At 34.8% G+C, this 139784-nt stretch overlaps 17 protein-coding genes and 2 pseudogenes across 42 annotated transcripts; 5 read left to right on the top strand and 14 right to left on the bottom strand.

Annotated features, from left to right (window-relative positions):
* The first annotated feature begins 33 nt into the window (after positions 1–33).
* Positions 34–3448, top strand: LOC142539330 (uncharacterized). 2 transcript variants are annotated; one of them, XM_075644732.1, is made up of 8 exons: positions 34–217; positions 280–372; positions 672–739; positions 1531–1603; positions 1971–2089; positions 2161–2259; positions 2826–2925; positions 3155–3448. In XM_075644732.1, exons 2-8 carry the CDS (start codon positions 289–291, stop codon positions 3329–3331), a joined length of 720 nt encoding a protein of 239 aa, XP_075500847.1. In that variant the 5' UTR covers positions 34–217; positions 280–288; the 3' UTR covers positions 3332–3448. The 2 variants fall into 2 exon arrangements, with proteins under 2 accessions (XP_075500847.1, XP_075500846.1); XM_075644731.1 differs by having other exon boundaries at positions 35–372.
* A 3479-nt stretch (positions 3449–6927) lies between these two features.
* Positions 6928–7768, bottom strand: LOC142538820 (transcriptional regulator SUPERMAN-like). The gene has a single exon (XM_075644115.1). The coding sequence runs from the start codon at positions 7671–7673 to the stop codon at positions 7083–7085; it is 591 nt and encodes a 196-aa protein (XP_075500230.1). The 5' UTR covers positions 7674–7768; the 3' UTR covers positions 6928–7082.
* A 2868-nt stretch (positions 7769–10636) lies between these two features.
* Positions 10637–13874, bottom strand: LOC142539329 (putative myosin-binding protein 6). Of its 8 annotated transcripts, none has more exons than XR_012818871.1 (4): positions 12608–13874; positions 11106–12452; positions 10918–11025; positions 10637–10825 (listed from the first exon to the last, which is right to left on the bottom strand). XR_012818871.1 is itself a non-coding variant. In XM_075644730.1 (2 exons), the coding sequence occupies exons 1-2, from the start codon at positions 13410–13412 to the stop codon at positions 11242–11244; spliced, it is 2016 nt and encodes a 671-aa protein (XP_075500845.1). In that variant the 5' UTR covers positions 13413–13874; the 3' UTR covers positions 10637–11241. The 8 variants fall into 8 exon arrangements, 1 of the variants encoding a protein (XP_075500845.1); XR_012818873.1 differs by having other exon boundaries at positions 10918–10973; XR_012818870.1 differs by having other exon boundaries at positions 10918–10966.
* A 12180-nt stretch (positions 13875–26054) lies between these two features.
* LOC142539328 (putative WRKY transcription factor 21) lies at positions 26055–28787 on the bottom strand. Of its 2 annotated transcripts, none has more exons than XM_075644727.1 (4): positions 28498–28787; positions 27432–28409; positions 27205–27330; positions 26055–26465 (listed from the first exon to the last, which is right to left on the bottom strand). In XM_075644727.1, the coding sequence occupies exons 2-4, from the start codon at positions 28175–28177 to the stop codon at positions 26321–26323; spliced, it is 1017 nt and encodes a 338-aa protein (XP_075500842.1). In that variant the 5' UTR covers positions 28178–28409; positions 28498–28787; the 3' UTR covers positions 26055–26320. The 2 variants fall into 2 exon arrangements, with proteins under 2 accessions (XP_075500842.1, XP_075500843.1); XM_075644728.1 differs by having other exon boundaries at positions 27432–28320; positions 28498–28786.
* A 1880-nt stretch (positions 28788–30667) lies between these two features.
* Positions 30668–33274, bottom strand: LOC142539327 (signal recognition particle 9 kDa protein). The gene is made up of 4 exons (XM_075644726.1): positions 33020–33274; positions 32845–32913; positions 31208–31301; positions 30668–30907 (listed from the first exon to the last, which is right to left on the bottom strand). Exons 1-4 carry the CDS (start codon positions 33089–33091, stop codon positions 30831–30833), a joined length of 312 nt encoding a protein of 103 aa, XP_075500841.1. The 5' UTR covers positions 33092–33274; the 3' UTR covers positions 30668–30830.
* Positions 33275–34079: 805 nt separating this feature from the next.
* Positions 34080–38293, bottom strand: LOC142539325 (magnesium transporter MRS2-I-like). 2 transcript variants are annotated; one of them, XM_075644724.1, is made up of 11 exons: positions 37863–38291; positions 37742–37771; positions 37531–37657; positions 37342–37463; positions 36189–36263; positions 35756–36016; positions 35604–35648; positions 35446–35490; positions 35010–35039; positions 34626–34745; positions 34080–34488 (listed from the first exon to the last, which is right to left on the bottom strand). In XM_075644724.1, exons 1-11 carry the CDS (start codon positions 38091–38093, stop codon positions 34402–34404), a joined length of 1173 nt encoding a protein of 390 aa, XP_075500839.1. In that variant the 5' UTR covers positions 38094–38291; the 3' UTR covers positions 34080–34401. The 2 variants fall into 2 exon arrangements, with proteins under 2 accessions (XP_075500839.1, XP_075500840.1); XM_075644725.1 differs by lacking the exon at positions 36189–36263 and having other exon boundaries at positions 37863–38293.
* A 2012-nt stretch (positions 38294–40305) lies between these two features.
* On the bottom strand, positions 40306–48393 carry LOC142539324 (dolichyl-diphosphooligosaccharide--protein glycosyltransferase subunit 2-like). Its single transcript, XM_075644723.1, has 19 exons — positions 48171–48393; positions 46558–46750; positions 46380–46469; positions 46016–46078; positions 45836–45905; positions 45502–45566; positions 44984–45038; positions 43688–43815; positions 43447–43562; positions 43152–43221; positions 42728–42829; positions 42514–42603; positions 42255–42403; positions 41769–41880; positions 41611–41694; positions 41329–41409; positions 40995–41219; positions 40760–40882; positions 40306–40608 (listed from the first exon to the last, which is right to left on the bottom strand). Exons 1-19 carry the CDS (start codon positions 48311–48313, stop codon positions 40492–40494), a joined length of 2076 nt encoding a protein of 691 aa, XP_075500838.1. The 5' UTR covers positions 48314–48393; the 3' UTR covers positions 40306–40491.
* Positions 48394–49082: 689 nt separating this feature from the next.
* Positions 49083–57268, bottom strand: LOC142539323 (protein CHROMATIN REMODELING 8). 5 transcript variants are annotated; one of them, XR_012818864.1, is made up of 8 exons: positions 56568–57267; positions 55770–56306; positions 55285–55684; positions 53943–54798; positions 53198–53807; positions 52549–53007; positions 51118–52362; positions 49083–49268 (listed from the first exon to the last, which is right to left on the bottom strand). XR_012818864.1 is itself a non-coding variant. In XM_075644722.1 (8 exons), exons 2-8 carry the CDS (start codon positions 56661–56663, stop codon positions 51676–51678), a joined length of 3645 nt encoding a protein of 1214 aa, XP_075500837.1. In that variant the 5' UTR covers positions 56664–56691; positions 57068–57268; the 3' UTR covers positions 49083–51675. The 5 variants fall into 5 exon arrangements, 2 of the variants coding, with proteins under 2 accessions (XP_075500837.1, XP_075500836.1); XR_012818866.1 differs by having other exon boundaries at positions 49083–51266; positions 51519–52362; XR_012818865.1 differs by having other exon boundaries at positions 51519–52362; positions 56568–57266.
* A 4249-nt stretch (positions 57269–61517) lies between these two features.
* LOC142539322 (casein kinase 1-like protein 10) lies at positions 61518–68653 on the top strand. 3 transcript variants are annotated; one of them, XM_075644719.1, is made up of 14 exons: positions 61519–62201; positions 62317–62357; positions 63002–63071; positions 63564–63712; positions 63803–63898; positions 64180–64250; positions 65606–65667; positions 65774–65837; positions 65957–66041; positions 66543–66669; positions 66784–66857; positions 66942–66999; positions 67778–67893; positions 68125–68653. In XM_075644719.1, the coding sequence occupies exons 1-14, from the start codon at positions 62126–62128 to the stop codon at positions 68392–68394; spliced, it is 1359 nt and encodes a 452-aa protein (XP_075500834.1). In that variant the 5' UTR covers positions 61519–62125; the 3' UTR covers positions 68395–68653. The 3 variants fall into 3 exon arrangements, with proteins under 3 accessions (XP_075500835.1, XP_075500834.1, XP_075500832.1); XM_075644717.1 differs by having other exon boundaries at positions 61520–62201; positions 67760–67893; XM_075644720.1 differs by lacking the exons at positions 67778–67893; positions 68125–68653 and adding an exon at positions 67561–67726 and having other exon boundaries at positions 61518–62201.
* A 217-nt stretch (positions 68654–68870) lies between these two features.
* LOC142539319 (thioredoxin-like fold domain-containing protein MRL7, chloroplastic) lies at positions 68871–73950 on the bottom strand. Of its 8 annotated transcripts, XR_012818863.1 has the most exons (7): positions 73748–73950; positions 72701–73600; positions 72336–72420; positions 72104–72215; positions 71906–72019; positions 69149–69229; positions 68871–69075 (listed from the first exon to the last, which is right to left on the bottom strand). XR_012818863.1 is itself a non-coding variant. In XM_075644713.1 (6 exons), the coding sequence occupies exons 2-5, from the start codon at positions 73480–73482 to the stop codon at positions 71916–71918; spliced, it is 1083 nt and encodes a 360-aa protein (XP_075500828.1). In that variant the 5' UTR covers positions 73483–73600; positions 73748–73950; the 3' UTR covers positions 68871–69075; positions 71906–71915. The 8 variants fall into 8 exon arrangements, 7 of the variants coding, with proteins under 7 accessions (XP_075500828.1, XP_075500824.1, XP_075500825.1 ...); XM_075644713.1 differs by lacking the exon at positions 69149–69229; XM_075644709.1 differs by lacking the exons at positions 68871–69075; positions 69149–69229 and adding an exon at positions 70843–71820.
* LOC142539321 (CRIB domain-containing protein RIC6-like) lies at positions 69241–71599 on the top strand. Its single transcript, XM_075644716.1, has 4 exons — positions 69241–70337; positions 70467–70570; positions 70670–70766; positions 70975–71599. Exons 1-4 carry the CDS (start codon positions 70277–70279, stop codon positions 71298–71300), a joined length of 588 nt encoding a protein of 195 aa, XP_075500831.1. The 5' UTR covers positions 69241–70276; the 3' UTR covers positions 71301–71599.
* Positions 73951–77833: 3883 nt separating the features above from the next.
* On the bottom strand, positions 77834–79329 carry LOC142538819 (uncharacterized). Its single transcript, XM_075644112.1, has 3 exons — positions 79074–79329; positions 78722–78786; positions 77834–78487 (listed from the first exon to the last, which is right to left on the bottom strand). Exons 1-3 carry the CDS (start codon positions 79224–79226, stop codon positions 77935–77937), a joined length of 771 nt encoding a protein of 256 aa, XP_075500227.1. The 5' UTR covers positions 79227–79329; the 3' UTR covers positions 77834–77934.
* A 16521-nt stretch (positions 79330–95850) lies between these two features.
* LOC142538292 (exocyst complex component EXO84B-like) lies at positions 95851–97947 on the top strand (annotated as a pseudogene).
* Positions 97948–98100: 153 nt separating this feature from the next.
* On the bottom strand, positions 98101–99961 carry LOC142539318 (multiple organellar RNA editing factor 2, chloroplastic-like). Of its 2 annotated transcripts, XM_075644707.1 has the most exons (5): positions 99750–99961; positions 99441–99665; positions 99171–99268; positions 98990–99055; positions 98101–98548 (listed from the first exon to the last, which is right to left on the bottom strand). In XM_075644707.1, exons 1-5 carry the CDS (start codon positions 99875–99877, stop codon positions 98406–98408), a joined length of 660 nt encoding a protein of 219 aa, XP_075500822.1. In that variant the 5' UTR covers positions 99878–99961; the 3' UTR covers positions 98101–98405. The 2 variants fall into 2 exon arrangements, with proteins under 2 accessions (XP_075500822.1, XP_075500821.1); XM_075644706.1 differs by having other exon boundaries at positions 99441–99960.
* A 5297-nt stretch (positions 99962–105258) lies between these two features.
* Positions 105259–107922, bottom strand: LOC142538818 (protein NRT1/ PTR FAMILY 5.2-like). The gene is made up of 4 exons (XM_075644111.1): positions 107653–107922; positions 107318–107535; positions 106537–107108; positions 105259–106198 (listed from the first exon to the last, which is right to left on the bottom strand). Exons 1-4 carry the CDS (start codon positions 107810–107812, stop codon positions 105367–105369), a joined length of 1782 nt encoding a protein of 593 aa, XP_075500226.1. The 5' UTR covers positions 107813–107922; the 3' UTR covers positions 105259–105366.
* Positions 107923–110050: 2128 nt separating this feature from the next.
* LOC142539317 (uncharacterized) lies at positions 110051–112839 on the top strand. Its single transcript, XM_075644705.1, has 3 exons — positions 110051–110402; positions 110809–110903; positions 111397–112839. Exons 1-3 carry the CDS (start codon positions 110316–110318, stop codon positions 112439–112441), a joined length of 1227 nt encoding a protein of 408 aa, XP_075500820.1. The 5' UTR covers positions 110051–110315; the 3' UTR covers positions 112442–112839.
* A 6999-nt stretch (positions 112840–119838) lies between these two features.
* LOC142538291 (GDSL esterase/lipase At5g03980-like) lies at positions 119839–127586 on the bottom strand (annotated as a pseudogene).
* LOC142539315 (protein PHOSPHATE STARVATION RESPONSE 1) lies at positions 127426–131747 on the bottom strand. 2 transcript variants are annotated; one of them, XM_075644704.1, is made up of 8 exons: positions 131459–131747; positions 130218–130869; positions 129914–130118; positions 129744–129820; positions 129621–129660; positions 128725–128779; positions 128164–128233; positions 127426–128026 (listed from the first exon to the last, which is right to left on the bottom strand). In XM_075644704.1, exons 2-8 carry the CDS (start codon positions 130803–130805, stop codon positions 127649–127651), a joined length of 1413 nt encoding a protein of 470 aa, XP_075500819.1. In that variant the 5' UTR covers positions 130806–130869; positions 131459–131747; the 3' UTR covers positions 127426–127648. The 2 variants fall into 2 exon arrangements, with proteins under 2 accessions (XP_075500819.1, XP_075500818.1); XM_075644703.1 differs by having other exon boundaries at positions 130218–130885; positions 131459–131745.
* A 4751-nt stretch (positions 131748–136498) lies between these two features.
* Positions 136499–138566, bottom strand: LOC142539314 (large ribosomal subunit protein uL14). Its single transcript, XM_075644702.1, has 5 exons — positions 138413–138566; positions 138130–138338; positions 137539–137614; positions 136838–136879; positions 136499–136724 (listed from the first exon to the last, which is right to left on the bottom strand). Exons 1-5 carry the CDS (start codon positions 138423–138425, stop codon positions 136642–136644), a joined length of 423 nt encoding a protein of 140 aa, XP_075500817.1. The 5' UTR covers positions 138426–138566; the 3' UTR covers positions 136499–136641.
* Between the last annotated feature and the right edge of the window lie 1218 nt (positions 138567–139784).

Genomic DNA, 139784 nt, shown 5'->3' with positions numbered 1-139784 from the left:
TATGCATGATACTTACTGGATTGGGCTTCAGACTGGCCCATGCTTTGAAAAATCTATCGCCAAGCCTGCAACCTTTTCTCTTCCATCATTCTCTCGCAGCCACACTCGCAATTTCGAGAAACCCAAAGCCAAGTGTCACGTCGATTGCTTTCGCCGCAGCATCATCGAGCTCTTGCAGATTTTATTTTGATTGACTGATCTTATTGTTCTCTGATTGGTGCGTTTGTTTAATTTTTTTCCCTATTTATTTTGATCGTTATTTTAGTTTGTGGTTTTTAGGATTCTTTGATGGGTCTAAGCAAAACCGAAGTGAATTTAAGAAGGTTACTTGCAGCCACCCCACAACAACAAAATCAAGCACAGCTTTTGCATGTAAGCTCAAATTCCTCTCAATCCATTACTATATAGGTCATCATAGCCTGATAGTTTGCACTTCTATCAATTGAGTTTCAAATATTTATGCTTAATCATTTAATGTTAGCATTGATTCCTCTTGAAAATTTAGTTGTTATAACATGATATTCTGCCTTAATCTACCGAGCGATGTGTGGTGTTTGAGCTTCTAACCACCTGTGATACACTGTCCGAATGTTCACATTTCAGTTTTGTTTTCGTTTTCGTACTAACGTGGAAGCAATTGAAGTTTTTTAAGCACCAATTTCTTTCTGTAGTATGTAGCCACTCTAAGAGAGCAATTGGAACAATTGGGAGAAGAAAGGGGTCCTGAAGGATTGCCAAGGTTGTTTGTTTTTTCTCTTGGGATATATCTTATTACACATCACATTTTCTTGATGTCATTGTGTATGCAATGGATTTGTAACTTCTAATTATGTGAGTTAGATTGTATTCTTATATTGGACTTATTTCATGTGTTATGATCAGATTTTTTTTACTCCTTTGCATAACTGGTTGATAATTCTTGATTATGCTAACTTATCTTGATGGATATGGCAATGTAGTCCGAAATAACAGTTTGAGAGGTGGTGAATTTTAAAACAAATTATTTTAAGGGGTACCTGGAAGAACTGATCTGTCGTGGCTATTGTAATGAACTACTACCAACATCCGCATGCCAAAAAATTACTGTAGGATGATGGGATACTTCGTTGGAATCCGGCGTCAGTTCTATAAGAACTGCCATTATGTCATTGTTTGTACTGTGTATGCGCCAAATACTAAGAGGTGAGTGAAACACCCTCCATGGTGGGCTTCCTCAGGTGCTTGCTTCCCAAGAGGTGGGCAAAGTCGTCATCCCGCATCTGCTCCCCAAGCAATTCGAAGAGACTAATAAATTTTAGGTGCTCTTTCACCAAGAAAGTTAGCATTTTGTTTTTGGGTTATGTTCTTAGATTTATGGCCTAACAGTTTAATTGGTGTGGACTTGTTAACAAAAACTATACATGCTCTTCATTCAGAAAAATTAGATTTTGTATTGCTTCTTCCTTGATGTTAAACGTAAATTTGAATGCTTGCATTCCGTTGATTTTATTGTGGCTTCAATTTTAACACTTCTTCCACACTATTTTACAGAGTTTCAAAAGGTCAATTAAGAGAATATTCAGAGAAAGTTGAAGCTATAGCAGCAAAGTTAGCGGAACCTGAGGTATATTTAGTGTGACTTGGTTCCTTGTATTATTCCCATTCAATAGCTCTATGAAACATTGTGTGAGTATTTGAAATCTCAATGGAAGCTTGAAAATGCATGTTCTCAAATATGACGATATCATAACATTTTGAAAATTTTAAATCCACAGCTGTTAGTTACAATCAATATACTGATAAATATTGACTATGTTTCTTTAATTTTGATGCATATTCCAACTAATAAACATAGTTTTATAATATGATTACTCTCTTTTTACAACATTGACATATAAAGAAACTGCACACTGAAACCAATTGTGTTTATAAAGTTTGAACTCTTCCTGTTTATGTTAATAATTTCTAACTACTCTTCTTTTCTTGGCAAGTCTGAGTCCAGTGTAGAGGTTCCTCAGCTGCCTTCTCTGAAGACTGATACTGGTGCATCCCCTTCTAAATCAGAGGAAGAGAGTGTTTACACTCCCAGAGGACTGAGGAAGAGATTTGTGTGAGTGAATGGGACATCTATTGTCATTGTTATATGTTTAATCTTTCTGAAGTGGATGTTAACTGATGCAGGCCCCTGTCAGAGCATAGGTCTCATGATACTGTTGAAGACAATAATTCAAGGTCGGTCAAATTGGATGCTGCAGCACAGAGTCATATTGAGAAATACAGGTATCTTTTCATTTTAGTATTTTTCGGTGATAAAGTGCCGTATATTTATGCAATGTACTTAACTAATATCTGAACTGTTAACATTTGTTTGAGAACTTGTATCAAATATCGATGATTTAGCAACTACACGTCACCAATCATTGCAAAGTTATGCTGAGTATGCTTTCAAATATTGTCCCACTCCAACATTAAAAATTCACAATTACTCTAGCTTTTTCTTATATCCAGTAATTTAATTATGATAATTTTTTAAAATAAACCTTGACTGACTATCCCAGTATTTGTTGTTCGGTTTGAATAAATATGCCTAGGCACTTAGGAATTCGAAGGTCATTCTGGTGTTCAGAATGCAAAAACAATTTAGGTAATCTGAGTCACAAATTTCGCTCTTATTTGATCTTGATTAATGGTTTGCCAGTGTCCGGCCTCTGTCCATGTTATACCTTTTTCTTGGTCTACTTTATCTGCTTTTTTTATAAAGTTCTAATAATTGTATCCATTTTAGATCATTGTCCTTGTTGCAGATGTTTACCTGCAACTTATCATCTTATTGTTTTTCCATACAGAATACTTCAAGAAAATTTGACCGATGAAATGGTTCTTTTGGCAAGGCAACTTAAAGAGAGTGGTCTTGTGATGAGTCAATCCGTCCAAAACACGGAGAAGGTGAGTTTGAAAATTTACTTGCTTGCCGTTCTTTTCACCATTGGCCTTTGCAGAAAGCAATCTATTCTCTTTCATCCATGTACCGAAATTGTTATTAAGAGCTGTTGCATTTGATCCTCCCATGGATTTGTTTATAGCCCCTAGCCAGACCACAGTCGGCCTGTGATTCACCATTTATAAAATCCACATCCACTTGGATCGACGGATTCATTTATATATTTGTCTGTAGATATTAGACTCAACAGAGAAAGCTGTTGAACACAGCCTAGCAAGCACTGGACATGCAAATACTCGGGCTGTGGAGGTATACTCCCAGAGTTTGAAAACATCATGCTTCACGTGGCTACTGATGTTCGCAATGACATGTATTTTCATTATGGTAGTCTTACTTATTCGTATTACTTGAATCCTGTTCAACTTTATTTTGGCTGGTTTTCATGATCGTTTACGTTTTTAGATTTGATCTATTGTCTCGTCGTTTTTCATTTATACGTGGAAAATTAAATATCCAAAATAATGCATATCATTCTTGGTCGAGGACACAATTCATACATGAGGGTGGGTCATATGAGATCGAACCGCGAAAAAGAGTATCTTGGAATACTTGATGCACTCCAGGAGGGAATGGAAACCCGGTCTGTACCGTGGCGGTGTGGGTGTCTCCAGTTTTTCATTTAAACGTATAGATATCAATTATTTGTGTACCAAAATATATTGATCATTGACAACTGTGAGTTACAAGGATGTAATCTAATTTTTATGAAAAGGCTAACTAGTACTTAAGGCTATGTTTGGATAAGTGATTTAAAAACGTTTTTAGTGTTTTTCGAGTAAAAAACTTAAAATGTGTGTTTAAATAAGATTTTTGTAAAACGTGTTATAAAAAGTGCTTTTTTTTTTATATAGAACAATTGAGATATTTTTTTATGTTTTTATATATGAAGTCAGATATAGAAATAAAAATATATTATTTTTTAACTGTTAAATATTATTTTTATAAAATATTTGTCAAAATGTATATTTGTTCTTAAAACAATTTTTAAATTTTTTTATAAAAAAAATTATAAAAACAAAATATTTTAGGTAAAAATTTGTGTGAGACGGTTTCACGGGTCGTATTTTGTGAGACGGGTCTGTTATTTGGGTCTTATTTGGGTCATCCATGAAAAAGTATTACTTTTTATGTTAAGAGTATTATTTTTTATTGTGAATATCGATAGGATTGACCTATCTCACAGATAAATATTCGTGAGACTGTCTCACAACATACATACTCAACGTTTTACGAACGTTTGTCCAAACCAAGTCGAAAGCTTGTATCAACACTCGCAAACAGCTTGAAGATCCTTGTTGTATGTAGATCTTGTAAGAGAGAGGGAAAATCCGATGTTATTGTTCCAAAGGTGTATCCAATGATTGTGTTTGTTCTTGTTTATGGGTTTACTGAAAAAATTATGGATCTATAAGAATGATTACCTATTTTTATCCCAAATATAGTTGGGAAGCTAGCTTTCACAGGATGACACGTGGCTTGACAGGTCTTCTAGTATCATTTTTTGACGGTGGTAATGGGAGCTACTTTGCCTGCTAGAAAACTTGGTATAGAAAAAAATTAGAGCAGACGTTCTCACGGATCGTATTTTGTGAGATGGATATTTTATTTGGGTCATCCATGAAAAAGTATTATTTTTTATGCTAAGAGTATTACTTTTTATTGTGAATATCGGTAGGATTAATCCGTCTCAGATTCGTGCGACCGTCTCATAAAAGACCTACTCAAAAATTAAACTACTCCATAAATATTTTATTATATGACATTATATATAGTAGGAAATACAAGACACACGTCGGAGTTCTTAATTTCTGAAAATGTATTTCGAAACACACACCACACCCCGTATAGCTTTTGCTACACGGAAGAAAAATAACATTCTCCTTTCTCACGCGTGCATGGATCGAAAAACAATATAAGGTCTGTCTATCTATTTGGTTGGATGGATGGGTGTTAAATTGATGAAAAAATTTACATTTTTTGGTTTGGTAAGTTACACTTATTTTTCAATTTTGTCGGACATATCATAATTTTAATGCACTAATTTGATTGTTTCCACCTGAATGTTAATGTGGTGAGGGAAAATAATGATTGTGACGTTAAAATTTGCTGACATGACGTCAAACATTTTGACATATCCGATGTCGTGTCAATTGTGAACAAAATTATAAGTGAAAAATATATCAGTCACAAGGATTAGAAATGTAATTATCCAGAAATTAATTAATAAGGTGACAGGCATAATAGGAAAAAATATAAATTGTGAGATGACAGGGACCTACATGAATTAATGAGACTGATGGTTGACGTTTGCCCACTGTCTTACTTTATCCCATACCATACTAATAAAACCCCCTCTACTCTTTCACTAAAACATACCCTTTGCCAGCTTCTCGTCTCCCCCAAAAAAATACCTCTTTTGTCTACCATTTTCCACCTGTACGTGGTGGGCTCTAAATGTTCGATTTTCTTGTCTTTGTGATTATATTCCATGTCTACGAATATATATATATATATATATATAAACTTAGCTAAATGAGCAAGCTCCAAGTATGTATTATATTTTCTTGAAAAAAAAAGAAGCCCATATAACAAAACCGAAATTTTGAAGAGCTCTTTTTGGTCATCCCATTGATAAATGACTATTGTTGTAGACTAAAAGTGAGTGGATCAGTCATAAAAGTGTCCGGTATATATGGTACTGAAATGCCCAAGACTCGAGAGTCACGTGCAGAACGCACCCTTCCCCATTGTTAATTGATTATGCTGCGTGCATCAACCCCATTAATCCAACGATGCCATATTTTAGTTAATGAATCCCCTGATTTATTGGCTTTGAATGTACAATCTCAAGTTATACAGTCCCGAAAATAGAAAGGCCATCATGCCACTGACACACAGCATTTGTTGGGAATATGCAAAAGAAACAGATGTTGGGACAAAAAAAAAGTTTTCATTCACTAAAAATTATGATGTGATCCCCTTTATGTACAGAACTCAATGCCATTGCAAGTATTGACAGAGCCAAAGGTGCTTACAATACCAGTTTAGCCTCCCTTTGTGTTAGTATCCGTGGAAAAGAATGAATTTGATTTGATAGAATTTTCCTCAAGTGTGCCTTCATGATAACAGATGAACTGTGCCTGTGGTACTCTTTGCTGTGTCCTCTTCTCTCCATTATATTCATATTTCTCTATGTTGTCAAATGATATATATTTCTTTAACGTTTGTGTTACTTAACGTGCGTATAGTAGTCCTTGTCATGTTCTCTTCGAATAAGTTCATATTCCTAACATCTTGACAGACAGTAGTTAACTTTTGATCTTGATATGACCAACACCGGTGGAGGTAGTCAAACATAAAATTATTTCTGTTTAAATTATGTTAAATGTAGTATATATGTTTAAATTATACTCATTGCAAAGTATATATGTAGTATCAATATATTTAGGATTAATCGGCTAGCTTCGATCCCAAGGGCACGATCGACATAAGATCCCCGAGTCTGAATGAGAAATTTGAAAATTTCTTATACAATTTTTCTACAATACAAGTTTAATCCCTTGAGATACATTTATTCGTCCTATCTCGCCTTTCTCTCATCTTGGACAGTCCATTAATTAGTAACTAACCCGCTTGTCCTCTTATTTCTGATTTAATTGACTTTGAATTAAAGAGTTTCTCCAAAATGCATTGGCGCAATGTGTACAAGAGAAGTCTAGCGGGATGGTCAGACCATTTCACAAGTGACGTGCATTTGAACTAACAAAATTTATAAGGCGTTCGAACTTATTATAGAACGTAAATGAAATTTATATGGACGGATTAAGTTACAGCGGATCTAGGTAATTAGCAAGAACCAACTTGATGTCTAAATAAGAGAAGTAATTTAATTTCTGCAGTAGACAATAGAAATGCTACAAGTTAAACGACAACCGAAACACTGACAATTCTGATAGTTAAAGTGATGTAATATGATCATGCAACGTGACATCTCTGATCTACATCTGCATTAGTTCTTGAAGAAATCAATCTATACTTCATCTTCTTGTAATTAAATTCACACGTGCAGAAAATAAACATTATATTTACTCTTGGTAAATATTTAAGAATACCCAAGTCTAAGCTCCAAATCCAACTCCTCCTTTGAATCTTTGAGCAAACCCATGTTCAAGTCCAACTTATTAAACTCTTTCGCCTTCCAAACTCTACAATCCTTTCTTCTCGCAAAATCAAGAATCCCCCCAATATTGTTATTATTCTCACCGTGATCTTGCCCGTGACAACTCAAGAGCTCATGCTTATGCTCGACACCGTGTGGAAGTGGAACCTTAAGGTCTTTGCCTAAAGAAGCTGAAGCTGGTGAGCTATAGTAAGGTGGAAACTTAGATGCAGCAGGTGATAGTAACCATGACGAAGAAGAAGAAAAACTAGGGTTTGCATTAGGGTTAGGGTTTGAGTTCAGATTATCCCGGGAATTAGGTGAGAGCCTCATTCTTGCCCTATCTCTTCTGTGGACATTCATGTGCCCTCCAAGAGCTTGAGCGGACTTGAACTCTTTCTTGCAGAAGCTGCAGCTGTAGTTTCTTTGAGGCCAAGAGAACCCGTACGCACGATCTTTTTCGAAGCTCAAGTTCGTGTTTTCCCAAGAATCCCTTAACCTCTGATCACAAGTACCCCACTTGAACTTATCCATTGATTTCACAGAAAAATGCTCCGTTCAAGATGAACCCTTTAGTTTTCTTGAAAAGTGGGAGAGAAAGTTAAAACATTCAGGCTATGTTTTGGTTCAGAAACTTATGAAAAGCTAGATGTACTGTACGTGTAGAAGCAAAAAAGTAGCTTTATAGTGGGGAGATTGCCGGCCCGAGTTACATTACATATTACTGGATCATTAAAAAAACAAAAAATAGCAGCTAATTTTAAATTTTTACATAGAATTCCGTATACTTGTCATGGGGCCGTGCGTGTAATAAATTTGAATAAATCCGGCGTGGCATGCACAGGCACTAGATCGTGTCTAGAGCTGGTTGTTTCTGAAACTAGGGTTTGCTTAAAGAATAACTACAGAAGCTTTGGGTTGTTGCTTTATTGCCAAATTAAGGAGAAATTAATCTAGTGCACTCTGACATTATCATATGCTTTTAAGCAGACTTTGAGGCATCACAGAATTATTAGCTTCTGATCTTTTTTTCTGCTTCACTTTCTTATCAACAAAGTACTCCCTCCACTCCAAACATATATATCTATTAATCTAATTTTTTGCATTATATATATCTTTTCTATATTATTTTAAGATTGTGCAGCACCATATTAAACGCTTGAATCATGATATATTTTTGTCAGTCTACATCTGTTTATGTTTTGGAATCGTCATATTGGAATTATTGAAGTATTTCTATTAGTTTATCGAAACGATAATATCTTTATTTTGATGCTATTAAAAGTATTATTATTTTGCTTACGTATCTATCTTATATATGTAGATGCGGCATGAAAGCAAGCCACTGGGATAATAGTATTTGAGTCCATTGCAACAATATTAATTAAATTATAATTGGATAGATTTATAGCCAAGTCGAGTCGACCTAGTAGAGAGCCAAAGTAGAAAGGCTGAGAGCACTTGCTAGCTAGCTAGAAGATTGTTACAACTAGGGATGGGCCGAATGGCACTGGGGAGGTCCCCATTCTCCGAATCCAAAACTCGTCTTCATCACTATCTCCATCCCTTTTTTTCCTAATTAATCGGAGATTTCCCATCCTCGTCCTTGCAGAGAATAAGTCCTCGTGCTCTAATTTTTACTTGAGGAATCCATATTCCCACTCCAATAGTCCATATTATCATTCCAGTGGAAATTTGAGTTTTTCCTCGAACTCATCCCTATTCTGGGCAGCACCCAGGGGCTCCGAACCTGTCATCCATGGTTACAACCTGGAAATGAGAGAAGAAAAAGAGGAGAAACAATTGACAAAATCAAAATCGATCCCTTCATTTTATAGCCAATATTTAGAAACATGATCCACTAACTTATTTCATTTTGAGTTATAATTCATTAATTTGTCGAACTTTGGTATTAGTGCACTAACTTGGAATTTTTGTTTATTTTGATCAAATTGTTGACATGATATCGAAAACGTCCATATTTTTCAGCGCCAACATCATCAATTTTCAGTGTCAGTTCACCATTTTTCGATCTCAATCAGTAATCAGCGAAACATGGATAAAACCCTAAAAAAATCAAAATTACTTCACTGAAACCGGACTTTAAATATTTAGTGAACCAAAATCTATGAGACAAATCAGTGGACAACAAAGTTATTTTCACTAAAAAAAGTCATTAACTAATTAGATTAGTTTGCTCATTATTAGCATGTAGACTTTAAACTACACACGATAAGCTATTTCTAAAATCAAGTACTTAATTGAAAAGTGTACAGATAGTAAGTGCGTATTAATTGATATGTGGGTGGGCATGTGATTGCCTTGCCATTTGTACTAGCTTGGACATACAGTGAATTTCTCCTAAGGGATCGATAACCATGAGGAATATATAGAAATGACTTCAAAATTTTATATATCTTTATCTTCATGTTATATCATTCTCCTGCTTCTCGATTTAATATTTTTTAACTATCAAGATATCATTTTGATGGCATAAAATTTTTAAATGATCATATTGATAAATGGAGTCGTGACTTTAAGCTCGCATAATTTATTGTAGAAAATTAATGAGCTTCTTATTTTTCAGAATAATCTAATCCGTTTGGAGATGAATTTGCAAAAGGTAGTCTTGTTTTCCTAGCAAGCACCATGGGAAATCATTTTCGTAAAATCATGATTTTCCCATGTGAACACGTTCAAACCATTCGATAAAAAGCATATTATAAGCAATATTTCGAGATCACATTGATGTTTTTTACTTATATACGTATACATGATTTTGATACGGCGACGATCGTAGAATTTTTTTAAGATATTTGATCAAAAAGAGTTTATTTATCACTTGATGTACGCATATGAGTAAATATTTTGTTGTGTTTGTTTTTTGTTGTTTTTTTCTAAATCATCTGTATGAAATTCTCTCATTGCTATACAAAAGATGCAAGTAAGGTTTCTGCACAAGCAACTTAAATCTTTCCAAATAGAGGACAAAAACTCAATCCAACGGTGTAAAAATTTGAGGGGGAAATTAATTTGAGTGTTCGAGTCTGATCAAGGCCATTAAGACATTGTCATGTGTGTGCACCCTATCCCACCATTTTTGTTTAAAAAATCTTCTTCTGTGCCATTAGGCACTTGGTTGTTCTGTCATGAGGCTTCGCACCTTTGTGATCTTTGACTATAGTCGAACTACATCTAAACTTTTGACTAGTGACTTGTTGCGACCTGCCCAGAATGCCAAATCCACACGCCCTTAAGGATATTGTCCTAATAGTAGCATAAGATTGTCCGGTAGAACACATACGGATGATTGTAGAAAGAGATGAGCACAAGAGCTAGCATCTCCATGAAAAAATAATAAACTTTAATTATTATCACCGATAACGCTATCCCATGTTACAAACAATAGAACAAACAACCCCTGAAAACGTGCTGTCAAAACCAATCAAAGAACCAAAACAGAGCTATATACCCAATTGTAACGAGTAAGACAAAAATATTTCCATTCCTCCATTGAAGTTCCTTATCTGTACATTTTTTTTCTAATTGCATTAGCTGTGAGTCTTAAAACTTTAAGATTTGTAGTATGACCATTGACTATCTTCATCTTTGGCCGACCACCCTCACTCATCAGCAACTTTGCGAATTGTTATCATTTGCGACGGACCTTTGCTTCAATTAGTCATCTGAAAGATCAATAGCAGAAAAATATGCATGGGCCAGTAGAAATAACATAATGAAATTTATTTTGATGTATATCTTAAAAATCTCAACTGACGTTTGATCTGTCACAACCAAGTAGTCAACTGAGTAAATATCAGCAGAATCTGCAAACTAAGCCAACATAAGCTATCTACATGTCGAGTTACTTCCGCAAAGCATAAATCTAGAGTCCAATCACATTGTTTCATGCAATAACCATACATCTCAAGACTGTAGGAATTATTGCAGTAAGGAAATGCTTACATTGAAATTTGTGGACGTACAACCTCAAGGGACAGAGAAACAGTCCACTTTCCGCAACTCTTCTAGATGAAGGACTATTTCCTGAATTTAGTAATCGATCCTTTTACATCCAAAGCAAGTTAGATCTCAGTGTGTCTCAACTCTCTATAGTAGCAGATGCTATTTCCACTATACTTGTTGAGAATGACAGTGTCTTGTTCATTTCACCAACAAATCCGTTGCCCCACATCAAATCAGGAGACTTGAAATGGGCAGGAGGTACATTTGATGTACCGTTCTGAGAAAGACTCATAATCGATTCAAGCACCACTCTCTGCACAAAGGAATCACTCCTTTCATCCTCTTTGTTTGACAATATCTCCCTATTTAAATCATCAAGATTCTCTACTTTGATTTTTCCCTTTTCAGGACACAAGCCATTTGGCATGTCATCAACTCTTCTACAACAATAAACTTTACACAAGTTTCTCAAAGATTCCGAGATGTAAAGCTTTTCATCCTCGTAGTTAACTCTGGCAGATATTGAATTTGCAAGAGTACATGGACTGTATTCAACATGGGATACATCATGATTCGGAACTTTTAAAATTTCTCGGTGTGAATCATCTGCTGATGATTCATAAAGAAAGGCATTTACAACCAGTTCTAACTCAGTCTTCAAGGCTTGCAATTCATCTTCCTTCTCAGCCAGGAGATCATTGGTTCTTTCCAATTCCTCACTCACATACTCTGCTTGCTCCTCCAATACTCTTAAATATTGCAAGGCTTCCATACGAAATGCAGCCTTCTGCTCCTGCAATCTTGTGATCATGGCCATTGCCTGATTCGCAGCAATAGCAGCAGCATTTCTTTCTTCTTCCAACTCCCTGAATAAAATATCCACGCATCTTCGATATTTTTCCACCTCTCTTTTTAGCCAATCAACAGTACTTTCACCTTCAGTGCCATAGAAACTAATTTCATCCAAGGATTCATAACTAGAGCCCACAAGTGACGATGAAAATGGAAGCCAGTGAAATATACACTCATCGTTTTCTCTAGATTCATTGTGTTGATAGTGAGTGTTATGTCCATTATTGTTAAATGATGCCCCAGCAACAGAGATTGGTTCCAGAGAACTCACATCGTCTCTGATTTTTTCAGCGTCGTGGAGAAAAATTGGCTGGACCACACTCTGACCTGAAATGGACTCATTCTTTATGCTGTGCGACAGAGTTAAAGGCTCGCTCCGATCTGTATCATTTGAATATGAAGAACAAACTTTATCAAAAGAACCTCCAGCAGCAGCTTCGGTATGCTTTGTAGCAACTGTGCTTTCATTTTCACTGGTTTCAAAAACATCAATTGCTGCCAAATAATTTCACAAGTTAAATATTTTAAGAGATCAACTAGGATATTTGAAAGGTAATGTTTATAAACTTGCAGACTCACATTTTTACATAGAGACAAATAACATTCACACTAACACAAATTATGAGGTAGGAGGAGGATTTAGTGCTTACATTTCTGTGGTATCGGTACCATGTTGTCCAATGAAGGAACATCATACATTGAAAGGAGCTCGGATACGGAAGGAAGGGCCGGCATGTGAGGGAGAGAAGTATTGCATTTGGAAGTCTCTGCAACTCCAACATCATGTTTAAGATCATAATTTAAGATCGTCATATCTGCTCTCAAACATGAACAAGGCCCAAGATAGGACTCTGCCCAATCAACGTTCCCCGGACCACATTCCTTGAAGGCATCCAATGAGGAAGAAATGACATTCATAGAATCTTTAGAATCAACCAGGTTAGGCTGATCAAGAACCGAAGTCTTCACTTCAAAACCTTTATGACACCATTTATCTAATGCCACATTATTAACAGGTGTTTCAGGTCGATTTCTGCTGAAACAAGAATCATCTTCATTCTCACTACCATATTTTTGGCAATAACAAAGATTTCTACTGTCATCATCTTCATAGTGATCCACCAATTCAGAATCCGAGGATAGACTATCAGCGAGATTACAATGCACAGAACAAGATACTAAAGAAGAAATCTCCTCCCTGTGATTTTTACATAAAAGGTTCCAGTAACCTCCGGGCTTGGCTTTTCCAAGAACACAATCAAGCCTTGAGCACAGCAGACAAGGTGAATTTAGCTCACAATATCGAGCAAATTTTTCGGCCAAACAAGTTAACAATGCAATCATGAACAACAATAATATTAAGAACCATTCACAAGCTGCAGATGACAAGGAGTTAAAGAATCCACGCGATTTTCCCTTTCTAGTATATATAATCTCAGCAGCCATGGTGACCATGTATTCGAGAAACAACACAAAATTCCCCCGTAATCAAATTCAATACCCCTTTTTGAAGTTGCAAAAGCTAAACAAGACACAGACGAAAAGAAGCCAAATCACTAGATTATACAATAATGATCAGTCCAAAAAAGAGTATCCCACTTCGCATCATTCAACATTCGCTACTTTTAAATGAGTAAGACCCAAATTCTCGAAACAAATAAGAATTCCAACTAAAAACACACAAGAACCCTAAATCCAATAGAATTTATCCAACGCGATAACCCATTTTTCAGACAGCTCACTCATCAACTGAACAAACAAGAATTGACAGCAATGCACATCGCGAGAAACGATTCCAACTGCGCAAGACGGGAGATTTGGCTCAACAAAAATTTCGGAAATGAAAAATTTACGATGAAGAAAGAAAATTGAGAAACGAGGAGAGCCGAAAGAAGATTATTAATAAAAACACCAAAAAGTTGCTCACTGTAATCTTCTCGTTGGGGAAATTGAGAGTATAAACTCTTGAATGAAATTACAATTCAGTCCTTTTGGTGAAATTGAAATCGTCATTCAAAAGATTTTTTTACCGTTTGGTATAATTTAATATAGAATCTGATAATTCATCATATATTTAAGATTTTGATGTTAAATAATTTAATATAAAATCAGATATTTCATCTCATATTTAATATTTTGATGTTAAATGGATATTTATTGGCTAATCGATACAAAAAAATTCATTAAGTTAGAATGCACTTGGATTATTGATATATTTGATCTGAATAAAAGATTTGACTTTATAATTGTTTAATTTGATATCGAGTCTATTTGAAATTCATTTCAATTTTATTTATTTAAGTTATTCATTATTCATCGATCCAAGGATAACATAGTATAATACGAGACATACATCATTATAATAACAAAATAATGATTACTTATATATAATTTAGTAAAATGGCAAAAAGACATCATTCTAATACATGTCTTAAACTTTTACCAAGGGGACAATGTTTTTATCATCATTATTGGAGCACGATTCTTTCAAGTTGTTGTCTTTGCATAAGATATTTAATTAATATAACTATTTTTTATAATAAAATTTTAATAAGTAGAAGAAAAGTTGATGGAAATTAAGATTATTAAAATTTAAAAGGATAAATGTGGTGGGAGCAATTATAAAAAGTAGAGGGCAATTATAAAAAGTAGAGGGAAAATATATTAAAAAAATTATAGCAAAATCACACACATATATTACAAAAATTAGTGTGAGACGGTCTCGTGGGTTAATTTTGTGAGACTGATCTTCTATTTGGGTTATTCATTAAAAAAATATTGTTTTTTATTGTAGATATGAGCAGGATTGACCTTTTCATGAATAAAAATTAGTGAAACAGTCTCACAAGATATTTAATATATATATATATATATATATATATATATATATATGTATGTATGTATGTATGTACGTACGTGTGTGTGAGTTTTGATATGTTGCACACTCACCGTACACACTTATGTGAACACCAATGAGTTGACACTCACATATTATATGTACAATTTTGATATATTTCATTACATCAAATAGGAAAGTTTTATCTCATCGATACTCACATAAATATACATAGTGGACGTACATTATATCAAACTATATATATATATTCATTTTTCTATTAGACTCTTTTGTTTATTATTTATTAATAACTATATTGTAAACGGAAGTACATGTGATGCCCATGTGTAATATATTAATTATTATAATAAGTTTTTAGTAATTTGTAAAAAAAATTAATGAAAATTAAAATAAAATTATTTTATAATAAACTTTTAGTAATGATACCCCATGGATGGGCCCATTACCCTTGGCCCATCCCTAGCTCAAAAGGAAGACAAGCCCATCAAGGGCCCATGTATTCTCCTATAAATACCAGGTTTGAGTGTTCAGTTATTGAATTCACTATATTGTTTTCAGCAGCGCCCTTAGCTGCTCCCCCCATATATCCTCAGTCTCTGACTTGAGCGTCGGAGGGGCTACGCCAGGATACTCTCCTGGCCCCCTCCTAACGGTCTTATTTGTGATTTCAGGCCCAGGGTAATTTTGGAGCCCGTGTCTGGATTAGTGACGCTTGCGTGGATCGGACCCTAAATTTCCCGTGAGGGCTCGGATGGGCGCTCGGCAGGAGACGAGGGGCAGGGGGCTCGGCTGGGCGAGCTCGGCAGGGCGAGCGGGAGGATGGCGAAGCGCGGCGCACGGGGCTGGGCGCTTGGATGCGTGGGGCTGGGCGAGCTTGAATGGGGTTTCGGCGAGGGTAGCGAGGCGAGGACTCGGGCATGGGGGGGGAGAGCTGGTGAACGAATTGAAGAGAAAACTATAACAAGATTGCGATATGATTTAATTTGTTTCCAAATCTTTGGAGACTGACAAACGACCGGAAGAAAATACACAACTCGTACCCGGTGATCCGAGGACAACACATCTAATCGAACTTTGAACCTACGATTCAGTTCGACTCGGGAGGGGAGACTGGTGATACCCCATGGATGGGCCCATTACCCTTGGCCCATCCCTAGCTCAAAAGGAAGACAAGCCCATCAAGGGCCCATGTATTCTCCTATAAATACCAGGTTTGAGTGTTCAGTTATTGAATTCACTATATTGTTTTCAGCAGCGCCCTTAGCTGCTCCCCCCATATATCCTCAGTCTCTGACTTGAGCGTCGGAGGGGCTACGCCAAGATACTCTCCTGGCCCCCTCCTAACGGTCTTATTTGTGATTTCAGGCCCAGGGTAATTTTGAAGCCCGTGTCTGGATTAGTGACGCTTGCGTGGATCGGACCCTAAATCTCCCGTGAGTATCACTTGGCGCCGTCTGTGGGAACACTTGAGTTGAGACGTAGAGATGGTAGGCAAGAAAGGAAGTAGAAGAGTTACCTCGGCATCATCGCGTCCTCAGAGGGGACCCGAACAATCTCATGTTGAGACAAGACAAGAACAACCGCATCTTGAGACGAGACATGAACAACCTCGTCAAGAGGCCAGAACTGAGCAGCCCATCCACGAGACGAGGGTCGAGCAAACCCATCCCAATGAGAATGTGGGAAACTTGACCCTGGAACAGCTGGGCCAATTTATCACTCGAACAGTGGATGAGGCCATGAAGAGGAATCAAGAGTCTATGTTTGCAGAAGAGCAGGCCGCTCGCCAGGAGCGAGATGAGAATGTGAAGGGCAGTCAGAGTAGGGTGGAGGAGACGCGACCCCTCCCAAGTGAGGAGAATCCGGAGATGGAGGAGATGTGGAGGGAGATACAGATGTTGAGGCAGCAGTTGGGAAGCAGAGCACCGGCACCCAAGAGAGGAAGTCCCTTTTCACTAGCCATTTTAGAAGAAGAACTTCCTCCAACTTTTCGACAGTCGAATGTGGGAGAGTACGATGGACATACTGACCCCGAGGAACACTTGGGGAGATTTGAGAATGCGGCCATGTTACATCAATATTCAGATGGAGTCAGGTGCAGGGTGTTCCTGGGCACGTTGGTGAGGTCAGCCCAGCAATGGTTTAATACCCTGCAGCCCAACTCCATACAGTCTTTTGACGATTTTGCTACAGCTTTCTTGCACAGATTTGCCAGCAGCAAGAGGCACCAGAAAAATTATTTGACCCTGTTCGTGATGAAACAGCAAGAGAATGAAACTTTGCGAGAATTTGTCCAGCGTTTCAACAGTGCAGCGCTGGAAATACCAGCGGCTACCCCTGACATCATGATAAGTGCCTTCACACAAGGACTGAGGGGAGGGGAGTTTTTCAAGTCGTTGGTCAAGAAGCCTCCGTTGAGCTATGATGATCTGTTGGCTCGAGCTGAGAAATATGTAAACTTGGAAGATGCCCAACGGTACAGAAGGATGGAGAGCCGGCCCGGAGGAAGTAGAGTTGAGGGAGCGGAGAAAGGAGGAAGGAAGAGGGGTGCGGGGGAAAGAGAGGAAGACAGAACTAGTAGTAGAAGACAATTCTCATCCCATGTTCCCCTAGATAGGAGTCGGGACGAGGTGATGGAGGTGAGGGAGCCCGCGGGGAGGTGGGAGAAGTCGCGAAGGGTTGGGTACAGTGCTAGATTATCTTCACGGGATAGACGAGAAGGATCCTCATTAAGGAGTCGACAAAGGTCTCGCTCGCCCCCTAGGCGTGGTCAAGGCCCTCCATGGATAAATCAGAGGATGGGTGAGCAGAGAGGGGAAGGTGGATGTCAAGATGTCCCTCAGGAGCTCGTGGAACCGAGGAGGGGAATGAATGAGGATAACCACCCTACGAGAGGAATGATTCATATGATCTCGGGGGGTGCTACTGATGGAGACTCTGGGCGAGCTCGGAAAGCACATGGGAGAAAATTGGAGAACTTTGAGATATATAGTGGTGCAGACTTACCACAAGACCCCGTCATCAGCTTTGGGCCGGAAGACCTCCGGGGCGTTGCGACTCCACATAACGATGCCTTGGTGGTGACGGCCACCATTGCCAATTATGATGTGGCAAGGATATTTATTGATAATGGAAGCTCCGTGAACGTCTTGTTCAAGAGCACGTTGGATCAAATGAAGATGAGAGGATTTGAGTTTGAGCCGGTATCCACCCCGCTGTATGGGTTTGCAGAACACGTCATCTTGCCTTTGGGTCAGATTGTTCTTCCCCTATCCTTGGGGACTGATCCTCGGCGGGTAACAAAGGTGATAGCCTTCACTGTAGTAGATACCCAGTCAGCGTATAGTGGAATTCTAGGACGACCAGCCCTGAAGGATTTTAGAGCAGTAGCTTCCAGTTATCATCAGAAGCTTAAGTTTCCTGTGGGAAGAGGAGTTGGAGTCCTGTGCGGGGACCAAAAAGTCGCACGTCGTTGTTATGAAAGAATCGTGAAGGAAGAAGAAAAGAGAAGTCACGAGCATTCGCATGGAAGCTTGAGCTCAGTCTTGCAGTTGTAGAGTCATTCGGAGAAGCTTCAAAATGGGTAACTTTGTCCTGTGGAGGTACAAGAGGAGCTGAGAGGAAAGTTGGAGAATGCGCTGGGTAAGGCTCTAAAGAGGCATGGGAACGCTTACCACCTTAGAGAACATCTTTACTTCATTTTTGATGTATTTCGTTCCTGAATTTGTCTTACGTTATCAGTTGATATTTAATAAAGCCAAGTTCTTATATTAAGTTCGTGGTTGTTCTTGTATTATGAGGATTATATGAATTTTATTTTACCTGCTTAGGCTGCGCCTAGTAGAGGAGAAGAGTGGGGGGGAGAAAAGTTAAATTTTTCCTGCTAAGGCATCGCCTAGCAGAGGAGTAGAGGCTGAGGTGGAGAATATTTATTTTCCTGCTAAGGCATCGCCTAGCAGAGGAGCAGAGTCGGCGATGAGAGGAGCAGAGTGGAAGAGAAGAATTTTTATTTTCCTGCTAAGGTATCTCCTAGCAGAGGAGTTAGAGGGTGGGGGCGTTGAATTTTATTTTCCTGCTAAGGCCCGGCTTAGCAGAGGAGTTAAAGGGTGGAGGTGTTGATTCTATTTTCCTGCTAAGGCCCGGCTTAGCAAAGGAGTTATGAGATGATGAGGTGAGAGTTTGATTTTTCCTGCTAAGGCCCGGCTTAGCAGAGGAGTTAGAGGGTGGAGGTGTTGACTTTATTTTCCTGCTAAGGCATCGCCTAGCAGAGGAGTTAGAGGGTGGAGGTGTTGATTTTATTTTCCTGCTAAGGCCCGGCTTAGCAGAGGAGTTATGAGATGATGAGGTGAGAGTTTGATTTTTCCTGCTAAGGCCCGGCTTAGCAGAGGAGTTAGAGGGTGGAGGTGTTGACTTTATTTTCCTGCTAAGGCCCGGCTTAGCAGAGGAGTTAGAGGGTGGAGGTGTTGACTTTATTTTCCTGCTAAGGCCCGGCTTAGCAGAGGAGTTAGAGGGTGGAGGTGTTGACTTTATTTTCCTGCTAAGGCATCGCCTAGCAGAGGAGTTAGAGGGTGGAGGTGTTGATTTTATTTTCCTGCTAAGGCCCGGCTTAGCAGAGGAGTTAGAGGGTGGATGTGTTGACTTTATTTTCCTGCTAAGGCATCGCCTAGCAGAGGAGTTAGAGGGTGGAGGTGTTGATTTTATTTTCCTGCTAAGGCCCGGCTTAGCAGAGGAGTTATGAGATGATGAGGTGAGAGTTTGATTTTTCCTGCTAAGGCCCGGCTTAGCAGAGGAGTTAGAGGGTGGAGGTGTTGACTTTATTTTCCTGCTAAGGCCCGGCTTAGCAGAGGAGTTAGAGGGTGGAGGTGTTGACTTTATTTTCCTGCTAAGGCCCGACTTAGCTGGCTTAGCAGAGGAGTTAGAGGATGGAGGTGTTGATTTTATTTTCCTGCTAAGGTATCACCTAGCAGAGGAATTAGATGGAGGAGTTGAATTTTATTTTCCTGTTAGGGCCCGGCCTAGCAGAAGAGTTAGAGGGTGGAGGTGTTGAATTTAAATTTTCCTGCTAAGGTATCACCTAGCAGAGGAGTTAGATGGAGGAGTTGAATTTTATTTTCCTGCTAAGACCCGGCTTAGCAGAGAAGCTAGAGGGTGGGGGTAGTGAATTTTTATTTTCCTGCTAAGGCATCACCTAGCAGAGGAGCGGAGTTTGGGAGGAGAAAAATGTTATTTTCCTGCTAAGGCATCGCCTAGCAGAGGAGAAGAGTGGATGAGGAGAATTAAATTTATTTTTCCTGCTAAGGTGTCACCTAGCAGAGGAGTTAGAGGGTGGAGATGTTGAGTTTTTATTTTCCTGCTAAGACATCGCCTAGCAGAGGAGCAAAGTTTGGGAAGAGAAAAATTTATTTGGTTAGTCGATAACAAAAGATGTTTACGGGGAGCAGAGTTTACGGGGATCGACCTGCCCGGTCAGGTCGCGGGGATCGACCTGCCCGGTCAGGTCGTGGGGGTGTGGGGGCAACGCCCCCATAATTTTTTCAGAAATCACACAACCATTCGCAAGGGAATATATCAAAATTCTCAACGTACTGGACGAGCGCTCGATGCGTTGGGCGAGCGTGAAGAGGCGAGCGAGTGGCTGCGGGCTGAGCGGGTGTGCGAGGCGAGATGGGGGGCGCTGGACGAGCAGGCGCACTTGGGCGAGGGTGGAGCGGCGTGAGGCGTGCTAGGGGCGCCGGGCGAGCGTGGCGCTCTGCGGGGGCGAGCGTGGCGCTCGGAGGGGACGAGCGCTTGGCTGGGTGAGCAGGCGTGCTGGGGGCGCCGGGCGAGAGCTTGGCTGGGCGAGCAGGCATGCTGGGGGCGCCGGGCGAGAGCTTGGCTGGGCGTGCGTGGCGCTCGACGAGGGCGAGTGCTTGGCTAGGCGAGCGTGGGCGCTCGGCTGGGCGAGCTTAGGCGAGGGGGCGAGGTGGCGAGGGCGAAGCTTGGGCGAGGTGCTGGCAGGCGAGGGGGCGAGGGGCGAGCGTGGCGAGGAGCTGGCGCGTGGGCTTGGGCGAGCTCGGCTGGGCAGGGAGACGGCGAGGCAGGCGAGGCGGGCGTGTGGGCTTGGGCGAGGGGCGAGCGTGGCACCCAGCAGGGCGAGCGGGAGGATGGCGAGGCGCGACGCGCGGGGCTGGGTGCCTGGGCGAGCGAGGGGCTCGGATGGGCGCTCGGCAGGAGACGAGGGGCAGGGGGCTCGGCTGGGCGAGCTCGGCAGGGCGAGCGGGAGGATGGCGAAGCGCGGCGCACGGGGCTGGGCGCTTGGATGCGTGGGGCTGGGCGAGCTTGAATGGGGTTTCGGCGAGGGTAGCGAGGCGAGGACTCGGGCATGGGGGGGGAGAGCTGGTGAACGAATTGAAGAGAAAACTATAACAAGATTGCGATATGATTTAATTTGTTTCCAAATCTTTGGAGACTGACAAACGACCGGAAGAAAATACACAACTCGTACCCGGTGATCCGAGGACAACACATCTAATCGAACTTTGAACCTACGATTCAGTTCGACTCGGGAGGGGAGACTGGTGATACCCCATGGATGGGCCCATTACCCTTGGCCCATCCCTAGCTCAAAAGGAAGACAAGCCCATCAAGGGCCCATGTATTCTCCTATAAATACCAGGTTTGAGTGTTCAGTTATTGAATTCACTATATTGTTTTCAGCAGCGCCCTTAGCTGCTCCCCCCATATATCCTCAGTCTCTGACTTGAGCGTCGGAGGGGCTACGCCAGGATACTCTCCTGGCCCCCTCCTAACGGTCTTATTTGTGATTTCAGGCCCAGGGTAATTTTGAAGCCCGTGTCTGGATTAGTGACGCTTGCGTGGATCGGACCCTAAATCTCCCGTGAGTATCAAGTAAGTTATAAAAAAATTAATGGTAATTAAATTAAAATAAATAAACGAAGGATCAACTGAACGAAATTCTAGGAAGTTTTGTGGAAAAATTTAAAAATGTGGAAAATTACAATAAATGTCCACCTGTCAATTTTCATCTTTAGGTTTTCTTAAAAGGCTCTTTCGTTTTATTATATTAGTCGTCGTCGTAATTATATGGTTAAAAAAATTCAATTATACGTTTAATTAAAAATATACACCATTTAAAAACAGATTCTTAATTGATTTGGCGAACATGACATAATTATATTTGAGCATGTCTCTTGTGAGAAGGTCTCACGAATCTTTATCTGTGAAACAGGTCAACTCTACCGATATTCAAAATAAAAAGTAATACTCTTAGCATAAAAAATATTAATTTTTCATGGATGACCCAAATAAGATATTTGTATCACAAAATACGATCCGTGAGACCGTCTCATATAAGTTTTTGTCATTATATTTTGCATGTTATGAACCAATTATTATTTTGATGGCAAAAACTTGTGTGAGACGATCTCACGTGTCAGTATTTTGTGAGACGGATATCTTATTTGGGTCATCCATGAAAAGGTATTACTTTTTATTCTAAGAGTATTACTTTTTATTGTAAATATCATGTTATGGAACAATTATTATTTTGATGGCAAAAACTTGTGTGAGAAGGTCTCACGGGTCGTATTTTGTGATACGGATATCTTATTTGGGTCATCCATGAAAAAGTATTACTTTTTATTCTAAGAGTATTACTTTTTATTGTGAATATCGGTAGAGTTGACCTGTCTCACAGATAAAGATTTTTGAGACCGTCTTACAAGAGACCTACTCTATTTTGATACTTACACACACAAAAATATAAAGAAATAATATTTTTTTTAATGAAATCGATCACATAAATGTTGGTATTTAATAAATTCCAGATTTTTTTAATGCTTTTCTCATCTATAATTTATTTTATTTTTGAAAAAAAGAAACATGAAAATGACATTAAAAAAAATATCGTTGATAAAAATTTATTTGCGTATTTTAGATCTGAAGTTTTACCCATCACTTGCTATGTATGGGATTAAGCCAAAACCTGAAATCGTTGTCCAATAAATGAACACACGATGGACCCAATTTTAGATGGTTGGTCAAATTATCTGTCAATTGAATATTGAACATTATTGTTTCTTTTATTGAATAATTTTTTATGATTCTAAAAATTCTAGCTTCTGGGATTCCAAAATTTAAATAATATAACATAGTTTATTTAATTTTTATTTTACTTTTTTTAACCATAACTTATATTATTCAATACTATCAAAATTACTAGGTTCGTCATTGGTTATTTAGGGATGACAAAATAACGAGTTTGGAGCGGCTTTGGCAAAATCTGATATCCGACCCGTCCCTTGACCACCTAGAAAATAAAAAAATATAAAAAGTAATGGATAATTAAATTTTTTTCCCAACTTTATATTAATAATACTTAAAATATATATTATCACAAGTTAAAATATATCAATTTTATTTAATTAAAATAAAATATGTAATTATATATTTTATATTAAATGTATAATAATAAATAAAGTTATTTCAATCTTAAAATAGTATAAAATAAAATTATGAATAAGATATTTATTATTTAATATTAAAAATTGTGGTTTTATTATTAATAATATATATACATATATATATATATATATATGAATATAATTGTGAAGTGGAGTCTGGTTAAAGAGTAGGTCTCTTGTGAGACGGTCTCACGAATCTTTATTTGTGAAACGGGTCAACCCTACCGATATTCACAATAAAAAGTAATACTCTTAGCATAAAAAGTAATATTTTTTCATGGATGACCCAAATAAGAGATCCGTCTCACAAAATACGATCCGTGAGATCGTTTCACACAAGTTTTTGTCCTGATTAAATCTGGGATTCGTCTAGGATCCGCTTGAGACCCGTTCAATCGAGTCTAAACCCGTCTCGAATTTAATCATCTCAATTATTACCTATTCCATGTGAATACAAACTTTCATATATACATAGAAAATAGGTTAGATGTATATGTCGCTCCTTTATGTCAAAAGTTAATACCAATGAAAGATGCCCATGTGCATGATGAACCTTACGAGATTTAATATCAATATATTAATATAAAATTTATTTATTTTTAATTTGTGGGACTACCTATATATTAAATAGAAATTTATTTATTTCTTTTTTTGTGGGACTACCCTTATTTAAATGATACTATGTAATCAAAGTGGTTGGAGGGGTAAAATGATTAAATCATGGTAAATGTACCATTTCACATACTCATTTCCATGATGCAAAATTCTAGTAGAAATATTTGAAATAAATATATTAAACCTATATGATATTAAGAGTGTCAATTCGGATGAGTTGGGTCGGGTTCAGCAATATTACTATTCAAAAATTGCTCAACCCGAACCCGAGCCAGCCCGAAAACTCTCAACTCGAACCTGAACCCGAATCAACCCGATCAACCTGATCAATCCGATTAACCCGATTTTGAATTTTTTAAAAGATAATTAAATAAAATTTTAAAAAATATATTTTAATTTGAACACATGATAACAAAATCTCACTCATATATATTATTTAAATTTGAAAGTATAATTGTAGAAAAATAAAATAAATTTACTATATCAAATAAATAATTATTTAAAAAATAAAAAATGTTCAAAATAAATATTAAATTACGAAAATTTATAATATAAATATACAATAAATATTTTTTCAGACATACAACGTATAAAAATGTAGGCAATATTTATTAATTATATATTTTAAAAAATTTAAAATTTTCGGGTCAACTCAGGTTGACCCGAACCCAACTCAACCAGATCATTTTTTTTCGGGTCAGCTATCGGGTCCAACCCGATCTGACTTGAACTCGAAAACTCCAAATCCAAACTTGATATTTTTCGAGTTGAACCATGTTGGTTTAGGCCGTGTCTAATTTTGACACCCCTATATAATAAAATACCAGAAGAATTTATAAATGAACTTAACAGCCAGAAGAATTTATAGATGAACTTAACAGCCAAACATTTGTTTCTCCCTTATGCTTCGTAACATTTTGTTTCTCCCTTATGCTTCGTTTAAATCAATAGATCTCAGTGGATTTGATTTCAAATTCAAATTCGCCAAAGGTTTGGCAAAAAACGAGAACAAGAAATCCTTCCGTTGAAAGTTTTTTTTCTAAAAAAAAATAAATCAAATTCAAATTCTACTCTTTAAAAAAAATTTTCGGGTTGATCTATTTTAATTTTTTTATCCGCCATATCTTCTCAAATCCAAATACATTCATTCAAACGTCGTGTTATCGAAATATACATGAAAATGTATGTGCTCGTAGAGTATGTACTGTTTGCCCAAAATTTGTGTATCTACGGAAAAGTGCAAATACACTAACTTGATTAAAAAAAGTAAAAAATATATATAACTTCTGAAAACAAAAGGATTATGAATTTCAAATTTGACCGTTTATTAAAGTATCCTGAGCTAATCATCGAAAATAAAGGATTGAAAGAAAAATGTTGTGAAAATCAACTGAAAATTCCCAAACATGATTTATGTTTGGGTCAAAATTATTTTAGCTCGTGACAGTTTCAGTTATTTGCCTATTTCGTTAGAGATGCGAATTTCGAAGTTGGGCCAAGTTTAATCGTATTCAAGCCTGTTTGTGTAAGCCCGTTATTTTGGGCCATTTACACGTAGTCTTAAGACCACTGGACTCTCATACCTAAACCCATTGTAAACAGCAATGAGCTAAATTTGTTTAACATCATGTTACATTCTAACTTCGTTTATTATTATTATTTTTTTAAAAAAAGAAGCTTAATTAGTTGTGTTTTGGATGTTTTGTGAGAAAAATCTAGGAATTTTGTGAGAAAAATCTAGGAATTTTGAAAAAAAAAGAATTTGTTTTTTATTTGAGAAGATATCAACTCATTTTGAAATTATAATTTATGTAGGAATAGATAATCTTTAGAAAGTGGCATAAATTTTTAATTAAACGTAAAGATAGTATTGGAAAAGATAGATAATTTTCACAACGAAAATAATTAAGAAAAAAACCATTCAAATTCATAACATTCTAATTTCATTCATGAGTCAATTCATCACGATAATTATGTGGTTTCATTTTTTTGTATATTAAAATCATGAATTACAAAAATTTGTATTGTTGAATTAATATTATTGTTTATCTTTGTAATTGGATTATTGTATCAATATTTTTTTAAGTGAATTTGATAACTTTTTTCATTGTCAATCACTAGTTGAGACTAAGGATTAAAAGTAATAATAGGAGACGACAATTTAAGTAAGGCATAATCTTGAAAACTTAAAAAACGGTCATTCAAGTGCGAGGATGAACTTTTTTCATGCAGGCAAGGAACTCAAAATCTGTCGATGCTTTAAAAATGCCAAGAACCCAAGTTTTGCACTAAAACTCAACTCCCAGTGTTCCTTCGTCTCGCACTTGAGCGAGCTATATGCGCAGGAACAATTTAAGTCAAACGACCAGACATTTTTTAGTTAGACACAGCGGCTTGAAAGAATCTTGGCTAAGGCCTTGATGAAGATTTTATGCATTGGCCGAATGCGATGGCAACAGCAGATGGTTATGTTCGCCTTCATACGTAACTATGAGCATAGAAGGATCATCCAAGCATCTTTCGACGTGTTTTCTTGCAGGACATCCTCTCATACTACTGCATTTATAGTAACCCCTGCGCGATTTCACGACCAAGAAACTCATTCAATCGTGTGTTCTTGATTAATTGCATAAACAGAAGGATGAGGATACAAGGGTAAGATTTTAACCAACACACACTAAAACATCATAAAGATACGCACATGACATGCATGTGAATATGGCATTTATTCTGATACTACCCTATTACACTTTTAACTCATTCGGATAAGCAGATTGTCACAGCACTGTTCAAGTGAGTATCAGCTCCTATAATCAGCTGAGGGATTTGCAATTATGCATTTCTTATCCCATCAAATGTAATTACCAGTGTATGTATGCAAGTTTTGTCACCAAGTAATTCTAACAAACTAATTTTCTATACAACCATGAAAATCTAATAACAATAAGACCAATATATCCTTCCAGATTCAATATAGTTGCCCTTCAAAATCAATGCATCAATTTTTAAAACCGCATCATAACTCATGCCGATATCAATCTCGGTCACTTAACTACTAATTAATGGTCAGTGAGAAAATTGCAAATTAAATTTCGAGGGCAAGAATTATTTAAGTTTAAACTGACTAATGCTATGCCTTTGTCGAGGTTATTCCTCAATCTGAGAACCACAAATGATATCCTAGCAGATTTCCACAACACAAAAAATGAGTTCTACACCAACATGGAGTCCATCGAATGCAGAGCAGTAAAATTAAATGTAGAAACATACATTCTATTCAATATCGTAAAATGAGGAAAGGAATTAAAATTACCTCGGGTAAGGAGAACCTTTGATTGGTTTCTGTCCATATTTTCTCCAAGAATACTCGTCAGGAGGGATATCAGCTACTTTGTTGCTTATGGCGGGTACTTTGATCGATCTTTTTACCCGGTGTTTCCTGTTTACGTGTGAAAGATTGAAACGAAAACAGAACAATCATGAATGATAAATCATATGATAAATGAAAGCAACAACAACAAACAAGTTTAAAGCAACGACCTCTTCTTAGAGCAATGACATCTGCCACTGCCTCCACATTTCACACTTCCATCCCCTCCCATTCCTGTGCACCTTCTCTTGTGATGATACAAGCTTTGATCCATAGTCTGAGCCGGAGCCGCCCCCGTCAGATGAAAACCACTCATATCCAAATCGGCAACACTCCCATCTACACTCAATGAGGAAATGAAAGACCTAGCAGATGACATGGTAGGGGTGCAAGTAGAGCTATCAAAATTCAAACTAATGCCACTGTCGCTACGCCTATATATTATATCAGCTTGCTGCATCAACTGCTGCTGCTGTTGCTGGAGAAAATAATAACTCTGTACTGGTGATTTCTGGGCAAGCTGCAGATGATTCTTGCCTTGTGAGCTCAATTCTAAGCAAGGGTTCCCAAATGTGATGGACCGCTTACAGTACAAACCGGTTTCTTGATGTGAATTGGTCTCAACTGGATTGATCTGAACGAAACTCTGGGGCTTATCGGTTGTTCTACATATTGGACTTTCCAATAAGATATTTTGGGGATAAGGAGTGTGATTTTTTTTGGATTTCCTAACTCTAGCATGACCAGTACAAGAATTTAGAAGTGAAACAACTTTGTTGAATTTTAAGACAGCCTCCCCCGTTTGTTCTACAAAAATCCTATACTGATTCTGATCTCGGGGCGGCTGAGTTAAGAGGTTAATCACTTTATAGCAACTTTCAACAGCTGCACTGTTTGATTTTACAACCTCATCCATTTTCACTCCCTTTATACAAATATTTATTAAGCAAAAAAAGACACCAAGCTCTAAAATCCCAAATCTTACAAATTCAATAAATCTTCAGCTATCCACAAGAGGCAAAAACTTAACAAATACGTAAAACCTCCATATTTGGCAACCTAAAAACACATAAATAGCCATCAGAAGCTCAAAATAGATTCATTCCAGCAGCAGAACAACATGACATAAACTGGGGCATATGGAAAATCTGTCAACGACAAAAATAACCCAGATAAAATAAGCTCCAAACAGGATCAGACAACAACAAAAATGCTGAAACAGACTGAAATTTGGACCTTGAGATTGACTGATGGCGGAAAATGCTGTCAACCCAAAACTCTTTCAACCTCCATAAGGATTTAGCAAAATCAGGATAGGAAGCTGCAATGTTTTGATTTCTCAATGAACTGACAAAACCCAAGAACCCAAGAGAAGTAGCATGCATTTATACACCTCTTTTATGCAAACAACAGCATGATATACAAATTGATTCTATAGAGAGAGAAAGCAAAACATCTTAGAGAGAGAGAGAGAGAGAGAGAGTATATTGGATAGTTGGAGAATGGCAGGTGGCTTGAGAGACGTAGCGTAATTTTTGTGTTTGCAAACTAACCTGCGCACATGAAACAAAATCTAACGAGGTTATGTTAAATTTTTTTTATAAATTATTATTTTATTTTTTCGCTCGAATAATCGAGATCGACTGTACTTCATCTTACATCAAAATCTCAAATTTAAAACAAAATTTTCTAGACCAATTCTTCAGAAAAAAATAAATTTCAATTCACTGCTCAGAATTTATCAAACTTCGGCGCATTTTAGCAACAAGATTCACCAAGGGACCGATTCACGGAATTCGAGAGAGAATCTTGTTCTGCATTCACCGATAAAATATTACCACTTGTAAAATATTGGCGTATCGGTGCCAAATACACTAGCCGGGGCAAAGTTTATATCTTTAATATATATATTTTTTTCGGTATTTGTACAGAAATATTTAAATAATAATAATAATATTCAAATCAAATTAGTTATAATTATTAATAAAATAAAATTCTTATATACTATGATCTAGTACTTGAAAATGAAAATTAATCAATCAAAATTTTATGTTATATTTAAATTTTGTACATACTCCTGACATTATGATTTTACTAAAGAAACAACGTACGAGAGTTATTCTATTAGAAATATAATTTAAAATGGTATTTTACTACTTGAATAATTATTTAATTCGTTTAAATACATAGATCTGAATATCTGAAAACAAAAAATCAATTTTAGTTTGATATATATTGGTGTGTGATATTTTCGGTAATGTACTTTTCATTTAATTAATGGCAAAAACTTGTGTGAGACAGTCTCACGGGTCGTATATTGTGAGACATATCTCTTAATTGGGTCATCCATGAAAAATTGTTATTTTTTATGATAAGAGTATTAATTTTTATTGTGAATATCGGAAGGGTTGACCCGTCTCACAGATAAAGATTCGTGAGATCGTCTCACAAGAGACCTATTCTTAATTAATTATAGTAATGTCATTTTAATCATTTTTGGTCATTCTCTTCGAAATAATATAATTAAATGATCAATTTTATTTTTAAATATTTGTAATTACATGGTTAAAAAAATTACCAAGATATCCACATCAATGTAATTATAAATTTTAACAAATATATTAGTCATTTAGTAACATGATTTTGACGAAAATGATTATAATTGATTCAACGAAATATATGTGATAAAAAATGTCACGTATCAATACATACAGAAGTAAAATCGACATTTTGCTATATTTGAAATCGAGACGTGACTGATGTGCTCATCACAACTGTAGCAAGTGTTATTAGTCAGTTCATTTAAACAAATGGGAGAATCCACTGTGACAGTACAACCCCCAACCCCACGTCATGTTATACAAAACAAAACATAATCACTTTTCTAGAAGATAAATATGAACTTAGTCAAAGTGATTAGTGGAAAAATCTTACTTTAAACTAATCCAAATTCATACAATAAAAAATTATTATTTGTGAGTGCTCTTTTTATGCATGCATGTTTTGATTAGGTTGTCCCATATTATTTTATCTCATAGTTCATCTCTTGTATAAATTGATACTAATGTACCGACGCACGCGTTGCGTACTTGTATAATATTTTTAATAATTATATATATATATATATACACACACACAATAATTTTATTTATAGGGGGAAAATATATTTGTGTTTTAAAATTAATAACAGAAGGAGAAATATTATATCTGATGGGTCTATTATAAATAAAAAATATTTAATGTTTGATTAATCCAAATGCATGCAACACAATAACATGATATAATTGGACAATGAATTCCATTAACCGAGCACTAACAAACACCTTTTTTCTTGTTTAATGAATGAAACGTGAAAGTGACGGAAGGAAAATAATCCAGGCAGCAAGAGGAAATCTTGAAAACCATATGAGAAGGTCAAAAATTTAGAATTAACTAATTAACATAAAATCCAGGGAATAACTTCAAGATTTGCGCAAGATTCATTTGTAAATGGTGACAACAAACCATTTTGTCTGATCGGGAAGATGAAAATCGCCAGCTTTTCCTAAAAATTTGATAAGAAAGAAATATTATTGCTTCCTTCCCCTTCCCTTCTTGGTTGGCTGTGCCTCTACTTGTTCTTTTCCACCAACTTCAGATATATCAGCTGCAGAAAAGTACAGTTTACGATAAGAATGCTAATCGAACAATATCAACTCAACAAAAAAAACGATGAACGTAAACCAATAGGCTCCAGCTCCAATCCTGAAAACATCCTCTTTTCAACCCTTTATGATCCAACCCAAGGTTTCAACTGTGCCGGTAGTTTGACAGATCTTGAATGAAGTAAATAGCTAATTTTTCAAGAAAATTACATATAACATTTTCAAACGTTTTCCATTGACAGACAATGTTCAAGATGAAGTAAGCCGTATCCAGCGAGACAATAACTTGGTGTAAACAATACCTTCAGGTCCACGAGCCATCAGAGTAAAAAATATATTATTGAGCTTCTCCATCTTTTTAGCATCCTGTGCTTGGTCGGTCTTAAATTTGATGCACTGAAACAATGGAAAAGAAGTTATCAAGAACTGCAAAATTATCCACGGTTTGGAATTTCTCGGAGTTTGTTTTACTCAATTTATAAAATATTTAAGCATCTTATAAGATATTTAGGAATTTGCACGCTGTCTGCAAGTATTTCTGAATTTTTTTTTAAAAAAACTCTTGTGATGTTTAAAACGTTTTACTGAGATGCCTTATATTTTTTAAGGTTATATGATTTTTATTCAAAAAATCAATGTTTAACTTTATATCTCAAATTATCCACCGGTCTTTTCCCACACTATTTTTTTCCTCAACACACTAGAATTGTTGTTCTCCACTCTAAACTTTTCCTTCCCCCGACGACAAAATCTTGATTTTAAATAAGATATAGAATTTATAATAGCAAAATTTTGATTCGAGATAAGTACGAATCTATGCTCAAAAGTTTCATATCCCTTAACAGCATGATAGGAAAATGAGTGGCACAAACACATAAATCTATACGAAGAAATACATCCAATTTTGAGTAACTTATAGCTTCAACGCCAAACACCTCATGAAGGTGGCTGATTTGCTAAACCAACGAGCTTTACAATCTTTAACCTCAATCTATTTTAGAGAAAGCTGAGAAGAAATTACATTGTTTCTCTCCTACTCATGGAAATAATAAAAAATTCATATCCCTGATAAACCATATCATAAGTAGATTTCCTTACCAGATTAAAAAAATCCCTTACCCCAGCTAAGGAAAAGGCTTAAAATGCATTCTTTCTCATGTCACAAAATTTCATCGTCTATTTAGATTGAAGGATCTGAAATTCATTTTCTCTAAATTCATATTGCTTGTTTGGGTATTTTTGAATTCCATGGATTTCAATTTCCTTTACCACTTTATGCGTTCGTATACAATGTTATAAAGGAATTCAAATACTTCTAAAATCAAGTTTGAAATAATCTCTCAAATTCTTCTCTTGCATACAAATCCTCGCATCAAAACCCAACTTAGCAGTGCACCTGGAGTCTGGAGACACCTAAGTGTACTAACATGGAAGAGGCCCATGCCTTAGATGAGGGTACGTCTCAGGTGTGCTTCCTTGGTTGTATTATTATTATGACTAGTAGTCCTCACAAAAAAATATCTAGCTATCCTCTGGTGGTGGTGGTGGATATATCATATATATGATGCATCATCACCCACCCCCAAACAGTATGCCTCAATTTTCAAAAGCTCGCCTCCTGCCACCCTAGATAACTATGGCTAATCATCAAGTAAAAATGTTTCATTTTTGTTGGCAAGAAACACAAAAAACTCGCCTCAGCTGAATTTCAGAGTCCTTCCAGCCAAGAACGAATGGAGAGGTATAAAAAAATTCAAAATCAAGTATAAATGCGTTTAAAATAACAAAAGAAGCACGGAAAAAATCAAAATAAAACCCAAAAATTGATCACTTCTTGCATAACTTCACACATATAGAGGTCAGAGAGAAACAAGAAATTGGAGCAATCATTTACAACGGGAGATAAATAAGCACATTTTACATGGGATTACAATCATACCTCTTTATCATCGGTGACTTTCAGAACCAATTTACCATCGCAATGTCTGTACTTCATCACATAACGAGTCTATCACAGCGAAGGAAACAACCCAATCAGAATCGCACAATGAGTCAGCCAAAAAAAAACGAAGAACTAAAACAGTAAAAATAGAAATTTAATTCAACGAAATTACTTTTTCGGGATCGGAGCGAAACAACTGGATGGATTTTCCAAGAAAATCATCCCAAGATGCGATGTACACCATTCTGGTTAATCTGATCTCCGAATGGTGAGTAGTATGTGTCGATTGAGTAGTTGCTTCGGTATAAAATTGAGAGAACCCCAAAGTATATGAGGGAAATTTATTCTAGGTTTTTGGACCTTATTAAGGGTTCTTTTCTCCTTGTAAACGATGTCGTTTTTACCTTGTAATTTGCAAACAAAAGTGTTTCGCATGCAACACCAACTTGAGAGTAAATTTTGTGCATCGAAATGTAATATAATGAATGTTTGGTTATGATTGAAGAAAATAGCCGTAATCTTCTACCTTTTTTTAAAAAAAAAATTAGAACAATACGAAAAAAAATAAGAGAGAAAGAAATATATATAAAAAAAGAAAAAATTTGTGTGAGACGGTCTCACAGATCGTATTTTGTGAGACGGATACCTTATTTGCGTCATCCATGAAAAAATAATACTTTTTATGCTAAAAGTATTACTTTTTATTATGAATATCGGTAGAATTGACTAGTCTCACAGATAAAGATTTATGAGACCGTCTCACAAGAAACCTACTAAAAAAACGAACGGTATGTTACTTATTCCGTCTCAAATATTTAAGTTTGTATATGTTTCCACGCAGATAAATAAAGCTTGGAAAAGTAAATTTAAAAAAAAAATCCTCATTCTACTCCTTATTTAATGAATATTTTAGTAATTAAATAAACAAATTAGTAATTAAAAAAGCAAACTAAATAGGAATAGAATGATAAAAGAGTAGAACAAAATAATACTAGATATGAAAATATTAAATTATATATTTGAGACAGACAAAAAAATTCAACCTAAATATATGTTTTTCAAACTCTAATATAAATTATCAATTTTTTAAAATAAAAATAACTCATCATCTCCTTTCCATATGTAGTTTCAAATTTTTTTCTCAATTTAGAACCAATATATGTCACACCACATGTCTCTTGATCCAATGATGCCCGACATCCCGGTTTGTTACGAGATATTAAGTTCAAGACTCACCTAAACTTTCTTCTCTTTTATCAAAAAATAAAATCCAAGATTTTACTCATCGCTAACAAAAAATTATGAGGCATCTTTCATATGCCACATGACATGTCTCTTGATCTTGTGAAGTCCGATATCCTCAATTTTATACGATATCTCAAGTTCAAGACTTACTTAGAAACTTTCTCCCCGTTTATCAAAAACCAAGATTTACTTATCGCTAATACAAAAATATGGAGGCTCTCTGAAAGTTGAAATACATCGGGAAATATTCAAGCACAATATAGAGGATAGAATAAATAATTTTCCTAGTTTTAGTAAAAGTTATAAACATCAAGATCCAACCAGACCCTTATGCCGAGCATAGGAAATTATGGATAGAAACAAGAATCCGCTAGCAAGTGCAGCAAGGAGGACAACCTAAATAATATAATATATGAAAAAGAATTAATTCATGAACATAATGCAATAATTAATGATGTAATAAAAAGAAAATAATAATAAAAAATTGGGTTATAAATTTATCATTAAAATAATATTGTAGGAAGTAAAAATACCCATTTAAATAGAAATCCATGGTTCTCCCTCCATGGGTATTGAATGTTCATCCCAAAAATTGCTGCAACTAAAGAATACACACACAAACACACTGTGCCAGAACTCAGGAACAGCTCCAACTGCATAATTGCAAAAATATCTTCAAGTTTTAATTCTAGAATCTAGATCGGAGATCGAGCTAAGTTTTAGTTTTGTATGTATGACTGTCTCTTTACAGTTTTGGTTATTTATGTTGTCAAAATTGAATATTCAGCTTTTGTCAGTTTTATTCGTTTTTCTCTTCGAAAAATTGACGTGATACTACACATATTAACACGTGTCAACGTCGTATCGATGCACACAACACCATGCCAGAAGTAAGAATAAGGTTATATATTTTATACCTGAATCAATTGATTTCGATGGTTGTCGAGCTGTGAAATCACCAAGGAAAAAAAAAGAGTGAGTAAATATATCACATAAATGTCATATTTATATTCATAGAGGCAGATTAATTAATTTCACGTGGCCATATAAGTTTTATAAAATATTTATATTTTTTAAGACATGATTGATATTTATATAAGAATAAATATTTTAGGACAACTCGATTCTTGTGACCATATACGAGAATAATTCAAACATAGACATTTGACAAAAGTAGGAACATTTTGGACTTTTGAATGCCTGTTGTTATTATTATTATTATTATTACTATTTTTTTTAGTGTTTAAAGACCTAAAAAAAACAACAATAATTTTTTAAATATTCCTCAATTTTTCCATTGAATTAAATATAAAAATATTTGTGTTATATATTAATTCAAACTGGAAAAGGTACCTGAATGTTGATGTAATCTTCCGTGTCGTCGATGTATTCTCTCAACTAAAAAGAAAATAAACTTTTTATATATTTCACAAGAAAAGAAATTTATTATTTTTTTAACAAATTTAATTTAATATTTTACGTAAACCCAATACTAATTATTAATCACGTACCGTGGACAACTTGTTCATAGTGCTCTCAATTTGAATAAAATAAGCCTGCAAAAATGGGGGGAAAATATAATACAAAACAAATATATATATATATATATATATATATATATATATATATTATATTTTTTTGTGAAAATAAATAATAAATAAACCTCGAGTAACATTTCGAGTTCTTCGACATTATTTTCCAGGTGGGAAGCTGAGGTGATAACAGTGTTGTTTGTGGACATGTTTATGAACCCCATTGTCAAAGGATCCTCACTGATCGGCCGCAACTTACCGATCCCGAAACCGCTGGTGGAGGAGGAGGAGGAGGAGCGAGACCATGCATACATGGCCGTCGATTTTCTTGATAAATAAAGATCTGCCATATCGTCATCATCGTCCAAAAGTTGCTCAATCTCATCCCTCACCTAATTTTCACATAGTAAATCTCTTGTGAGACAGTCTAGTATATATTTTTCCGTGAAACGAGTTAACTTTATTCATGTTTACAATAAATAGTAATATTTTTGGTAAAACTGGACAACTTCATTCATTGGTTTGAAGCGAGAACAGATAAAAAAGAAAGAGTCGTGCGCATACTTTTTGGACCCGACTTGTCAATCTTGTCATGGAGCTCTTCATTTTACGCACACGGTCTAAATTTCGACTGCTAATCTGCCCACAATCACATCCAATTTATGCATTATGTATTCTATATACGTGTAATTTTATGCTAGATGGTTGCGTACACGGAAAAAAAATCGAAAGAAAATTTAGTTGCGACTAGAAATTAACTTTCTATCTTCGTCCATGGATTCTTTACTCATAACTGTTCGATTGGAAGCCTTGATCCAATTCAAATTTTGTTTCACGATTTCATACTCCAACTTTGAAATTTATAAGTGACTCCGCAATAGAAATCACCGGAATTAATGTGTTTAATTTGAAGAAATAAAGTTTTAAATCGAAATATGAATAAAACCGAAAGATCTTTTTCGTGTGCTTAGTAGAGAAAATGAGTATAAATGTGTATATATTTGACTAATGTGTAAGAAAAAATCACAATACCTCTTGTTTAGGTAGGTATTCAAATTTGATAGAAAAGTAAGAAGAAAACAAAAAATTTGGCTTGTAGAGTCAAATGTTGAACACATTCTCCTTAAAAAAAATTTGCCTCTCACAATGTACTAGAGATTTATGACAATCTTCTCCCAAAATGTAACTACACCTCTTGGATAATGAGCACTCAAATATCCAAGTTCTACAAGGAAGAAGAACAATATGCAAATAGAAAAAAATATGTGTGTTTGATTTTCAATAAATCAAACATTTAATGTTTTTCATGTGAAAAGACATGATCTTTCATTTATAGAAGTGTCCCTTGACCATTGTAACCGACTACAAGCATCAAACAATGCTAAGGAAATGAAAAAATGCAAGAAAAATCCGAAGGGACGCCTACTACTGTCCTCGGCAGGCGCGCCTGCTACTGTTCACCGAATTTATTTTTCCGATTTCCGTCCCTTACATGTTCCGACTACTCGTTTGAAGTTCTTTCAACATTCGATGAACTCGTTTCGAGTTTAATTCAGAACCACCGAACTTAATACTCGTTCATTAAGCTTCGTTCTTCGTTTCGAATTTTTCCAATCAAACACATTGATTAATTTGCTTAATTTTCATTCATTAATCATCAAAATTATCCAACAATACCAAATTTAAAACATAAAAAATTCGGAATTTGTACGTTTACCTGAGTTGTGAGTTCATCTAAAGCAGGGTAAGCAGCAGCCTCCAATTCTCTGGTTTGGGAATCAAGAAAACCACATATGCCTTCTAATACTACTTCAAGTGCTCGAAATTCGAAAGGGAATTCTGCATTTTCCATTTCATAAATGAATAAAAATCTCAAGATTTGTCTGAAATCTGAAGGGATATTTACCACTTCTTTCATCGGTTTGATCAGCTTCATCTTCTCCTTCACCGCCGCCAGAAGCCATCGGCAACCGCCTCTGAAGTTCCTCGACCACTGGAACGACATTTTCGTCCAGCGGATTCCTCAAAAAAACCTACTCCCATTAATGATGCTACAAAATCTCAGCCACACCAACTTCAAAAACCAACATCAAAATTCTCAAAACAAATTAAATTACCTCATCTGTTGTTATTATAGCCTTAATATGCTGCAACGATGACAAATTTTTGAAAAAAAAAACAGAGTAAAAAATCTTGAAAATGGACTCAGAAAATGAAGGAAAGAAGATTAAATTGGACCTCCAAATTGAGAACAATTGCCCTTTCTCTACCAAGAATGGCACATGGATAAGACAGCAAGTGGTCAAGAATCCGAAGATCTCTTGCATTGATCGAAACCCTTTTCATAATACCAAGTTTATCCAAATCCAGAATACTCCTCCCCCCACTCTTATCCAACAGCATCCAGTTCCAGGAAGCTGCTGTTTTCTTCTTAAAAGACAGTTCTACACAAAATTCTTCCTCGCCCATTGGATTAATCCCTTCCACCGACAAAACTTTCAAATTTTACTGCGATTCCGAAGCTTTATACACATTCCTATGTGTCTGAAATTGGATGAGGTGAAAGTGGGAGAAAAAATGTATATGAAGTTGGATGGGATTGGAGGAGTGGAGGGGCCGTTGATAGGAACAAAATTGGGACAATTGTAGCAGCAGCTGCATGGCTGGAGGTGGCAGATTATCTGGTGTAGATTAATGTATGTGCGAATTAATATTTTTGGTTCGGTCGACCCTACCCCTGCGGGCACTGCCTGCAGGGGTCGATCCAACGGCTCGGATTTTTTCGAGTCAATTTTATTTTTTTTTTTTTACATGGAGGTAGGCCCGGATCACTCATGTGGAGTGATCCGGGCCGTTCATTGCCCGTGCAGGCAGTGTCTGCACGGGTAGGTTGAAACAAACCAATATTTTTCAGAATGTGTAGGGAAAAAATTACTTTTTTTTTTGAATTAAAGGTAAATTATTAGTTAATTTGTTTGTAAAGGATTGATATATTAGCGAAGCACAAAACAAATATATAACAAACTATATATATTCTTTGTATAAAATTATTTAATAACTAGCTAGTTGTGGAACTCAATTTTCACGAGCATAATTATTCAATAATTGATCTTTAAAATCGATCAACAACGACTACTATTATAATATTTTATGAAATTGATTTCCTTTTCTTTGTATGATATTGTTTATAACACATTTAATATATCTAATCTAATTATATATATATATATATATATATATATATATATATATATATATATATATATAAGAAACTGTGAGCAATTCAAAAGTATAGGACAGAAGCTACAAATAACAGTTCCATCACGAATGAAGAACCAAGCAAGAATTGGAGGAGGGAGGACACAAAATAAGTTCCGATACATACTAATTACCAAGGTTCTAAAAAGTGTGAAGCGCTCCGAAGCGCGGATGTCAAGCTCCAAGCTTTTCAAATTTAAGCGAGATTAGCACAGACTAAAGTGTGAAAAAGTGTTTTTTTATTTTTATAGTAATTATAATTATCTCAAATCAATAAATAGATAAAATAATACATAAATATGATAAATTTAAGTCTGATGCATTAATTCTTATATTCATAAAAGCATAAAAATCTCAAAATTGCAATCTTTATTTGTTTTTGCAACTAGACCACATTAAAAAATGTTAAATATTTATCAAATCATTATCAGATATGCTTATTCATAATTAAAATTTAAAAATAAATATGTAAATTATAAACCTAATTTATTATTTAAAATAAAAAGATATATCTTCAAAATAAAAATAAAAAAAATAAATAGATGTCATTAATTGTGCGTAAGCACACTTAATTAAACGCCTTAATTACGCTTAATTCGATCAAACTACCGTTTAATCGTTTTTGTCGAGCTTCGAGTTTAAGCGGAGCTTAAACAGGCTTTTTAGAACACTGCTAATTACAATATCAAAAGAAATATTTATCTGAAACACAAGGTTTTTGGACCACGATCCACTGGATTATAGGGAAACGTACGCAGATCCACTTCCCCCTTACATCCTAAGGAAACGTTGCAAAATGTGGTTGTGCTCTTGTTGACAATGAACTATCTGTGTCGATTAGCTCTTCGGATATTATGTAAGAGTAGATCAAATAGCTAATAGGGGACCACAAATATTTTTTTAAAAGAAACAATATATATTGATTCGCACAAAAATACAACACGTGACCCTTTTATCACCGTTGGATAACACCCAAGAGTAAGACCAAATAAATCTTGTGTCGTGTGTTGTATGCATGAATTTCTTTATCAGTCTGCCTCAATAATTTAAAAGACTTTTACCCTCGATTGTTATAAGCAAATATGCAAAATACATTATTTTCCTTGTGCCGTCATTTCATAAGAATGGTAGGAGTGCCATCAAAATCAAAGATGGGGAAAAGCGAGTTGCCCAATTAACAAGAAATGTTGACAAATTTAGCAAAGGGAGCTTCATTGATTGCTTTAGTTGAATGGACACGGAAGGAAGTTGATTGTCAATTGTCATGGCTTCTTTTGGTAATTTTTGCTCCGACCTGGGCTCCCTATTTTGGAGAAGAGGAGGATTCTGGATTATCTTTGAAGTTTGAATCTATGGAAACAAAATACGAGGATCCATTGCTTTAGAGAAAAAAATCAGAATGCGTCGATGAACACTTGAGCAGTGACAGTCTAATCAAATGTTCACTAATCCATATAAATTTGGAGAAGATTAAAAACTGTGATAAAAATAAGGTTATAATGATATAACTTAATTTCCATACCTACAAAAAAAACTTATATCAAATATCCGCCAAACGTTCTCTCAATTCGAAAAAAGATGGAACCTCAAAATTACTGCCGATCTATAATCAAGTAGATTTCAACTTCGCGGATGTGGATGCGAGATGGGAGAGAGTTTTGTGTCCCACGAGCATCAAGAATATCCCCAGTATTCCAAGTGCTTTTAGTGTTGTGAACAGATCCAACTGCAAAAAATTGTGAAGTTAAATATGCTAGTTATAATCCCCAAAAGAGTTGAAAGAAAGAAAAAATATGCTGGTGAACAAATAATTTTGTGTAAAATGCCTAAAGATGCGGCCAAATATACTTAAAAGAGGAAAAATAATAGAGGCAAACCTTGAACCAGAAGAACGCATAGAGTGATAGAACAGCTGCAATGCCCATATGGAAGAAAATGCCAAATGTTGCAGGAATACTTGACCTCGGGAAATTCTTCAGGTTGGTACGCAGGTAAAAGAGCTATGGAGATGTAAATGCAAGAAACATTAATCACAAAACATGAAGGGGACACAGAAAATAGTAAGAACTAAAAAATGCGAACTGGAAGTGGAAATATAAAATTCGAAGTTACCCCAGCCAAGAAACCCAAAAATGGCAAGATAACAAGACCCAAGAAAACAAGAGAAAGCTCTATAGGAGGACGCTTCTCTGGAGCCCTAAAAATGTGAGTTATTTCCGCCTTGGGCCCATATCTAGAGTATTGGTCAACAGATTGTGGAGGAGGGTGAGCTGCCTTTTCGGGTGCGTCTGGAAGATCTAATTCAATAAGTCCCAGAGGTTGGAAGAATGAGTTCTCCTGAAATAGATAAGAAAAGGAAATTAGCTCCACCATGGAATGGCATATGTAGGAACTATAGATGGGAGGGAATATCAGTGGTTCAAAACTTTCACTTCACGACATTTACCATGACAGAGTCACCAACTGTAAGTTGAATGTCATATTTTCCAGACAAATAATAAAACTTCTCAACCAGTCCCAAAAAATCCTAAAAAACAGAACAAGAAGATATGGATAAGTTAGCCATTTGTAGAAACGGTTAGATGTTTCATGTGCCAGCATTAATTCATGGATCTCAAAAATACGTTTGAAGCTTCCGTAAATTATTTCACTCTAAATTGCATCTAATTTTTTTTAAGCTGGCATATAAATAGTGTCGCAATACTAGAGAAGGTTAGGATGTGCTTACTAAAACAATCTCGAACTTTTTCCCGGAGTTGCTCACCACGAAGATATGCTCTACTCCACTGCCATGTCTTAGTGAGAGGAATGCCTGCTCAGAGAATAACAATCAAAACATAAAATACTAAACAAACAGTTTAAGGAACTACGTATTAGAGCACCAACCTGGTGAGGCTTGAAAGCATCTCCAGAAGGAGACGCCAAAGTAAAAGACAACCGCAGTTTCTGGAGATGGTTTGCATATAAAGAAACGGCACTCCCTCCAGATAAATCCAGCCTGAATCACAAAATATACAACAAACTGAGCTGCTCTTAATTGCTTCCATAATGAATATAAAAAAATTCCAAAATTTGTATGATTATCAAGACTTCGAAAACTATAAGCCAAGAACCATGACATAGAATATATATAAGATTGACCAAATACAAGAATGGTGGTGAAGGAAAAGAAGATAACTGCCAAGAAAAATCCTATGCGAGGGTTATGTATAATTAGAAAATAAGGAAAACATGGTACAACATTGACCAGGGGAAGAACGAAGTATGCAGAACAGAAGACAGAGAACCACGAGACAGGTAGTATATAGCAGAAGAAATAATCAGCAATATGAGAAAAGGATATAACAACATGAATGGTTTCAAAGGATGTACTTTGTGTGTGTTTCTACAGTTCCCAGATCACTGTCAAGTACCGCAATCTCTGCATTGTCGAATTGAACTACTCCTGTTAAATGTATAGGAACTTTCGTTCGCCCACCAGTTACATATGTTTTCTTATATTCTGGATCATCAAGTACAATCTACTAATTGAAAACAAAGAAAATCAGCACAAAACAGAAAAGAGGATCAACTTTAAAGGATACACAGAGAACATGAAGAGGATGAGCAATAGGGTAAAAAAGGTAAGTACCTCAAAAGAAAAAACATAGTTCCCGATATCGATATTTGTTGGCAATGTTTCCAACACATGCATTCCACTGTCAGGGTCAAACTTGAGTTTCTGCATCATGGGAATCCAAGTGCTTTGATTGTTCAGGTATATTGGTAAATTGGTGTGTGCAGTTTTTCAAATGTCCTCAAAACAATACTGTGACTGAATAAGTAATATCGAGTAAAAGTAGAACCTGGTTAATGACAGAAGCATCTTTTGAACCTGAAACAAAAATTTGCCTGAGATTGACCGTCAGTGGCGGAGCAGCAGATCCCAACACAGTGTTGACTCGCACCTACAAACATAAAGTAGCAGAGTAACAGACCAGACTTACATAGAACAAAAATTCAGAGATAGTATGAAGGCAATTTAAGTCGAAGATTTCAGCAAACATTTTACAAGTCTAAGTAACCTATTCTGTCGAGTAACAAACAATGGTCACATGATTGGAAGGTACAAAATTTTGATTTGAAGCATAAAACAAGTGCCAGATTTACATCAACAAATGAAGTAAAATAAACTCGCAAGGAGATATTTTATCAAACTGAATGAGAACCTCAACAAAAAAATTGATAAAAAAAAATCAAAAGAGCAGACGAGACATTAGAAATATGCACCTTAAGCTGGTCTGCTCTTGTTACCGAAAGCACAGTTGCAGGAAGTGATAAAATCAAAGGAACAGATCCCCTGAAGAAAAGAGATAGATTTAGGATGGTAAATGGCTACACTTTCGTGTTGATGTACAAGCAGTTTCCTATCAAAAATCAGGATTGCAGCTTGCAATTTTAAAATCAAACCGAGATCAAGAAAGAATTATTTTAGGGATATAGCACGATATAGGGGCATCATATGAGTTCATAAAAGAAATAATAAAGCACAATAGTCACTGCAAAGAGGCTGGAAATTACTTGCCTAATTTTTTCCAAACAAGCCAAGGCATCAATTTGGTGATACAATTCTTTGGCACTGCCAGGAACACCAATGCCAAGGAAAAATTTTGCCAAACCCAAAATTTTCTCCCCTGAAAGCTGCAATCATCACATCATTGATTTTAAATTGTTACTAACTCATTAATAACATAAAGAATGGTATTAATAACATAAAGAATGGTAGATAAAACATAGAATAGTATCATAGGTCCTAAACAACAGACATTTAAACTTTCGGAGGTGGCTTCAGCAAGAGCTGTAATCCCACGGACTACTGAAGAGGAGGCTGAAAGAGGGCCCTGCTCTCCACGTGCGCCAACAAGCTTTTCATCAAAGTAACAAGCCCCATCATCTAAATATAGTAAATTTACTCAAAAGTCAGTGACAGAAATAGCAAAATTGAATCACTGGCTGAGCATTCAGAAATAACCTGAGAAAAAGAGTCAGTTTGCCAATTGTTTTTGGTTTCTATAGACAAATTGGAATTGGAGGATGGGTTGTGGTTTCAGATGAGAGACAGATTGAAGACTCTATTTTAAATTTCTTTAGTAATCTTTACAAAAGATCTGAAGGGGAGGGGAGTTGGATCATTGAGGGAGTGGATTGGAGTCCTATTCAAGAGAGGAGTTGGGAAGACTGTTTTCGGAGGAGTTAAAAAAGTAGTGTTTGAGAGTGATGGATCGAAGGCTCCAGGGCCGGACGGTTTTATTATAGCTTTTTACCACGAATGTTGGGATACAGTCAGAGGAGAATTGATGAAAGTGTTCAACAAATTTTTTTAGGGAGGTGTTGTTAATGATATCACCAATGAAACATACATATGTCTAATCCCTAAGAAACAAGATGCAGTTATGGTTAAGGATTTTAGGCCTATTAGTTTGATAATGAGCCTGCATGAGATCATTGCTAAAGTCTTATAAAAAAGATTGAAGAAAGTTTTGAGTTCAACCATAGCAGAGAATCAATGTGCCTTCATTGAAGAGAGGCAAATTCTGGACTGTTGTCTTATCGCCAATGAAGTGGTGGAGGTGATGAGATATAAAAGAAAGAGAGTATTGCTGCCATTTAGTTTATACTGTTAAACAATGCTCACTGCTACATCGATCTCACATAACTAAAATGAAGCTTAGATCCAGAACTACTCCCAATACAAGCATAGGTATGTCATTTGGGCCAGAGATAGGAAAAGAATCTAAATACATTTCAACCATGAACCAGAATCAAACTCTTAGTTTTTAAGTAGAACAATTTGCCTCAGTCACACAATCTCATCGCCCCGTGGAGAGAAGAAGACGGCAATTCCAAAGTCAAATTTCAGCCAAAGCCATAATAAAGAACAGTGGTTTCTTCTTTGTCATCACAGTTGGTTCGAAAAATTTTGTTCAAACTTGTCATCAACGCATGCCAATGATCAGTTCAAATGCCAACGGTAAACAACAGATATTTTAAGGATATTTACCAGCAAATTTAAAAGTAATGCACGTAAAGAAACAGACATTAGACACCACAAAAACACATACCGTATCTTTCGATGCTATCAAACAGTTTCACTATGTCATTTTTTAAATTAGCAACCTGGAAAGAAAGTAGGCATAGATCAGGATACAGAAACAGCTGACATGCAACTTCAAAACATTTTGGATAGAGCAAACTATAAGATACAATGAATGAGAAAAGACTCACAACAAAGGGCATAGTGATAAATCATGATGGTTGCCTTAGCTCAAATACATGGTGTTTTAGGCAATGAAATAGTCCAAGGACACGGTTCGGATTTGATTGCATAAAATCGATAGAAAATTACAAGTTTGAGCCAGAAGCATTTAGATGAACATCAATAACATATCACCCAAATCTAGTGACGGGGAACAATCCAATGGGTTGAGTGAATTCTCAACAGGAAAAAAGAAAGCTTGATGAATTAAGAACCTTTGATATTAATTCATATCAATTACACAAGTAACTTTCACATTGCTTAAAATTTGTTGAAACAATATGTTTTAAGACAACAAATGAGACAGACAAACATAAGGCTCACCAGAGAACGATCAATCTCAGAAGATGCTAACGAAATAACTCCGGCCAGGGTTTCAAGTGCTATCCCTATGCAAGTAAACCACAATAGGCACACAAAGACATTGAGGAGATGGTAAACCAACAGAAAAGTAGACAGGATTCAAAGCTGTAAGCTCAAAAGGATGAAACCAGCTGGCAACAAAATTTTGATTAGCAAACAAAGAAAATTTATGGCCAAGAATGATCATAAAAACAAACTCTTTCTTCAAAAAAGAAAGAAAAGAAAGGAAAACCCAGTCAGATATTATGGTGCCCGTCTAGACCGATTCTGAAATTCCGTTATGGTAAGTAATTACCAGCAGCATCAGTGCTAGATTCAGGATTGTTGGAATTATATCTCCATCTTCCATCACTCTGGCTGAGATCCTGCCAAGAATCCAGTATCGCTTAGGCCTTCAGACAATATAACATATAGACACTTCTGTTATGAAAGCCATATTAAATTGAATAGTGATCTGCACAAATCCACTATTCACCTTCAAAGAGCGAAAAATTTTATCAGCGTCTCTAAGATGAACGTCACTGTTGGAAGTTTGATCCTGCATATCAATTGAAAACATGATAAAACTCAGTCAGAGCAGATCAGTGATACAATGAAACATAAAGAATCGTAGAAAAGATTGACAGAAAAAAACAAATTACTCTCTATCATTCCCCGGAGAAGCACATCCGATTAGTTAAAGTGAAATTGACAATTGTGAAGATATTATAATAATAGGTTTACAGTGCAACCATGTTTTTTGCTTTTTTTCTCCTTAATCAATTTTCAATAAAAGTTGTAAAATAATTGTAATAAAGAATGCTTAAACTTTTCGCAAACTTATGAAGGGTATCCATTACCTTTACAAGCACTAAACTTCCTATGGAGTGGTAGAAATCGAGTAGCGATTTGGCATCATTTAAATTATGGTCAAATCTAGATGCAATTTCCTGCAAAAATAGTAGACCCGAATGTGAGACACTAGATGACTACAAAATTTGAATAGAAACGAAACGATAGGAACAAGATTTACAGTACCGCGAACATCTCGTCATTGAGCTCACATTTCAGTATGCCATTAACTCTTAAGGCATTGAACAGATCCTCTGAAGCTGAAGAAGTTGAACGAAGGGTTACAGCTACAGAAGCACAAGCAGAAGCCCTTACATCAGGCTTCTTTTCAATTCCAAAAACCTCCAATGTTCTCAATGCCTCATACATCACTTCCAGGCTAACAAATGGGTAAGCGAGATTAGCATCTATAAAACAGCAATTCATGACTACCCTTACAAAAGAAACTTAAAAACTTTTGAAAATTAGTAATAATGTCAAGAAAAATGATAAAACACTACAAGCAATTAAAATTATAGATGTGCTTAGGCGAAATCAAAGGAGGAAGAGGTGTATACCATAGTTGCAATATCGGTATCGGAACGGTTGTTCCATAACCTGAACATCAATGACCGATTCACATTTCCAGTTTGGAAATGAATAACATCGGTATCGGAACGGCCGTTCCATAACCGGAACATCAATGGCTAATTCACATTTCCAATTTGGAAATGAAGGTGTTCTGGAGCGCCTATAATCACCATGATGACAGTGAAACAGCCGTTTTTTCAAGAACGGCTCCGATTTTGTCTATAATCATAGAGGAACGGCTGATTTATCCCATTTTCCTAATTTAGCCCCGACTTTTCCGCCATGTCTCTTGGGTGTTGAAGAAAGAGGTGTGTGGGAAAGAGAATGCATGCATGAGAGAGATGGAGCCAACTTTTTTTCTTTTGTTTTTTTTTTATTTTTTTAACAATTTAATGTTAATAATTTTGAAATATGGTATTTATTTAGAACATAATCAGTGATCAATTAATTACTTCAGAAATATAAAATTTGATTTTTTATTTTTAACAAATGATTAAAATCATTATATTTTATTTTTATAAATATTTAATTCTATATCATGTCGATTTTTTTAGTTCATATTTCATAATTATAATATTGGAGAAATGTATCTTACAAAGCTTTTCTCAACTAAATTTTCTTTAAAAAAACATTGATTTATTAAAATTTATATTGAATGTTTAATAGAACGTGATTGCGTGAGTAAACTGGTTTTAATATTTTAAGATGATAATATATTATGTGTTTTGGAAGATTTAATATATTGATGTATTAATCTTTAATGATCCATATGCTTTATATTTATTATATTCATGTAAAATGTGTATGTTTTCAGAGTTCTACTAATTTTCTAATATTTTAAATTTTAAGAAAATCCACTCAGCCACATTCTCGTTAAATGATATTGGAACTGAAACGGTACTCTCCCCGACTAGATCCACGACGGACAACCATGATGTATACCTATAAACTCGGGTTCTAAAAGGTGAGATGAGTTTTACAATTAAGAAAAGTTGTAGAAATTTGATTTCTTTTCAACTTGATAGCTGAAATTTTCCTCCTCTACCCCGCGTAAAACCCTATATCAGCTCATCGGAAACCAAAATAAAAATTCAAACGGCCCCAGTTTTTGTTCAGATCACGAAAAACTAATCCCGCGAATGCTCAAGAAAACATATGCAATTGCAAACGCTCATACAAAATTACCATACGCCCTAGAAAAATTAGCAATATAAAAAATTAGAATCTACCTTCCAAAAGATCCGTCGGATGGGTAAAACAGCTCCGATGCAGCAGATCGATGGGAATCGGACACCGGATTAAAGACTGCCGATTCACACATCGAAAGTAATAGCAACGATGCTAAAACCAGAAACCCTAATTTCCCTGCCATTTTAGGACCAAATTTTGTTTCTGGCGGAGAGATTTTTCGAGCCTGTGCTCAGTGACTGAAGTCCAAGGAGAGAGAGTGGAGGTTTATGGGATTTATCGTCAACGGAGATTTATGCGAATTTCCAAATTTGACACTGTCAACAGCAGGTCGATTGACCAACCGGCCCATGTCTTATTGGGCTAGGAAAACAATATTTAACAGGTATTCTAGATATCCTATATTGGGCTACAACTGGGTTGGCCCAGAATGATAAATACTAGAAGTATACAGAAATTTGGCTAAAATATTATTAATTAAATTTTAAATTAATTTCTTTTTTGATCAAATTTAGTTTTAGATATAATTATGTCAGTGAATGTAAACATGATTATATATATCCACACACTAGTGAATTATGCATTCACGTTGTGTGTGTAAAATAATTATCATAATTCACATAAGCACAAAAACTAACGTGAACGATCTCACCGAACAATTTTAGGAGACAAATCTCCTATTTGGATCACCAACGAATACCAATAACATCTCGTTGAACAACCATACACTATACACCACTCTGAGTTGGTATTGATCAATGTGACTAATATTGTTGCCCAAAAATTATATGTGTTTTTTTATTTATATATTAATATACATATATCAAATAATTTAAAACTCTAATCTTTTCTAGAATTAAAGTCGAATATTAGATAAATCAAATATATATAATCAGCCAAATGTTTCATCTTTCGTATTAAACGGTCACAGTATAATCCTACAACAATAAACATAGTAATTTTATGGCATTGTATAAGAATGACTCAATCTAATCCATCCATACATTAGCCATATCCAAAAAATTACACAAAAACAATTAATTTCGTGATTTGTCCAATGCTGGAGATCTTCTAGCAAATAAACAACCATATCTTTGTTCCTCATCTGCAAGGGTGAGTATTGCCATGCAACTAAATATCTACAAGGAAAAACAGACACAAATATATCAGTACGGATCCATATCATTGAGGATGAAAATTTCATCACAAAACGGATACCAGGCAAGAAAATGACCAAACCATCTCTAAAGCAACCAATTGCCTTCACTCGAAAGCAAGCTAAAATAGTGTGACCACACTCAGGCTTATTTTGGATGTTGGCAAAGAAAAGAAAGGAAGGGAGAAGGGAGAAGGGAGAAGGGAGATTTTTAGGTTTCCTTCCATTTCTTCCCACAATTGGAAGGAAATTTTTGTTCTAAATCTCTAACAAATTTTCCTTCCATTCCTTCCACTAAAATCTCCCAAACAACCAAATTTTTTTAGATCCCCTTTCCTTTCCCCTTCTTTGCCTTCCAAATCACAACTCCCAACAAAGCTTTGATCCAGATCACCAGATGTTCCAAAAACCAATTAGACACACTCAATTTTCAAACCAAATATTTCCATCAATATTCAGTAAATCTTCAACTTCAACAGCACCAATGAATAAAAGACACCCCACGCATACAAGGCAACTATAAACATACAGACACACATTCATGACATTTACAAGCTCATATCTTATGTTCTGAGAAAATGACAGCATATCGATGACAAGCCCTAAAACTTGAATTATTCTAGTTGAGAATCAGTTATATAAATTAGAGTGTAAATATCATCAGCCAAATAAATATTGTGTATCATTAACAGAATGATATCACAAAATAAAAAGATTAACCCACTAGTGAGTAAAATAAATTAAGGCGCAAAAATATCATCAGCCCAATAAATATCGTGTATCATTACCAGAATGCTTTGTATAACAAAATAAAAAGATTAATCCACTAATGATCGACGTTCTAGGGGTAAATACAACGGTAAATGCAGAACGCTCAAATTTTCTAACAAGTCAACGAATGAACGATACTCATTGCCTGAATGAAAACCAGTGTTGTAAATGGCGGGAGGCGGGGTTGTCAGTGACAGCCTACTGCCTAGGAAGTTTAATTTTTTCTATCAAGTCAACAAATGAACTATATTCGAAAACCAAACTTCCTACAGCATAGTAAAAATCAAGAGATTTGGCATCATTTACACTATTATCTTCAACTCTAGGTGCTATTTCATGCAGAAATTGCAAAAATGACCTAGTTTTGGACAGTACAAGATTAAAAAAATAATAAATAATTGACAGGAACAAGATTTATAATACCAGCAAATGCCTCATCATCGAACTCACACTCCACTGTGTCATCAAGTTATGGCATTGAATATATATTGTGAAAGTGAAGCAAGTGTCAGCTAAAGATGCATGAGCGGAAGTCCTTGCATACCATTCGGCTTCTTTTAAATTCCAGAAACATTCGATATTCTTAATGCTTCATACTTCTCTTCCGGACTTACGAAAGGACAAGTAAAGTGAGTTGTGCAACAATCTAAAAACTTGACTTCAGGTTAAGCTTCTCAACATAAGTTGAAAATTATAGGACAATAGTAATAGAATCATGTAATGGTAAAAGAAGGGAAAATTGCAAACAATTAAAATAAAATGAACTGACCGTAGATATCAAGCATGATGCATAAATGAAAACCATCTATCCGCCTCCCTATACTCTGTTTTTCTATGTTCATATAATTTCGTTTAAAAAAACCATCTAGCTATAAAAACATCACCTCCAGCATTTATTCCAAAGATTAGAAGTCTGAATCACATTCCACTATGCTGAACTGCTGAAGTAAGTATTAACTACCAGGGAAATACCCCTTTTTCTTCACAATAAGTAATAATAATTATTAATTTCTCAATATATTTAAAGATAGTATTTTTCAATGATATGAAATTATTTCAACCTTTGGGGTGAACTTGGTATTCACATCAATCAGATTCCTTCTCCGGTAATCGAACTGTAACCGGTCTTTCGATATCATTCCAGGCACAATAAAAATATAGATGCCTTGAGGCTTAATCAGAGGGAGATGATACCCGTGAAATTTGGGTCCTATAAGGTGAGATGAATTTTACACATAACAAAAGTAGTAGAAATTTGAGCATTTTCCATTGGAAAGGTGAAACATTCCTATAAGAACCCTACTAAAACCACGTCTCAACTCATGGGAAACCAAGATAAACATTCACCCAGTCCAATCTTGTTGAGCCACGAAAAAAGAAAAAGAAATAGACAAAAAATAATCCCTTAAATGGTCATACTCTCTAGAAAAAAATAGTGCTTAATAAAGGGTTAAAAGTCCACCTTCCAAAAGATAAATCATGGGGGGACAATATCTCCAATGCAGCAGATTGATGGGAATCGGATACTGGATTGGAGTTCACAAATTTTTTATTTTCGAGTACATCTACATTTCATGCACCAGCAAAAACAAGAAACAATAGACCAATTTCCCAAAATGTCATTGATCTTGGTACTCTGGCTTCAGAACCCAATTAGATCCATTAGGGTTTTTCTCCAAAATAGCTATTTCCTTTAAAAGATTCTTGAACAGGGGCAGATCTTTAGAAGGTATCCTGAGTTTGAATTGATCCACAATGCTGGCTGAATCTATCCTCCCACCTTTTTGCTGAATAAAGGTACATATTTGACGTATCAAAACTTCTGGCTGTACAATCAAGCTGTCTGATGATCTAGAAGTCCCGTTACTTGAAGATTGTTCTCTTCGCGTTGTCGATGAAGCCAACCTAATTTGATGTTCGATTCCGTCATTGATGGCTTGTTCTCGGTTTCCTTTAATCTTCTCTAACAACTCTACCGACGACAATGCTTTTCCAGACAATGCTCCAGCAACAAATCCATTTAGCCTGCTTGATTCTGTATTAGAGGCTTCTTCTTCTGTCGCCTTTGAGGCACTCACTAATCGGGAATTAACAGTGGAGCCAAATTTTCCTTTCGAAGACAATGGAGCGCCAGCTGAACCTGATTTGCCGGTCCAAGTTGGAACAGTTATACTATCCAGGCTTCGTAGTATTCTGGACTGGCGTAGAGCTTCTGAGGCTCTTCGTGCAACTTGAGCAGCATGTGCCTCGAGTTTTATCTTCTCTTCGTCGTGGGCATTCATTATCGCGTCATGGTTGACGGCACTCTGGAAAATAAAAGAAGTAAAGAAAATACTCAAGCATCTATGCAACAATGGATTGATTGATTTCATATTATACATTTTATAAGGGCAAAACTGGAGGACAACAATAAGGGCAAGATGTCCCAATAAACCTTCAACAACTCATAAATATATCAGCATAATACATGAAACAAGTAAGTGGGAACTTACGTGAATACCATGAGCATCAAAGAGGCTCATCAAAATACTCGTTTCATCATCTGTCTTCCTACGGTTGTGATCATCACTCCCTTCTCCCATTTCATTGCTCACTGAATTGTGTCCTCTGTCAATTGGCGAACCATCAGTATTTGATTTTGGTTCTATGAGCTTGGATTTGTTGAGCTTTTGGTTCTCAGCCCCAATGGCATTTATTTCTTCCGCTAACTGACTGAAAATGGTGGAAGTTTCAGTGGAATCACGCTCTTCATCATCATTCAATGTGAAAAGATCCTTCATATCGCGAGACTTGAAGAATCTTCGCTGCTGAGGATTCTGTAATATCTTATTGGTCAGGAAATGTTTGTAGATCTGCCGGTGATACACCTTCTCTTCAATCGTTCCACGGGTAATTAGTCTATAAACTGTTACATCCTTCTTTTGACCAATACGCCAAGCGCGCTCCCGAGCCTGACTTAAACCATAATTATGATTAACAATATAGTTGGTTGCATGTACTTGAACCAAAAAAATAACTTCGAGATAAGCTCCAAGATATCAGTTTCAAAATATGCATAAAAGTGACTTCCTTTCCAACCAATATCTATGTTGATTTATAAAATAAATAAAAATTAAATTGAGAACCTGCCAAGAAGCAGACCTGCATATCAGTTGATGGATTCCAGTCAGGGTCAAAAATAATCACCCTGTTGGCACCAGTTAAATTTGTTCCTAGACCACCAACCTTGGTTGTCAAGATAAAAATGAAAACATCGTCCGAATTGTTAAACTCGTCAATCAAAGCCATTCTTTGTTGTACAGGAGTAAGACCATCCATTCTCCTGTAATTAAAGCCATCAGCCATCAAAAAATTCTCAAGAATATCAAGTATCTGTTGAGTTTGTGCAAAAAGAAGAACACGGTGTCCCTGCTCCTTCCACAGTTTAAGCACTTGAGCAACGACTTTCATTTTTGCACTGCGCTTGGGATTCCCATAATCTGGATTCGTGTGACAATGTTCTCTCTCAAGAAGGTCGGGATGGTTGCAAATTTTACGCATCACATCAATTCCGTATAGAGAGTTTCTGCTTCCGTCAAAAATTTCCTCAACTTCAGAACTAGCAAGAAATGCACGGTATATAGATCGCTGCTCTGGAGTAAGGCTGCAGAAGAGGACATGCTCGGTCTTCTTTGGAAGCTGAGCATCTACATCAGCCTTCATTCGTCGGAGGAGGTAAGGCATGACCAGATCACGTAGGACGACAGCACATCTGCATGAACAAGATTTAGCCAAGAAAATAAAAGGCAAAACATAGTATATATTTAAAAATTATACAGAGAGCCAACCAACTCTGTCATGCTACCACCAAATCATAGACAAAGATCTCCCAACACAGTAATTGCACCTGTAAGCAGTGGATACTTGTAAAGGAGTTGCATTAGCATATCCACCTACAGATATTGGAACTGCGAATTCAGCCTCAAACACAGGCAGGACACCCAGCTTTCCAGGGAAGACAAAATCAAACAATGACCACAATTCAGACAGTTTGTTCTGAATTGGTGCACCTGTCATTATTATACGATGAACAGTCTGCAATTGTTTGCAAACAAGAGTTACTTCTGCATTTGGATTCCGAATCCGATGTCCTTCATCGAGAACTGCATATCCCCATTCAATATCAAGCAACTTGTCACCTAGAAGACGAAGTTGCTCATAAGTGGTTATCAGTAAGCCAGATTCTGATCTCAAGACACGATTTATCAAAGAATCCCATTTTTTGGTACTTTTTGAATATGCTTTTTCTTTCCTCTCAATGTCCTGCGAAACTTCACTGTCATAATCACTATCATACGATTTGATTGGCTTTTTAATACTAGACTTTTCCTTAGCTGAATCATGCAACAACTCAACGTGAAAGCCTGGATACCATCTCCTAGCCTCTCTCTTCCATTGCTGCAAGAGTGTGACTGGACAGATAACAATGCTTGGTTTGTATAAGCCACTGAAATGCAACGATCCCAGAAAAGATAAAACCTGTACAGTTTTGCCAAGACCCATCTCATCCCCGATAATGCCACCGACTTTTTGACAGTGAAGTTCCCATAACCATTGTACACCAATCTTCTGATAGTCGAATAGTTCACTAAAAATTGTTTCTGGGATCTTTAAGCCCCCCTCAAGTGTCACAAATGAAGGCTCTTCATCATCCACTTCTTCATTAACAAATTTAGGTTCTTCATTGCTTGAGATCTTAGTATCTTCATAATATACAAAAGTTGGTTCTCAGAAAGCCAGTAAGTCATAGAAAAACGATACGACATAAAAATTAGACGTGAGCATTGCCGGGAAAAAAAATTCATTAGGCATTGACAATAGGTAAACCTATGATGACAAACAGACGCAAACTTCTCAAAGATAAAAAAGAAAAATCTCATTGATTTTGTTTTCTCGATTTGGGATAGTCATCTAATTGATTGATAAGCCTTGCATTTCAGAACGAAACACCAGAACCTGCTTCGGACAAAAATATGTGACACTATAGGCAAGTCTGCCAACTACTTTCCCAATAACATATAAGCAATGCCTAGAAAAGGTAGAAAGACGAAGGCTGCATTTTTACAAACGGTTTCCGCAGAGAGAAGTCTTTTAAACAAACGAAAATAGGACACAACGAAACACTTCATAGTGATTCAAAAAAAACAGCAGATAACATGTTCTTAGAATCTTGGAAATTGGAATACCACCTTCTTGTAAGATTTTGTCATCACGAGAAGTCATCTTCTTCCATTTCTTCCCTGGTTGAGGCCTTCTCTTCTTTTTTGTGTCCTTATCATTTTTAGTTCCAATCTCTAAAGGCCGAGGGACCTTCAAGGGCTTTCTCAGTCTTTGAAAAGGATGGCTTGGCGCATCAAGTGTTGGTAGCATTTCAGGATCAAGTAAAATTGATGTGGGGCGAGCGTGCGCAGCCTCTGACATTGACCGAACTGCTCTAGCTATGCTGGATGAAGCAAGAACATTATTTTCTTCCATATTCTCATTTGCTGTCTGTCTGTTGGATGACCCTGGCTCTTGGATGCGACGTTCATATCCTTTGAGCTTGTGAAAAGGTGTCAAAAGTCCCTTACGAATTGACTCGTCTCTTTCCTAGAACAAGCACAATTGGACCAATTTATCAACAAACATTTAGTGATTTTCTTGAAATGTGTTATGAATAAACAAAATCACTCACAGTTTCCACAAATCCAGAAGTCGCTGTGGTCAAGACAGTTTCAAAATCATCATCTTCAACGAAGGAAACAGATTCAAGTCTTTTGTTCTTATCCTTACTTGTTTCGACAACTTCTTTCAACAGTTGCTTTGATTTAGAATCATCCTTGACGAGATCTCTTATCAGCTTGGAGTGCAGGTTATCCTTTGAAAAAACTGAAACATCGTTCTGAAGCTGAGCCCTAGTTTTTATCAAGCTTTCTAGTCGGTCAGCAGCAAGAGCATGCTGCAGCGTCAAACTATCTGGGGATGCCTGGTATACTTCATCAGACTCTAAGTTCCTATGCTTTTTTCTAATATCCCCATCAAAAGATGGATCCTCCTTTCTTTTAGAATTCTTAAACTGCTCCACAGCAGATGTGACGGCACCTATTTCAAGTTCAACAGCTCTCAGTTTTTTGAGATTAGCAGAAAATCCTTTGTCATTCTTTGATCCAACATGAGCTTCCACCTCTCTATTCCCTCCAGCTTCATTACCATCTGCCACGTCTTTTCTTGCCTGTTGATGAAAAGAAATCCACTGTTTAGCAAGAATACAACTAAGACATGTTCAAACTATGCGCAATAGTTCAAGTTACAGATTTATCAGCTGGACTCGTAAGCCCAACTCTCTAGCAACAATTCCTAGTCAACAATCAAAACACAAGAGGAGACTTGACAGAAAACGAAATTACAGAATAACATCTAGTTCTGATTAGCAGACAGCCAAATACATGTAATGCATTTTGACGAGAAAGCTAAAGTTGTTCGGAGGTATAACCTTTTCCAAAATGGCCCGTTCAATGTCTTCAGGATTTGCGGATGTAACACCTAAAGTGCTCAGCAAGACCCTATCTTCTTGTTCTTCTGCTTCCATGGAACTAACTCCTGCACCAAATTGTCCGCTGCCCAGACAATATTATTCTTCTGTTAGTAACCACAATGACTATATACCTTGTTCACGTCAGCATTCATCAAATTCATGTATTCAAACATTTCGACTTCTATATATTATACAATTTATATTTCAACAAACACAGTGCAAACTGCTGCCTCCGAAGATTATAAATAAATGCTATAAAATTCGAACCTTTTTCCTAATACCAACTCTTAATTTTTTTCTAAATGAACCATAATATAATTCCCTAAACAACGGACAAGTAAAGCAAACTTTTCAAAGCGTTTTCTCCTCAAATCACACAGTAGAGATACAAATACTTAATTCAGCGATTCGCCGCAATATACATTATGCCACGTTCTCATGCGAATACAGATGTATACGTGATTTAGGGATTCTGATTTCACAAAGGTTCAGCCCACAGCACCGCGAGTAATCGAACTCCGATTCACTGACGATGCATCGAATCCCACCCCAAGTTTTGGGCAAAATGCTCCGTTTTTCGGGCGATTGATTGATGACTTGTGCGAGGGATCGAATTTTCGGGAGGGCTTAGAGCCTGAGATAGTTTGCCAACTGTGATTATATTGTATCAATTTGCACACGTGGCAATATCCAGTTGCTTGGCAAGTACGATTTTCAGAATTAATTTTCTATAATATATTTTTATTATATTTTAATAAATTATATTAGATTTTGCTTTAAATGAGTTGACAAATAATGGAGATAACGGTGGTGTCCGTAATAAATTGTGGTAAATAATTATTTTAATTATTTTTGAAAGTTAAAAAATATAAATAGTTATTGCTTTGACGTTGTATGATTTAGAAATACACTAGTGAGTTTTTTTAATGATATTTTCGCCCTTCTCAAATTTATGGGCATGAGCCTAATTCATTATATATTAAATTTAATTTTGGTGAAAACAAATGTCCCGCAGCCATTCGGTTAATTGAGCCGAAATACGCATGTATAATTCTTTTATTCAACCCAACTCGTTATCGTTTTTCATTTCATTAACCATTTGGCTCGCAACTAATTTTAGAAAATTGTGCCATTAGCTCAATTTTGCAAATGATCTCATAATTAAGTTGTTCTTTAAAAACCATTTATTTCAAATTTCTTAATATTTAACAATTTCTCGTTCACCTGACCTCTTCAACACTCATATATAGTTGTCGCCTGCCAATCACTCTGATTGACATGTTATCCTTTTTCGCAACCAAGCCCTCGCGTGCACTCATCACTATTCCCGACCATCGCAGTTCCTTGACACAACGCCGAACCCAATCTTCTTCTTGTTTTCGCATCTAAACTACTCTTGTCCTCAACCAATTCATGCTGCCTCGAGCCACTCCTTCTGGATGCGCTCCTACTCAAATCTTATCACTTACCACACTAAAAGCTAGTACAACCTCTTATTTGTTTGTCATGATGTCTTTATGATGTCTGTCAATATGCTTAAATGAAATCCATAAACATTTGGCAGCATCCAAACATGTACAGACAATTTTTTTCCTTTTACCAAAAATAGTAATTTCCCATCAAAATGTCATTTCTAGAAAAAGAAAGATTTATCATAAACATTGACATATGTGCGCTGCAAATAATGATCACTTCAATTATTGTTTGCATTGATTATATTAATTTATTTAATTCAAATTTGAATTTAATTAATTTTTATATTAATTCAAATGTAATTTATGTATTATATGTTTTTTTTTTGTTTTTTTACTTAAATTAAAACTAAACTCTATTGAACACATAAAATATATTAAAAAGTTTGCAATGATTATATCAATCAGTTTAATTAAAAGTATAAATAAATCTAAAATACAAATGATTGCAATGTTCAGTATCATTCATGAGGTAAATCATTCAAAAATAAATTTTGCTATTTTAAGTAATTTTATGTCCAAATTACTTACTAAAAAAGAAATACTACATTTATTAGTTTATTTAATTTTTCTAAAAATAAAATTAGTTGAGTGATAAAAGTTATCACTACAACAATATTTTCCAATGAACATTAATTTATCATTTAATAATCATAAATTTTTTTTATCCCATATACATTGTGAGGACCCGGACGCTAATCATGTTCTTAATCATCATTGGGACAATTTAATCGATTATAATAAACATGATCTAAATTTTTTTTTTAATACAGTATTAAATGCGGAACATAATGGAATACATTCTAATATACATGTCAGTATTAAAGTACAAGTCTTGTACTATATACAATCATTCAAACTAAGGTTTAACAACTAAATATCAAGTGTCCAAACCCTATCTCTAATCAAGGTCCGTAGTCTCCACTCTAATCACGATCTCTCTTCATCTCCTCGACCCCGATCATGTCCCACCTGTTGCCATGCACACATACAAACACGACAACAGCCGGATAACTCCGGTGAGAATATAATCCCAATATAAGCAATGTATACATGCGATGCATAAAATCATATACAAAAGCATAAATCATGTATTAAGAACATGAATCATAAATTTATGACACATTAGTGAATACAGATAAAACTCTCTAACTCATCATCTCCGACTCGACTCATCTCTAATCTAGGGATCCCGGTTCCTGGACATTAACACATATATCGAATCTCGGAGATAGGAGTCGATCCGCCCCTAAGCAATATCGATATAAGTCAATAATTCAGTGTCTTGGCATATCCGCCACAGACTTGGCATATCCGCCAAAGCTATCCTATGACAATATGCAATGGGCCAATGACCACTCTATCACTGTTTGGCCCTTCTGTCAATGACTCTCGCTCAATAGCTATCGGCTATTCTCTACTTTCTATAAATCAATATATTAATCATATCAATGTCAAACAATTGCAATAAAATAAAGTATGTGGTTTTAGGAAAACTAGAGTCCAATTTGACTCAAGTTAATAGCCCAGTTAACATCGACTTATACCTTTCGTTCGTAGTCTCGGTCTGAAGAATTGGAAATTCTGAATTCAAGACTGTCTCTGTCAATCTGAAATGACATATCGAGAATAGTAATATCAACATTCCATTCTCAATTCAATACTAAATCCGATCAATCTGAATCTAATTCAAAATTAACAGCATAACGGCACAATCTCGATATCCTCGTCAATACAATATCAACAGATATCCATTACAAATCATAACCAATATCCGATACAATCCAGAATCAGTCAATAATCCAAATCTGTTCAATTTCCAATTAATATAATCAGAAAATCATAACAATTCCATAATCAATCTGTTATTCGATCTGACTTCGATTCTACGATGTCTAGCATATCCAGAACACCAAATAATGATCAAATAATAATTCATCCAATATCATAATTTCAAATGATAACAGAACTCAATAAAACTTACGTCATGTTGTAGCTGTTGACAAGAGGAGTACGGTACTGTGTCCGGATTCAAATTCTGACGGTTAGAATTATAGTCTTCGAAGGAAATTTTGAAAATCTCCTGTGGCTACCTCGGTTTTCTCCTCTGGAAATGCTGAATGGATTGAAGGATTTTAACATATATAAGCATGGCAAGACATGTGTCCCACTCAATCCAATATTGCACTTTAGCCCCTGAATTCTTCACTAATTGCAATTTGGTGCTCACAACTCTTTTTAATTCAATTTCAATCCTAATTAATTACAAAAACCGTGGAGTCTAATTCATCATTTCAAAATTCGTAAATTAAATAATCTCGGATTAAAATGCTAAAATCTCGGGCCTTACATACATATTATTTCGAAATTACATTATTTTGAAAGAATTAATGCGTTGTAGTTTTCTTCCAAAATCATACATATATTGTATATTTTGAATTTTCTTCTTAAAAATTCAAATAAGAGAGCACAAGAAAATTAAAAGAGAGATTCAAAAGAGTTTCAAATGGACATATATATATATATATATATATATATATATAGTTTTTGCCAAAAATAGTAATTTCACGCCAAAATGTCATTTCTAAAAACATAAACTACATTAAAACTTTTGCATTGATTACATCAATCAATTTAATTTGTGGTATGATTTGAAAAAGTATTTCTCATTAGTTTTATTAAATATGATTTAAAAATTTTTATTTATCACATGTTAAAAAATAATAAAATATATATTTTCTCAAAAATTAAAGAATTAAATATGTATTTAGGTTGGTGGTCGACATTAATATTTTAAACACGATAAGAATCATGTCATTGCCTTATGGTAACACAATTAATCGACATACATTTATATTTAATTTTTTTTTTCAAAATGAGCGAAAAAATAGTTTTTTATTTTTATTTTTTTTTATAATTATATTATATTTTTACAATTTAAATATCTATTATTATTTTTATAATAATTAATTTTTAATAATATCATCCGTGCATCGCACGAGTTAAATACTAGTAATCATAATAAACGAGTTTATAAACCATAGCTAGTACCACAACAAATATTAGGATTAGAAATAAACGTGATTCTGAATCATGATCACATATACTTACAGAACGTTTATATAAAATTAAAATTACCAACCTAAAATATAGACACAAATGTAACACAAAATTCATATAAAATCACGTCAACGAACAATTTTATCATATAAATTTCATCCAAGGATCAATAAAAAGGTAAAAATTTGTGTGAGATGATCTCACGAGTCGTATTTTGTGAGGCATATATCTTATTTGGGTCATCCATGAAAAAATATTACTTTTTATGCTAAGAGTATTATTTTTTAGTGTGAATATCGATATGATTGACCAGTCTTACAGATAAATATTTGTTATTAAAAAAAATTATTATTTATCACCGTCCATTTAGTGGCGGCTGCTTTCCTTTTCCAATCCCCACGACACACACGCCCCGTTATTATCAACAAGCGATCTTCATCCTTTCCCGGTTTGCTTCAACAAATTCATTGTTTACCTCCTCAATCATCACCCTTTATCTCTGTATCTTCTTTTTCATTTCAACCCCGATTCTTCGCTTAACTGTCTTCCATTTTGGTTGCTAATAATAATCATTTTTTGATTTGATTAATCAATTGTGTATACAAATTGTGACACAAGCCGAACTATTATATTGCATTAAATAATTTTTTTTACCAATCTTGTTTGGGTGGGATTGTCGAAGGGGTTGTAAAATTAGGGTGTTATCGAGGGTTTGTGTTGTTGTTATGAATGCAGTTCAATAAAAAGGAGGAAGGTCCTCGATCGCCGTTTGTTGTCTGATGTATTGGATCTGCATCCGGGAGTGATTTATTTTCGTTAGCAAGGATTTCTTGCGGTTGAGTTAGTTCATATAGTCAATTATCGGTCGTTTGTTCGAGTTTTTTTTTTTTATAATCGCGAATTAAGGCCGGAATTTGGAGGATCCAACTTTGTAGGAGTTTGGATAATTTGGTGTTCACGAGTTATTGAATCGAGTTGTTTGCCATGGATCATGTTGTGGGTGGAAAGTTTAAGCTTGGGAGGAAAATTGGGAGTGGTTCATTTGGTGAACTGTACTTGGGTATAATTTAATTATTACCGATGAGTTGTTATTAGTTACCGTAATTACTTCATTTTTCGTTTGAATTTGTTATTTTCTTGTGCTAACAAGTAATCTATTATGTTTATTGTTGTAGGGGTGAACATACAAACTGGAGAAGAAGTAGGCATCAAGTTGGTATGCTTGCTGGTTCAATTTTATTATTCGTTCTTGATTTCTAGTGTATTTCACAGAGTGTGGGACTGGGGCAAAAGCCAATTAAATCTTTTGCGGGTTATCATAGTTGCTGTCATCTTTACTCTTCAGTGCTTTTGTTTCATCAACTTTTGGATGATTGGAATTTTGTTTGTAATTTAGTTTCCTTTATTCCTGAATTTTTTTTTATCGTTAATAAACTAATCCATTCTGGAAGTTTGAAAGATAAAAAAACACCATCGGTTATGAGATGCAATTTCAAAATTAATTATTTTCTATGATGCCCGAGAGCTTTGGTTAAAAGATAAATACTTTTTAATACGAGTTAAAATGTACATACATGTTTCGGAACACTGTATATGATTGGGAACACAATTTTTTCAATTAAGTTCTATGGACATGGGAAAATGTGTACATATGGACTCGGCTAGATTCTAGCATTACATGCGGAAAAGCACACCTCTTTTATGTATGATAAACAGAAACTTATAATTATTTTTTAAGCATGTGAGGAAGCTTCAAATTTATGGTCTGGATAAAGGTTAAGGAAGATTTGTCTAATTTTTTTTAGCAACTAGTGAATTGATTATCATCATAATTTTATTTGTTATTATCACAATTACCAGGAATCTGTGAAGACCAAGCACCCTCAACTTCATTATGAGTCAAAAATTTATACGCATCTACAAGGAGGAAGTAAGTTGCTCTCCACCCAGCACAAACAACCCCGCCCTGCGTGCATTTTTTGAAAGATCAAACAGTTCATTTTGATTGATCACATTATGGGTTATCATTTTATTCTCGTAGGCTCTTGCTAAGATCAGTAATAAATAATTGTCAAATAAAGTTTGGCACGGTTAAATACATACACCTGTTCATGGAGGAAATGATGTGTTAATCTCATAACTTTTCTGTAGTTGTGTTTTTCCTCTTCTATTCCTCCCGGAAGACTTCCTGGGTGTGCTGTTTTTCTAGTTGGAGTGTTAACACACACACGTATATACACATGAAGATTGAAGTATTTGCTATTTCTGATTCCTTTGTTTTTTTTTAAGTTTTATGTTTTATATTTTTTGTTGCATGCATGTGTAAAAAATGAGTAAAATGGTGACTGTCTGATGGAAATTTATTCTGAAGTACGATACAAATTTTTTAATCTAATTTGATTGCATTCTGTTTTTAATGCAGCTGGTATTCCTAACCTGAAATGGTTTGGGGTTGAAGCTGAATATAATGTCATGGTCATAGACCTTCTAGGACCAAGCCTGGAAGATCTATTCAACTATTGTAACAGGAAGTTGTCCTTGAAAACTGTTTTAATGCTTGCGGATCAATTGGTAAGTAGTTTGAATTTTTAAGTGTTTTCTGTACACTATGGTTATGAATTTTGATTTAGTTTTAGTAAGTAAAGGTGTATCTTATTTCAGATCAACAGAGTCGAATATATGCATTCTAAAGGATTTCTTCATCGTGATATAAAGCCTGACAACTTTTTGATGGGATTGGGGCGCAAAGCAAATCAGGTGTCTCTTTCTGTTATTCTTAGGTTCCTATGTTTCATACATTTGTTTGGGGGATCTGAGCATTATACATGTAACATTTTGACTACAATTATAATAAATGACCTTTCTAGAGACTGTCATAATCTTCTGCTGATTTATTTACTCTAATCATTTAATTTTGTTCTATTTGAATGATCAGTGGATGTGCTGCTCTTGGTTGTGTTGAGGGTAGCGTTTCATGGATGTATAAATGATAGTTGCTACATGTAATAGTTTTAGTGCTCTAACGGTATACATTGCAGGTTTATGTCATTGATTATGGTCTTGCCAAAAAATATAGGGATCTCCAGACTCATAAGCACGTACCATACAGGTACATTCTTATCTTTTTTTAGGCCCAAGTCATTCGGTATGTTATAATACTTGTCTGAAAGGGTGCCTGAACTTAATATGATGGTTGGAAGTTAGTCCAATGCCGGATAACAATTACTGTTTTAAAACCAAGAGTTTACGACAATATTTGGGTATAACATGGTGGTCTTGATCTATGTTGTTAAGCAAGATTACTTTTTGTGATTTGTAATTCTACGAATGCTTGATTTTTAATCTAACTCTTTCAACATTACTGATAATATATAGGGGTGTTCAAACGTTAGTTCAAACTGAAAAAAAAATCCAAACCGTAAAAATAGGAAACCGAACCGAAAACTGAATTTTTTATTTTGAATCCAAATGTTAAAACCGAAGTGGCAAAGTTTATATGGTTTGGTTTCATATTATGTATGTCAAAACCGAAGCAATCGAAAAAACTGAAATTTAATTAGATTAATAATTTTATTTTTATAAAGATTATATATTTTATATTATAAAATGATATTTAGTAAATTAAGTATAATTTTTGTTAACTTTTTAGTTGATTAATATTTACTTAATTCATTTGACTTTATATTTAAGTGTTTTATAAAATATTATATTTTAAATATTTTAAAAGATACTTCAATTACTAATTTAAATAATTATCCAAACTGAGTCGACATAACTGAACCGTGATTGTAGAAACCGGACTGAAGTAAAACAGTTTGGATATCAGATTATATATTACTAAAACCGAAAACTGAAATAAAATTGAGTCGAACCGAACCGACCGATGAACACCCTACTGATATTTGATTTAGTTGTGTGATGTTATCAACACTGACATTTAAGATTAAATAATTATTATTTAGTACGATATTGACAGTTAAATTAAATAATAAATATGGTATTTTAAGTCCATTAAAACTACAAGATGTGTCATCTTAATTGTAAGGATCAATGGCTGAGTAATCATATTTATTTATTCCTCTAATGTCTGCATAACATTATTTTATCACTTACCTTTCCCCCTGCTTACATATTAATGTAGTAGAACACGAACTGTTGTCAGCTCTTAGGCACACAAGGATCTGTAAACCCCTTCTTAACTCCCTTGTCTGGACCTGAACACTTAGAAGGGGAGAGAGAAAGTTTGATGGTTATTTCTAACCTCACTAAAATAGATCAGTAAATGCCAAAATTTGCTAATAGATGATGAGTATTTTTAATTACTTTTCCGCTTGTCGTTGCCTAATATTTGAGGAGAAATAGACTGCTTTAACATAAATTTGGCAAGTACTATAATTAAGCAAATCCTTTGGTCAATATTTTTTATATACAGACTCATTAAACTTCTTAACGTTTTACTTTTAGGGAAAATAAGAATCTCACAGGCACCGCTCGCTACGCTAGTGTCAATACACACCTTGGTGTTGGTGAGTAACAGTGTATTGTAACGATAATTGTTTCTTATCTTTAAGTTCCTTAGATTTTTTTCGGTCTAATTACTTTCATTTCATCGTGGTTTGGTAATGCTGGCAGAACAAAGCAGAAGAGACGATTTGGAATCTCTTGGTTATGTACTAATGTATTTTCTGAGAGGAAGGTGAGTTGGACAAGTGGATGACTTATTGGTTGGGAATTTTTTTACCTTGTTTGGATCTGTCTTGGCAATTGTCTTTGTCGCTATACTTCCATACTGATATTCTTTTTTTATTGTTTCAGCCTTCCCTGGCAGGGACTTAAAGCTGGCACCAAAAAACAAAAATATGATAAGATTAGTGAGAAAAAGATGTTAACTCCTATAGAGGTATATACCAAATGCTTGCATGATTAATATGGGCTGTGTCATTGTGTCCAAGTTTGAAATTTATCCTCTCCACGGTGGGTTTAAAAAGTGAATTAATGATACAACCTGAAGCTACCATCAAATGTCCCTCTTTGTTTGCTCGATATGCCCGTCCTGCAACCTACATCTGCGAAGTGTTTTTGTTCTCTTGATTCCTTGGCTGCTGTTAGTGCCTGATGTATGAGTCAAGGTTGCTTGTCGCTAAAATTTTTCGATGACAAATGGATTATTTTTTGGTTTGAAACTTGCTTTTGCATTGCATTCAAACAAAGCAAAAGGATTAACTGTTTCAGTATTTGTACCTTATTGTGGTTTGATCAAGTATATTATTTACTCATAGACTGGATGCTCATATCATCCTTGGCTGATTCGACTTGCCCTTTCTAGATTTCAGAGTTCATTTGCTGTATTACATGTGACTTACGAGACCTGGAAGTTCACATGATTTTTGGTATGTTGCAGATGTTGTGCAAATCATATCCATCAGAATTCATATCATATTTTCACTACTGCCGTTCTTTAAGATTTGAGGACAAGCCCGATTATTCTTATTTGAAGAGGCTTTTTAGGGACTTGTTTATTCGTGAAGGTAATTATACCTAAACTTTATCTGTGTCTGTAGATTTTCTTCCTGTCTTAATATTTTAAGTATCTGTTCAAGTGACTTGTAGTGGAGTGTGGATGCGTTGCAATATTTTTGCAGGTTACCAATTTGATTATGTGTTTGATTGGACCATATTGAAGTATCCCCAGATTGGAGCCAGTTCCAGATCAAGAGTAAATATATGCATTTTATTATCTTCTCCAGACTGTTTTTATACTCGATTATATGGAAGCAGTAATTTGTGCATTTACTTCCAGAATCCCATTGGCAATGCAGTGGCTGGAACTTCTGGTGAAAGACCAGGAAGAACATCTGGTAATCTCTCGGATCTCTGTATTTAACTGATGGGTGCATAATTTGTACATTTTTTAATGTTCAGAACCTAGGATGTAAAGTAAAAGTAGAACTGAATCCTTTATCAGCATGTGAGGGCAACAGCATTTTACACCCTTGTAAAAACAATAAAAATCACAAAATCCCACGTATAATAGTAATAGGTTTTTACACCCCTGTTTCTTAAAAATCAAGCATATTTAACCCTTGCATTTTAAAAACTCAAATCATATTTACCATATTTGTTATGCCTGATTTTTAGAAACATAGGTTTCTAAATCCAATTAACACAAAGGGTTTTTCGCTTTTTTCAATTTTCATAAGGGGTGTCCATGTAATTTGCCCCAATAACTGAATAAAATTATATTGATAGCTGCTGGCAAAACTGAGAAAATGATGAGAAGATATTATCTAAATTCTGAGTTAACTCTGTGAGGAATGAGAACTATTGTTGTATGTTGAAATGCGTTGTCACCTCTCACATCTCAAAAACTGTGGTCATTTAAAAAATTATTAGAATGTGATTGGGGCATTGATGTACAGGTCGTAAATTACAAAGCATTTGGAGTAACTACTTATGTGGTTTTAAGTGCTGAACATTGAGAGAGATCATGTATGAATGTTTTTTTTCTGTTTGCATTATATGAGTTAACACGTTCATTTTCTCACTAAAATATGTACTCCGTATATCTATTACTAGTAGATTTATAATTCTCACTTCTTATTTGGTTGTGTTTTCTAGCGGGGCTAGATATTCGAGATAAATTTTCAGGCACAGTCGAAGCCTTCACTAGAAGGAATTCTTCAGGTCCTACGCGGCATGGAGATCATTCAAGACTCAGGACGTCTGATGATATGCCTTCATCCAAGGACGTGGTATTTATTCCTTTTCTTCTCCATATAGATATTTTCATTCGATCGTTTCCATTTGGTTTTCCTGCATTGAATTCTCGATTCTCATATCACTCCAGCTGCATCATCTGCTTGTGACATACGTGCTTTGACCATGCAACAATTGCTCTGATTTAGTTGATGTATCCTTGAACTATCAAAATTTCCTTTTAATATTTAAAAGACATATGTTTGAAGTTCTTAATTTGATTGCAGCAACCTGATTCAGAAAAAGGCCGTACTTCTCGAAATGGCAGCTCTTCAAAGAGAGCAGCTGTTTCAACCAGCAGGCCAACCTCCTCTGGCGAGGTCACTGATGGCCGCTCTAGTAGACTGGTCTCAAGCAGTGGTCGTATATCTACCGCACAAAGAATTCAACCCGGCATTGATCCCAACAAGCCATCATCCTTTTCTCGTACTGCTGTTACGAAAGGCTCTCGCGTTGACCCGCTTAGTAGTTTTGATTTCCTCTCAATAAGGAAGTAAATTGAATTGGAAATGTTAATGTTGGAGCGGACGATCTATTTAAGGTGAGATCTTCGGTGTTATCTTATCGTTGTAAATGTTAAATGTGTTATGTGTCGGACACCGCCACATTTTGCACAGTAGGTCATTTGGGAAGAGGTGTTTCTGTTACATGTAGCACAAAGCATATCTTGCTCATCCAAGAAATTGTCAACTTTTACGCATAGCAGCTCTTGTTTTCCAAGACTGCGTTAGAAGTAACACGTCTCATTTATACCTTAAGTCAAATTTTAACGCAGTGATTTTGAATCAGATGCTTATATTCTTCAATTTCAAAGAGATGCTAAAATCTCCCGTTGGGGAGAGCGGTCAGCCAAACTTGTTCAAAACCAATGGTTAAATTAAAATTTGCCCGGGAGCCAAACTCTCCAAATTAAATCTACAACAACAAAAAACGAACTGCAGCATGAAACAACAATTCATTCTGAACTGAAACGTGCATGAAAAACCAACTTAGCATTGATACATAGAAGGAAGTACGTCGATTTTGAATGTTTACCATCCAAGCAGACGCAAAGTAAAATCTTGCATGAAAAAGTTATACAACGTCGAAAACCGTAGGATAATATTGTGAAAAAACAGAAATCAGGCATCACTCTCTTTTTTAAGCTTTGCAAGCTCTTGCCTTACCAGTCCAGCTTTCTGCAGTTACACAGAAGCATACGGGTAGACTACTAAAACAGCTTTCATGGCTTTTTTTTCCTTTTTTTTTTACCGTGCCTGGCCCAGGCAGTAGTGCAATTCCAGGCCCACACACGAAGATCCAGGTAGCAAGCTACCCCGAGCGACCTTCCCCCTAAAAAAATAATATTGCATGAGCCATTTGTCGAAGTCTGAATTTCACCATTGAAAGCAAGCATGATAGTGTAAATTCTAGTTCAAAATGCTCACCAGCAGCTTCCATTACAGCAATAAGGATCTTCTTCTTAGGAACTCTTTTGATGTCAATCTGAATATCCGCTCTATTTTTTAAAATAGGATCTCACTGGTCCTACATACCTAATTTTCCCAGATATGATAATAAATTGTTTAAACACAAAAAATCATGTGTGACAGTCTCATATATAAATTTTGTGACATGGCTCTCCAACCCGAATCAATTCATGAATTTTTTTTTTTAATGTTAAAAGTATTACTTTCACTTAATTATGGATCACGTTGAACCGTCTTAAGGGAAATAGATCAATAAAACCATCTCATAAGATACTACTCTTGTTTAAAATGTATTATGCTATTTTCTGTATATTCCAATTCAATATTATCCGTGACCGATATCATCTTATGAATTTACTTTAAGCTATTTATATCAACAATTATATATGCCAAGAAACTTATCTATTAGATCGACTGTCGTGAAATAAATTCAATATAGCACAAAAGTAACTTATTAAGGTAATATAGATGATTAGCATATCAATTGACTAAAATTAGGCTTTATTGGTGGCGAGTAAAGGTCACCCGCAATTATAGTGAAACCATGGTTTTCTTGTTTTTGATTAATGGGCATCAAGAACAAATAATTCACTGCCATTGAAATCATGGAGATTTTGGGTTCGCATCATTCACGGTTCACGGACAATGATAGATTTTTCCTTTCAAAATTTCATCTAATTTTTAAAATAAAATTCATATATTGGCTTTTGAGAAATACCTCCAAAAAAGTTGAGATACTAGTACAAAGATATTTCTTCTACTTTATTATACATTGCATGGATAAATTTTAAGCCCTTGAGATTGACACCAACTTTCCAAATTCATGGAGGGTTGGTTTTCTCATGGTAATCAGTAATTTTAATCAATCCATGCATATTTGTTTCTTGAATTATAAAGAAAGATCTAAGTAATGTCGTCAGCTAAAATGAAAAGCCTTATGAAAGGCCTCAGATACATTTCACAGATATTTGGCAAGTATTTGTAATCCAACATATTGTTTTTTTTCTTCATCTTCTTATAATTTTTCTTGCCATTATCGTTATAATAAGCTCGATTTCGGGCGATTTTGTATTATATAAGTTACATACTTTGCGATGTAGATGAAGAAAAAGAAGCAGAAATGAAGATTGGCTTCCCCACAGATGTAAAGCATGTGGCTCACATAGGATGGGATGGGTCATCAAATAATGATGCACCGAGCTGGGTAAAAATATATTTTTGTCAAATTTCATTCATTTTCCCGTTGATGGTATCCAATTTTTTGAACGAAGGGAGATTTTGAGAGAGCTCTCTTATTTTGCAGATGAATGAGTATAAATCACCAACAGAATTCCAATCAGCCCCTTTGGATTCTCCAGGAGATTCGAGAGAAGACAATGAAATCAAATGGGTTTCTCAAGGTTCAAACTTATTGATAGACTTTGTATTTTTCATGAGCCACTTGCTCTAACATCATAACACCTCAAAGAAACTTGATTTGTGGCAATATGTTTTGAAATATATATACAACTCAGTTCGAATTAGGTACATCGGTTGCTCTAAGAACATCGTAATGTCTTAAAAGTGCTTTGAATAATTGATTGTGAGTGTTATGCATGGTTCTTGCAGATTCAGGAAGATGCAGCAGAAGATCAAAGTCTCCGGACCGAGACCACCACGAATTACCAAAATCATCCAGACGCCATTCCTCAACAGACAGCAGTACAAATGAATCCCCAAAGAAAAAAGATTCATCAACCAAATCAAGGCAACCAAGACGACACCACTCAAAGGATACCTGTCCAAAAGAATCAATCCCAGGAAATGATTCACCGTCAAGAGACCTACCAGATATCCCCAAGAAATCATGCCGAAAGAAGTCCAAAGAATCAGTCACGCGTGGCGGATCGTCAAAAATAAGGTCCAAAGGGATGACTACTGACGGAACACTCTAAGTTTCACCGGATTCAGATCCTGGAGCCACTTCCTGATCTATGTTAAAATTGCCCGGGTCGAAGCTGAGGCCTACTACAAGTTCAAAGCTACCTTTACAAGATGATGGAGAAAAGGGAAGTACTGTAGTTTCTAAATAATACCGATGTTTGCTTTATGCTTATTTGTTGGGTTTTTCCTATACTTGAAGTTTTGGCCTAGGAATCTAGAGGCTGCTGCACTTTCCCAATTCGAAGCAACTTTTTTTCAGATTGATGGTGATCACTAGTGTAAACCAACTCTGATTTTATGTCTTTTGACAGTCTCGTCATTCAGATGGTTAGCTTCAATCAGTGTAAAGGGGTTGACATAGAATTCAGATTATAGATGAGTAATATATATCATATTTGTAGCGCTTTCTCAAATGTGATAGAATTGTTTTGAAAGACTTTTTGAAAATAATAATCTTAGTCACTGAACCTTCACAAAGATTTAACCGTTCTTTAAAAAGAATTTTTCACAACAGATGATGGATTCCAGTAACTGCATTCAGATATCGTAAAATCCTCAGTTAAGATTCAAAATATGCACGAATAAACAAAACGAGTAAGAAAGCCAATGAAATTACCTCCATCGGACTAATGTGGTGGAGATAGTGGGTCATAGTTAACGTAGGAAGGCTTTTTCGCGTTATAGTAAAAATGAGCAATCATCTGTACCAACTCATCAGCTGATTTATAGCCTGGATATTGCACTAAATGTCATCAGTTCGAACAAATAAAGGTCTGGCGCATAGATGCAATAAAATACTATAGAAATTAACTACCTTTCTCCCTGTACACTATTTTATTTCCTCTAAGGAACAGGATCTGAGGGCATTCTTTAACTTTAAGAGCATATGCTAAATCCCTTTCAATGTTGATATCTATCTTAACAGTCTGATCATAAAAAATAATGAATCATCCATAACAAACAGGTAAAGAAATGAAGAACAACGAGGAACTCTGTTAGCATTAACCATGTAAAAAGCAACGAGGATGAGTTATCAAATCACAAACCCGAGGAGGCAATCTATCTTTGGCTTTCCAGTACACCATTGCTGCCTTTTCCAATTCCTTTAAAACATTCCAATTATCACTTGCCCTGAAATGACAAACAATAAAAATTGGATTTAATCTAGATTGACGAATTGCTATAGACAGCATAAGGAATGCATATAAAATACTACAATATATTCCTTTCTAACTTCACATAAGAATCTAAAGAAAAGGACCTTGAGTTGCAGGGGCAGACCCAATGAAGGGGATCTAAACCAAAATAAAGTTGTAATTTTGTGTAAATTTTACAAAAATACTAGTTTCTCCCACCAAATGCATTGAGTTGCCCCCAACCTAGTTCCTGGATTCGACCCTACTGTACTTGCCGGTTGTATCGTTCAAAGACCAGGACAATTAGCGGGCTAGGATGGAAAGCAAAGCTCTCCCACTCAAGGCAATTGATCTCCTTTACCAAACCGTAGTCAATTTCTCCCTCCCAATCAATCTCATGCCCATCAGCACCTACGACATTTTTTATAGGATGCTGCTCAAAATACTCAGAGGCTCTGATTCCCCAACCAATATCAGCATCCAAAGGCCAATCCGGTGCATCCTCTTCGATCAGCATCTTCTTATTGCTTGAATCATCATCTTGATCTTCATCACTGTCATCATCATCATCCGACATGTCGCTGTTTAAACTGTCGTCATTCTCAACCTCATCCTTCATAATTTTTTCCATATTCTTCAGAATTTCCGGATTCTGCTGTCTGATTGATGAAAAAGTCCTTTCTAGTGAATGACGCACGTAATCCTCAACCGCGGCTGCTTCACTCCTGCGACCACGCCTAGGCCGTTTAGGTTTCATTGGAGGAAAAAGTTTCTCGGGATTCTCATCCTCAGTTTGAGGAACTTCAGATTTTCGAGGCCGATATTTTCCTCTAGCTTTCAGCTCAGAAATCTTGCTAGGATTACTATCAGAATTTGGATCGGATTTACTTGAATCAGCAACGCATGCAAACTTGCATCCCGGTTTCATGGGCAATCGTACAAAGCTACGAGAACCCGAAACAGAAACCCAGGGATAAGTTGTAGCACGGGTAGGAAGTAGCAACGATGAAGAGCGCAACCCCCGGTTAACACTTAAAGATGAAAGCGACGACATCATTTCTTGGTCGTTAAAGCAGAATCTCACTGCCGTTAGCAGCACACAATGTCGTTCCAAATCCAAGAACGGCAAAAAACACACAGCACAGAAGCTGTCAGCGAAGTCAATATGCAATCAGCTGCACAAATTAGAAGTCAATGACAAAAATTAGCTTCAAAAGTCATTAAAATCAGTTTAACGACAGAATGATGTCGAGAGAACAAGATAGATCCTTGAGTAAGCAAAGCATCAAACATATGGTATGCAGCCAAAAGGGTAATTTAACCTTACGAATAAGAATTGAGCAAACTGCATTCTTTTACCACCTCTTCGTAGGGGAGAGGGATTTGGATTACAGAACCTCCGTTGATGGCGGCGCAGGCGCCGGTGCAAGAAATTGAGACGTGTTTCGGGGATTTAGCTCGATTGCTCACCAGTACTAGGGGATTCTGACTTTCTTCCTTTTTTTTGTTTTTACGATTATATTTGGCTTCTTAAATTAATCAATTAATTAATATTTAATATTTTTTTTTTTACATGAGAGACTTATTAAAGTTGTAAGGTCGTGGTAGGATGATTTTCCTTGAGATTTTTTAAAATCTGCAAAATAGGACTAGATAGATATGAGATATTATCTTTATTTTCAAATTCGTCCAAACGGAGATTGATGCTGATATGGGGGTATGGATATAATTCGAAGATGGAAATGACAAATCCGTCCTGATCTCATCTCGTCTCATTGTCATTCATAGATAATTGGCTGAATAAATGACATTATATTGATAAATAATATTATGATTATTTAAATATTTAATTTTGATATAAAATAATATTAAATACATAATAATATATTTTGTTTGATTTATTAAATTTAAGATAAAATGTTAAATTATAATTTTATCATTCTCAATAATTTATAAATATAAATAATATATAATAATGATTGATTGATTGAGATAAATAACTAATTTTTTGATTGGTGTAATAATATACCTACAAAATTATAATCAAACATTTGATTGAGTTCGATTATTAAATAATTTGATTTTTTCAACGCGACCAAACATAAATTACTAAATGATATGAATTTAGCAAATTAAATTCGTCAATCTTTGTTTGTTTAAGTAAATAAAGTAACTTGAATTTAAATATTGAATAATTTTTTAAAATAACAATGATGTGAAATTTAAACATATACAAAAAACCATATAAATTAAAACTATCTGATTTTTTTTATCATCAACAACTATCTTAAAAGTGCTTATAATCTCCAAGAAAAAAAGGATTTTCTTTCAAAAACTCAGTCACTTTAGTTCCTTTGATAGATTTGATTTTGAGTAAAATATTTGAGAAATGACTTCAAATAGCATGTATTTTGGACGTATTTGAAATTCATCACAATTGTAATTGATGTTGCATAAATTAATATGAAGTGAATTTGAAACAACTTGGTATGAATTTTTTTCCAATGATAAAAGTTAGTGGATTTGAATTTCATCAATCTAAGAACAACCAAATAATAATTGAGATATCATCGGATATTTTCATTTACTATTTCTCTTTTAGTGTATATTTGTATCAAAATAAAGAATTTTCTCACTAAACACAAGTATTACCTCAAACCACTCTTTTTTATACATTGCGAGTACAAACAAATTGATTAGAGCTCGAGTACTATAGTACTTAGGAGTGGGCGTTTATTCTCATGTATCGGATACTTATCGGGTTCGAGTTCGTTTCGGTTTCTGGTTCGAGTTCAGGTTCGGTTATCTTATCGATACACCCCAACGGGTATCGGGTATCCAACAAAAAATTTTTAAAAAAACTTTTTATATGGGTCTATCTGTCTATTCAACTAAAAAATATATGTATTTTTTTGTGTCTAGTCATTACCCGATACAGAGTAGATCTCTTGTGAGACGGTCTTACGAATCTTTATCTGTGAGATGGGTCAACCCTACCAATATTTACAATAAAAAGTAATAATCTTAGCATAAAAAGTAATATTTTTTCATGGATGACCCAAATATGAAATCCGTCTCACAAAATACGACCAGTGAGACCGTCTCATACAAGTTTTTGCCCCTGATATAATGACAAATGACTGATTATAAAATGCTATAATGACATGTTTTTTTGTGAAATGTCAAAAATACACGTGTTTTTTTTATTTACTAGCCACAATATGATAAAATGACTCGTCATAACTCGATACAATGACATGATTTTTTGTGTATTTTTTCAAAAAAAAAATTAAAAATGGTTTTTTTTCGGCTACCCGAAAATAACCAACAATTTCGGGTACCCGACATGATTGGTTTGGTGTCGGGTATCCGAACCGGAAAACCCGAGCCCACCCCTAACAGTACTCGAGCTCGACTCGATTTATTTTATGTATACTCGAGCTCGATCAAGTAATTCATTTCGAGCTCGATCTAGACAAGCTCGAAAGTCTGAATTCTAACATTTATATCTCGAGATCGGGTTTGAATATGTTTTGACAAAAATAACCCTTCTTTTTTATACTTGTAAATAATTTATATCTTGTAATCCTTGACAAGCTAATTTAAATTCGAACTATACTCGGTCATTAGACATTTATTATTATTATTCACAATAACTATTTTATTCAACCATACATCTATCCGTAAAACTATCAAGGCACTTACATATTAAATTTATATTTAAATTTGTTTTTATTTTCATGTTATAAACTAACGAATCAATATAAAATTTATAAATATTTATTTTACATAATACATATATAAATTTTATTTATTTGATTATTATAAAATTATACAAATATTTATTATTCTTTAAACGATTATTTAAAAAAATAAATCAAGTCAATATTAATATTTTAAAATAAAAAATAAATGGGAAAAAAATATGAGGTGTGGGCCAACTCAATAACGTTGCCGTGTGAATGGCCAATCCATCCCTGGTCCTAGGATGGCGCACGTTTGTCGCAAATTGACATAATTAGTGTAACATAAAAGCTCACATGGAATCGTCTCACGGATAAATTTTACGAAATAGATCTCCTACCGATCAAATCCATGAAAAACAATATTTTTATGCACTCTAAATATAGATCGGATTGACTCGTATCATGAACTATATCTATGATACTGTCTCATAAGAAACACTCTCTTAGTATAAAGTGAGTAGTGAAGTACCATATATACCACGAGAACTTTGAGGACGCATTTTATAGATGAATTTGAGCCGCGAGATTTCAAATCTTTTCAAATATATTAATTTATTTGAGTGAATTAAATTCAAGTGAATCCAAATCAACTTTACTTCAACTTAAATATTTCCTACAAATTGTAATGAATTTCAATTAGTCTATCTAATACATTATTTGAAATACAAAATCATTATCCAAGTCAAACCATTCAACTCAAATAAACTCTCAATCCAAATAAAACTTAGGAGTGTTTTTGAACTATCTGAAAAAAGAGCGTTGGATGGCATCCATATTGCAAAACAGGGAAAATTTGGAATATGTTTCACATATAATCTATATTAGTCGCTAAGGAATACAAGCGTGTGTAACATAACACATGAATATTATGTATGAGATGCACATAATATATTTAAAATTTGAGTAAGGTCTCTTGTGAGACGGTCTCACGAATATTTATATGTGAGACGGTCTCACGAATATTCATCTGTGAGACGGGACAACCCTACCGATATTCACAATAAAAAGTAATACTCTTAGCATCAAAAGTAATTTTTTTTATGCATGACCCAAATAAAAGACCTGTCTCACAAAATACGATCCGTGAGTGTCTCACGCAAATTTTTGCCTTAAAATTTTAAAGTATTTCGATATAAATAATGTTTAATACTAAAGAACGAAGATCCAAACATTATATTTTTCCCACTAATTTTTGACATCATAGAATCAAAACATTGATTTCGTTAATGAAACAGAAGTGTTCATTTATGTAGTCAATGAGATATATTGCCCTGAAGGGTATTTCAGTCAAGTAAAAAATTATACTATTGGCTCAAACAATTATTCTATAGTGTTCAACTATTATAATATAGTAAAACTACATTATTCACTATTCAATAATTATAATATTCTCAACTTTGGGGAGGGCAAGGGGAATACCTATGGAAGGGCATTTTCGAATTTTTCCTCCAAAAATAAATTCATTAACGAAATTATATGATCCACGTGTGGATAGGCCAAATGTAGAAGCACAAGTAGAAAGTAACATGTAGTCTAATGAAATTACCATCCTACCCTTGTTATGTTATGCTACGTACAAAATTCCCTCAAGTCAAGTGTCCCACATTGACCCAAAAAGACAAAACATTTTATGTTACCCATCGCAGAATAGACATACAATAAAAAAGTAACCAAATTAAAATTAGACAAGTCAACATGCATTCACAAAACGATAATAGTTTAATTTTTATCATTAAAATTCGAAATATATGATTCGATAATAATCAGATTAAGGATTTAAGCGATCTTGCTTTAACCTTTTTCCGGCTTCTCTTCTTCTTGTTTTGATCTTCGTCTTCTTCTTCGAACTCGAATTCTTCGTCGGTTTCGGATAAATTTGACGGCTCCACGTAATGTCCACGATCAAGATTCTCGGCTGTGTCTCCTGCGTTGCTGTTGGTACCATATTCACCTCTTTTCTTGCCCCAACGTGGCCCGAAACCTGAATAATAGTAGAATACATATGGATTACTCGAAGAGGGTGCCGCCGGTTTCTTGATTCGAGGGCGGCGCCGTCCCTCAGCCACCGGTTTCGACGAGTTCTTGGTAGTGGTGTGGGAGGAGCTGCTGTAGCTTCTGACCATGGATAAATGGTGATCGCATAGTGAATTACCTTTCGCAGCCTGTCTTCTGCATTTCCAACTCTTGCCATCGGTCTTGCAGCACAGAATAATGGCGCCGGTGGGATTATTCAGAACATCCGACGGTTGTTCCGCCTCGGCCCCGCCGGAATGTTCCCCTTTCATAGCATTGTTTGAGTTTGGCTCCTCCGCCTCTCTATTATTAAAAGAATTGTTTTTGTCGATGCAAGCGCGAGACAAAAGAAAGTTTGCTTTCGACGAATGGGATAACTATATATATAGATTTCAGTTTATAATCAAGCGTTATTCAGGTGGTCGATGTGGGGGCTAAAATTATACGCAGACCCTAGTGATTATTTTGCGAAAAATACGACAATAGTGGGAAAAGTGCGAAGCCCAACCGAATTAAACAAAAGGGTTGAAATATTACCTTTCAAGAACTGCAATAGAATCCTGCGAGCTCCCATTTCCGGCATTACTACCATTTCCATTTCCCTGCATAAAAATTATTCGATGTGGAGGAAAAGGAAGCATATATCCCTAAAGCAGCGAGAAAGAAGAAACCCAGAAAGAAATTCGACTCCTTCAGACTAAATAACATAAACAGATCACAAGATTAGCTCTTCCTGACGAACCCTAACGGTGGGGCTGAAGAAAACCCTAGAAGAAGAGGCTAAAAAACGGCAGAAATGCAGAAGAGTTCTACACGAATAGCACAAGGGTGGCAACAGATCCGAAACCATGAGCAATAGGGAGCTTGTTTGGAGGGGGATTCAACTGACCTGATACGGCGGAGAAGATGGTGGCGAGAAGTTCATGACGTCCCAGGGCGACTGATTGAGCTGGCATACGTGAGGCTGAGCAAGAATTCCGGGATTTAGAGATGCAGCCGCGTAGACCAGCGGCGAAATCTTCGCGTTCTTGCGTATTCTCATGGCGGAAGGAGATGGTTTTCGGCTGTGCAGAGGTGGGAAGGACTGAGGAGGAGAGTTCTGTGGTAATGGAGTGGGGGCCGTTGGCAAGTTGAACAATAGTAGATCCAAATATGATTATTATATTATAATAATAAATAAACATATCGTGTATATATATATTTATTCTTCGGTAAATTTCCCAAAAATACATCTTTCAATATTTTCATTAAAATTCAGTACTTAGCCATAATTTTCTAGAAATCAGTACCTGACAATTCTATACATTTAGTTTTAACTACCCATTAAGCAAACTTTACACTTTTACCCTTTATTATTTAAATAAATATATTATTTTATCCACCAAAATTATATCATTTTTCTCCATTTAAAATATAATTTTATCAAAATATTGTTTCTCAATTATCATGAAATAAAAGTAAATACTTATTTTGATATACAAAGTACCTATTATGGGGTTTCAGATACTTGATTTTGCTATTTGAATACTCCAAATATATAAGAAAATACTATATTTTCGAGCATTCACCGTAAATTCAGTCATTGTTGGTATTTTCATTAAAATTCTTTAGGATGACTTATTCATGTCATTTTATTTTTTTAAAAAAACATAAGTCATCACTCATCATGAAATAAGATTAAATATTTATTTTGACCAACAAAATACCTATTTTGAAGTTCCAAATGCTTGATTTTACTCTTTGAATACTTCAAATGTGTAAGAAAATACTGGATCTTCGAGCTATCACAATAAATTCAATAAAGTTGGTATTTTCATTGAAAATGCATTAAGATGACTTATTCATGTCATCTAATTTTTGAAAAAACAGAGTTTCTCACTCATTGTTGAATTAGAAAAATTACTTATTTTGATCAATAAAATATCTATTTCCGGGTTCCAAATATTTGATTTGGCTATTTGAATACTTCAAATGTGTAAGAAAATACTTAAGTTTCAAGTAATATTAAGTGACTTTTGATTGTGTCATTTGTGAAGTTAAAATGTGATACTTAAATTGGTACAAAGAGTATCTAATTAGAGTATATAAATATATTATTTTACCCCGTAAATACTCATATCCAATTATTTGAGGATGCCAAAATATAATTTGAAATTAATATTAATTGACACCGATGATGATATTCGCGAAACAAAAATGTGATACCTAAATTAATACAAATAATACATAATTCGAGTTCACAAACACTTGATTTTACCTTTTAAATACTCAAATTCGATTGAGTATGTCAAAATATATAATTTGAAGATAATATTGAATATTTTTTTATGATGAGATATGTGAATAAAAAACGTGCTACCTAAAATTGGTACAAATAATACCTATTTTTATTTCACATATACTTGATTTTATCATTTTAAGACTCAATTTTGATTATTTCGGGATATAAAAAAATATAGTTAGTAATATTGAGTGACTTTTGATGTGTCATTTGTGAAGTTAAAATGTGATATCTAAATTAGTACAAAAAATATTTAATTCGAGTCTACCAATACTTTATTTTACTTCCTAAATGAGAAGTATTTTAATTTGAGTTTGCAAATATTTGATTTCGTAAATGACATACTCACAATATGTATTAAAATACTGGATATTCGAATAAGCAACGTAAGTTCATCAAGTGTTGGTATTTTTATGGAAGATATATTTGGATGACATATTCATCTCATTTAATAATTAAAAAAAACAAATTCTCAACTAAGCATGAAAATTTTAAAGTACTTAGTTTTACTTGAGAAGTACCTAATTTGAGTTTGCAAATACTTGACTTCGTAAATGAGATACTCACAATATGTATGAAAATACTATATATTCGAATAGGGAACGTAAGTTCACCAAATATTGATATTTCCATGGAATAAGCATTTGGATGACATATTCATATCATTTAATATTTTTTCTGTAATAAAAAAAACAAATTCCCAACTAAGCATAAAAATTTTAAAGTATTTGTTTTTATTTGAGAAGTACCTAATTTGAGATTGCAAATATTTAATTTGGTACATGAGATACTCATAATATGTAATAGAATACTGGATATTCGAATATGCAATGTAAGCTCACCAAGTGTTTATCTTTCCTTTGAATATGCATTTGGGTGACATATTCATCTCATTTAAAGAAAAAATACTAATAAATATAATGAATAATTACCAATAAGTATTATGTCAAATAAGTATAATTGTCAAATAAGTCATTCAATGAATATCAAAAAGTATTGTCAATTAATATTTATGAGTATTTTATAAATCATTGATCCAAGAATCGATAGATATGCTTAAAGTGCAAACTTCAAGCTCATTTACGAACTATGTTCATAATGCATCTCTCAATTAGTCCATGATGAATAATGAACTATGCTTATTTATTTAAATGATATGAATAAGTATACTAATGAATTTTCCATGGAAAGATTGCATATTCGAATATCCAGTATTTTAATGCATATTATGAGTATCTCATTTACGAAATCAAGTATTTACAAACTCAAATTAGGTACTTCTCAAGTAAAACTAAGTACTTTAAAATTTTCATGCTTATTTGAGAATTTTTTTATCAAAAAAATATTAAATAAGATGAATATGTAATCCATGATTAGTGATCGAGCAAAACTTTCATTGTAAAATTCTTAGTAAAAATTAATAATATTCAAGATCGAAATAATCGCAAGTGTACGATGTCAAGTAATAATATAGTCATTGACTTTCAATAATTGCAAGTGCTTGATGTCAAAATGTTCCATGCTTAGTGATTGAGAAAAACTTTCATTGTCTAAGGACTGTATTTCTCAATTATTATTCTCAGTTATTCAATTTTTAGCAGCGATACTTCAGATGATTGTTTACTACTACGATTATTAAATAAAAACTCAATGAAATGGTTCAAGGAATAAATGATGAAATAAATAAGCTAGAATGATTGATTAAAGTTCAATGAGAAATGAATTTGTTGAGAATCTCGGTTCACCTACCCCTCGCTAATCTACTTAATTCGTTCGACAATGATCTATGCTTTCGACGAGATTTCATATCCAACTGAACATGCCCTCTCAAGCTATGCCAAACTAATTCAACTCAGTGAAGTAATTAAATCTCTTTAATTATTTATCAATGGTGAATTGCATGTTGTTTTATTAAATCTCATAGCTTTCGACCTACTGAATTATGACTATCGACGTGTATCTGACTTCATATTTCTCTGTAAATTGTAAATCCACGGATTATGCTACTCGTTCCTATCACGGACTATTCTCTCGAAGAACATTGTCCGGAAATCTTCAAATCTTCGCTCTAAGCCTTTTTTTCTCCTTCAAAGCTTTGTGGCTGCTGAAATGTCCTTGAACATGTCATCCAAATACATTTTGGATGGAAACGCGAGCACTTGATGAACTTACGTTACATATTCGAATATCCAGTATTTTAATACTCATTTTGAGTATCTCATTTACCAAATCAAATATTTTAAAACTGAAATTAGATATTTCGCAAATAAAACTAAGTACTTGAAAAAGTTCAATACTTAGTTGCGAATTTGTTTTTTTTAACAATTAAAAAAACTATTAAATGAAATGAACATGTCATCCAAATGTATCTTGGATGGAAATGCGAACACTTGGTGAACTTACATTGCATATTCGAATATACAGTATTTTAAGACTCATTCTGAGTATCTCATTTACCCAATCAAGTATATTAAAATTGAAATTAAGTATTTCGCAAGTAAACTAAGTATTTGAAAAAGTTCAATGCTTAGTTACGAATTTGTTTTTTTAACAATAAAAAAAATAATTAAATGAAATGAACATGTCATCCAAATGCATCTTGGATGGAAATGTGAGCACTTGGTGAACTTAAGTTGCATATTAGAATATCAAGTATTTTAATACCCATTCTGAGTATCTCATTTACCAAATCAAAAATTTTAAACTTGAAATTAGGTATTTCGCAAGTAAAACTAAGTACTTGAAAAAGTTCAATGATAAGTTACAAATTTTTTTTTTAAACAATAAAAAAATAATTAAATGATATGAACATGTCATCCAAATGCATCTTGGATGGAAATGTGAGCATTTGGTGAACTTACGATGCATATTCTAATATCCAGTATTTTAATACTCATTCTGAGTATTTCATTTAACAAATCAAGTATTTTAAAATTGAAATTAGGTATTTCGCAAGTAAAACTAAGTACTTCAAAAAGTTCGATGCTTAGTTGCGAATTTGTTTTTTTTTTAAACAATAAAAAAATAATTAAATGAAATGAACATGTCATCCAAATATATCTTGGATGAAAATGCGTGCACTTGGTGAACTTACGTTGCAAATTTGAATATCCAGTATTTTAATACTCATTCTGAGTATCTCATTTACCAAATCAAGTATTTTAAAATTGAAATTAGGTATTTCGCAAGTAAAACTAAGTATTTGAAAAAGTTAAATGCTTAGTTGCAAATTTGTTTTTCTTTTAAAAATGAAAAAATATTTAAATGAAATGTACATGTCATCTAAATGCATATTGAATAGAAATGCGAGCACTTGGTGAACTTACATTGCCTACTAGAATATCCAGTATTTTATTAATTTTTATGAGTATCTCAATTATCAAATGAATTATTTAAAATTGAAATTAGGTATTTCGTAAATATAAGTAAGTACTTCAAAATGTTCAATGCTTAGTTGCGAATTTTTTTTAAAAAATAATTAAATGAAATGAACATGTCATCCAAATGCATATTGGATGGAATGCGAGCATTTGGTGAACTTACGTTGCATATTCAAATATCCAGTATTTTAATACCCATTCTGAGTATCTCATTTACCAAATCAAGTATTTTAAAATTGAAATTAGGTATTTCGCAAGTAAAACTAAATACTTGAAAAAGTTCAATGCTTAGTTGCGAATTTGTTTTTTTAATAATAAAAAAATAATTAAATGAAATGAAAATGTCATCCAAATGGATCTTGGATGGAAATGCGAGCATTTGGTGAACTTGCGTTGCATATTCGATTATTCAGTATTTTAATACACATTCTGAGTATTTTATTTACTAAATCAAGTATTTTAAAATTGAAATTAAGTATTTCGCAATTAAAACTAAGTATTTCAAAAAGTTCAATTAGTTGCGAATTTGTTTTTTTTAAAATTTAAATTCAATTTACATGTCATCCAAATGCATTGGAAATGATGAATGGGAAGAGAAGATGACCAATAGAAATATGTATTTATATCATTTTTTATTAATTAAAAGGGTAAAAAGGTAAAAATGCATAAAACATGTATTAAAAACTAAATTGATCTTTTGTCAGGTATTAAAATACAAAAAAAAAACTCATGGGTACTGAATCTTAAATAAATCATAGACATATGTATTTTTCTCCAAATTGCCCTTTATTCTTTATATAGATGTGTAAAGGAGATTGTACTTACAAATCTCAACATATTCAATGTCTACGTAAATAATAAAAAATATTATTTTTCAATGTTTTAAAAAATTAATAAACTCTAATATTGTTAAATAATAATTTTAACAAAATTTAAATAATCATATATATCAATATTTTCAGAACCAGATTGAATTAAACGGTTCGATTGAGAACAATTCACGGATTCGATCCGAACATCGCCCATAAATAATTTTACTAATCACAATCGACCAATAATTATTCGGATCGGTATTTAACAAGTCAAAACAGTCAAAACTAAATTAGACCGATTCATGTTTTTTAAATTTAAATTTTTGTGTTATATATGATTATAATTATTTTATATTAACACTATTTCGGTTCAACGGATGGAACAATAATGTAAAATTGATTCGATCAAGGGATGACAATGAGGCAACGAGAAGTGAGGGCGAGTTTGTCATCTTCATCTCTATCCACGAAGTCTATAGATGATATCATATTCGTTCCGATCTCCGTTTTTTCAAGTGTGTGGAATCCCTGAACGCGAATCCACAAGGATCAAATCCTCATCTTCGCCGTATTCGTATTTCAAAAATATTATTGGGGAGGGAAGGGGCAGAGCGGGGCTGGGCGGGGCGGGGGTGTTCTGAACCCAAATTTATTCCTCTCTGAATCCGAACTTATTATTATTAATGATAATATCCATATTAATATTAATATAAGTATTAATAATATTATTAATATATTATTGATATTAATAATAATATTATTTTCGGGTGGATTTAGGATGATGATAGTATCCTTATATCTGTCATGAAATGTTTCAAGGATTTTAAAAAACCGAGGGATTTTAAAAAATCTCCGAACTTGAAAAAATCGAGTATCCCCGTCCACGTTTCATGTTTTTGTCACGTGGCCTCGACTCCGCTGGGAAAATTGTCATCCTTAATTCGATCACTTATTCGATTATGATAACATGCTTACAAGTGTATTTAGTTTGTGGGAGCATACTGTTAGTTAATGTGGGTTCTGATTTGAAACAAATAATATTCCCAGAGATAGTTAATAAAAATCTAAATATCATCGAATATAAAATCATTTGAATTAAATGAACAAATATTTTGTTGGATATAGAATTAGATATATATAAATAGATGTGGTGGTTAAACTACAACCTCCCATTTTATTTAAAATTTGAAATAAAAACACTAAAAATTATTGATGGTGGTTGTTGGGTTTATAAATTCTAACAATCTTGATTTTTATGACAAAAAACTTGTTATGACGTTTCTAATATATTTACTCAAGTGTAAAGTTGCTCGCTCAATATGAAAGCTGAAACTCGAATTTAGCCAAATTGAAAATCTGACGAGTTGCAGTATTTAAATGATATCTCACAATTCGATGATGCAAATGGCTGAACATAAAATTCATTTTGGTACAAGTCGTATTTCACATAAGTTGGACTAAATCAGATGTTATCTAGACAAAGTGATGGCAGTAATGCTCATCAGTTTGGCTGATCAGCAATTATCAGTTGGATATAAGTAGTTACGATATTTCGATCAGTCTGGCTGGCTCGGTTATCCAAATGAAATGATTCAATATCAGTTACAAATATAAGACGATGATTTACAAATCATATACAAAAGTGAAAGACTAAATCTGTAATGATAATGAGCCATTAGGCTAAACCAACATGGGTCTCGGCCCATACCCATGCATCACTACTGATCATGGGTCGTTAGGATGATCTAGGCCCATGCCAATACACTGTTACTCATAAAATATCTCACCCCTGAAAAGTGGTTTCTTTTGCCTTCCCCAACATTAAATTCAGGATCTCCAAGTTTAATTACCTAGATTCCTAGTAGCCCAACTGGTACCAACACTTTCGAAATCTAGGTACTTAAGCCTGGAGGTCCTGAGTTCAAGTGTTGGGGAAGCCGATTCAAAGCATGAGCAACCTATATGAAAAAAGTAGCTAGAATGAGAGCAGACCTAAGTGAGATGATACATTTGAGATACACACACACTGTACTGGATTAAATCCTCACACACAATAACTCACATATATAAATGATAGTTGAGCTTCAAAGTTTTGTTCAATGAATTTTCACACAAAGATATTAAAGATTGTGTTTATAGTCTGGATATAAAAAATATTAAACATTATGCGAATTATAAAATTGCAGCTCGATAGTGTGCTAGGAGTTTCGATTATGCAAATGATAAGTTCTAAGTTGAAATATGTTTGTACAATACATTGTATAAATCAAAGTCTTCTAGTGGATCATTTTCAAGTGGAAGAAGGGGTGACGTAGTAGTTGTTAATATTCGAACATCCATAAACAAATTTGTGTCTATTTATTTATCGTATTTACTTATTATTTCTAATATTTTAAAGATGTGTTGTTGAAACATTTTTTGTATTATTCAAATATCAAAATATTGCATATCAGATGTTTGATAAAATACTTTAACCGAAAATGTTTATACACATTCAACTTGCATATTTTTTTATATGTTTTAACAAAAAGTTTATTCGGTTTTCACAACTGATTATTTTGAGTGTTTTCTACTTGGTTTGAAATCCGAACTCGATTTAATTCATCTATATCCAAGATTTCAAGAATCGAGCTCAGCTCAATTATAATCCTATAACTGGTCCTATCGGTTGTCCATCTGTTACCAAAATATGAAGTTTGGAAAAATATATCAAGTTCTGGTTCCAACTATAACACATCTTTCACAACTCAAAAAAGAAACACAAAAATTTATATTTGGATAAATATACTTTGATAAGCATATATTCTTTATCCTAAAAGTTGAAAACAAAATCAGTATCGATGCATACAAAAATATTTTTAGAAGAAAATATATAATTTAAATGATGATATCATGCTATAATTTCATTGAAAAATAAAAAAGATATTTCATTGAAAAAAGAAAATAAATATTTTTTTAAAAATAAATATTTTTATCAAATTTAAGAGTCTACCCGCAAACCTGACAATGGTTTGGCTTTTTTTACAATTCCAATGAGCAGAACTGTGGTGTCGAAGGACTTACTTACTATCTTTACACGAGAATTATATATATATATATATATATATATTATTGAGAGCGAGATTCTCAAAATGACTCAATTTTTTTAATTTTTTTTAATAATTATGACTCAATTTATACAAATATTTATAAAACATTTTATTAAAAAAATTTATATAATTTTTTAAAATATTTTAAAAGTTTTTCTAAGGACAAAGATATGTTTAAAAAATTATTCTCTAAATTATTTTTAGAATTAAAAATTAATATACTTTGATTTTCACAATTATTTTCATTTATAAAAACATAGAAAAAACAATTTTAAACTGTTCTTTAAAAAATATATTTGAATAAATTTTTTTTAAAAAAATTAAATTTGTAAATCTTATCAAATTGCACATTTATAAAACACTAAAAATATTTTAAAATATTTTTCCAAACGGATCGTAATTATTGTAATTGAATTATTTTTATAAGTTAATCGTTATTTTAGTTGAGCATATTTTTTTTTTCTTTTTTAAGCAAGAGATTATAATTATTAATTAATCCAAAAATAAGTAGACAAACTATATTATCTCCATCTCATAGAAGAAAAATATAGGACGAAGTGTTTTTTTTAATTATATTTTTAAATATGGTAAAAATTTGAAAAAAAGTAATAACTTTCCAAAATTAATTATCAAACATGTAGTTAGACTATAAAAGAAGTTGTATTAGTCAATATATTTGAAATATTATCATATCCAAAAGGAAAAAAAATTCATTTACGACATTATTTTTTTAAAAAAAATATTTAGAGAAGAATATAATGTTATAATCAATTTTTATGGGTGTAGCAAAACATATAAACATAAAATTAAAAAATTAAATCTCTTGTAAGACAATCTCACGAGTTTATATATGTGTGACAGATCGATTCGATCCATACATACCGTGAATAGTGATATTTTTTGAATAAAAAATAATTTTTTTCATGAATTAGATCGAATCAGAAACTCGTCCTACAAAATTGACCCGTGATACGATCTCACACGAGTTTTCGTGAAATTAAAAAATATTCTTTCTCTTATTTACTAAATTATATCATATGTACACCATCCATTTCATACTCGAGTAAACGAAGCCATAGTAGATTTATATTTTTATTCTTTACAACTTTGTGCAACAATTAAAAAATGGGCACGATTCAAATTAAATATCTGAATGCTATTTTTTTTTACAAATTTTTTCTCTATAAAATTGTTTTGAATTACTTAACAAGATGTTGAATACATTTTTCACCTCGATATTGAGACAAGTGTGAAATGGTTTAAAAAATATTCAAAGAACATGTAAATCGACTATTATTTTATATATACATGCATTTCCGTGCATTCAATTAATAATAATAATAAAATTAGAAAAATGTTTTTTCCTAACTTGTATATTTTTTTTTTATAATTTTGTCATAAACGGCTGTCAAAATTAGATTTTAATCATACATATTTCAGTTTTTTGGTATTTCAATAATTTTCAATTGAAGTGCTGATGTGCTATTAAACATATGAACGTCACATCAACACACAGTCAGTGTTATATTGGAAAATGAACCAAATCTAATTAAAAAAAAATAACAAAGTCAGTTGACTAATAATGAAATTTGATAATATAGATGATCGATATTGTAAATAGTTAATATACATGACTGACATTGCAATGTTCCTAGTACAGACGCAGGGTTCTGAAATTGTCCTGAGCCTGAAATCACGAAGAAGACCGTTAGGAGGGGGCCAGGAGGGTGTCCTGGCGTAGCTCCTGCGACGCTCAAGTCAGAAACTGAGGATATATGGGGCCTGGGGGGAGCAGCTAAGAGTGCTGCTGAAAACAATATATTGAATCCATCAACTGAACACTCAAACCTGGTATTTATAGGAGAATACCTGGGCCTTTGATGGGTCTGTCTTCCATTTGGGCTAGGGATGTGCCAGGGGTAGTGGGCCTGATCTTGATGGAGCCATTCATGGGGTATCACCAGTCTCTCCCTCCCAAGTCGAACTGAATCGTAGGTTCGAAGTTCGATTAACAGTGTTGTCCTCGGCTTACAAGGCGTGAGTTGTGCATTTTTCCTTTGCTGCTCATTAGTCAGTCGCCCGCCGACTCGCCAACCAGACCTCACGCTCGTCCCTCGAGCAGCAGACCTCACGCTCTCCCTTCACCATTCGCCCACCGACTCGCCAAGCAGCCCTTATGCTCGCCCCTCGAGCAGCATCCCTCACGCTCGCCCTTCGCCATTCACCCGTCGACTCGCCAAGCATCCCTCACGCTCGCCCCTTCGCCCAGCAGCCCTCACGCAGCCGCCTCGCTTTCCCCTCGAGCGCTCACCCAGCACGTCCTCGTGCTCGCCATTCCAGCACGTCCTCGCACTCGCCCTTCGCCCGCAGTCCTTGGTTTCTGAAGATCTTTTGGGGGCATTGCCTCCAAGCCCCCACGACCTGACGGGGCATGTCGATCCCCGTCAATTTCGCAGCGGCAAGCATCGTTCGTTAACGACAAACCAAATAAATTTTTCTAACACAGTATGCCCTCGTCGCCCCCATCTTCAAGGTCCTCTACTAAGCTTTTGAAGGAAAATAATTCCCACTTTTCCGTGCCCTTGACTCCTCTGCTAAAATAGTCCTTAGCAGGAAAAATAAAACTTCAACCTCCTCACCCTCTAACTCCACTGTCAGGCGATGCCTTAGCAGGAAAATAAAAATTTCATCTTGTCACCCTCTAACTCCTCTGCTAGGCGACACCTTAGCAGGAAAATAAAAATTTCACCTCGTCACCCTCTGACTTCTGTGCTAGGCAATGCTTTAGCAGGAAAATAAAGATTCTCCACCCTCACCCTCTAACTCCTTTGCTAGGCGACGCCTTAGCAGGAAAATAAAAATTTCACCTCGTCACCCTCTGACTCCTCTGTTAGGCGATGCTTTATCAGGAAAATAAAGATTCTACATCCTCACCCTCTAACTCCTCTGCTAGGCGACGCCTTAGCAGGAAAATAAAAATTTCGTCTCATCACCCTCTAACTCCTCTGCTAGGTGACGCCTTAGCAGGAAAAAAAAAATTCTTCTCCTCCTCAACTCTGCTCCTCTACTAGGCGTAGCCTAAGTAGGTAAAATGATTTTTCTCCTCCCCCACTCTTCTCCTCTACTAGGCGCAGCCTAAGTAGGTAAAATTTAATTTTTCTCCTCACCATCTCTGCTCCTCTGCTAGGCGATGCCTTAGCAGGAAAATAAAATTTTTCTCATCCCCAACTCGGCTCCTCTGCTAGGCGATGCCTTAGCAAGAAAATAAAAATTTTCTCCCCCACAACTCTGCTCCTCTGCTAGGCGATGCCTTATCAGGAAAATAAAATTTTTCTCCTTCCTCACTCTGCTCTTCTTCTAGGCGACGCCATAGAAAGAAAATAACATTTTTCTCCTCTCAAACTCTGCTCCTGTGCTAGGCGACGCCATAGCAGGAAAATAAAATTTTTCTCCTCCCCAACTCTACTCCTCTGCTAGGCGGTGCCTTAGCAGGAAAATAAAATTCACCTCCTCCACTAGACGACGTCTTAACAGGAAAAATTGAACTTCTCCCAAACTCTGCTCCTCTGCTAGGCGATGCCTTAGCAGGAAAATTTAACGTTTTCTTCTCCTAAACTCTGCTCCTCTGCTAGGCGATGCCTTAGCAGGAAAATTTAATTCATTTCATCATCACAATACAACAACATCCACGAACTTAATATAAGAACTTGACTTTATTAAATTTCAACTGATAATACAAGACAAATTCAGAAACAAAATACAGCAAAATTCGAGTCAAGATTAATATTCCCTAAGGGGGTAAGCGTTCCTGAGCCTCTTTAGAGCCTTGCCGACGCATTCTCCAATTTTCATCTCTGCTTCTCTTGTACCTCCACAGGACAAAGTTACCCACTTCTTCCTTTCCTAATCATGTTACGCTCCACACGCGCTCTTTTTCCCTCCTCCCTCACTACCCCTTTATAACACCGACGCGCGACTTTTTGTTCCCCGCACAAGACTCCAACTCCTTTTCCCACAGGAAACTTAAACTTCTGATGATAAGTGGAAGCTACAGATCTGAAATCCTTCTGGGCTGGCCGTCCTAGAATTCCATTATACGCTGAAAGGGTATCTACCACGGTGAACGCTATCATTTTTGTTACCCGCTGAGGATCAGTCCCCAAGGATAGGGGAAGAACAATCTGATCCAAAGGCGGGATGGCGTGTCCAGCAAACCCATACAGCGGGGTGGATACCGGCTCAAACTCAAATTCTTCCATCTTCATTTGATCCAACGTGCTCTTGAACAAGACGTTCACGGAGCTTCTATTATTAATAAATATCCTCGCCACATCATAATTGGCAATGGTGGCCGTCACCACCAATGCATCGTTATGTGGAGTCACAACGCCTTGGAGGTCTTCCGGGCCAAAGCTGCTGACGGGGTCTTGTGGTAAGTCTGCACCCCTAGATATTTCAAAGTTTTCCAACCTCTTCCCATGCGCTTTCCGAACTCGCCCGGAATCTCCGTCAGTAGCACCCCCCGAGATTATATGAATAATTCCTCTCGTAGGGTGGTTATCCTAATCCATTCCCCTCCTCGGTTCGACGGGCTCCTGAGGGGCATCTTGACCTCGTCCTTCTCCTCTCTGCTCCCCAACCCTCTGATTTATCCATGGGGGGTCTTGACTACGCCTAGGGGACGTGCGAGACCTCGGTCGACTCCCAGGTGCGGATCTTTCTCGTCTGTCCCGTGAAGGCAATCTAGCACTGTACTCAACCCTTCGTGACTTCTCCCATCTCCCCGCAGGCTCCCTCACCTCCATCACCTCGTCACGACTCCTATCCAGGAGAACATATGATGAGAATTGTCCTCTGCCCCTAGCTTTATCCTCCTCCTTCTCGCCCGTACCTCTCTTCCTACCTCCTCCTTCTGCTCCCTCAACTCTACTTCCCCCGGGCCGCTGCTCCATCCTCTTATGCCGCTGGGCATCTTCTAGATTTACATATTTTTCTACTCGAGATAACAAATCATTATAACTTGATGGAGGTTTTTTGACCAACGATTTAAAGAACTCTCCTCCCCTCAGTCCTTGGGTAAAGGCACTTATCATGATATCAGGGGAATCATCTGGTATATCCAGCGCTGCATCGTTGAAACGTCGGATAAATTCTCGTAGAGTTTCAGTTTCTTGCTGCTTCATCACAAACAAGCTCAAATAATTTCTTTGGTGCCTCTTGCTGCTAGAGAATCTGTGCAAGAAAGCAGCGGAAAAATCCTCGAAAGATCGTCTGCAATGTGTTAAACCATTGCTGGGCTGACCTCACCAACGTGCCCAAAAACACCTTACACTTAACTCCATCTGAATACTGATGCAACTGAGCTGTGTTCTCAAATCTTCCCAAATGTTCTTCAGAGTCAGTATGTCCGTCATATTCTCCCCCGTTTGACTGTCGGAAATTTGGAGGAAGTCCTTCTTCCAAGATGGCCAATGAAAAAGGACTTCTTCTCTTGGGGACCGGCGCTCGGCTTCCTACCTGCTACCTCAACATCCGTATCTCCTTCCACATCTCCCCTATCTCACTAACTTCCCCATCGAGGAGGGGATGCGTCTCTTCAACCCGGTTCTGGTGGCCTTCCACATTCTCATCTTGCTCCTGGCGAGCGGCCCGCTCCTCAGCGAACATAGATTCTTGGTTCCTCTTCATAGCTTCATCCACTGTCCGAGTGATGAATTGGCCCAGCTGCTCCAGGGTCAAGTTCCCTACATTCTCATCGGGACGGGGTTTCTCGGCCCTGGTCTCTCGAAGATGTTGTTCAGTTCTGGTATCTTGACGAGGTTGTTCCTGTCTCGCCTCAGCATGAGACTGTTCGGGTCCTCTCTGAGGACGTGATGATGCTGAGGTAGCTCTTCTGCTCCCTCTTTTGCCTACCATCTCTACGTCTCACCTCACAGTTTCCCACAGACAGCGCCAAGTGATACTCACGGGAAATTTAGGGTCCGATTCCGACAAGTGTCACTAGTACAGACGCAGGGTTTTGAAATTGTCCTGAGCCTGAAATCACGAATAAGACCGTTAGGAGGGGGCCAGGAGGGTGTCCTGACGTAACCCCTCCGACGCTCAAGTCAGAGACTGAGGATATATGGGGGGAGCAGCTAAGAGTGCCGTTGAAAACAATATATTGAATCCCTCAACTGAACACTCAAACCTGGTATTTATAGGAGAATACATGCGCCTTTGATGGACCTGTCTTCCATTTGGGCTAGGGATGTGCAAGGGGTAGTGGGCCTGATCTTGATGGAGCCATTCCTGGGGTATCACCAACATGCATTTCCGTGCATTCAATTAATAATAATAATAAAATTAGAAAAATGATTTTTTCTAACTTGTATATTTTTTTGTTTATAATTTTGTCATAAACGGCTGTCAAAATTAGATTTTAGTCATACATATTTCAGTTTTTTGGTATTTCAATAATTTTCAATTGAAGTGTTGATGTTCTATTAAACATATGAACGTCACATCGACACACAGTCAGTGTTATATTGGAAAATGAACCAAATCTAATTAAAAAAATAACAAAGTCAGTTGACTAATAATGAGATTTGATAATATAGATGATCGATATTGTAAATAGATAATATACATGACTGACATTGCAATGTTCCTAATAAAATTATATAATTGGACAATCAAAATGTTAATTTTTAAGATAAAAGCAAATGAAGCACTTTATAAAATTATATATATATTTTTATCATGGTGTGATAAGATTGAAAATTGTGTCGATGATGGTAGATAAATTGCTTCTAATTTAGAAGATTTTATGTATGTTTTTTTCATGTCCGAGATGAAGTGAAATAACTTATAACGGTTGACACAAGCCATGAGGAAACACTCGAGATCAATTATATTATTGAGTTGATATAAAGTAGATTGAATCATGAGATTTTGTCCATCAAAATAAATAAGAGATCTAAACATTCTTTCAAATAAATCAAAAACATATTTGAAATACACAAAAATTCTAGTAAGACCGTCTGACGAGTCAATTTCATGAAATACATCTCCGATCCAAAATATTTGACTAAAAATAAATGTGTTGTAGTAAGTGTGCCTTAAATTATGAGAATTGTTCCACATCTTTCCTATAAATAGAAACCTTGATCTCGAGGAGAATCGTACCAAAAACATCTAAAAAATTGGAGCAAAGATAAAGCTTAAAAAAATCATCAACATTTTTTAGTGATATTTTCGAGTAAGAAATCTGTCCTTTTTCGAGTAATAATTTCAGGCCAAAGTTATGTTCAAATCCGATATCAACCGTTCAGAACACATTTATATATGTTCTAAACATCATATCTAAATTTCAGCAACATCCAACCGTTTGATATCTGTGAAACACCTCCACAAGAAAAATGATCGGATTTCAATCGAGTTTAGCTAACCTACTGTTTTTAGGCTATAAACTAGTCCAACCGACTTCCGAACCCGATCTCTACCTTTCAAATTTTATTTCATTTCCTTGTGAAGGTGATGTCCAAATTTAAGACTGATCCAACAGCTAAATTAGTCACAAACCTTTCTGCAAGGTGACTAATTTTTGGACGATAAATTTCAGCTTGTTCCTTCAGTGTTTTTGGAGCACCTTTCTGCAACTGAACTATTGTTTTAAAATATTTAAGTATGTTTTCGAAAATTCGATCGACATAATATATTCTCCTGATGTACTATATGAATCCTTAGTTTGATTTACTTCGTTGTTAAGCATGTTCAATCAATTTCAAAAGAAAGTTCATTTCATTTCAAGAATATGTTTTCTTCGTTTCACGTTATATTCTAAGATTTGTTATCAAACGGCAGTATGATGTGTTCTAATGATTATGTTTCAAAGGCACTATTATGATTCAAGTTATAAATAGTAAAATGAAATTTTTTCGAAACATGATAAGATAAGAAAAATTTATGTCCCTGATGCAGTGTATAATAATAACCGATATATAGCGTTCGCCTCGTAGAGGAATTACATATAAGAGAGTGATCAATAACACAATGGATTATAAGATGAAATAACAGCGCAATACAAAGATGATACGATTTCCCTATATATCTATGATAAGTTATGAGTAATGTTTTGCTCTTTGCCAAACTCGTTACGACTTATTATTGCAATATGTGTATTTCTTGTCCTGACGTTTGTTGTGACAAAATTTTCGAATTTTTAAGAATATATATATGTATATCTTGCTACTAAACTCTTGCTTCGGTATTATCATTCTCGTGTTGCATCTGGTATATATGATATGCAGCCTTCAAAAAAGTTACCTGATGTTTCATACATTCAAGAAACAACGAGTTTGGTTTGTTCAATGATATCTCAACGTGCAAGGTGTTTTGTGGCCTTAAATGGACAAAATCATGCTCAAGATTCGGTACTAACTCAATGCGCAGACGAAGAGATAAAATTCTTCGCATCTTGTTTTGAAAAGTTAATATCATCCATTCCCCAAATAAGTGGTAGATTCGTGCTAGCCGATGCTCTGCATATTGCTCTTTGCTAGAGTCTCAAATGCTATCCCTGCAGCCATCGTTGATAGAGCACGTTCGCCCTTGCATATAAAAGGTTCCGAGAACCCATATTAACCATTTGAGTAAAGTTCAGTATTTTTACGTCAACTGATACTTGGGTTCTCGATAGATATCTCGTATCAGGGATCTCGACAGGAAGGAATCATGTTGTCATCAATCAACTGCCGGAGTATATCTATATCCCCAACAGCGGGGGTAGGATTTTAGTCCCCTTGTGTTTTATTTGTGTGTCAAGTGGGCTAACAATTAATGATTTTTCCTCGATTTTAGTCGCTTGCAGACGACGTCTTGCTCTTAATTTCTCTACAAATGGAAAGTTCGATTCTCAAAGGGATCCTGGATCTGTTTGTGGCGTATATTGTTATTCTTGAAAGTGCACTCACAGGTGACACGGATGTCCTACAGACGGAAGGTTTAAGTATCAACTTAACATTGTCTCCAACTCAAGAAATTTACATTCTGGCCAATCTTTCTACATTAATGCAATTCTCATCGATTGTTATTATAAATATATTTGAGGGAATCCATGGTTCGGAATTTGAGATCCATAACTTTCTGTTGTTCGTCCAAGACATTTATGGTCGACTCAGAGCCGGTTTTCTCAAGCAGCTGTTGAAAAATATTCTCTCCGAACGATGATGATCATCAAGCATGTAGTTCCGAGAGTCGTATCAACTGGAATGAGTCCATAATTTATGATCTGGTTCCACCTGTTCCTTATCTGGTATGCTCAAATCTTGATATCTCAGCTGTTTGAATTGTGTATATTTTCTCTCTTTATGCCATTAATAAGGAACAAATGGAATTATCTGAGACCAATTTTGTCCCGTAAAAATGTTGCAAAAGCACCAACTTTTTTCATCGTCTGTGAAAAGTATACATTTTGAAAACTCACATTGAATTGATATTCATTCTTTCCAGTCATTACTGTCAAATCATGAAATTTGGAGTAGGCTCATAATGGTTGTATCTTGATCGTGCCATGATATCTATCAGGAACTATATTTAGAGTTAAAAGAAGATAGAAAAGCTTGCGAATGAAGATTGCATGGAAAAATATTGGTTGATGGATCTTCTGAGGGAGCTAACGGAAAATCTGGAAGGTTGACAAGCAAGAGTTGGCCAATAATCGCGATGAATTCATTCAGGTATCCATCTTCTTCCTGTAAAGTTCCCCATATTTGATATAAGAATATTTCGAGTCGGTAAATCTTATTTTCCTCCATAAACAGTTTATCTTGGATTAGCAGTTTTTGGTTGAAATTGCGAGACAAGGGGGATACTGTCGGAACGCGGTACAGGTGCCCTTGGATTTGTATCCCATTTGGAAGCATCCTTTATTACTGCTGGATTGGAACCTCCAAGGTAATTATGCCATTTTTTAAAAGTTTCTCTAATTTGTATGCTTTTGGAGTGTTTATTTTGAAATCTCCTCGGGTCTTAAAATATACCAAGGATGTGCACAGATCAATGTAAAAAAGTTTCTAGAGAAAATGAAAACAATTTTAGTATTATACAAGAAGAATCATACGGATACGAGGCAGGAAAGGATCCTTTGGTATCAGTTCTTGATCCGTTGATTTTGGATGCCTCAGAATCGGAAGACGGGGATGATGGAAGGCAAAACTGATGCAAAAGTTTCAAGAACTAATAGAATCCCATTTGAAGAAGGGCTGCTCAAAGAGGTGAATATCGCAACACAATTTACGCCAAGAAACCAGAAAGATAGCATGAAATGTTACATGAATAAATACATTTTGCTGCATAATTCTTTCTTTTTTAATTTTTTTATAAAGTAGCTAAGATTTAATCAGAACTGGAACACAAGGACAAAATGAAAAATGATGAAGTGATGCCAGTTCATTACACCATACATAATAAAAAATCTATGACCTAAAACCATGATGTACTAGTTCCAGAGGCATGAAACTGACTCATCCATATATCTGATACAACAGGAGGAGACATAGTTTATTAACCCATACCAATTCAGTGAAAGACTAACATCCACAATCTACATGAGCTGTAGATACAAAGCCACCATCTGATTATGTAACAGTCAGCCTCAAAATGAACAATGACCACCATTCACCGCATATTATCACGGCGCCTGACATATCGGGTTCGATCATTGTATCTTGGCCTGTCTTGAGCTCTCTGAGGCACAGGCTCAACTCTCCTTTGTCTCTCTGGAGATCGCTGAACTATCTCTCCATTTATAAATAGCTCAGCTGCTCAGACCATAAAATTTTACAAACAAGATCAGAGAGCTCATTTGAACTCAGGAAAGGGTTCAGAAGAACTTGAATACTGCATTGAAACCATTTAATACAAAAATAACTTCAAACGGACACCGAAGCTAATAAAGTTTTATCGTCAAACAAAATAACAAAAATAATTTCTTTCAAAAAATGGAGGATGTGATGATCTTATTCTCTTTATCCATATTTTCATGTGCTATTTCAGATGAAAGATAACCAAGTTTCAGTTCGTTTATGAACAAAAGGAAAATGGTAAAATCCACTGTAAAATAAAGAACCATCCAAGAATGCATAAAATAGACGTGAAAATTCCAACCCAAAACATGAAATAGAAAAAAAATTTGTCAATCAGTTGTCAATGTTTATAAGCAAAAAAACATTTAATATCAATATTTATATAGGAAGAAATACCTCCATAATCCTTGTTCTCAGCATCAACATAAGAATCTGGAAGAACAAAAAGAACGCCGGGCAAACCTGCATACAGGAAGAGATAAACACATGACAAATGCTAATCAAAACACGAAACCACGCAAAATCAATACCAAAAGAAACAAGCCCCTGTTTCGAAAAGCTATTTTCATGCACGAACCTTCAAGCTTGTTAGATGTTTCCTCATCTATCTCACATCCAAACCCAAAGTACCTCTCACAAGAAACATTATATATTTTCTTCTTCGCCTCCTCCTCACTATCATCAACACACGAAACAAACAACAAATATAAGAATATGCATATCCGGTGATATCATTCGAAAAGTTCTATTTCTAGTATACTGCCAACATTTGAACGAAAGATGGTATCAATGACAAAGTAAGTAATATTTCAAGAAAAAGGGTACAAAAAATCTAAAAAAATCCAACCTTCCGAGCACTTTGGCTAGGGTTTGAACATAGCAATCAATCATCTGCTGCTTGGTGGCCCCTTCACCACCAGGCTTATCCATCACAATAAGCCAGTGCTCGTAGTCACATCCGGGGAAGAGTGGGGCCATCTCGGTTGGCGGCCGGTCGCTGAAGTTTGAGCCGGAATTCAGCGGGGAATAACCCGAACCGGATCTATTAACCCGGCAGCGTATTGTATTAAACCTGGTGAAATTAGGACAGATTACCGTCACAAAATGGGATAAGGCGGGCGCGGCGGAGCGAGAGGCGGACATGGGTGGAACGAACCTAACGAGCGGCGGGTTTATGGAGAGAGTGGAGGAGAAGAGTCGTGTGGGGATGATCAACGAGGGCCTGGTGGCTCCTGTAGATCGGACGGTCAGGATTAATCGGGCCATCGTGGCTGCCATTGTCATCTGCCTGTGCAAGTGTGGAGATTGTGAGGGTTGTGGGGGGAAAGAATTGCTCGCAGGGGTTTTAGATAATATCTCTACTCACCTTTTTCTTAAATACAATTTACTGTTTTATGGAAACTTTCTTTTAAGTCGCATATTTAACCGTGTGTTCATTTATTACCAGAGTGAAACTTTGATTTACAGAAGAGTAGGTCTCTTGTGAGACGATCTTATAAATTTTTATCTGTGAGACAGATCAACCCTACCGATATTTACAATAAAAAATAATACTCTTAGCATAAAAATTAATATTTTTTCATGGATAACCCAAATAATAGATCTGTCTCACAAAATACGACCCGTGAGACCGTCTCACACAAGTTTTTACCTTTACATAAATAATATTTTTACATTTTTTGGGTTTACATTTATTTTTCGAATGAAATTCGACACAAAAACAATAAAAATCTGGAACATACATACATACATATATATATATATATATATATATGATATTATAGAACAAATTGTTTTAGATTCGATACAAAAGATAAAATTTTGATAATAAAATTAGAACATCTATATCAATATTAATACTTTCTATACCTATTTGTGTACTCAAACACCATTATCAGTAACCGATATGAAAGATTTTATACTGAAATATCATATATCGATACCATATTTTTAATATTTTGTACCAATTTTCGTATAAAAAAACATGTAATTAATATCAAAATTTGTTACACATATTTGGGTACTCAAAAATCATATATTAGTTTCAGATGTTAAATTTTTAATACTCAAATATCATATATCAATATCATATATTCAATGTTTTGTACCAAATTTTCTTTCAAAAAAAATACGCATCAATAATATCAAAATTTATTATATATGTTTGAGTATTCAGAAATCATATGCTAAACAGTTTGAGTGCGTTTGGATTTAAAAACATTTTGTTTAAAGATATTCTTTTTAAGTTGGCTTTTAAAAATGTTTTTCAAGTAAAAGTTTTAATAGTTTTGTGTTTCAATAAATAGATGAAACCATTTTTTTAATATGAGTTATTTAGAAAAACACTCAAAAGTTATAAATTTGAGCTTTTGAAAAGTACTACAATACCTATTCGAATACATATAAAACTATAAAAACACTTTAAAGGAAAAAAGTTGTTAAATCCAAACAGACTCTTAATACTCAAATATAATATATTAATTACAATTTTTCAAGGTTTTGTACCGAATTTTTATCAAAAAAAGATGCGTCATTAATATCAAATTTTGTTATACATGTTTGAGTACTCAAAATCATATATTTTTGTCAGATCTAAAATATTTAGTTATGAAATATCATATATTTGTTACAAATTTTCAATGTTTTTGTACTTAATTTCATCCGAATAAACACATGTTTGCCCAGAAAATGCAAAAATATTTTTTGTATTATTCAAGACCACAGAAAAAGAATTGGTACATGAACAAAACACATATTTAACTATTGTGATGATGATTTATTGATCATTTATTGTTGTTTTATTCATTTTTTGAAAAAAAAGTAATCACACCAAATAATGGAAATTGGTAGCTAATTATATTATATAACTCCATATAAATTTTTAAGACCTATTTTCATATTTTTGTACTAAGGCTCCCTACTTGATAAAGTATCTTATTTGGATTGAGATTCAATCTTATGTTTTGTGAGTATATTGATAAAATGATGTTTGAATTCAATGTTCAAATAGAAAATCTTACTTGGTTTGTGAGTATCCAATTTTTATTCAATAAATAATAAGTTCTAAGAAATGATGAGTGATTATTTTAAAATTATATTCAATTGGAGTTTAAATTCAAATATATCCACTTACTTGACTTGAGAGTGCTTAATATCTTCTGATAATGCCTAATTGGTGGGAAATAATTAGCAAATATTATAGATTTGTATTCAATTATTGTTTAAATTTAGTAGCCAAACAATATTATTAACTTGATTTGGGAATACCAAATTACAATTAAATAATGTCTCAATTAATATTGTTTAGTAATACTTAATTTTTGTCAAATATTGTACACAAAAATAATGTAAAATTATCCAAATACATATTTATATTCAAGGTACTTTATTGTAACAACAATGTTACAAATGAAATTGTTAATTATTTTATTATATTTTATTGTGTATTGTATTATTAATATTGTTGCAATTTGAAATAGTATGTGTTATAATTGCTTGTGTTTTGTTATTATTAATGTTTTATTATTCTTGTAATAGTAACAACATACGTAATATCAACTTCATTTATTAACTAAGTTAACACTAGTAATAATATTTAGCAAAAACAATTTTATTAATATTAAATCGGTATTTTTTTTTAAAAAAATTATAGAAATAATTTTAACGATTATTATGATTGGTTGTAAAGATAATAATAACATTACAATAACAAAAAGCAACGACAACACGAAATAATTGTTGGGATCCAAACAAGAGATGAATAAAAAATATAAGAAATAAATGTGATTATTCGTAAAACAAACTTTATAACATGATCATAATATAATCATCAAGCATAATATGATGAGTATCAAAATAAAATAAAGTAAATGATAATAAGTTAAACGTGTTTCTCATTGAATTGACGAACATCACGCTCTAAATAGAGTTGTATGTCAAAAGTTGCATCATAAAAAAATATAGGCAAACAAAAGACCAACAAGTAAATTTGTTGTGATGTCAAATATAATAGTATTGCAACTAGTAACATAAATATAAATTCAAAAAATCAAATGGTAACGAAATAATGAAACAAATAAACCGAGTCTTGTAACAAGTATAATGTCCTTAAAACAGATTTGTCCCCTTCACGAGGTGCTTGGGGATCAACACTTACAGACGTCTTTTCTCATGATATAATGGTTGAACCAGTAACAAATTAAGCACAAATTCGCTACTCTAACGAACTCAAATCATGCTTTCACTTTATAACCAAAACTTAACGGATGCCAAATAAAATGCTAGTATATGAAATGCAAGAAAATGTTTCAGTGAGATCATGAGTGCGTTTGTAAAAAAATATATTTGGATTGAGGAAATGAACACACTATTTTATTAAGCTCCAAAATGCACACAAAAAGTCATGCAATATTAATTGATTCAATTAATCTTGCAATTAACTCACGAATATGAAAAGCCAAAAGTTTTCAATTAACTCAAAAATACGAAAAACCAAAAGACACTCTCACATTCATGAACCATAATTTTTTTTTCAAAATTCCAACAATAATATTTCAAGTTACAACAATATCAATAACACAATAAACACTTTCAATTATAAATAATAAAAATGTTAGTGATAATACAAATATCAACAATATAAAATTAATTTATATTAGCAATAGTAAATCATACAGACCTCTATCTTTTTCGTAATCTGAAACAACTTTTTTTTTTTTTTTTTTTTTTTAAACTCTGAGGTTCAAAGCACTATATATATAATAAACAAATGACAAAGTGAAAGCTAAGAAAGCAGTGAAATGTTACGAGATGAGTCTGAACATAGTCGATCTCCAATAATACAAGCAAAATTGGGGAGAAACAGAAAATAATCAGGGAGAGAAAGCTAAGGCGAGAGTTCAAGAATCCAAAGAAGGGAAATGATCTGATTAATCTCCAAGTTCAAGAATTAACGTAAAGAAGATTTGAATTTGAACAAATCATATTGTGGTTCATATCAAGTTAAACAAAAGGGAAGTTGTGTCGATAGAGGTGACGGTCGTATTCTGAATTTTGGATTAATGGTGTATGCACTGTCTCAATTTTAGAGTTTTGAGACGCTCATGTGTCTATATTTTTTAACTCTTCTCAAGCTCTTTAATTTTATTCATTGATGATATGAAGCATATAAGTACAAGGTATGATAAATACCAATGATTGAAGTCCATAAGCATATAACTCATAAGAATAATACGGCATCATCTACAAATGGTTGGAGTACTTAGAAGGCTTCAAATCGGAGGAAAGCAAAATATTTACAAATCATTCACGACTTGAGGCAATACTCGATTCGCATGTTCATATATGCATATAAACATGATTTCTTTGATCGAGAAAAACTCTAATATTTGGTATCAGGGACGTAATACATATGTCTTGAATATATTTGTTTTCATTTTTCTGAAAATATGATATCACGAACTTTTGAAAGCATTATTTTATGAAAGTTTGCTTAAGAAATAACAAAATGAAAATTTCATGGAGGTTTCTGAACATTTTGATATGAAATGTCTCGGTTGAAGATGCTTAAAGAAGATGATGGTTGTTTTCAATCATGAGTATATATTTACATTCGACAAACTTAAAGGAAACATCAAACACGTTAAGTGTCGGCCAATTTAAACTAAAAAATTGCCTCCATCGTTCAAGTCGAAGACCAATTGCATTCAATTCAATTCAGTAGATATGTTATCACACGTTGGATTCTTTCATTCAGTGAGTGAGTCTTTCTTCCATATTTTTAGTCTATTCAGATCAATTTTGATAATTAAGTATGAGGCTCTTGGTGCCACTCTAAGTTTTAATTTGATTAAAATTAGGGCTTGAATTTGAAATATTTTGAAAATATTGGAAATAATTTTCAAAATAATAAAATTTGACTTCAAGTTATATTTTCAAGTTCAAGAAAATTTCCAATTCATATTCAGAAATTAATTTTTCATGTTACATATTATATCAAATATTATGGATACTCAGTTTGATATGGACATGCAAACCTAACATTTTGATTGCATTTTTATTAATATGTTCAAGAATCATATTAGGATTGATACTGGACTTGATTTCTAAAAGAGTTCATGGTTTATATGTTTGGTTTATATTTATGAAACTCATTCAGTTATGATATTTTCATATTTAGTTACGTACATATTCAGTTAACTTGAGAAAATATCAATAAATTTGTACCTCGAAAAAACATAGGATTTATTCATTAACTTCTACAGATTTGAGAGACATAATGGAATGTAATATATGGAAGATAACACTCATTTTTAGAGGACCTATAGTCATGATTAATGTATTTTGTTTTCTCAACGAGACGTATATAGATGAAGTTGGAGAATGTAAGAAAGATTTGCATTTGAATGCATTGCATTGTGGCCCATATCATGAACAAAAGATAAATTGTGTTGACAGTGACAACAACTTTACTCTGAATTTTGACTAATGGTGCATGCGCAATCTCAACTTAGACGCTCATGTGTCTTTTTTTTATTCTTAAACTTCCCAATCTTACTCATTGGTGATTTGAGAACCTATAAATAATAGCGATTGAGATTCTTAAACACACAACTCATAAAAATAACATTATACTATCCATAGAAAGTTGGAGCATTTAGAATCGGAGATAATATTCGATTAGCTTGTTTATCAGTTTATATATGCATATAAATATGATATCGTTCTTTGAGAAAACTCTGACATCAACTGCTCACACAAGAGCTGTCTAACTCTTAAGGCATCCTCTCCAATTCTCTGTCGCCACTTATTTCTGTGTTGTAAACGAACAGCTTGGCCACAACCAGGAAGAAGACAAGGTTTAGGAAGCTCAAAACAGCATAAAATCCATAAAAATAATCCAAACGTGACACATTAAGGTTGTCCAAAATCCATCCCCTCCCGTGTTTCTTTGAGATATCAGCCACAGTTGACAGAAGGAAACTGCTCAAGAAAAAACCAACTCCCAAGCTTGTAGTAAAATACGCGGTCCCGAGACTCTTCATTCCTTCCGGCGCCTGATCGTAGAAGAACTCAATCTTAGCCACTTCGAGGAAGTTGTCAGCAACTCCCACCAGAGCAAACTGTGGGAGGAGGACGAAGATCGAGAGCGGGACCGTTCCATCTTTATCGAAAACCTTGTTTTCTCTTGCGACGTGTAGCCTTCTCCGCTCGACGAAACTGGCACCGATCATGATGATGACGTGCAGCACAAGCCCGATCCCCATGCGTTGTAACAGAGTGATCCCTCTTGGGTTTTTTGTGTATTTTCTGGCGAACGGGACGAAGAATCTGTCGTAGATTACGAGACTTATGAGCATGAAGATGGTTACGAAGCCTGTGAGGCAGGCTGGGGGGATCTTGAAATGGGGGCCGATGCCACGTTCCAGGGTCGCGCCTTGCTTGATGAAGAGTGTCTGCGTTTGAGCCAGCATGGTGCTTGGTATGAATGTTGCAATCAGTATAGGGATCATTTTGATCATTTGCTTCGTTTGCTCCACTTGAGTTACGGTACATAACATCCACGATGAATCGTTATTGGTTTTCACCGCTGCTTTGTCAAAGATGCTGCAAGAAGTACTGGTGAATCAGCTAGCTGAAATTCCAATTTTGCCGTGCAAAAAAAAAGATGTATTTTTTGAAAAACTATCAGTTGCATTTAGAGAAAATAAAATGAAATCTAATCATTTGAAGTTCATGAATTTGAAATGATAGTAAAATGAAAAGAAAAGTACATTGAAAAGAATGAGGAACTTGAAATACACACTTCAACATATATTTGAGTGGAGAATTTGAAACCCACTCATCTCAAATCCTCTGAAACAGACAAACATAAATGATATAATTATGACTCTCCTCTTGTATCTTGAAATCTGACGCCACAGTAACCCAAGAAAAAGGATTACCTGAGAGAAGAAGAATGATCGAGTCTGACTTGGCCTGAATTTGAATATTCTTCCAGGCTCAGCTCATGAAGTGCCTTCGGTTCATCCGGGACGACGACCTTCCACTTCCTCGTAGTCGCCCCAAGCACTCTAGCCATTCGGGTCAATGGGCTGGCAGACGGGGGCTTATGCCTATAATAAGGGGTGCCCACAATGAAAACCATTATCGACACCGCGAGCCCAAGTGTCGGGAGGCCGTAGCCGATGGACCATCCCACTTTGTCTTGAATGTACACAAGGATAGTGTTGGAGAAAAGTGTGCCTAGGAAGATGCTAAACATCCACCAGTTGAAGAAGGAGAGCTTTTGGAACCTCTCTTTCGGCTCAAAATCGTCAAATTGGTCCGCCCCCATGGTGGAGATGTTGGGCTTGGTTCCACCCGTTCCTAGTGCTATGACATACAATGCACTGTAGAATACTGCAATTTGTAACGTCGACGCCTTCTCGGGACAATCCTTTCCTTTAACGCCGTGTCCACAGGATGGAGGCCTCAAGGAAGGCAAAGAAACCGCCAATGACAATAGTATCATTCCCTATCGCAAAGGGGAGAGACAATTTCAGTTACTTGTATATTTGGCTCTAGACTTGAATTTTTATGATGTATGTTGATGTAACTTTTCAACAAATACCGTCGAACATGTATTGATCTAATGTAGACTGTCTGAATCAAAACATATAAAAAACGTAATGAAGTCGTAAATACGATTGTGCGTGTGTGTGTATATATATGTATACAGTTTACCGCGAGGTAAATGGCCGAGGCAAAGATGAATGTCCGGTATCGTCCTAGGTAAGTGTCGGCAATATATGCACCTAAAAGTGGTGTCATCCAAACAGTACCGACCCAATTAGTGACATTGTTGGAGGATGCCACAGTGCCTTCATGCAGCTTGTCTGTAAGATAAATCACTAGATTTGATGCAATCCCATAATATGCCATCCTCTCGAACATTTCATACCCTGAAAATATGAGACCAGAAAAAGATTTGAAAAGATCCCCACAGCTAGGCCGAGTGATAAACCAATTAGCCCCGTAGATTGGACGTGAAACGTGCGAAAAATCGGACGATTTCTTACCAACAATGTAGTAACAAGCCTTCCATTTTCCGGTGTTTGATCTAAGAACAGGTCTACCTTTAAGGTCCAAGGTTCCATCTCGTGTGTATAAATCCCCTCTTCCACCGGCAGACCCTTCCTCTTCCACAGAAGACATAGCCAATATTCTTCTATCAATCATGAACAATGCAAAATCATATTATATTGCAGGATGTGGAATCTTAAATACTTTGTTTTTTACTCACGATCCATTTTCTAATTTTTTGTATTGGCCAAAACCCAAAAGTTTATTCTGATTGCATGTCAAGAAACTTCGGCATCACTTTTTTTTTTTTTATCGTACTACATGGAAGTTTCGTGGGGCATTTAGTTTCTTGGAAGTGTCACCTTCTGTTGGCTTAGCTATAGAGAGTCGTTGTTCCTGGAAAATGATACGCTGAAAAATGCTATTTCGTGCGTATTTTGTATTATAAGACAGTGAAGTTGTCTGATGTCTCTATGCCAATATCCGAAAGGAAACCGTCCTACGTTTCACTAATTGTCAACTTTTTCTATCAAATCGAGCTAAGTCTATCATACTTTCGGGAGTGTTGCTCCCCAGGTAATTTTATACAAAATAATCACGTGATAATCTGGTTGGCCCATATATTTTCGTTTTGACGCCGTAAAATTTTCGGTATAACGTAGAATAAACCATGATATTGTAATATAGATAGCCGGAATTTTCGAGGTTTTTCTAATGAAACCAGAGATTTGACCAGCAATCTTCTCCTCCTCCATCCGGTGGTATCTATATCTATGTTTTTCAAGCCTATCTATGTACATTGGTGATACCCCGAGAGGTGCGGGTCATGGATACTGGATGATCTCGGGTCATGGGTTAAATCCTGACAAGTTTTGAGCCGGTTCGATAATAGCCGGGCAAATTAATGTCCGAGACATCAACTCCTCGGGCTGCCATAATTAGTAAGTGAGCACTGAAAACAAGTTCATCGCTGACTTTCTTTCTATAACTATCAGGTTTGTTTAAACATTGATTCATTCATTGATTCACATATATGCTACCCCTATCATTTACTCTCTAAATTTTCATACACCATGGGCACATCATTTCTCTTTGATGCATTGATTTTTCCCATTCACCTGCTGACTTTAGCATTGAAGTGGCCACACCGGAGGGATTTACGTGATTATCTTCGTGTTTGCAGATCAACGGGAGCAAAATCTCTAGTCTTGATACATCTCGCTGTGCTCTCATTCTTTATCATTTATATAACCCGAACCGGTGAAATTGCTCACACATCTTACACCCATTTTTATCCGGTCACATCATACATGTATTAATAATCAGTAAAATAGTTGTCCGAATGTGTTTCAGGAATCAACTTATTATAAAATGTTGCTGAAACAAATAAACAAATAAAAACACAAATGAAATGACCCCATCGATCGGTATTTGGCGTTGCACTTGGAACAATTGGATGTCTCGATCTTCTTTGTCCACCCATTATTATATGTTGCTAATTTAACTTGGCGAAGGAAACAAGAGAACCAGCAACCAAAGAAAATGTTAATGACATATGATATTCAAAAAATTATAATTTTAGTCATGTAACTTGGTTTATTTTTTGTTTTAGTCATGTAACTTGTCAATATTTGTATTTCATCCCCTGACTTGAATTTTCTTTTGTTTTAGTTATTTGTCACCATAGACCATCAAATATATCAAATATTGCTTATTTGGAACAAATACTCGTTTACATGACTCATAGAACAAGAATAAAACGTATAATATACATATTAAAATCTATCTAAAGAAAATTAAAAGGAAACAACAAGCCTTTTTCATCCCATTTTGAAATATTGGATGGTGTTTTGTTTTACTTTTTTTTGTTTAGATTTATTTTGAAGTGTATAATATGAGTTTATTCTCGTTACATGAGCTACGTAAAACAAAATCGATATCAGATCAACAATATTCCAAGAATCACTTGGAATTCTGGAATTTACCCATTCGCTGAAGACTAATATTTTTCCTGCCATCTAATGAATTTTGTTATTTACTATATGATATTGTAGATTTTAATGAACATTAGTCTGACATTAAAATTTTTAAATTTATTATTATTTGAATGCAATACAACTTAGTTTTTTTAAACGATAAAGCTTATGAATGGATAATAAATAATATTAAACATAATTCATTAAAAAAATTTGTTTGGTTTTATTTAAATAAATCTTAATGTAATTATACGATATGCTTTTTGACGGCAATAATTAATATTTCAATATCTCAATATATTTTCTTGAAAAGGTGGTGAATAAATGAACGAATTCAAAGAAAATTTCATTCAAGGAAGTAAACCCAACATTATTTGATGATTGGATCCGGTTTACAGATCTTAAGATTCTGTATAATTAACGAAATCATTGGGGAAAAAAATTCAAGATTCCAGCCTGTGTGGCAACGGTCAGTTCCCCCACAGAGCCCCACAAAACTCGACCGTTTAGCCTTCTTTTCGCACCCTCTCCACGCTCTCGTCTCCTCTAATGGCTAGAGAATTCTACATGAAGTTCCTTTGACCTAATAAACGCATCCTTTCTGTACTGTTTATCAGAAATCAAGAAAAGAAAAGGAAGGATTTTTAAGAGAAAAGGGTTGCTGTATTTATTGTCCGAGTCGAATGGGTTGTTTTCTTGGATGCTTTGGGGATGCGAAAGATCAAAAGAACAAGAAACAGAGGACTAGTCAAGCCAGTCCGAAAGGACAGGTGAAGACCCTTTTTTTAGTTCGATTGGAAATTTTTTGAAGAAGAACAGTGAAGTTCTCAGTTGTTTGTGTTTTATTGGTTTTGTGCTTGTTGATTGTATGCATTGAGATGTTGATTCTTTGAGATATGAACATAATTGCTTGAACCATGGAAACGAGCTCGAGCGATTAGTTCTGTTCTCTTTTTCGTGAATAGATGTTTTGTTGAAATTCCGAGGGATGTTTTGTGGTACTTTCGAAAAAATAAAATGTTTGGGTAATCCAATAACTGGCCCTTCGTCGATGAATGGGGCTTTGCTATGTTCTTTTATTGGGTGGTTCAAGCTGATGTTTCAATTCTCTTCTTTTCTTTGATTTTGGTTTTTGCTTTAAAATTTGAGTTTTCTGACTAAATTAGATACTTGCAGAAGAGAAACCAAGCTGAGAACGCTCGACAGAAATGTACATTAGTGGATCAGAGCATCCTAGAGACACCACCTACCAACTTGGTTTCAGAATTACAGTGAGTCTTCTATTGTTATTTCAATTGTCAAATCTTACTGCTAGCTGACCCATTGATTCATAGGACGAATAAAGTTTTTTTTTTTTTTTGCTGTTTAGAAGGATATGTTGTTGCCTTTCTTTATTTCTTGTTGTGTGGATCAGAGCATCCTAGAGACAAGAGTCACACCACCTACCAACTGGTTTCAGAATTACAATGAGTCTTAATTGTATTTTCAGTTGTTGAATCACACTGCTATCTTACCCATTGATTCGTAGGATGAGTAAAATTTGTTTTTTTGCTGTTGTGATTGGTATGTTGTTGCCTTTCTCTGTTTCTTGTTGTGCTTTAATCGTCTTCAGTTAATTTCTTTCATTACGTTAGAAATCTTTCGATGGGTGGATGCATGCAGGGGTTTGAGCTAAAGCTAGTTAGTGATTTGGGGGAAGATTATATTCTTGATAAATTTTACAATAATTTTTAGCTGTTGTTGATTAATTTGGATTTGGTGTAGAAATAAACCAAAGGAAGAGGAGAAATTGAGCCCGAGCCCAAAGAAAAGAGTTACATTTAACTCAAATATCACTACACATGATCATGTTTCAGTCTTTGAGAGCACTGATTCTCTGCCTGAGTGCGATTTTAGCGTACGGAGAGAAGAGGAAAAGGATCTTAAAGCTTCGAATCCAGGATCTGAAGATGGTAATTTAATCACCTCGAGTGTTGGATCATACCCTTCAAATCATAGATATCATAACACCATAGATAGTGATGATGAAGCAGAAGACTATGGTGATAGCGAGGACTTAGATGATTTGGATGACTTCGAAGATGAAGAAGGTTTCAATGACCGTGATGAAGATGATGCTAATAGTGTGATGAATTGTCAAGACGTATGGTCTGAGTCCACTGTGATCTCATCTGTAGAGTCGAGAGTAGAAAATCATTCTGCTAATTCGATTCATGAGGAAGTCGAGAGTCATATGTTGGAGACTTGGCAACCTAGTGTGGTCGAAGCGTTTGGAGCAAAAACTAATGCAAGAGATAGAAGAGATTATGTCAATTCTGTTCTGAACCCTGTAGAGAATATTACTCAGTGGAAAGCTTTAAAATCAAAAGGAACATCATGTTTATTGAAGCCACAGAAGGAGAATTTGATATCTTACTCAGAACATACGCGTAAGCCTATGTCTCCAGGTGTCAGGACAAGATCTGATGAATTGAAGAAATCAAATCAAGAAGTGGCAGTAGATGCGAGTCTATCGAATTGGTTGGTTTCTTCCGAAATCACACCATCCAAGAATAATTTTTCCAGTCAACTTGAATCTTTTGCATCAGGAAATACCATTTCAAAAGGGTCTCATTCTGCGAGGAGCTTCGAAGATAGGCCTATTTTAGGTGCGTTGACAGTTGATGAACTGAAACAGATTTTGGTGTCTTCTACACCGAAGAAAACGTCACCTATTCGAAACCCTGACGAGGTGCCGATTATTGGAAGTGTGGGAACTTACTGGAATCATTCCGATTCAACTAAGAACTTCAGTTCGACGTCATCATAGAAAGGCATACCCAACACAACCAGCAAGCACAGAGAGTTATCCGAGTTCAAGAATTGAGAATTTCGTTTTATGTTCTTTAAACAATTTTTTTTATTTGGTACTATGAATTTGTCTCCAAGATGCAGGACATGGTTCATTGGCAATCGACTCCATTTGAGACAAGACTGGGGAGAGCTCTGAATCAAGGTTCTACTGGAGCTTAATTAAATTATACGATCCTCGGTGAAGCTTATAAGATGTTTGAGTTATTTCTTTGCATGTGTTGTGAATTCTTGAGTGATTTGTGTGTGGATGTTTTTCCATTTGTTCATTGTGTTTATTGTACTTGTATGTATACATGCTGTTGAATGCTGAATTGATTGTTCATTTGCTTATTATGATACATGTGTATTTATATATTTTGAAGTTTCTGTTGTAATATTCTGAGGATAACCTTTTTTTACTGATTTAACATTTTTAATTCTTTTAATTTTTCCATATATTTTTTGCTCGATATATTATATAACTTAAAATTAATGAGTCTTTATGAAACATGAATTTTGGGGTTTTTTTAAGCATTGTGATATACATTATTGTTTTCTTAATAAACATGCCTGATGAGAAGTCTCCGGAATAAAAGCATGTTATGATATTATTTGATTGTATTTACTGTAAATGATCGATATCAGAGCTCAAACGTATCATTACGTGGTGCATTGTCTTTATGGACCACCCATTAAAATGTGTTGTAAACTTTACGATTCAAATGTTCATTCATGAGCGTGAACGAGTGTATTAGATGTCTCAAATTAGATGAATTAAGTTTTTGACTGTTGTATACACAGACTTGGACAATTCTCACTGCTTGAGCTAGTTTTGTGGTAAAATTATGTCCAAATTACATTCTTATCTTCATAAATAGATGTTGATAAAATATATCAAGATACTAAATGGTTACATGACAAATCTTAGCTTAATTTTTAAATATTAATATAAGAATTATTTCTTTTAGCACTCATCACTTTTAATTTAATACAGATTATTTCATATCAAATTATTTCGGGGCAGTTCTAACATAGGGGACTAAATTCGGTGTGTATTAGAAATATTAAGGACTATTTTAGCCCGACAAAAAGAGTAGGGATCAAATCGGGAAAATGGTAAAACAATAGGGACAAAATAAGACATTAATTAGCCTGAATTTTTTGCTATGAAAAATAATAGAATGAATTTGGATTGTTGTGAAAAAGTAAAAATTTATGGTAAAAAGTAAAAATCTCAAACTCTCAAAATTTACCAAACTACACACTTTATAATATTTTTCTCTCTACTCAATTGTGATTTTCTTCACAAATGAGAGATCTATTTATAGGAAATCTTTACAAATAATCCAAAAATAAAATACATCATTACCTACATCATCACACACTAATTTTCAATATTTACAACTCTTATTTTCAACATTCAAATATTCAACATTCAAATATTCAATACTCACATTTTAAATATATTTTTCAACACTCCCCCTTGTGATGATGATCATAATGATTGTCTTCATTACGTGTTTTTATACTGCCTCGTTAAAAACCTTACTAGGAAAAACCCATTGGGATAAAAACCATAGTAAGGGAAAAAGAGTGCAGTCACGTAAACTCCCCCTCATGTTGACACGAACAATTCTTCACAAATTTCGTAGATTGCGCATCCCAATATTATATATGTGCTTTCTGAATATTGACGTAGGAAGTGCCTTTGTGAAGAGATCTGATGAGTTTTCACTTGATTGAATGTGACGAACATCAATATATTTATTCTTCTCTAGCTCCTTAGTGAATGCGAAGAACTTAGGAGGAATATGTTTAGTTCTGTCGCTTTTTATGTATCCTTCTTTCATTTGAGCAACACATGCAACATTATCTTCATATAGTATCACAGGCTTCTCATCAGATGATAATCCGCATGAAATTTGGATATGTTGGGTCATTGATTTTAACCACACACATTCACGACTTGCTTCATGTAGTGCAATAATCTCGGCATGATTTGATGAAGTTGTTACGAGCGTTTGTTTCTGAGAACGCCAAGATATTGCAGTGCCTCCACGAGTAAATACATATCCAGTTTGGGAACGTGCCTTGTGTGGATCAGATAAGTATCCAGCATCAGCATAACCAATTATACTTGGATTAGCATCTTTTGAATACAAAAGTCCCAAGTCTGTCGTTCCTCGTAGATAACGGAATATATGTTTAATTCCGTTCCAGTGTCTCTTTGTTGGATATGTGCTAAATCTTGCCAACAGATTCACGGCAAAAGATATATCAGGCCTTGTACAATTTGTAAGGTACATAAGGGCACCGATGGCACTTAGATATGGTACTTCTGGACCAAGAATATCTTCATCATCTTCACATGGACGGAATGGATCCTTTTCTATGTTTAATGATCTAACAACCATTGGAGTACTTAAAGGATTTGCTTTATCCATATTAAAACGTTTAAGGATCTTTTCTGTATAATTTGTCTGGTGAACAAACATTCCACATTCTTTTTGTTCAATTTGTAAACCCAGACAATACTTGGTTTTTCCAAGATCCTTCATTTCAAATTCTTCCTTCAAGTATGACACAACTTCGTGAATTTCTTTATTCGTTCCAATGATGTTTAAATCATCAACATATACAGCAATAATTACGCATCCGGATGTTGTTTTCTTAATGAAAACACAAGGGCATATTGAATTATTTACATATCCCTTTTTCATCAAGTGATCACTTAGTCGATTATACCACATTCGACCTGATTGCTTTAACCCATATAATGATCTTTGTAATTTCACAGAATAACATTCCCTGGGTTTTGAACTTTGTGCTTCAGGCATCTTAAATCCTTCAGGGATTTTCATATATATATTACTATCAAGTGATCCATATAAGTAAGCTGTAACAACATCCATAAGACGCATTTCTAAATTTTCAGATACCGCCAAGCTAATCAAATACCGAAACGTAATTGCATCCATCACAGGAGAATACGTTTCTTCATAATCAATTCCAGGCCTTTGAGAAAAACCTTGTGCAACAAGTCGAGCTTTATATCTTACTATTTCATTTTTCTCATTTCGCTTTCGAATAAAAACCCATTTGTATCCAACAGGTTTTACACCTTCAGGTGTAAGGACTATAGGTCCAAAAACATTACGTTTATTTAGCGAATTTAATTCAACCTGGATGGCATCTTTCCATTTTATCCAATCCTGCCGATTTTTACATTCACCAAAAGATTTTGGTTCATGATCTTCGTTATCATTTATGATGTCGATTGCCACATTATAAGAAAATATATCATCAATTTCATCTATATCTTTTCGGTTCCATATTTTTCCAGTATTAATATAATTGATAGAGATTTCATGATTCTCGTCAGTTTGTGGTTCTGACAGAACATTTTCATCATCCTGTGTTTCTTCAGGAACACCATTCTCTATTTTGTGATCATCATGTGTTTCTTCAGAAACGACATTCTTTATTTTGTGATCATCGTGTTTCTCTATGAATTTTCTTTTTCGAGGATTTTTATCCTTTGAACCGACTGGCCTTCCACGCTTCAGGCGTTTAATGACATCATGAGTATCTTCCATTTGTTTCTTTGGAATTTCAATTCGAGCAGGGGCATTTGCAGCATGTATATATGATTTAGTTACCCCTTTTGTGTCTGCAAATGCATCTGGTATTTGATTTGCTATTCTTTGCAAGTGTACAATTTGTTGTACATCTTTTTCACATTGTTTTGTTCTTGGATCCAGATGTAACAATGATGATACATACCATGTAATTTCTTTTTCGGTATGTTTCTGTTCTCCCCCTAACATTGGGAAGATTTCCTCATTAAAATGACAATCAGCAAAACGTGCTGTGAACACGTCGCCTGTCTGAGGTTCAATATATCGAATGATTGATGGACTATCATAACCGATATAAATTCCAACCTTTCTTTGAGGTCCCATTTTCTTTCGTTGCGGTGGTGCAATAGGCACATACACCATACATCCAAAAATTCTCAGATGAGAAATGTCTGGTTCTTTACCAAATGCAAGCTGCAATGGGGAGTATTTATGATATGCACTTGGTCTGATGCGAATTAATGAAGCAGCGTGTAAAATTGCATGTCCCCATATAGAAATATGGAGCTTTGTTTTCATTATCATTGGTCTAGCAATCATTTGCAGACGTTTAATCAATGATTCAGCCAATCCATTCTGTGTATGTACATGAGCAACAGGATGCTCAACAATGATTCCCATAGACATACAATAATCATTGAAAGTTTGGGAAGTAAATTCACCAGCATTATCAAGTCTAATTTTCTTGATTGTATAATCGGGAAATTGATTCCTCAATTTTATTATTTGAGCAAGTAATCTTGCAAATGCAACATTTCGAGTTGATAATAAACATACATGTGACCATCTGCTGGAGGCATCAATCAATACCATAAAGTATCTGAATGGTCCACATGGTGGATGGATTGGTCCACAAATATCACCCTGAATACGTTCAAGAAACATTGGTGATTCAGTTTGGATTTTGACTGGTGATGGTCTTATAATAAGTTTTCCAAGAGAACATGCTTTACATTGAAACTTATTATTCTGAAAGATCTTCTGGTCTTTCAGTGGATGACCATGTGTATTTTCTATAATTCTTCGCATCATTGTTGAACCAGGATGTCCCAATCGATCATGCCAATTGGTTAATATCGAAGAATTATCAACTACCATGTTTGATTCAATGGGACTTATATGTGTATAATGCAATCCAGTAGGGAGCATTGGTAGTTTTTCAATCACATATTTCTTTCCTGATTTATATGTGATAAGACACATATATTTCTCATTCCCTTCATTCATTGTTTGAGTATCATACCCATGGGAATATATATCATTAAAACTCAACAAATTTCTTTTCGATTGTGGTGAATATAAAGCATCATTGATCAAAAATTTTGTACCATTAGGTAACAAAAATTGTGCTTTACCACATCCTTTAATCAAGTCTACAGGACCTGATATTGTATTCACCGTTGTTTTTGTTGGTTTTAGTTCCAAGAAATATCTTTTATCTCGGAGGATAGTGTGCGTTGTACCACTATCGGGTATGCAAACTTCACCTTTGCTCATAGCATTTTCCATATTTCAACTTCAAAAAATATATGCAATGAAATAAAATTACTGACAATAAAATGCAAAAATATAGCACACAATAAAACATTATCATATGGGCACATAAAATATTTTACATATTTATTCCACCAGCAAATTGATCATTGTCTGAGAAATCAATCAGAAAATCTCCAGCATCAAAATGAGTTAAATCACTCAAAGATTCACTTTGTTCAGTGAAGTTGGTCTCCTTTTCTTTCCCCTTTAATGATTCTTTATAAAGTTTACAAAGATGCTCAGGGGCTCGACAAATATGGGACTAATGTCCTGGAGTACCACATCTGAAACAAGAACTTTCATATCTTTTTGAGTGATTCTCATTAACACTCATATTTTCATGATGCCTTTTCTGTGGATGGTTTGGGACGTTCTTTTGAGATGAGTTATAAAAGTAACTATCTCGATTATTTTCAAAACCACGGCCGCGTCCACGACCACTTCCACGTCCACATCCACGACCACGACCTCGATTTCGTCCTCGACCAAAATCTTGTTTATAACTTTGATTTTGGTTTCCAGATTTAAATTCATTTTTGCTTACGACATTTACTTCAGGAAATGTCGTTGAACCAGTGGGTCGTGCCTGATGATTTCTCACTAAATTCATTTGTTCGAATCTTTCTTTTAATCCCTTCCACAAAGCCATGGGATGCCAACGCAAAAATATCATGGCTTTTGTCTTTTCTTGGGATGTCGATATGCCATTTTCTTTTATGGTCTCATTTAGACCCAATGACTCAAGATGCATTTATACATCGAGAGTCCATGGCATATAATTTTTTTCCGTGATATCAAGAGCAATGAATTCGAGTTTTGCCAAGTTTGACATGGTGGTACTAAAAAAAATTACGATGCATTTTATTAGTTAATGAATATTGCAATACAAAGTAATGGATAAACAACAAGTACAAGTATTTGTAAAAATAAAGAAAACGCACGAGGAGGATATTCTCCGATAAATAAAAGACTCGTGAGTATGACAACCAAAATAATTAAAAATATCCTTGAGAAAGCCATCTTCTTTTTTCTTCGAAAAATTTGATAATGAATAATTTTTAGAGAAGAAGAGAAAGTTGAAGTGATGGAATGTGTTTGTGAGATCATATTTATAGGGCAAAAACTAGCCGTTTTTTACCATTTATGACCGTTGGGGTACAAAAAAAATAAAGGTATGTATTTGTATAATTTTATGGTAATAATATGATATATATAATATTAGACATGTTTAAATAATTATGTATATCATATCATAATATTATAATGAGTGTCATAATTTATTTTGTTTAAAAACCTTATAGGCTTTTATACTTGTCGTATCCCTTACCGGGAGTGTGGGATGTCGTCTTAACATCCTCCCAGGATTTATAACAAGTTTATGAAAAATTTATTTTTATTATTTCTAACAATAACATTATATTGTATATTAAATAAATACACAATAAATAAATAACAGTAAAATAAATATAATTATTTTTGTTACCTTTTTCTTCTGTTTGGAGCTTGGAAAAGTATGTAGGACTTTTAGAGCTTCGTGCTGATAACGTGTTGTGAAAAAGTAAAAATTTATGGTAAAAAGTAAAAATCTCAAACTCTCAAAATTTACCAAACTACACACTTTATAATATTTTTCTCTCTACTCAATTGTGATTTTCTTCACAAATGAGAGATCTATTTATAGGAAATCTTTACAAATAATCCAAAAATAAAATACATCATTACCTACATCATCACACACTAATTTTCAATATTTACAACTCTTATTTTCAACATTCAAATATTCCACATTCAAATATTCAATACTCACATTTTAAATATATTTTTCAACATGGATGATATTTTGACAAAAGAGTTTTAATTTAAATTTTGAAAATGAAGGGCTTCGTAGATATATATTTCTTGGCAAAACATGCACACAACTCTTCTATTATTGTTTTTTTTAAAAAAAAAAAAAAAAACTAGTTAGTTATTTAATTGAACATAATTAGGTTTAATGGCACTGGATTTTAGAAGCCATATAATTTGCATGCGATTATTAAAAAATAAAAAAAAAAGATTTAGAAAAAGCTAAACAAAACAACTCACAAGCTTAATTGCATTTAAATGTGATCGAGTTTATTATAATAAAAAATTAAGTATCAAAACATTAAATTGCATTTATATGTGTAGGTAAAAACTAGTCTAATAGCTTATTTTTAACTCAAAAATGACAGTGGATTATGTGATGAACCAACCAAGCGGACATGATCTTGTATCTTTCTTCAGTTAAATGGACACCGTCCAAACTCATGTATCGATCATGATCCGAGCAAACCCCGACACCAGCAGCTCAACATATTCTTGTCAAGTCAAAATTGTATTTAATTGTCTCCAATCCCACAACAAGCTAGCTCTTTCTGCATCAAATTCTGCATGAATACGAACATCAGTATACTCTTGCTACAGACACGTGTTTATATAATAAGTGAGACATACCATAAAATCATGCCGAGTTGAGAAGGAACTCACTCACAGGTATTGTAGTAATCTCCATAGATGATCATCGCATATGGAATTTCTTGTTGGAGTTTGTGAATGGCTTGTTGGAGTTGCTCGTTGTGGTATGTCGCTGTTAGTTGGTGTTCGGTGTTAGTTAGTTTACATAAGTGTTGGTTAGTTTACATAAAAGCGTTAATAAGGATGGCACGTTTTCTATTTTCTCCTTGTATATAAACTCCACAATTGTATACGATAGTTTTAAGCGGGAATAAGAATTCAATGGTTTCCCTTTCATAAAACAGAATTTCACATGGTATCAGAGCCTGAAATCGTTGAATAATCAGCGCATATCTGAATTCAATTGAGATTGAGTTCGGAATTTTGCTCACCGCTGGTTTCACGATTGACGATAGCAGAAGAAATTCAATCTGAAATGGCTGTGAATCCTAATTTCAATGATCCGTTGTTTCTACATCCTTCGGACACTCCAGGTACGAATCTTTTTAGTGATCAGTTGATAGGTACTGAGAATTAAAGTGTATGGAGTCGTGCGAGGTTAATTGCGTTGCGCGCAAAGAATAAGATAGGATTTATTGATGGCACTTGTAAACGCCCCAATGCTGGATCTCCTACAGCACAACAATGGGAGAGGTGTAATGCTCTGGTCCTATCTTGGATCATCAATACAGTTTCGAAAGATATATTTCGAGGCATTGTGTACGCCATTGAAGCGTATGTGGTTTGGTCTGACCTAAAAGAACAATTTGACAAGGTAAATGGATCACGAATTTTTGCATTGCATCGAGAAATCGGAAGGCTCACACAAGGAGACAGTACGATTTCCGTTTATTTTTGCAAGCTAAAACAATTATGGGATGAATATTCCTCCTTGGTGACTCTGCCGTCCTGTGAATGTGCAACAACTAGAACATATCTTGAACATGATCAATAACAACGATTACTTCAGTTTTTGATGGGATTAAATGAGAGCTATCTTCAAATCCGAAGTCAAATTCTCATGATGACTCCTCTACCAACTGTGGGACAAGCATTTTCAATAATATCACAAGAAGAGTCTCATCGAGCAATGATTTCTGTGGAAGCTCCAGCTGCATTGTTTTTCTCTCATCAAAGTCGAAGAGATCCACAGCAGAAAGAGGTCCTCAAATGCGACTATTGTAATTGGAATGGTCACATGCGAGCTACTTGCTATCGACTCAATGGATATCCCCCCGGACATAAAATGTTTAAGCCTCAAGGTAAGGGTGTTCCTAAGAAAACCTTCATGAAGAATAGAAGGCAACAACTTGATGCAAATGCGGTTGAGCGAGAATCATATGGTATGACAGCAGAGGCAGCACATGATTCTCCAATTTTCAGTCAAGCTCAATATGCTGAAATTTTGAAGCTTCTGGAGAAATGTAAAGTTGAAGCTCCTAGTGAACCTATGGTGAATATGGCAGGTACAGGGCAGAAAGGATCATCTTTTTTATCTCATTTCACAAAGGTTCCTTGGATAATAGACACGGGTGCAAGTGAGCACATGGTAGGAGATTCTTTAACCTTGCAAAATTCTGAATCCATAGCTAACTCCTCTGGGACAGTTAGTTTGCCAAATGGGAGTAAGATTTCCATCAGTAAAATAGGTTCCATAGCCCTTACCGATTCCATCATGCTGAGCAAAGTGTTGCAAGTTCCTGATTTTAGATTTAACATGCTTTCTATATCTAGACTCACCAAAGAACATCACTGTTATGTTACATTTTACCCCAATTTTTGTATGTTTCAGGACCTCAAGACTGGACAGATAATGGGGATTGGTAGAGAGCATAATGGACTTTATCACTTGGACAACGCAAACTCTGGTTTTTGTTCGTTATCTCATTTTCCTATCTCTAGTTTTAAGCCACAGTGTAATACGTTGATACTTGATAACACACTGGTTTGTTCATCTGTAATTGACTCACTTTGGCACCAACGTTTGGGTCATATATCTGTTGATCGAATGAAACTTTTACCTTTCATATCCACATGTGATTCTATGCCTCATTGCTCTATATGTCCACAAGCAAAACAAACCCGGCTTCGCTTTCCACGTGCAAGCATTTCTAAAACTTCGTGTCTTTTTGAGTTATTGCACATGGATATTTGGGGACCCTTCAAAACAAAAACATACAATGGTGAAAGATATTTTCTTACCATAGTTGATGATCTTTCTAGGGGGACTTGGGTATTTTTGATGCACTCAAAGCTTGATGTGCTAAGGATCCTTAAGAATTTTTTCTTGCTCATCCAAAACCAATTCAGCAAGTCAGTCAAAGTTATTCGCACTGACAATGCATCTGATTTTTTTAAGCTGGAGTGCACGACCTTATTTCATTCTCTTGATATCACACACCAAAGCTCTTGTCCCTATACACCACAACAAAATGGTATAGTGGAACGAAAGCATAGACACATCTTGAACATAGCTCGAGCTTTGAGATTTCAATCATCTGTTCCACTAAGGTTCTGGGGTGATTGTGTTTTGACAGCAGTTTATTTGATTAATCGAACCCCTACTCATCTTTTAGGAAACAAAACCCCTCACGAGATCTTGTTTCATAAATTTCCTTCATTCGATCACCTACGCGTTTTTGGTTGTTTGTGTTATGCTACAAACTTGACCACTCAACATAAATTGTCTCCTAGAGCGTTGACATGTGTGTTCTTGGGATATTCCAATACACAAAAGGGATATAAGTTAGTCAATCTTCATACTAACAGAATATTTTACTCCAGAGATGTGATGTTCCATGAGAAAGTGTTCCCATTTTCCGAAACCACACAGCAGTCACAAGTTTTTCCCTCTGATCCTGTTGTCGAACATGATTATATCTCATCATGTCAACCTCATGTACTTGAGCCAGAATCCTTGTCACTTCGAAGATCATCTAGACACACAACGCCACCTATTTGGAGGACAAAGGATTACACTTGTCCAACATTGCCACATAGTCTTTTAACTAAATCAAAGTATCCCATTTCAGATTCTCTTACATATTCGAGATTTACTCCAACTTATCAGATTTTTTTGACCTCTATGTCCTCTGAAAAAGAGCCCCAATACTACCATGAGGCAATGACTGATCCTAGGTGGAGAAAAGCTATGGATTTGGAACTTGCTGCTCTTGAGTCTAATTGTACATGGGATATTGTTGACCGCCCCACAAATAAGAAGCCTATAGGATGTAAGTGGGTATACAAGATCAAACACATTCCTAATGGAACTGTGGACAGATTCAAGGCTAGACTTGTGGCCAAAGGCTACACACAACAACAAGGAATTGATTATCACGACACATTCTCACCTACAGCCAAGATAGTGACTATCCGATGTATGTTGAGTTTGGCAGCTATTAAAGGCTGGAACTTGCATCAAATGGACGTCACCAATGCTTTTCTTCAAGGAGATTTAGACGAGGAAGTATATATGGATATGCCATTGGGCTATAACAGACAGGGGGAGTCCAAAATTTGCTTGTTGAGAAAGACCTTGTATGGGTTAAAACAGGCTTCAAGACAATGGAACCACAAGTTTTCAAGCATTATGAAAGATGGAGGTTACGTTCAATCACACCATGATCACTCCTTGTTTATTAAACACACTGCTGGTTGTGTTGTTTTGTTACTTGTGTATGTTGACGATATCATCATAACTGGTGATGACGATCTGGCAATCAAGGAGTTGAAGACCTTTCTTCATTCCAGAATACATCTCAAGGACTTGGGGCCGTTGCGTTATTTTTTAGGCATAGAGATTGCTCGATCTCGTGCAGGGATACTTTTATGTCAAAGAAAATATACGCTGGAATTGATCTCTGAAATGGGATTGAGTGGTGCAAGGCCGTGTGCTACACCTATGGAGCAAAACCTTAGGCTTACAACTCATGAACTTGATTCAGTTGTTCAACCAGAAGCTTCACTAGATGTTGTTGACTACCTGCTGCCAGATTCCAGTGGTTATAAAAGACTTGTGGGCAGATTGATATATCTTACTATCACTAGACCCGACCTCTGCTATGTGGTACAAAATCTCAGTCAATTCCTACATTCTCCTAAGAAGTCACATATGGACGCTGCTATTCGAGTTGTGCGTTATCTCAAATCTACACCTGGTTTGGGTATTTTGTTTTCCGCTCATAGTGACATTTCCTTGTCCGCATACTCTGACTCAGATTGGGCTGCCTGCCCAATGTCTCGAAGATCACTTACAGGTTATTGTGTAAAACTAGGAGATTCGTTGGTGTCTTGAAAAACAAAGAAACAAACCACCGTTTCACGATCATCTGCTGAAGTCGAGTACAGGGCAATGGCCATCACATCCTGTGAAATTGTGTGGATTACGGGATTGTTTCGCGATATGGGTGTATCCATTACAGAACCAGCTACTTTGTTCTGTGATAACAAAGCAGCTATGCACATTGCTGCCAATCCACTTTATCATGAACGTACGAAGCATATCGAAATCGATTGCCATTTGATACGGGAAAAAATTCAAGCCAACTTGCTCAAGACTGCTTATATTCCTACAAATCACCAACTTGCTGATATTTTTACCAAGAGCTTGAGCAAAGATCAACACGCTTATTTGATGTCCAAGATTGGTGTTTTAAATCTACACCAATCTTGAGGGGGAGTGTTAGTTGGTGTTCGGTGTTAGTTAGTTTACATAAGTGTTGGTTAGTTTACATAAAAGCATTAATAAGGATGGCACGTTTTCTATTTTCTCCTTGTATATAAACTCCACAATTGTATACGATAGTTTTAAGCGGGAATAAGAATTCAATGGTTTCCGTTTCATAAAACAGAATTTCACAGTCGCGAAGTCGTTCAATTGCTCGAGGCATCGGTTCTCATCATATGACATTGGTTTGGAAGGCCATTTGATAGATCATTGGGAGGCATCCGATGGGGAAGTTTCCGGAAACCACCACTCTTGTAGACCCAAAAACTAATCATTTTCCGCAAAGACACACATATACATTATATATTTTTGTCTTGGAAACTTGGGGATTACATGTAGAACTAATTGAATGTACTATCTCGATCTTAATAGAAATTACCTCAACTATGCTTCTTATCTCATCCATTGATTTGCCTTGAAAGATTGCGTAGTTGTAATCGTTCCTGCCGAGATCTCCAACCATGAAAAAGGCATCATGAATTTTCTCCACACAATCTATATATCAATTTGTTGGAACATTTCATGTTCGTAATCTTGATTTTAATGTTAACAAAACTTGTTTATTTGTTTCTAATGAGTTTAACTAAGTATGCAGAAACTGAAACTGATAAGGCTTCGAACTGATCGGTTATCAACTTTAAACTGAAGCTATCGAGACGCAAATTGAAAGTGTCAACTTATTGATCGAACTGAACTAGTACAAATGGAGTATCAAGAGCAGTTCAACTGATTGTCCATTTGATAGGTGGTTCAGCAGAAGACCTTCAGAAGCCCGGCCAGCTAATGAAGTGTTCAACTGATGAAGAGTCCAACTGAAAAGTTCAACTGAAATTCAGAATATCAGTTAGGAGCGAACCGGTTTGCAGATATGACAAGTTTAATACAGCTGTGCACAAAGGTACAAAAGCTATTGTACGATCAAGGTACAATAAGAGACGTTCCAGCAGCGCTTAAAGTCAAATGTTGGGGGAACAAATTCAAACTCCAACGAACATATTTGATGAGTATTGATGTAAGGTCACGCTGCCTCTATATATACAAGATCAAGACCATCAACAATAAGAGTGTGTGAAGAAGAAGGGCACGCTTAAAGTCTTATCAGCTTAAAGAAACAATCAGTCCAGTTATGAGGGAACACTTCAACGTGTTATCAGCTTAGTATAAAAGCTCTTTTCCCTCAGTATGTGAGAACACATTTCCAGTGTATTGATTGTTCAGTTCTCACACACGCACACACTAGCACTCACATATATCAGAGAGTAGAGCTTAAAAGATGAGTTGAGTGAGTTTTGCACAAAGACAATAAACTTGTGTACGTAGTCTTTATCACATATACATTAAAAAAGTGTTGGCTGAAAGGTGTTGCTTTCAGTCTAGGCTAGGAGTTCAATTAGGCAGTAGGGTAAGTCCTAAGCTGAGTGGATTTGTACAAGGTGTTGTATAAATCAAAGTCTTCTAGTGGATCTTATCCGAGGTGGTAGTAGGGGTGACTAGGAGTAGTTGAAATCTCCGAACATCCATAAACATATCTTGTGTATTTAACTGCTTAACTTTTGTTTTAAACTGATTGGATCAGTTCAGCTGATATCAGTTCGGTTCTCACTATAACTGAACTGATAAAAGCTCGAACTGATTCCCCTTATTTCAGCTAACCAGTTTACACAAGCTAAAAGCTTTTAAAATGTATCAGCTTTCTTAACGAATGATTACTTCGAGTATTTTTCGCTTGGTTTTAAACCAAACTCGATTTAATTCATCAGTGTTTATATTCTTTGAACACAAGTTATTGCAACTCTTGGAGAATATTGTGTTTGAAGCACCTCAAAGGTGCTCCGAACCGATCCTTCACAATTTGTAACATATTAATTAGACTTTGAAAATTTTATTTGAAAATGAAAGGTTGGTTACGCGACACAAATAGAATCAAAATGGGAAGCCATCCCATCCAATTGTACGTCGAGAGAAGAATGGGTGACGGGATTAAGAACCCTTTGATTTGCCAACACTCGAGAGTGGGTAATGCCGTGGTTATTCTGGATTATTTTGTTTGTTTTTTAACTTAGTCAACTATTTATTCAAGAGAAAATGACATCTTTAATTATATTTTTTAAAAATGTCGTTTTCTTAAATAAATAGTTGACCGATGTTATTTTACGAATTTTCTCGATTATTCTTCATTTGGATTATGGGATTATTTAAAATGCATGATTTAAAAATTAATTTTCCATTGATTTAGGAAATTCATCGAATTTTTAAAAAGTATCGATAAATCACTGTATAGTCGTTCAGATAAAATAGATAAAAGACGAAATCAAATTGTGTGGTCAATCAAGTGATGTGAAAATGTTGGTAATATCCTTGCATATATTTTATGGAACAAATTACTTAGAAATCCACCAAGTTAATTTAGACTTGTAGAAACATAGGCATCATTTGAAAAGGTAGAAATACTATACAATAGAAGCAAACATTAAGATTCTTAAATCAAAGGAAGAACTATCCGATGGAAATACTCTCTTAAAATTAGCATGTTTTGAGTTTAAAGATCAGTTCTGAAATCAAATTAAAGGGTGATCGCATCCATGAAACGCGATTAATCCATACCATAAAATATGTACAATTTAAGTATCTTATTTTTGCGGGAAAAGTTGCTTTATTTCCCTATCAAAATTCCCCATTGCCCGTTAAAAACAAGGTCAGAAGATCACAATCAGAAGGAATCCAAGATACAAACCTACATCCATATTAATAGATGTAATAAAGGACCAGAAACTTCAGGGCTCCTTATTCCCTACTCTAGTTATGCTCAAGGATTGTTTGTCCTTTCGTATCTGTCCACTTTAACACGCTTTGATGATGGCGAATCAGCTACATCAGTATCGTCTTCCTCGAGATTTTCAAGAACTGCAGTTTCTAATGCAATTTGCTTCTCTTTTGCTGGCTGAGAAGTTTCTCCTGATGTGGCAGCAACATTACTTAGCTTGGTTTTGCTATTATCGGATTCAACTTCTAAATTATTATTTGAAAGAGAGTTTTGTGCTGCTTCAGCCGATTCTTTTAAGGGGTTCTCATTGGTGACTGAAGTCCCCTTCATCAAGTCCATGCCTGACTTGCACTGCTTCTCAAACATCATCTGAAGATATCGTCCTTGCTCTTCTATTCGAAGTTGTAGATTTCTTTGAATCTGCAGAAAGAATAATTAGGCATCAGTATATGTTAAAGCATAGGTACATTTGCCCTTCGATTTCTATAAGTGGTTGGAGCTGACCTCAAAACTTATTTCCTAGTTGTGAAATTCAATAATGAAGCAAAAACGCATACCTCGAGTTGTTCATGAAGTCGCTTTTGGACTTCCATTTGCAATCGTAATGCTTCTGTGAGCTCAATACCTCTATTCCAATCAAGAAAAAAAATGCAACAGTAAGCAGCTTACTATGATAGAAATTAATGTCAGGTGGCAGGTACACACTTTTTCCTGATGTTAGATATTTTTTTTATAGTTCACATTTTTTCCATTCTAGCTGAAGCAGCAATGTTCTTGTAAATTGCCCCTGCATGTTGCATTATATAAATGTTGCATTTTATAAAAATGGTAACTGCCAACGTGATGGAGAATACTTCTGCAAGCTAAGCACAAGAGAGAACCGTAGGATGATAGAAATTATCTCAGAACACTTCACACTCCACACTATTAAAATTCGGCACATTCAATTCTAAACAAAATTTTTATTATTTCCAGAGTTTCCAATTCTCATCATGATCTTAATTCTAAAGAGTTGGCCATTGCCAAGCCTCCATAAATAAAAAATTTCACGAAAGTGAGAGTCAGAAAAACATTCAAAACACAGTGAAGTTATGATTCAAAAGATCCATCAAACTTACGTTTTAAGGTCCAGGGATGAGAGTTCTTCAATGGAGGTCAGTTTTTTCTCTGCTTCTGCATACAGAAAAAAAATTATCGAGTAGAACAAAAAAATACATTGTATGGTGACTTCATAGAGTGTATAGTTAAGAAGACCATAACATCGAAAACAGGATAGAACACAAGTACTTGTTGTCATTGCCAAGTGAACCAGATAAAGATGATGATACAAAATATACGACAAAGATGGACCAATCAGTCACAATATTATCAAGATCATCATGCCTAAAATAAACTTTAGAATTTGCAACGTACTATAGCGGGAAGGAAGAATGTATCGAAACGCAGGATAGAACAAAAGCACTAGTTGTCATTACCAAGTGAACTAGATATAGTTGATGATACAGAATATACGACAAAGCTGGACCGATCAGTAAAAATCTTATCAACAATCATCATGCCTAAAACACAACTTTAGAATTTGCAACGTACTATGGTGAAAAGGAAGAATGTATCGATAGGATAATATTGTGAATGAAACAAGAAAGTATATAAATCAGCTCAAGAACTATTGGAATTTTGGAACCTAACTATTAAAAATTAAAAAGGCTGAACTTAAGAAAATCCAACAAAAGGAATATCATTGAAAAAACGATATATACTACAGAAACACACATGCGGAGATAAGAGGCAAGGGAGGCACAAAATATTTAACTTGAAACCAAGACTATGCTAAAATAAAGAGAGGGAAAAAAGTTCTACTCGCAAGTCATGGATGTCATTTTACCCAAATTATCGGTGCTACACATTTCTTCTATTTATTTTACTACCGGAACAAGACATTTGATGAAATGACATAATTCATGGGATGAACATAGAAATTGGAGCAAAAAATCGGACAGAAACAATGGCACACCTTCTGTTGTCTCCGGTTTGTATCTTGCTGTTCGATATTTCTGCGTTCAAGGGATCATATTCCATTTCAAATATATCCAATCAATTTAGGTTTAAGAACAAGTATGCTTACTGATTTACATACCTGTAGGTGGCTTTTAACATGGTAGATGGTCAAACCTTCAACTTTCATCAGCTTCAGGACACCTTTGGGAGTAGCTCCTGTGACAAAAACTCAGAATTTCATTGGCATGAGCAATAGAATGTGCATATTATACAAGATTGCCTTCGTAGGGTGAAGACGAGTAAATCTACTTTCACTTCCACCCAGCTTGTTGACTGCATCCACAAAGGCCTCATGAAGTTCTGGTGTCCAACGCATTCGCTGCTTTGCAGAAGCAGAATTTGCAGAGGATGATTGACCAGCAGCATTGCAAGTTTCTCCTGAAGTTGTCGGAAGCTGTTGAGATATATGGGGTTCCTGCACTGGGAAATTGGTTTCCAGAATCTGTTGAGATGACTGCAGCAGCAGACAAAAAACAAAGAAGAAAGAATGTCAAAATTATCTACCGACTCTATAAAATAAAAAGTAATTAACGCATAGAGGAAAAACACCAACCATAGTCTCTGGATTTGCAACACTTGCATCAGAAAGAAGTTGACTCCAATCAGATGTCAAAGCATCGTTGTCAGTGATAAGCTGATCAGCCCAATCAGGCCAATCATTTGGTTTGTCAAGATTCTCAGATGGAATCACAATGCCATTGTTGTTATCAAGATGGTTATTCGGGATAGTCGAACTTAATGGAAAATCAAGAAAATCAGGCAGTGAATCTGTACACCAAGAGTCATTGCTAGCTCTGCGGTGATTCGACGATGCAGATTGAAATACTCCAGAATCAACCGATCGTGGCAATGAAGCTGATGTCCCACTATCTATTGATTGAGAAATGAAAGGAGACTGGGGAGGTTGTTCATGTAATTGGACCAATGGAAAATGAAGATCAGTAGAAAATTCTGAAGATGAAGAAAACATATGTCCAGCAACCCCACTGTTGGAATACAGTGGGGAAATAACACCTGAAGGTTGTTGTGTGAGAGGAGATGGAAGAACAGTTGAAGACGAAGACAGAGCCCCAGATGCACCACAAATATTCATTTGTCTAGCACCTGGTCTTTGAATAGATAAAGCTGGTCTGGTTTCCATTGTCGGCTTGCTTTGTAAACAACAGCAATTACAATACAACCAACAGAACCAGCTCAGTTTTTACCTGCCACCAATTTAGCCTGTAAGCAAGAATACAACATCAGACATATATCTCAGAGAACAAGTTCAATTTACAAATTTTAATGTGTTTGATGAAATATAAGGAATTAAGCACAAGAATAGCAAGTATGACAGTTGAAAAAATTAATTCTTTAAAGGCAATAAAAAAGTTCTGCCCCTCCACTTTCATAAATTTCTTAGTATCTAGCATATCAATTTCACCCGTCAGCTCAATTCAGCCCACCTTTTGAGCTTGTCCTCAAATTACATCAACTCGAAATGCATCACGTGATATCAGTTTCACAATCAAGAGAAAATTAAAATCGAAGGCAGCAAACCGAAACATATTCCAAACGAAAACGAAAATTCCTACCAACAGGACATTCACAAAAGCACGCCTATTGATTCAATCATGAATATCCAAATTCAAACTCAATCTCAATGAACACAAGACTTTAAAAATGACTACGAGATCGATGAATCCCGCAGAATCTTAAAATTATGCACAGAAACTTGTTGGAAATTTCCCAGAAAAAAAATCACGGCAAACGGAAAAAACCAAGAAACAACCTAAAAAAATACAATTTCTTTACCTAAATTCCCAAAAGCAACAGCAATCGAGAATCGAATCGCTCCATATCGAATCATCGTGCAATTAACGTCTCAGTAAAAATCACACGATATAAACCAGCAAGGACTAACGTAAACGATAACTACGGCCCGACGTGGTCGCGTGTGCTTTCACCTGTATGCTTCGACGGCGCGTGCGGATATTCCGCGGCCAAAAGAATTGAATGGCGACGAGTGCTCAGCTTTGTGTATTCGATTCGGATTTGGCCTCTATGCTTTTTAACTTTTCCCTCTTCAGGTGGCATGTGTACTCTACGCGCGTTGCTTGGAGCGTAATGATATTTTGACTTTTTCTCCAGACACACCACATTGACCACCTTTTTATTCCAACCTTATTATTATTAGTTAAATTGTATTTATAACATATATATTATATTATAAAAATATCAAGATTATATTTGGATAAATATTTATAAAACATTTTTATAAAGATGTTTTTTTATAAAAATTATAAAATTATTTTTTAAGAGTAAATATATGTTTAGAAAATTATTTTATAAAAAAAATTTTATAATTGAAAAGTAATGTGTTTTGTTTTCATTATTGCATTCAATTCTAAAAATATATTTAAAGAAAAAAACACTTCTCATTTGTTTTTAAAAAAAATTATAGTTGAAGAAAAAAAATTTACAAATATTTTTCATTTACAAAAATATTGTCCAAACAACATACGTTAATTTTTTATATTTATAAAACACTAAAACTGTTTTTAAAATATTTGTCCAAACGGATCCTAAGATTATTGTACTAAATTATATTTACTTCTTAAATCATTTTTTTAAAAGAAAATGCAGTATAAAAAATTTAAAACATCAATTTTGAATTTAAAAAATTAATCAAAATATTTTCCAAAAAAGATTTGATACAAGAAAATTTATTTTATATTAAAATAATATGTAGCATGCACGATGATTGTATTTGAATTTGACTAAATTAAATCCATCTAAACGAATTAACGATTTCAAACTTTTCAATTCAAATATACTCTTAAATAATCAAATCTCGATTTTATTTCATAAATATTAAATTTTTGCTGGATTGTAATAAATATGTTTGCTAAGAGAGTGATCGATACGTAACGTTTGGACTGTACGATTAACAATATTTGAGTTACACTGTTACTAGTATTCACAACTGTTGATAAAATATCAAGCATTCGATCCTATAATTTTTTCTGATTTTTATGGATGATATCATGTATGGAGAATAACATATATTTAGAATTACAAGAGTTTAAATTCAAACAAATCTTAGACATAAGGTATCAAGCATGTAATAACCCAAAACACTTTAATTTGTACATATGAATAAAAAAATGAATATTTTTAACATAAAAAATTAATATATTTTTTTATGAATCGGTATATTATCTTAAAAAAGAGTCAAAATTATGATCTTAAATAAAAATTTGACGAATAATATTCTAATTTTCATTCAAAATTTCGATTCGAATATCTCAGTACAGTAATATCACTTAAATTTGTATGATTAGTAAAGGTTTGGCTCATAAAATAGTTTACATTATTTGTGCAAATATTTTTTAAATATATTATGATTTATTATTATTATTATTATTATTTTTGAATAAAGTGATGATGAAATTATTAAAGTGGGCATGCACTAGAAACAAATTTTATGCCAAAAAAGAAATGAGTGTACACTAACTTTTGTTGGTGGTTGTGAGTTACAATTGGGTAATTTGTCGTAATTGATTTTTTAATAAAATAGAATATTATATTTTAAAAAAAAATGATTTTTAATAAACAAATAATAAAATAGTATAATGTTATTTGAGTTGGCTAAAAGGGCGGCTTGGTGACCCATGACTTTGGGCGACTTGTTTTTTGTTTGGTTTCTCTCTTTCTTTTATTTAATTTTTTTATTTTTTTAAAGATATATTTGTAGCCTGTTTCTATAAAAAAATTTAAAAAGTATAATTTTTTAATATATAATTAAAATAATTTAAAAATTGTGTTTTAGAAATCAGATTTTACAAGGGGTTTTTAATTTTTTTTAAAAATATATTTAAAATATCATTAATATGATGTATGAATTGTGTGTTTTTATCCATGGAATATGTGTCAAGGGGAAATAAACCATGTTACTAATTCTGTGAATATTATAAATATATATATATATAATAAATAAAATAATTCTAATCTTAATAGGAAAAAATATATTTTTATACTAATTTATTGGGGAGGTTTTTATATTGATTAGCGTTGAAATATTAAATATTTAATAAAATTATCATAATCTCAATCAAAGTATATATACAGGAAAAATTATAATTTAGTCATGTAAGTTCTAATTTTGCTTTTTTGATCTTTTATTACTCCATCTTGTCAAAATTGTATTTTAGTCTTGTAACTTTGAATTTTGTCGGTTTTTAGTCTTATTTCATTGAAATGTTGATGTGATATCGGAAAATATTGATGTGACGGTAGAAATTGTTGATGTGGCGTAGAAAATTGATTATATGTTCGTCCCACATCAGCACTTCAACGAAATAAGACTCAAAATAAAAAAAATAAACGAAGTTACATGATTAAAACACAAGTTTGATAAGGTATATACCAAAAATGAACATATGGTAACTTAGACTACTAAATCGGTTACTTTCTCATATATATCATCATAAATCTAAATTTTTTGGGAACATGTCAACATTTTCCGACGTAAAAAATAGTCGCAAAACAGCGGACAATAATTAAAAATCATAATTATATTATTGTGATTATTTTGAAATTTTTTAATTTAGTGACGTTTTAAAACTGTAGCAAATAACAACTGTTTCAATAAAAAAAACTGTTGCAAAAATACCGATAGTTGAATAAAAAATTGTCGTTAATTAGTGACAATTCCAATCAAAAGCTTAGCATATAGTGATGGTTCATTGTAAAAACAGTCACAAATCAACAAGACATTAAATAAACATAAACCGGTTTGATGAGGAGTTCTTCTTAACACCGTCGCTAACTTTCAACGACAACTGTTTCTTTGACGGAATTCAAGAGGTTGCTAATTTAAATAGCTACGGTCCTTTTGTGGTGTGAATCTTTTTATGTTTCAGGTTTGGATGCTTAGATTTATTGCAACATGCATGTGTCATGTTCATTGAATGAATGTTCTCTACCATTGTCATAGAATTTGTTACAAGTTTCGTTCGCTTAGCTCACTGTTCCCACATTAACAGTCACATATTTTTAGTTTTCTGATTTATGTTGACGCAAAAACTGTTGCATAATTATTTTGTTTTCTATGGCACATGTTCGGTTGATAGGATTTAATGAGCAAGTTCGTTCAGTTACTTTGTGGGACTTGAATAATTTTACCACTCCGTGGAACTTGTGTATTTTTGTTGAGCTGGTCGGGCTTTAATGGTTTTTCTGAGCTATATGAGAATACAAATAATTAATTTAAGGTGATAAGATTGAATGCATCAAAACATTTATAAGAAATGAAAGCATAATAAGGATAATGGAACCATATGCAGCTCTTAAACATTCGACAAACAGATCATGATTACATTTGAATGTGAAATTCATTAATTATAGAGAGAAGGCCTCAAACGGCACAACAAAGTGTTATTTTTCGAAAACAAACATTGTGAGGAAAACGTGCAAAAGGTTTAGAACTAAAATGGGATCAAAGGGGAGCAAAACGCGAAGGATGGTCGCCTCTACAACCATCGTCGAAGTTCTGATAATAGCTCTGTGCATCATAACTATACCGTATGGTGTTCCTTTTCGGGCTCACGAGCCGTTTCCAGTGTGACTTGCATCTCTGCAGCATCATTCTTGCTGCATACCATCCACGAAAACCGCTCCGAGGCATTTTTATACGAAGAAAACCAGCAAATGTAACTGCAGTACTGGTGCCTTCGTTCCCCATCATGTATATATGAATGAATCTTTCCTTCAAGATCAAAGTATTTTGAGTGGTGTGAGCTATTTACAAGTTGACATATAAGTAAGTATAAATGATGGATATCCAAGAAAAAGTTGTGATATTCCTTTGTCGAGGTGGGGGAGGTGTCAGCAAAACTAAATATTCGATGGTGTGTTGTAATTTAAGAGAGATCGATGGAGGTGACAAGTGGTGAGTCAGTCGCCTAATTGTGATGGCTCGTTTTGTTTCTATGTATTTATTAGGCGCTACCCCAAGATGCATATGAGGGGCAGTGCCCTGAGAGGTACGACGGTACTTAGCATCTCATTACCTTATTTACGACCTTTGGATGATGAGGGACGTGCTTGTGATCCAAAGACATCTGCCTAAAAAGTGTCCCTGAATGGATAAGGGGTGGTTCCATTGAAGCGATAGAATCATCATCAAAAGGGCAAAGGAAGAATAAAGTGTGCCATGGACATCTTCTCTTCTATCCCTTTTCTTCTTTTCTATCGGACATGAATAGAATAATAATGATCCAGAATAGTCAGTGTTGTGTTGATGAGATACCTATTTTGTTTTTGGCCGATAAATTCGGTATACATTTTTTAATGTAATTTCTGAAATTTTAACAAATTAATCAAACCTTTTATGACAGTTGGGGTGCTTCAACATCCCATATTAAATTCAATGCAAAATCTCATGAAATAATAACAAAACCTTCAGCATTATTCTTGTTACAATTAAGGGGAAATGAAAGAGCTTACGGCAGTCAACCACCTTTACCAAATTAAGTTCTGGACTTGCCGCATGATATAGTGATTCTTGGGCTGAGTCTTCTTCATTATTTAAGTGACTTCCTTCATCCCTCTTTATCAGCCCATTAACAGCCAATCAAATTCTATCGAGATATCAAATCGGTCACGCAAATATTCAAAGTTCAAAGAGCTCATCTGTTGTTGCTTTCCTTCAGTTTCAAAAGAATTATATATTATACTACTTCTAAAAGCGTAAATTCTTTTCGGGAAAGAAAATGCTACTTTCCCCCCCAAAAAAAAGGTAAATGAGAACCTACCATCATATTTTAAAACAGTTAAGCTTGTACAAAAATTTGAGAACCTCCATCATATATTAAAACAGTTAAGCTTGTACAAAAATCAAATAGGCATGACAACTCTCATCACTTAAACTGATAGTATCAAATGAAAAAAAAAAACACAAGGACAAAATTTCAAGAACTCGAAACTGCATACTTCTAGACGATAGCATTGGCAGCACTAGCTATCCTAGGCCAAAGATCAGCACACTCCTTTCCAATTGGGCCAGTGATGGCAGAACCTATCACAGAATGATAATAAGATTGATTTAATAAAGTTAAAGCAAAATGGGAAAAAGGTGGGAAGACTGGATTTTTAGTTTTTATAAACAATTTACTAATGATCGATCATTACCTTTCATTTCACCTTTGGGATTAACTATGACCCCAGCATTATCTGTGAAGCCAAAGACAATGATAAGTACAGATGTTCATTCTCGTGGATAATGGCTCAAGATCAGTATCTTACAATATTCTTTAACATCTATGTGTGTGTGTGTGTGTGTGTGTGTGTGTGTGTCAAACTGCTGAGGAACAGGGAACATTAGCCAACTTCTAAAGCGGCAAATACATTAACAAGTTCTGTGCAAGGTAAATTATACACCGTGAAACATAAAATGCCACTAGTACTTGCACAATTTTTTTTAGCTTCTGCGTATGATTATTTTTATTCTTCACTATTAGATCATTTTCTTAACCTGAATTCTTTACACGAGCAACCCATAAACAATTCTGTGCAGTCTTTGCCTGCTTCCCAACAACTAACTAATCACAGGCTTTTCCCAACTAATTCAGCAAACAAGAATGGGACCACATATTGGCGTCCAGCAACAGGAGAATATAGCAAGCATCTGTGTATAGCAGAGGCTTTTGTAAAACATAATCAAGAAAAACGTGGAAGAAATACAAATCATCGACACAATATAAAAATCGAAGCTTTGCGTATTAATAGGAGCCCACAGAAAAAATCGTGAAACCTAAGCAACAAACTCGCTCATAAGCAAAAAGCAGAGAACAAAGGGAAAAACAAAAAGTGCATAAGCTGGCGCAAAATACCTTCAAAGTACATGAAGACACCGTCCTTTCGGCGCCAGGGCTTGCGTTGGCGAACAATAACAGCTGGCATGACCTTCTTAGGCCATCTCCAATCCATATTCTCTATTTTTCATCCTCTATCCTCTAAAATAGAGATTCATGATCTCTATTTTCAAACATCTTCTCCAACCCATATCCTCTAAATATTACCAAATACTTTATTTTTTTAATTTATTTCATTTTCAACTCATATCCTCTAAATATTACCAAATAATTTTTTTTAATTTATTTCATTTTCGAACACATACGCACATATAATTAATTAATTTCATAATATATTATTTAACTAAACTTAATTAATTCGCTAAACATGGCACAATTACATGTAATTCGTTTATTAATTTTCAAAAGAACTATATGACAGTTTTTAAAATATATATTTTGTAATTATTTTTCACCCCTTTTCAATCCTCTATATGAACCGTGATACTCCATGAATAGAGAATCACTGTTTCATATTCTAAAATGGAGGAAACAAATAGAGTACGGTTGAGGAAAATTTCATCCACCATAACGAAGGATTCCTCTATTACGAAGGACGGTTGAAGATGCCTTACGGAGATCTGGCTTTCCCTTCTTGACGGTAGCCATCACCATGTCTCCTACACAAGCGGAGGGAAGCCTGTTAAGTCTTCCCTTGATTCCCTTCACCGATATGATGTAAAGATTCTTTGCTCCCGTATTGTCCGCGCAGTTCACCGTCGCCGCCACCGGCAAACCAAGCGACATCCTGAACTTGTTCCCCGCCGATCCTCCACGTCCTGTGCATGAACAAATTTTATATGAAACCAATAAAGATTACAATTTCGATGAAATTAGGGTTCAGAAATCCCACCTCGCTTTGACATTTTGCCAATTCTTCCCAGCTACCCTCCAGGCTGATAGGGAGTTTATATAACTGTGGGCTAGGGTTTTGTCAGCAGTAAAACTTAAATGGACCAAAATGCTAATGGGCTTCTAAATGTTGCAAGGCCCAGTATTCAAACTTCACATTTTATTCGTTGGATTTGACAATAAAAGATATATAAATTGTACATAAATTTAATCATCTGAAGAATTTAATTAATATGTCTAATTACTTTTGATTTCAACCATGTAGCTTCCAATTTCAATTGATTCTTATTATACTCTGCAACATTTTTTATTCATCGATCTGCATCTGTTTTTATACGGTTAGATATAAAATTATCGTCTAGCATTCTCTCAGGCTTGACGCCAATGAAGATATTTTATTTGAGAAAGAAAAGAGAAAAAAAATATCATTTATCGTCGAACTTTTCATTTTTGAAATTGAATAAGATCGAGACTAGTACATAATCTCAGACAATTATCCTCATTCCTCCACAGATTTTAGAACAGCTTCAAGACCGGGCATATGGAAGTCGAGCTTTCCACGAGGTGAGGAAGCAATCTCGAGGTTAGAAGAGCATACATCTGAGATCGTTGCATAATTGCCATTTTTCGCTCCTTCGTCTGGTGTAAATGCAGGTCCATTAGCTGAATCACTTTCACCTGTCGATTAAAATGCTGAGATATCAAAACCACCATTTTCACTGACGGTGACCATCCTACTTGATAACTACGCAACCGATTGATCTGTCATACATAGAATGGCAATTATAGGCGAAAACTCCGCAACAGTTCCTTTATTCAAAGTAACCTTGCAGTGGATGACTTTGAACAGAGGTGCCATGCAGGAGCTACAAAATAAATGCAACACATAAATAAAGTAGAGTAACCAGCATATCAAAATCAAGAGATTTCAAAGTTTACCACTTATAAACCCGAATTTTATAAAAAATTATTCATGCTTATCCGGAAGTTTATTCCATATTTTGTGCTTATTTGAATTAATTATTTGTTATTGTAGATTTGACCAAAAGAAGAAAAAAAAGCTTAATTTTGGATATGAGGTCTAAGAATCTCGATATTTAAAGAAATAAATATTTTATAGCAGAAACGAAAAACAAAACAAAAAATGGTAAATGTTGTTGCAGTAGAACCTACAACTGTGATGATAAAAACTTGGTGTTGCTTAAGCTCGAGAAGAACGTGGGGAAAAATCGTGGGGCGAGATTGCGAGTCGTGGAAAAAGTGGGAAAAATGCACAGTGCGCCGAAGAAAATAGAGGATGGATCACAGACAACAATACAACACACATCGCAAAAACTCCAGGCAACTCCCTAAGTGTAAAATATTTTTGGACG

This window comes from Primulina tabacum, chromosome 3 (assembly GCF_025594145.1).
Source record: "Primulina tabacum isolate GXHZ01 chromosome 3, ASM2559414v2, whole genome shotgun sequence".
Taxonomy (NCBI): domain Eukaryota; kingdom Viridiplantae; phylum Streptophyta; class Magnoliopsida; order Lamiales; family Gesneriaceae; genus Primulina; species Primulina tabacum.
Note: the sequence above shows the minus strand (reverse complement) of the source record. Positions and strands in the feature narration are given on the sequence as shown.

Excerpts from the sequence above, each read along its gene's own strand:
- LOC142539330 (XM_075644732.1), top strand. The coding sequence starts at position 289 with ATGGGTCTAAGCAAAACCGAAGTGAATTTAAGAAGGTTACTTGCAGCC. Across the intron at positions 373-671 it reads ATCAAGCACAGCTTTTGCAT|TATGTAGCCACTCTAAGAGA; the intron begins GTAAGCTCAAAT and ends TTCTTTCTGTAG. Across the intron at positions 740-1,530 it reads GGTCCTGAAGGATTGCCAAG|AGTTTCAAAAGGTCAATTAA; the intron begins GTTGTTTGTTTT and ends ACTATTTTACAG.
- LOC142538820 (XM_075644115.1), bottom strand. The coding sequence starts at position 7,673 with ATGGATAAGTTCAAGTGGGGTACTTGTGATCAGAGGTTAAGGGATTCT.
- LOC142539329 (XM_075644730.1), bottom strand. The coding sequence starts at position 13,412 with ATGGTCACCATGGCTGCTGAGATTATATATACTAGAAAGGGAAAATCG. Across the intron at positions 12,453-12,607 it reads GGTACCGATACCACAGAAAT|CAATTGATGTTTTTGAAACC; the intron begins GTAAGCACTAAA and ends ATTATTTGGCAG.
- LOC142539328 (XM_075644727.1), bottom strand. The coding sequence starts at position 28,177 with ATGGATGAGGTTGTAAAATCAAACAGTGCAGCTGTTGAAAGTTGCTAT. Across the intron at positions 27,331-27,431 it reads TGTCATTGCTCTAAGAAGAG|GAAACACCGGGTAAAAAGAT; the intron begins GTCGTTGCTTTA and ends ACACGTAAACAG. Across the intron at positions 26,466-27,204 it reads AAAGGTTCTCCTTACCCGAG|GGGTTACTATAAATGCAGTA; the intron begins GTAATTTTAATT and ends GAAATCGCGCAG.
- LOC142539327 (XM_075644726.1), bottom strand. The coding sequence starts at position 33,091 with ATGGTGTACATCGCATCTTGGGATGATTTTCTTGGAAAATCCATCCAG. Across the intron at positions 31,302-32,844 it reads AAGTCACCGATGATAAAGAG|TGCATCAAATTTAAGACCGA; the intron begins GTATGATTGTAA and ends CCATTGTTTCAG. Across the intron at positions 30,908-31,207 it reads GATGGCTCGTGGACCTGAAG|CTGATATATCTGAAGTTGGT; the intron begins GTATTGTTTACA and ends ACTTTTCTGCAG.
- LOC142539325 (XM_075644724.1), bottom strand. The coding sequence starts at position 38,093 with ATGGGCGAGGAAGAATTTTGTGTAGAACTGTCTTTTAAGAAGAAAACA. Across the intron at positions 37,464-37,530 it reads TCAAACCGATGAAAGAAGTG|AATTCCCTTTCGAATTTCGA; the intron begins GTAAATATCCCT and ends TGGAAAATGCAG. Across the intron at positions 36,264-37,341 it reads TAGATGAACTCACAACTCAG|ATTAGCAGTCGAAATTTAGA; the intron begins GTAAACGTACAA and ends GATTGTGGGCAG.
- LOC142539324 (XM_075644723.1), bottom strand. The coding sequence starts at position 48,313 with ATGGCAGGGAAATTAGGGTTTCTGGTTTTAGCATCGTTGCTATTACTT. Across the intron at positions 43,816-44,983 it reads TGATAGCATCGAAAGATACG|ATGATGGGGCTTGTTACTTT; the intron begins GTATGTGTTTTT and ends TACTATATTTAG. Across the intron at positions 42,830-43,151 it reads CAAGAGCAGACCAGCTTAAG|GTGCGAGTCAACACTGTGTT; the intron begins GTGCATATTTCT and ends TTATGTTTGTAG.
- LOC142539323 (XM_075644722.1), bottom strand. The coding sequence starts at position 56,663 with ATGGAAGCAGAAGAACAAGAAGATAGGGTCTTGCTGAGCACTTTAGGT. Across the intron at positions 56,307-56,567 it reads AACGGGCCATTTTGGAAAAG|GCAAGAAAAGACGTGGCAGA; the intron begins GTTATACCTCCG and ends TTTCATCAACAG. Across the intron at positions 53,808-53,942 it reads CAAGTATCCACTGCTTACAG|ATGTGCTGTCGTCCTACGTG; the intron begins GTGCAATTACTG and ends TTGTTCATGCAG.
- LOC142539322 (XM_075644717.1), top strand. The coding sequence starts at position 62,126 with ATGGATCATGTTGTGGGTGGAAAGTTTAAGCTTGGGAGGAAAATTGGG. Across the intron at positions 62,358-63,001 it reads AAGAAGTAGGCATCAAGTTG|GAATCTGTGAAGACCAAGCA; the intron begins GTATGCTTGCTG and ends CACAATTACCAG. Across the intron at positions 65,668-65,773 it reads CAATACACACCTTGGTGTTG|AACAAAGCAGAAGAGACGAT; the intron begins GTGAGTAACAGT and ends TAATGCTGGCAG.
- LOC142539321 (XM_075644716.1), top strand. The coding sequence starts at position 70,277 with ATGTCGTCAGCTAAAATGAAAAGCCTTATGAAAGGCCTCAGATACATT. Across the intron at positions 70,571-70,669 it reads ATAATGATGCACCGAGCTGG|ATGAATGAGTATAAATCACC; the intron begins GTAAAAATATAT and ends CTTATTTTGCAG. Across the intron at positions 70,767-70,974 it reads AATCAAATGGGTTTCTCAAG|ATTCAGGAAGATGCAGCAGA; the intron begins GTTCAAACTTAT and ends TGGTTCTTGCAG.
- LOC142539319 (XM_075644713.1), bottom strand. The coding sequence starts at position 73,482 with ATGATGTCGTCGCTTTCATCTTTAAGTGTTAACCGGGGGTTGCGCTCT. Across the intron at positions 72,421-72,700 it reads GTCTTTGAACGATACAACCG|GGCAAGTGATAATTGGAATG; the intron begins GCAAGTACAGTA and ends TTGTCATTTCAG. Across the intron at positions 72,216-72,335 it reads AAGATAGATTGCCTCCTCGG|ACTGTTAAGATAGATATCAA; the intron begins GTTTGTGATTTG and ends TTTTATGATCAG.
- LOC142538819 (XM_075644112.1), bottom strand. The coding sequence starts at position 79,226 with ATGAGAATACGCAAGAACGCGAAGATTTCGCCGCTGGTCTACGCGGCT. Across the intron at positions 78,787-79,073 it reads CATCTTCTCCGCCGTATCAG|GGAAATGGAAATGGTAGTAA; the intron begins GTCAGTTGAATC and ends ATTTTTATGCAG. Across the intron at positions 78,488-78,721 it reads TCTATTGCAGTTCTTGAAAG|AGAGGCGGAGGAGCCAAACT; the intron begins GTAATATTTCAA and ends TTTTAATAATAG.
- LOC142539318 (XM_075644706.1), bottom strand. The coding sequence starts at position 99,877 with ATGACAATGGCAGCCACGATGGCCCGATTAATCCTGACCGTCCGATCT. Across the intron at positions 99,269-99,440 it reads CTAGCCAAAGTGCTCGGAAG|TGAGGAGGAGGCGAAGAAGA; the intron begins GTTGGATTTTTT and ends TGTTGATGATAG. Across the intron at positions 99,056-99,170 it reads AACATCTAACAAGCTTGAAG|GTTTGCCCGGCGTTCTTTTT; the intron begins GTTCGTGCATGA and ends TCCTGTATGCAG.
- LOC142538818 (XM_075644111.1), bottom strand. The coding sequence starts at position 107,812 with ATGATTGATAGAAGAATATTGGCTATGTCTTCTGTGGAAGAGGAAGGG. Across the intron at positions 107,109-107,317 it reads CCTCGGCCATTTACCTCGCG|GGAATGATACTATTGTCATT; the intron begins GTAAACTGTATA and ends CCTTTGCGATAG. Across the intron at positions 106,199-106,536 it reads GATCATTCTTCTTCTCTCAG|CATCTTTGACAAAGCAGCGG; the intron begins GTAATCCTTTTT and ends TACTTCTTGCAG.
- LOC142539317 (XM_075644705.1), top strand. The coding sequence starts at position 110,316 with ATGGGTTGTTTTCTTGGATGCTTTGGGGATGCGAAAGATCAAAAGAAC. Across the intron at positions 110,403-110,808 it reads AAGCCAGTCCGAAAGGACAG|AAGAGAAACCAAGCTGAGAA; the intron begins GTGAAGACCCTT and ends AGATACTTGCAG. Across the intron at positions 110,904-111,396 it reads AACTTGGTTTCAGAATTACA|AAATAAACCAAAGGAAGAGG; the intron begins GTGAGTCTTCTA and ends GATTTGGTGTAG.
- LOC142539315 (XM_075644704.1), bottom strand. The coding sequence starts at position 130,805 with ATGGAAACCAGACCAGCTTTATCTATTCAAAGACCAGGTGCTAGACAA. Across the intron at positions 129,661-129,743 it reads ATGTTAAAAGCCACCTACAG|AAATATCGAACAGCAAGATA; the intron begins GTATGTAAATCA and ends CCTTGAACGCAG. Across the intron at positions 128,780-129,620 it reads CAAACCGGAGACAACAGAAG|AAGCAGAGAAAAAACTGACC; the intron begins GTGTGCCATTGT and ends TTCTGTATGCAG.
- LOC142539314 (XM_075644702.1), bottom strand. Across the intron at positions 136,880-137,538 it reads TGTCTTCATGTACTTTGAAG|ATAATGCTGGGGTCATAGTT; the intron begins GTATTTTGCGCC and ends TTGGCTTCACAG. Across the intron at positions 136,725-136,837 it reads TCCCAAAGGTGAAATGAAAG|GTTCTGCCATCACTGGCCCA; the intron begins GTAATGATCGAT and ends ATTCTGTGATAG.